Source organism: Choloepus didactylus, chromosome 9, assembly GCF_015220235.1.
Source record: "Choloepus didactylus isolate mChoDid1 chromosome 9, mChoDid1.pri, whole genome shotgun sequence".
Classification (NCBI taxonomy): domain Eukaryota; kingdom Metazoa; phylum Chordata; class Mammalia; order Pilosa; family Megalonychidae; genus Choloepus; species Choloepus didactylus.
Genome location: NC_051315.1, coordinates 124081528 through 124225706, shown reverse-complemented (window position 1 = coordinate 124225706; position 144179 = coordinate 124081528). Strand labels below are relative to the sequence as shown.

At 37.9% G+C, this 144179-nt stretch overlaps 2 protein-coding genes across 2 annotated transcripts; one reads left to right on the top strand and one right to left on the bottom strand.

The window, feature by feature from the left end:
* Positions 1 to 23702: 23702 nt before the first annotated feature.
* On the bottom strand, positions 23703 to 136291 carry PSMD1 (proteasome 26S subunit, non-ATPase 1). The gene is made up of 25 exons (XM_037849100.1): positions 136276 to 136291; positions 132143 to 132186; positions 131421 to 131494; positions 130611 to 130780; positions 127580 to 127785; positions 126279 to 126422; positions 124026 to 124252; positions 113300 to 113360; positions 109619 to 109747; positions 108728 to 108816; positions 108174 to 108252; positions 107480 to 107653; positions 105700 to 105811; positions 104972 to 105168; positions 103909 to 104004; positions 102827 to 102891; positions 55503 to 55617; positions 51913 to 52029; positions 45386 to 45488; positions 36331 to 36500; positions 34211 to 34303; positions 32713 to 32799; positions 31898 to 32044; positions 25444 to 25599; positions 23703 to 23924 (listed from the first exon to the last, which is right to left on the bottom strand). The coding sequence occupies exons 1-24, from the start codon at positions 136289 to 136291 to the stop codon at positions 25453 to 25455; spliced, it is 2862 nt and encodes a 953-aa protein (XP_037705028.1). The 3' UTR covers positions 23703 to 23924; positions 25444 to 25452.
* Positions 71482 to 84931, top strand: HTR2B (5-hydroxytryptamine receptor 2B). Its single transcript, XM_037849101.1, has 4 exons — positions 71482 to 71509; positions 72562 to 73036; positions 80428 to 80628; positions 84004 to 84931. The coding sequence occupies exons 2-4, from the start codon at positions 72619 to 72621 to the stop codon at positions 84891 to 84893; spliced, it is 1509 nt and encodes a 502-aa protein (XP_037705029.1). The 5' UTR covers positions 71482 to 71509; positions 72562 to 72618; the 3' UTR covers positions 84894 to 84931.
* Positions 136292 to 144179: the final 7888 nt, after the last annotated feature.

Genomic DNA, 144179 nt, shown 5'->3' with positions numbered 1-144179 from the left:
AGATTTGCCAGTATTTTGTTGAGGATTTTGCAACTCTAGTCATAAGAGAAATTGGTCTGTAATTTTCTTTTCTCATAGTGTCTTTATCTAGCTCTGGTATTAGGGTGATATTGGCCTCATAGAATGAGTTAGGTAATGCTCCCTCCAATTTTTTTGGAAGCATTTGTGCAGGATTACAGGTGGCTGAAGAGTGCCACCTGTTGGGCAGGCCAGGAAAGCACAGATATGGGAAGCTGTCAAAGAGAAGATTGGTGTCCTTCTGGGTCTCCTCTCTAAGGCACTTTGGAACAGATCTACATCCTCTTCATGGGTCCCTGGGTGTTGGGGACGATTAAGGTAGCATGTATAAAATCCACCCTCAGCGATGCTGGAGATATGCAACATAATAGCTGGGGCTAATGTAACAACAGTTTAAGTTGCCCTCAGCCTTCTATGGAAGTGATAGCCGTTTGCGCCTAAGATTCACATCTAGGGTGCTAGCTTTACTACCTGCCTTCTACCCGGCAACAGCATCTACCAATCCTGTGCTAGCCTTACATCTGCCATCCGCCCTAGCAACAGCAGCAGCCAATCCTAGGCCGCCACCCGTTCGTACTAGCCACTCCCTCTACCTTAGGGTATATATACCCTGCCTCTTCAATAAAGTTTTGCAGCTTGATCAGAAACCTGTCTTGCTGTCATTCCTCGCGTCTCTTGTCCCATACCATTCCTCCCTCACAGGATTTGGAGCTTCCGTTGAACGTCCCGCCGGCGGGGACAAACTGGCGCCCAACGTGGGGCTCGAAGTTCTGTGAGAGACGGAACGCCGCACTCAAGGAGAGAGGTACCTCACACTCACCGCACCCGGGATCGCCGCGAATAAACTCGGTCGCGAGACAGATCCGTTCAGCAGTCAAAGAAAGAAAGAAAACCACACCAGGGATCACCGCGGGGAAGCGCGCTCGCGAGACAGATCCGTTCACCAGTTGATTAGTGTCGGCGAAAGGAAAGAAGAAGAAGAAAAGAAAGCAACAAAAGGTAAGCCCCCCCACCCTTATCATGGGACAAGGAATTTCCCAACACGAATTATATGTTAGTCAAGTTAAGCAATCACTCAAGGCACGAGGAACACGAGTTAAGAAAAAAGATCTCACGCGCTTTTTTAATTTCCTGTTACAAACCTGCCCTTGGTTCCCTCAAGAAGGTACTATAGATCACCAGTGCTGGCTAAGAGTTGGAGATTGTTTAAAAGATTATTTTCGAACCTTTGGTCCTGAAAAGGTCCCGGTTACTGCCTTTTCTTATTGGAACCTAATTAATGAAATTCTAAAAGTCCACTCTTCAGCTCCAGACGTTCAAAACCTCTGTAAATTAGGAGAGGAAGCTTTGAGAGAGCACTCTCGCCCTGCCTCAGCATGCGGCTCAGTAATTATTAACATGCCTGAATATCCTTTAAACGAAAATTCTAACAGGGATAGGCCAAATACCCCAACCAGTCAAGTCAGTTTGTCACCCGATCAGTATGAAATCAAACCAAAGGCTAAAATTTCTCCCACTTTGGAGGGACCGGAGGTTAAAATTTCTCCCTCTTTAGAAAGCAACTCCCTTCCTCCGTTTCGGCCACCCCCTTATGCACCCGATTTTCTCAAACCATATTCTCATTTTTATCCAGTCATGTCCTTATCTCAGTTTCATGCTTTAGAAGAAGCCACAGAAAATCTCCGGCTACACGCCGATAATTTTAGAGAAACTTTTAAACAGGAGCGGCAGCATACCGCCGATTTGCTCGCGGACCTCCGGTCGGCAACTCAAAGCATTGCAGCCCTTTCGCTTCCAGAAAATGCCCGCTCATCGCGCCTCCATTGTACTCGCCGCGCCTATGCTTTTCCGGTTACGCGTAGTCAGACTCGAGATTCTCAAAATGGCGTCGCCGGCTCCCAAAAGGGCGCCGCCGGTTCTCAACATGGTGTCGCGGGTTCCAAAAATGGCGATTCTGGTAGCGATAGCGAGGAGAGTAATAAATTAGATTCCCCCGACTCTAGCGAAGGAGAGCAGGAGGAAGCTAGTTCCACCTCAACTGCTAAATATAAAAATCTTAGTCTAACATATCTAGAGAAATTAAAAAAGGCAGTGAGTGATTATGGCGCTACCGCTCCCTTCACGCTCGCCCTGCTGGAAAGCCTTAGTGAAAAGGAACTTATTCCTAACGATTGGTTCCAGCTAGCCAGAGCTGCCTTGTCTGGCGGTGATTTCCTGTTATGGAAATCTGATTATGAGGAGCATTGTAAAAAGTATGCCACCCGCAATGCCCGTAAGGCCACTTCTAAAACTTGGACCTTAAATAAATTTTTAGGTCAAAGTCCCTACCATCAAAGTGATAAGCAGGCTCAATTCCCCCCAGGTCTCTTAGCGCAAATACAAACGGCCGCGCTTAGAGCATGGAAAAAACTTCCGCAAAAGGGCGCCGCCACTGCCTCTCTTGCTAAATTAAGACAGGGGCCTGATGAGCCATATACTGATTTCCTTAGCCGCCTGCAAAACATGGCTGAGCGCTTATTTGGGGCTAGCGAAAACGAAAGTGATTTTATTAAACACCTGGCCTATGAAAATGCTAACACTGCCTGCCAAGCAGCAATCCGTCCCTTTCGTAATACTAGCCTTAATAATTACATAAAGCTTTGTTCTGGCATCGGGCCCACTCAAACCCTTGGAATAGCTATTGGCGCCGCTCTTCAAAATTTTGCAGCGCAGCATAAAAATTTTACGGCACAAGCAAAGCCTTCAACATGCTATAACTGTAAGCAACCAGGCCATTTCTCAAAAAATTGTCCTGTGCCGCGAATTAATTCCCCCTTACCCACTATCAACCAACCCCTATTGCCGCCCTCTATTTGTCCCCGCTGTAAAAGAGGGTTTCACTGGGCGTCTGAATGCCATTCTCAGACAGATATAAACGGCCAACCCCTTAAACCTAAGCCTCAGGGAAACTTCCAATGGGGCCGGCCCCAGGCCCCGACCAGAACGAACCCAGGGGCAGTACGGTTTGTTCAGCCATCCCCAGTCGCAGTACCTGCGCTCCCAACCATAAACCATGCTGCTATATCTCAGACTTATGGAGAGCAACAGCAGGGAGCGCAGGAATGGACCTCTGTACCGCCTCCGAATCAATATTAACCCCAGAAAACAGTCCTCTCCTCATACCAACAGGAGTCTATGGACCTTTACCCCCTAATACTTTTGGTCTCATTCTAGGAAGAGCTAGTGTCACCCTGCGTGGAGTTCAAATCATCCCAGGTGTGCTAAATAATGACTTTAGAGGTGAAATACAAATAATCGCAGCCACCTCAAACAATATTATCTCTATTCCTTCTGGCACTCGAATAGCGCAACTTATCATACTCCCCGTTCGGCATGTTAACTCAAACTTCAAAAAACTCCAGCGCCCTACAGAGGCCCCTGGATCTTCCGATATCTTTTGGGCACAGCCAATATCCCATAATCGGCCCATCTTACGATTAAAATTAAATGGTAAATCATTCGAAGGTATCTTAGACACAGGGGCTGACGCCACAATTATATCTTCAAATCACTGGCCTAAATCCTGGCCGCTTACAGCCGCTGCCACCTACTTACAAGGAATAGGCGAAACCACAAATCCTTTACAGAGTTCACAAACCCTAAAATGGGAGGATGAGGAAGGAAACACTGGTACAGTTATACCATATGTTATCCCCCATCTCCCCGCTAATCTATGGGGTAGAGATATCCTAACTCAAATGAAGGTTTTTATGTGCAGCCCTAGTGATACCGTCACTGCTCAAATGCTTAAAATGAATTTTCTCCCTGGCAAAGGCCTGGGCAAAATTAATCAAGGGATAAAACTGCCCATCTCTGTAACACCTAATATAGCTAGAACAGGACTTGGATTCTCCCAAAATTTATCCTAACGGCCATTGACATTCCTGTACCCCATGCTGAAAAAATTTTCTGGAAATTTACGAAACCAGTGTGGGTTGATCAATGGCCTCTGACTCAGGAAAAGACCCTAGCGGCTATAAAGTTAGTACAGGAACAACTTAATGCCGGACATATTGAACCTACTCAGTCCCCTTGGAACACTCCTATTTTTGTCATAAAAAAGAAATCAGGTAAATGGAGATTGTTGCAAGATTTGCGAGCTGTAAACAAAGCTATGGTACCTATGGGGGCACTGCAACCTGGCCTCCCTTCACCGGTTGCTATCCCTATTAATTTTCACAAAATAGTTATAGATTTAAAAGATTGTTTTTTCTCCATACCCCTTCACCCGGAAGATAGACAATATTTTGCTTTTAGTGTCCCTCAAATTAATTTTCAAGGCCCTATGCCTCGATTTCAATGGAAGGTTTTACCGCAAGGCATGGCTAATAGTCCAACTTTATGTCAAAAATTTGTTGCTGACGCCGTTAACCCTGTCAGACAACTGTGGCCACAAATTTACATTCTCCATTATATGGATGATATTCTATTAGCAGGCCAGGACATATCTAAACTGCATTCTTGCTTTCAGAGCCTTCTTAAACATCTAACAGCAAAAGGTCTTCAAATAGCCCCTAATAAAATACAAACTTCAGATCCCTTTTCCTATCTAGGATTCGAACTTTGGCACCAGCAAGTTTTAACACCCCGCATTCAACTGCGAATCTCCCATCTCTTAACATTAAATGACTTCCAAAAACTTTTGGGAGATATTCAATGGCTTCGTCCTTATCTAAAGCTACCCACTGAAACTCTTGTGCCGCTCAATAATATTCTAAAAGGAGACGCAAACCCCTCCTCTCCCAGAAACCTAACTCCAGAAGCAATGCAGGCGCTTACCATCATAAATCAGGCTATTCAAAATCAGATTTGCTATCAAATAAGCTACCACCAGCCTTTAGTCTTTATAGTTCTTGCCACAACCCACACACCTACAGGTGTCTTCTGGCAATCTAATTTAAAACAGCCAAACGGGCGAGGTCACCCATTGCTCTGGGTTCACCTCCCTGCTACTCCAACAAAGGTGCTCTCACCGTATATTTCTCTTATAGCTGCCCTCATAACTAAAGGCCGACAAACTAGTCGCCAGCTGTTTGGAAAAGACCCTGATTCCCTTATTGTCCCGTACACCCAAGATCAAATCCATTGGCTTTTCCAAACCGACGACGAATGGGCTATCGCATGCTCTTCGTTTCTGGGTGATATTCATAACCATTATCCCAGCGATCCGTTAATCCAATTTGCTAAAATCCATCAATTCACCTTCCCAAAGGTCACCAAAACAAAACCAATAAACCCTGCTGTTTTAGTCTTTACTGACGGTTCAGCAAATGGGACCGCAGCATATGTTATCCAAGGCCAGGCATTTTCCATGCCCTCTCCCTATACCTCCGCTCAACTTGTGGAGCTCTATGCAGTACTGCAGGTCTTTTCCCATCTCCAAGACCGACCTTTTAATTTGTACACTGATAGCGCGTATATAGCTCAGTCTGTACCGCTATTAGAAACAACTCCGTTTATCAAACCATCCACCAATGCAGTTCCCTTATTCTCAAGGTTACAAAAACTAATTCTTAAACGACAGCGTCCCTTTTTTATAGGACACCTCCGTGCCCACCAGCACCTGCCAGGCCCTCTAACGGAAGGCAATGCAATGGCGGATGCTGCCACCCAATTAATATGTCCTAATTTTTCTAATTCTCTAACTTTAGCTTCTCAAGCTCATGCTCAACACCACCTAAATGCAAATACCCTCCGTTTAAAATTCAATATTACGAGGGAACAAGCAAGGGAAATTGTTAAAACCTGTAAAAACTGTGTAACCCAACTGCCAGTCCCTCATTTGGGAGTTAATCCAAAAGGACTCATTCCAAATGAAATCTGGCAAATGGACGTCACCCATTTTGCCGGTTTTGGGCAACTTAAATATATTCATGTTTGCATTGACACATATAGTGGATTTATTCAAGCTAGTTTACAAACAGGAGAAGCTTCGAACCATGTTATTTCTCATTTACTACATTGCTTCGCTATTTTAGGCCAACCTAAAATCATTAAAACAGACAATGGGCCTGGATATACTGGAAAAAATTTTCAAACCTTCTGTCAACAATTACAAATTAAGCATATCACGGGAATACCGTATAACCCCCAGGGGCAAGGAATGGTAGAACGAGCACATCGCACCTTAAAAAATGCCCTGTGCCGTTTAGCCAAAAGTACTCTCAATCTCACCAAACAACGACCTCGAGACCTTTTACATCATGCTCTTTTTGTTCTTAACTTCCTAACTCTGGATGATGAAGGACAATCTGCAGCTGACAGACATTGGCATCCCAAAACGCAAACGCAACAAGCCACTGTTATGTGGCGTGACCCCTTAACGTCAGAATGGAATGGGCCTGACCCCGTGATTATTTGGGGACGAGGCTCTGCTTGCATATACGATCAAAAGAGGGAAGGTCCTCGCTGGCTTCCAGAACGGCTGATAAAACATATTAATTCTTTATTGCCGAAACAAACCCCTGAGACACTTCCTTCCCCTCCTCTTAATAATAACTTTTCCAGGGTAGAAGCCTCTCCCTGAGAAAAATGTCTTTCTTTTCTCTTCCAGCGCATCAATAACTCCTGCTATAACCCATCCGGAGACAACCAGTCCGCACACAACCAGAAGTGGAAAGAAGTCCTGCTTACAGGTTTATTCCATCACTAATCACATGAATTACCACTTAAATTACTATTGGCTTTTCTTAATTGGTCTTCTGGCTTTGCTGTTTGCAGCCGGATTAGCAACTGTTGCCCCAAAAGATTGGAATCTGTTAGAAAGATTCCTGCTTGCTATAGCATATTTGTGCATTGTAGGGTGTATTACTTTGCTAGCTTGTCTCCCTTAACAGGGAAGAACCTATAGCCTCTATTAGTATGGCTTTCTTATGCCTACTGCCATTTAAAGTTGCCGCCTTATATTTTCTCCTGCAAAGTGTGCATGCCACCTTCGGCAACTCCAACCCCCATCAGCCTTGGAAATGGACCTTAGCACGATGGGAAGATTCCACGGTTGTGCAAACCCAAATTACAGCAGGATGCCCCTCCTTCCTTGTTTATGCCAGTGATCTAATTAAATGTTCAGACGGCACACCATGCCTTAACAAAGCCCAATATTACATGTGCCCGGCCTCCAACCCCAGAAAACAATATTGCAATACTCCCAACCAGTACTATTGTGCATACTGGGGGTGTGAAACATTAGCTACTAATTGGAAACCTTCCGCCCCTGATCACTACCTAACTTTAAAATGGTCCCCCCTTGGCTGCACACTCGGTAAACGCACCACCTTATCTACCTTTGGTGACTCAAATTGTGAAAAATTAAATCTCACCGTACAACTCCCCACTGATAACTCTTGGTTAAACGGTCGGACATGGGGCTTTAGAATCTACTTATTTTCATCAACCGACCCAGGAAGCCTTATTCTAATAAAGAAGGAAGCAGTACAGCAAAAACCTTCTGCCATTGGACCAAATGTAGTGCTTGCGCCTCCAGCTACCCCTCCTATCCTGAGCACGCCCAGTACAAATCTTTCCAAAATTCACCCCACTACTCCCCCTTTTATTAGCATTCCAATATTGTCGTCCTCAAGCCCGTCCATATCATTTGACAGCCCGCTTTGGCCACTACTCCAAGCTACCTTTCTCTCTCTAAACTCCTCCCAGCCTAATTTTACTCGTAGTTGTTGGCTGTGTTTCTCTGCCAAGCCTCCTTATTATGATGCTATAGCTCTTAATGTTACATTTAATACTTCTAATGAAGACAAACCTTCCCAATGCCCTTGGAATGCAAGAAAAATCGGTTTCACTATGCAATCCGTTCTTCACTCTGGGCATTGTATTGGTAATATTTCTGCCTCCTTAAAAACAGTCTGTGCACAGTCGTCCTCTCCATCGCCTGGCAAATTCTATATCCCCCCAACAGGGGCAAAATGGCTGTGCTCTTCTACGGGGCTTACTCCTTGCGTATCAGCAAAAGCCCTAACTGAAACAGGGGAAATGTGCCTCTTAGTGGCTGTGTTACCCCATGTCCTCTTTCATACAGAGGAAGACCTTTATCACCACTTGGTCGCGCAGTCTCCAGTCATGCTAAGAAAGAAAAGAGAACTTGTTACGGTTGTTACTATTGCTTCTCTTTTAGGTATTACTGGCCTAGGCACTGGAATCGCCTCTATTGTTCTCCAAAACCAAGGCTTCTCCCACCTAAGAGCTGCTATAGATGAAGATTTAGCCCGCATTGAAACCTCCATTACCCATCTTGAAAAATCCCTTACGTCCCTATCGGAGGTTGTTCTCCAAAACAGGAGAGGCTTAGATCTGCTTTTCCTTAAGCAAGGAGGGCTTTGTGCTGCACTGGGCGAGGAATGTTGCTTTTACGCTGACCATTCTGGCATAGTTAAGGATTCCATGACCAAACTTAGGGAAGGAATTGAAAATCGCAAACGTGAGCGAGAAACCCAAGGAGGTATCTCCTGGGGGCTTAATGGAATCCTCCCTTACCTCCTTCCTATATTAGGCCCCTTAATAACCATAATCCTTATAATATCTTTTGCTCCTTGGGCCATAAAAAGAATAATACAGCTAGTTAAGGATCAAATTGACTCTGCCCTAAGCAAGCCTATTCAAGTGCATTATCACCGGCTTCACCTCGCTGACCAGGGTTTGTTTCCAGATCATCTGACTGCTACCCACCCTTACGGGTAAGAAACCCCCTCCTACGGGAGCAGCATATAACTCGAAAGTATGCTTCTAGCGTATGCTATGATTGGTACCGCTGGGTGCGAGGCAAAGCACTGCAAAGGAGGGCCAAAGCAACTAAAGGCCATTTTCGAGCTCCTTGAGAAATATGCCTCATTTGCATAGGGGTTTTGCTCTGCCAAAAACTCCCCTCCCCAGAAAAACAGAGCCACAAACAACTTGGGGAATGAGGCCTCTATTTCCCCCAGCAGGTTAATGCCAAAAGAGTGCTCGATCAGCATTCTTCCTCCATCCTTTTGAAAAACAAAGGGAGGAGATGTTGGGGACGATTAAGGTAGCATGTATAAAATCCACCCTCAGCGATGCTGGAGATATGCAACATAATAGCTGGGGCTAATGTAACAACAGTTTAAGTTGCCCTCAGCCTTCTATGGAAGTGATAGCTGTTTGCGCCTAAGATTCACATCTAGGGTGCTAGCTTTACTACCTGCCTTCTACCCGGCAACAGCATCTACCAATCCTGTGCTAGCCTTACATCTGCCATCCGCCCTAGCAACAGCAGCAGCCAATCCTAGGCCGCCACCCGTTCGTACTAGCCACTCCCTCTACCTTAGGGTATATATACCCTGCCTCTTCAATAAAGTTTTGCAGCTTGATCAGAAACCTGTCTTGCTGTCATTCCTCGCGTCTCTTGTCCCATACCATTCCTCCCTCACAGGATTTGGAGCTTCCGTTGAACGTCCCGCCGGCCGGGACACCTGGGCCTGTTTTGACTAGGAAAAATTGACTTGAAAAAGTCCTCTCTGGGGGCATCTTCCTTCTAGAATTAGCCCTCCAGGTAAAAATAGCTAGAGATGATGAAAGGACTGTTAAAAATATAGAGAAGCAAATAAAAGATAAGTAGAATAGATCAGCATTCCTGGAGAAGGAATAGGAGAAAGAAAGCTTTCTCCTAGGGGTGAGAAAATTGTACAAATAGTGCAATCTTAAAAATTGTACCCATATCCAGGGCAAGAATCAGATGAATAAGGGCTGAAAAAATATGATCAGTTAGGTATAAGGTACTCTAAAGGTGTAGTTGAAGCAAGTATTAAAGAAGAGCTTTAGCACAAAGGAAATCAACTAGCGTATTTTTAATCCCTACTACTGTGTTTTTCATCCCTATAATTTGTTATATTTCTTTTTATATTTTCAAATTCTTTATGCACACCCATTTTCTTTTTAATATCCTTTATCTCTTTATGCATATTTTCCTTAATTGCCTTGGATTTAGATTTGTTTGAGTATCTTTGATTAGTTGTTCCAACTTCTGAATCTCCTCTGATGTTTTAATTTGTTCCCTTGATTGAGTCATAATTTCCTGTTTCTTAGTATGGCTTGTAATTTTTTGATGATGTGTAAGCATCTGATTACCTTCATGAGTTAACTCTGAAAGTTTGTTTCTCCCTCTTGTCTAGGGCTTTATTATTGATTGGCTTTGTGTTAAGGCTCTTCTTTGACACTTAGTCTAACTTATTCTCGACCTTTAGAATAGCCTTCATCTGATTCTTGGTTGTTCATCTGATTCTTGCCCTGGATACTTCTATTGTAATGGTTATTTTAGCTTAGTTACGTGTAATTGTAATGGTAATAACTCCACCTCCCATTGCTTGAATCCATAAAAACCCCAAACTCTTTAGAGACAGATGTAAGTTTTTTTTCCTGTCTCCTTTCCTGGTGGTCATGAAATAAAGCCCTTTCTCTCTCTGAAGTACCAGTGTCATTATATTGAATTCACTGAACATCGGGCAGGGAACCTGTCATTTTCAGCAACAGTCTACTGCCTCGGGAAGCCAGCTGGGGTCAATCCAGAAAGGTGGGTCATTTCAGAAAGTCCATTTTGCCTTTAGGTGTCCAGATGACTTAAACTGGATTGAGTAAGGGCACAACAGTTCTTATCAGCCTTTCTATCAAGTTTTTCGTTTCTGCCTCCGGGGGCCCTTTTGTATGAGGCACTCATCAGTCACTTGTTTTGCCTTGAGTTTCTGCAGAATTAGGTTCCTATGCCTAGATGTGTGTGGATCTTGAACTTACTGCTGTGAGTTGCTCTACAGTCTCAGTCCACAGTAGGTTGACATGGGCTGTCTCCTTTGTGTGACTTGCAAGCTACGTGGGACCGAGTGAGGGGGAGGGGAATAGGGAACCGACCAATGTACAGGACAGAGTGAGCCTACCTGAGATTTTTTGGTTTCTTCAATTTGGTGTTGGTGGAGTAAATTCTAGAGATAGCACTGTGGAAAGTGAAAATGAAGTCTCACTTATAATGAAGATAAAGAGTTTGAGGAAAGGACTGGAACAAAGTCACAAAAACTTCTTTGCTGAAGCTCATTTATTATCTTCTCATGCCAGTTATGGATTCCACCTTGTCACACGCACACACTAAAAAGCCAGGGCTCTGCAAGAGCAAAACTAGCAGGAGCATTAGTCACTGCAAGAAGGGGGTGAGAGATATTTAGGCCTCTGGGGAAGGCAGTTCCAAGATACATGGAGTGTCACCTTCTATGTGCTTACTCTGTCCCAAATTGTTCTGCTATTGCTAGTCATGGCTCATTAACCATTCTTAACAATACAGTCAGTCAATGAACATTTGATCATACATTATGTGCTAGAGTTACAAAGGTGAGCAGGACTAGTGTGGGAGAAGATAAGCAGTGAATGATAACATGGTGGGATAAGGGCAGTGAGGGGAAATTACTGGGTGTTAGGAAACTTCCTTAACATGACAAAAGGCATATATGAAAAACCCACCACTAACATCTTACCCAATGATGAAAGACTGAAAGCCTTCCCTCTAAGATCAGGAACAAGACAAAGATGCCCACTGTGATCACTGTTATTCAACATTGTTCTGGAAGTTCTAGGCAGAACAATTAGACAAGAGAAAGAAATAAAAGGCATCCAAATTGCAAAGGAAGAAGTAAAACTTGCACTATTTGCAGATAACATGATCCTATATACAGAAAATCCTGAAAAATCCACAACACAGGTACTGGAACCAAAAAATTCAGCGAAGTGGTGGGACACAAGATCAACACACAAAGATCAATAGTGTTTCTATACACTAGCAATGAACGATCTGAGGAAGAAACCAAGAAAACAATTCCATTTATAATAGTAAGCAAAAGAATCAAATATCTAGGAATAAGTCTAGTGAAGGATATAATGGACTTCTACAAAGAAAACTACAAAAATTTGCTAAAAGAAATCAAAGAAGACCTAAACAGATGGAAGGTCATTCTGTTTTCATGGATTGGAAGACTAAATATTGTTAAGATATCACTTATACCCAAAGTGATTTACAGATTCAATCCCTAAATTCCACCAGTATCCTTCACAGAAATGGCAAAGTCAATCATCAGTTTGATATGAAAGGGTAAGGGGACCCAAATAACCAACACTATCTTGAAAAAGAATGAAGTTGGAGGATGTGATAGTTAGGTTCATGTGTCAATTTGGCCATGTGATGGTGCCCAGGTGTCTGGTCAAGCAAGCACTGTCCTAACCATTACTGCAAAGACATTTATAGCTGGTTAATAAGCCAGAAGGCTGGTTTATTAAATGGTCAGTCAATTGGCTGCAGCTGTGACTGATTACATCAACGAAGGGCATGTCTTCCACAAGGAGAGAATTCAATCAGCTGGATTTAATCCAATCAGTTGATGACTTTTAAGTGAGACAGAGGACCTTCACTTCTTTGGCTAGCCAGTGAAGTGTTTCCTGAGGAATTCATTGGAGTTGCCAGTTGCTGCCTGCTCTATGGAATTTGGACTTGTACATCCCCACAGTTGCATGAAACACTTTTATAAAATCTTTTATTTAGATATCCTTGTTGATTCTGTTTCCCTAGAGAACCCTAACTAAAACAGGAGAAACCGCCTGATCTTAAACTGTATTACAAAGTCACAGTAATTAAAATAGTATGGTACTGACAAAAGGACAGACCAATAGATTCGAATTGAGAGTTCAGAAATCAATCTTCATGTTTATGGCCAACCAACTGATTTTTGACAAGGCTGACACGTCCACTCAGTTGGGAAAGAATAGTCTCTTGAACAAATGGTGCTGGGAAAAACTGGATATCCATATGCAAAAGAATGAAGGTAGACCCCTACTTCACAGCATATACAAAAATCAACTCAACATGGATTAAAGACCTAAATGTAACAGCCAGGGCTATAAAACTCCTAGAAGAAAACATAGGAAAGAATCTTCAGGATCATGTGATAGGCAATGGTTTCTTAGACTTTATAGCCAAAGCACAAGCAACAGAAGAAAAACTAGACAAATAGAATCTCCTCAAAATTAAAAACTTTTGTGCATCAAAAGATTTTGTCATGAAAGTGAAAAGACAGCCCACTCAATGGGAGAAAATATTTGGAAACCACATATCCAATAAGGGCTTAATATCCTGAATATATAAAGAAACAACCTTCAGCTCAACAACAAAAGACCATTCAATTAAAAAAATGGGCAAAAGCCTTGAATGGACAGTTTTCCAAAGAAGATATACAAATAGCCAAAAAGCACATGAAAGGATGCTCAACATCATTAGTCATTAGGGAAATGCAAATCAAAACCATGAGATACAAATTTCATACCCAATAGAATGGCTACCATTAAAAAAAGAAAAAGAAAATTACAAGTGCTGGAAAAGATGTGGAGAACTAGGAACACTCATTCATTGGTGGGAATGTAAAATGGTACAGCCACTGTGAAAAGACTATGGCATTTCCTCAGAAAGGTAACTATAGAAATAACCATATGACCTGGCAATCCTACTTTTAGATAAACTCTTCTGAGCAGGGACTCAAACAGATATTTGCACATCAATACACAAAGCAGCATTATTCATAATTGCCAAAGATGGAAGCAACCCAAGGCTCCAATAAAAGATGAATGTAGTCGCGGGGCAAGATGGCAGACTGGTGAGCTGTATGTTTTAGTTACTCCTCCAGGAAAGTAGGTAAAAAGCCAGGAACTGCGTGGACTGGACACCACAGAGCAATCTGTCTTTGGGCATACTTCATACAACACTCATGAAAACGTGGAACTGCTGAGATCAGCGAAATCTGTAAGTTTTTGCGGCCAGGGGACCCGCGCCCCTCCCTGCCAGGCTCAGTCCCGGGGGAGGAGGGGCTGTCAGCTCCAGGAAGGAGAAGGGAGAATTGCAGTGGCTGCTCTTACCGGAAACTCATTCTACTGATTCAAACTCCAACCATAGATAGACTGAGGCCAGACACCAGAGACTCTGAGAGCAGCCAGCCCAGCAGAGAGGAGACAGGCATAGAACAAAAACAACACGAAAAACTCCAAAATAAAAGCAGAGGATTTTTGGAGTTCTGGTGAACACAGAAAGGGGAAGGGCGGAGATCAGGCCTTGAGGCGCATATGCAAATCCCGAAGCAAGGCTGATCTCTCTGCCCTGTGCACCTTTCCTTAATGGCCCTGGTTGCTTTGTCTATTAGCATTTCAATAACCCATTAAATCTCTGAGGAGGACCGTTTTTTTTTTTTTTTTTTAAATCCTTTTTGCTTTTTCTAAAACAATTACTCTAAGAAGCTCAATACAGAAAGCTTCAAAGAATTGAAATTTGGGCACGTCAAGTCAAGAGCAGAACTAAGAGAGCTCTGAGACAAAAGGCAATAATCCAGTGGCTGAGAAAATTCACTAAACAACACAACTTCCCAAGAAAAGGGGGGTGTCCGCTCACAGCCACCATCCTGGTGGACAGGAAACACTCCTGCCCATCGCCAGCCCCATAGCCCAGAGCTGTCCCAGACAACCCAGTGTGACGGAAGTGCTTCAAATAACAGGCACACACCACAAAACTGGGCGTGGACATTAGCCTTCCCTGCAACCTCAGCTGAATGTCCCAGAGCTGGGAAGGGGGAGCAGTGTGAATTAACAGAGCCCCATTCAGCCATCATTTGAGCAGACTGGGAGCCTCCCAACACAGCCCAGCAGCCCAGAACTGCCCTGGGGGGACGGCACTCACCTGTGACATAGCACAGTCATCCCTCAACAGAGGACCCGGGGTGCACAGCCTGGAAGAGGGGCCCACTTGCAAGTCTCAGGAGCCATACGCCAATACCAAAGACTTGTGGGTCAGTGGCAGAGACAAACTGTGGCAGGACTGAACTGAAGGATTAGACTATTGCAGTAGCTTTAAAACTCTAGGATCATCAGGGAGATTTGATTGTTAGGGCCACCCCCCCTCCCCGACTGCCCAGAAACACGCCCCACATACAGGGCAGGCAACACCAACTACACACGCAAGCTTGGGACACCAATTGGGCCCCACAAGACTCACTCCCCCACTCACCAAAAAGGCTAAGCAGGGGAGATCTGGCTTGTGGAGAACAGGTGGCTCGTGGACGCCACCTGCTGGTTAGTTAGAGAAAGTGTACTCCACGAAGCTGTAGATCTGATAAATTAGAGATAAGGACTTCAACTGGTCTACAAACCCTAAAAGAACCCTATCAAGGTCAGCAAATGCCACGAGGCCAAAAACAACAGAAAATTATAAAGCATATGAAAAAACCAGACGATATGGATAACCCAAGCCCAAGCACCCAAATCAAAAGACCAGAAGAGACACACCTAGAGCAGCTACTCAAAGAACTAAAGATGAACAATGAGACCCTAGTACGGGATATGAAGGAAATCAAGAAGACCCTAGAAGAGCATAAAGAAGACATTGCAAGACTAAATAAAAAAATGGATGATCTTATGGAAATTAAAGAAACTGTTGACCAAATTAAAACGATTCTGGACACTCATAGTACAAGACTAGAGGAAGTTGAACAACGAATCAGTGACCTGGAAGATGACAGAATGGAAAATGAAAGCATAAAAGAAAGAATGGGGAAAAAAATTGAAAAACTCGAAATGGACCTCAGGGATATGATAGATAATATGAAACGTCCGAATATAAGACTCATTGGTGTCCCAGAAGGGGAAGAAAAGGGTAAAGGTCTAGGAAGACTATTCAAAGAAATTGTTGGGGAAAACTTCCCAAATCTTCTAAACAACATAAATACACAAATCATAAATGCTCAGCGAACTCCAAATAGAATAAATCCAAAAAAACCCACTCCGAGACATATACTGATCACACTGTCAAACATAGAAGAGAAGGAGCAAGTTCTGAAAGCAGCAAGAGAAAAGCAATTCACCACATACAAAGGAAACAGCATAAGACTAAGTAGTGACTACTCAGCAGCCACCATGGAGGCGAGAAGGCAGTGGCACGATATATTTAAAATTCTGAGTGAGAGGAATTTCCAGCCAAGAATACTCTATCCAGCAAAGCTCTCCTTCAAATTTGAGGGAGAGCTTAAATTTTTCACAGACAAAGAAATGCTGAGAGAATTTGCTAACAAGAGACCTGCCCTACTGGAGATACTAAAGGGAGCCCTACAGACAGAGAAACAAAGACAGGACAGAGAGACTTGGAGAAAGGTTCAGTACTAAAGAGATTCGGTATGGGTACAATAAAGGATATTAATAGAGAGAGGGAAAAATATGGCAAACATAATCCAAAGGATAAGATGGCCGATTCAAGAAATGCCTTCACGGTTTTAACGTTGAATGTAAATGGATTAAACTCCCCAATTAAAAGATATAGATTCGCAGAATGGATCAAAAAAAATGAACCATCAATATGTTGCATACAAGAGACTCATCTTAGACACAGGGACACAAAGAAACTGAAAGTGAAAGGATGGAAAAAAATATTTCATGCAAGCTACAGCCAAAAGAAAGCAGGTGTAGCAATATTAATCTCAGATAAAATAGACTTCAAATGCAGGGATGTTTTGAGAGACAAAGAAGGCCACTACATACTAATAAAAGGGGCAATTCAGCAAGAAGAAATAACAATCGTAAATGTCTATGCACCCAATCAAGGTGCCACAAAATACATGAGAGAAACATTGGCAAAACTAAAGGAAGCAATTGATGTTTCCACAATAATTGTGGGAGACTTCAACACATCACTCTCTCCTATAGATAGATCAACCAGACAGAAGACCAATAAGGAAATTGAAAACCTAAACAATCTGATAAATGAATTAGATTTAACAGACATCTACAGGACATTACATCCCAAATCACCAGGATACACATACTTTTCTAGTGCTCACGGAACTTTCTCCAGAATAGATCATATGCTGGGACATAAAACAAGCCTCAATAAATTTAAAAAGATTGAAATTATTCAAAGCACATTCTCTGACCACAATGGAATACAATTAGAAGTCAATAACCATCAGAGACTTAGAAAATTCACAAATACCTGGAGGTTAAACAACACACTCCTAAACAATCAGTGGGTTAAAGAAGAAATAGCAAGAGAAATTGCTAAATATATAGAGACGAATGAAAATGAGAACACAACATACCAAAACCTATGGGATGCAGCAAAAGCAGTGCTAAGGGGGAAATTTATAGCACTAAACGCATATATTAAAAAGGAAGAAAGAGCCAAAATCAAAGAACTAATGGATCAACTGAAGAAGCTAGAAAATGAACAGCAAACCAATCCTAAACCAAGTACAAGAAAAGAAATAACAAGGATTAAAGCAGAAATAAATGACATAGAGAACAAAAAAACAATAGAAAGGATAAATATCACCAAAAGTTGGTTCTTTGAGAAGATCAACAAGATTGACAAGCCCCTAGCTAGACTGACAAAATCAAAAAGAGAGAAGACCCATATAAACAAAATAATGAATGAAAAAGGTGACATAACTGCAGATCCTGAAGAAATTAAAAAAATTATAAGAGGATATTATGAACAACTGTATGGCAACAAACTGGATAATGTAGAAGAAATGGACAATTTCCTGGAAACATATGAACAACCTAGACTGACCAGAGAAGAAATAGAAGACCTCAACCAACCCATCACAAGCAAAGAGATCCAATCAGTCATCAAAAATCTTCCCACAAATAAATGCCCAGGGCCAGATGGCTTCACAGGGGAATTCTACCAAACTTTCCAGAAAGAACTGACACCAATCTTACTCAAACTCTTTCAAAACATTGAAAAAAATGGAACACTACCTAACTCATTTTATGAAGCTAACATCAATCTAATACCAAAACCAGGCAAAGATGCTACAAAAAAGGAAAACTACCGGCCAATCTCCCTAATGAATATAGATGCAAAAATCCTCAACAAAATACTTGCAAATCGAATCCAAAGACACATCAAAAAAATCATACACCATGACCAAGTGGGGTTCATTCCAGGCATGCAAGGATGGTTCAACATAAGAAAAACAATCAATGTATTACAACACATTAAAAACTCGAAAGGGAAAAATCAATTGATCATCTCAATAGATGCTGAAAAAGCATTTGACAAAATCCAACATCCGTTTTTGATAAAAACACTTCAAAAGGTAGGAATTGAAGGAAACTTCCTCAACATGATAAAGAGCATATATGAAAAACCCACAGCCAGCATAGTACTCAATGGTGAGAGACTGAAAGCCTTCCCTCTAAGATCAGGAACAAGACAAGGATGCCCGCTGTCACCACTGTTATTCAACATTGTGCTGGAAGTGCTAGCCAGGGCAATCCGGCAAGACAAAGAAATAAAAGGCATCCAAATTGGAAAAGAAGAAGTAAAACTGTCATTGTTTGCAGATGATATGATCTTATATCTAGAAAACCCTGAGAAATCAACGATACACCTACTAGAGCTAATAAACAAATTTAGCAAAGTAGCGGGATACAAGATTAATGCACATAAGTCAGTAATGTTTCTATATGCTAGAAATGAACAAACTGAAGAGACACTCAAGAAAAAGATACCATTTTCAATAGCAACTAAAAAAATCAAGTACCTAGGAATAAACTTAACCAAAGATGTAAAAGACCTATACAAAGAAAACTACATAACTCTACTAAAAGAAATAGAAGGGGACCTTAAAAGATGGAAAAATATTCCATGTTCATGGATAGGAAGGCTAAATGTCATTAAGATGTCAATTCTACCCAAACTCATCTACAGATTCAGTGCAATCCCAATCAAAATTCCAACAACCTACTTTGCAGACTTGGAAAAGCTAGTTATCAAATTTATTTGGAAAGGGAAGATGCCTCGAATTGCTAAAGACACTTTAAAAAAGAAAAACAAAGTGGGAGGACTTACACTCCCTGACTTTGAAGCTTATTATAAAGCCACAGTTGCCAAAACAGCATGGTACTGGCACAAAGATAGACATATAGATCAATGGAATCGAATTGAGAATTCAGAGATAGACCCTCAGATCTATGGCCGACTGATCTTTGATAAGGCCCCCAAAGTCACCGAACTGAGCCATAATGGTCTTTTCAACAAATGGGGCTGGGAGAGTTGGATATCCATATCCAAAAGAATGAAAGAGGACCCCTACCTCACCCCCTACACAAAAATTAACTCAAAATGGACCAAAGATCTCAATATAAAAGAAAGTACCATTAAACTCCTAGAAGATAATGTAGGAAAACATCTTCAAGACCTTGTATTAGGAGGCCACTTCCTAGACTTTACACCCAAAGCACAAGCAACAAAAGAGAAAATAGATAAATGGGAACTCCTCAAGCTTAGAAGTTTCTGCACCTCAAAGGAATTTCTCAAAAAGGTAAAGAGGCAGCCAACTCAATGGGAAAAAATTTTTGGAAACCATGTATCTGACAAAAGACTGATATCTTGCATATACAAGGAAATCCTACAACTCAATGACAATAGTATAGACAGCCCAATTATAAAATGGGCAAAAGATATGAAAAGACAGTTCTCTGAAGAGGAAATACAAATGGCCAAGAAACACATGAAAAAATGTTCAGCTTCACTAGCTATTAGAGAGATGCAAATTAAGACCACAATGAGATACCATCTAACACCGGTTAGAATGGCTGCCATTAAACAAACAGGAAACTACAAATGCTGGAGGGGATGTGGAGAAATTGGAACTCTTATTCATTGTTGGTGGGACTGTATAATGGTTCAGCCACTCTGGAAGTCAGTCTGGCAGTTCCTTAGAAAACTAGATATAGAGCTACCATTCGATCCAGCGATTGCACTCCTCGGTATATACCCGGAAGATCGGAAAGCAGTGACACGAACAGATATCTGCACGCCAATGTTCATAGCAGCATTATTCACAATTGCCAAGAGATGGAAACAACCCAAATGTCCTTCAACAGATGAGTGGATAAATAAAATGTGGTATATACACACGATGGAATACTACGCGGCAGTAAGAAGGAACGATCTGGTGAAACATATGACAACATGGATGAACCTTGAAGACATAATGCTGAGCGAAATAAGCCAGGCACAAAAAGAGAAATATTATATGCTACCACTAATGTGAACTTTGAAAAATGTAAAACAAATGGTTTATAATGTAGAATGTAGGGGAACTAGCAGTAGAGAGCAATTAAGGAAGGGGGAACAATAATCCAGGAAGAACAGATAAGCTATTTAACGTTCTGGGGATGCCCAGAAATGACTATGGTCTGTTAATTTCTGATGGTTGTAGTAGGAACAAGTTCACTGAAATGTTGCTATATTATGTAACTTTCTTGGGGTAAAGTAGGAACATGTTGGAAGTTAAGCAGTTATCTTAGGTTAGTTGTCTTTTTCTTACTCCCTTGCTATGGTCTCTTTGAAATGTTCTTTTATTGTATGTTTGTTTTCTTTTTAACTTTTTTTTTCATACAGTTGATTTCAAAAAAGAAGGGAAAGTTAAAAAAAAAAAAAAAAAAAGAAAAAAGACAAACAAGGAAAAAAAAAAAAAAAAGATGTAGTGCCCCCTTGAGGAGCCTGTGGAGAATGCAGGGGTATTCGCCTACCCCACCTCCATGGTTGCTAACATGACCACAGACATAGGGGACTGGTGGTTTGATGGGTTGAGCCCTCTACCATAAGTTTTACCCTTGGGAAGACGGTTGCTGCAAAGGAGAGGCTAGGCCTCCCTGTATTTGTGCCTAAGAGTCTCCTCCTGAATGCCTCTTTGTTGCTCAGATGTGGCCCTCTCTCTCTGGCTAAGCCAACTTGAAAGGTGAAATCATTGCCCTCCCCCCTACGTGGGATCAGACACCCAGGGAAGTGAATCTCCCTGGCAACGTGGAATATGACTCCCGGGGAGGAATGTAGACCCGGCATCGTGGGATGGAGAACATCTTCTTGACCAAAAGGGGGATGTGAAAGGAAATGAAATAAGCTTCAGTGGCAGAGAGATTCCAAAACGAGCCGAGAGATCACTCTGGTGGGCACTCTTACGCACACTTTAGACAACCTTTTTTAGGTTCTAAAGAATTGGGGTAGCTGGTGGTGGATACCTGAAACTATTAAACTACAACCCAGAACCCATGAATCTCGAAGACAGTTGTATAAAAATGTAGCTTATGAGGGGTGACAGTGGGATTGGGAATGCCATAAGGACCAAACTCCACTTTGTCTAGTTTATGGATGGATGTGTAGAAAAGTAGGGGAAGCAAACAAACAGACAAAGGTACCTAGTGTTCTTTTTTACTTCAATTGCTCTTTTTCACTCTAATTATTATTCTTGTTATTTTTGTGTGTGTGCTAATGAAGGTGTCAGGGATTGATTTAGGTGATGAATGTACAACTATGTAATGGTACTGTAAACAATCGAAAGTACAATTTGTTTTGTATGACTGCGTGGTATGTGAATATATCTCAATAAAATGATGATTAAAAAAAAAAAAGATGAATGTATAAACAAAAGGTGGTACATATATATACTGGAATACTATTCAGCTGTAAAAAGGAATAGCGTTGCTACATGCAACATGGATGAAACTTGAAGATATCATGTTGAGTGAAATTAGCCAGACACAAAAGGATAAATATTGTGTGATCTCATGGAAACGAAACATTTAGAATAAGCAAACTTACAGAGTCAGAAACTAGAATATAGGTTGCCAGGGGCCACGGAGGTGGTAGGGAATGGGGAATTAATAAATTACAGAATTCCTATTTGGGTTGATAAAAAAGTTTCGGTAATGGCTGGTGGAGGTGGTAGTCCAACATCGTGAATGTAATTAACAACACTAATGGTCTATATTTAATGGCAGGATTATAAAAATATTCTTTCATGAATTTTAAGAAACGTACCACAAGGTGTTAATAATAGGGTAGAATATGGGAACTCTGTATTTTATCCATGATTTTTCTGTAAACATACAAATTCTCTAATAAGGGGAAAAAAAAAGAAAAAAAAAGGCAGGAGCCAGGAGTCTTTTACCTGCACACAGGTATGAGGGAAGTCTGGATTCTGGGATTCAGTAATTCTGGTTTAAGAAACAAAGCAATTTACTTCCATCTGGGTTTACTGTTGTGCATGCCCTTGCCTTTAACTCCCAAACATATACCACAACATCATTTAAGAAAAATGCTGCCATTCCGATTCTTTTATGGAAACTGTTGATTCTAGTTCCTATCCTGTCTTCATATATGACTTTATTTCCAGTCTGTTACATTTTATTCTAGATTTCCTTGCTCCTTGGTACGTCCCAGTGCTTATGCATTTCCTACGACTTTATAGCTTTCACTGTTTAAAGCTACAACATTCTCAAGATTTAGGACCAAGATATGAATAATGAATTGTCCTGACCTACGAGAAGCTATTGCTGACTGTTCCCTGAAGTTCAATCTAGTATTCTGGAAGGAATTTTAATAATTCTGGTCAGAGGCCGGTGAATGCACCACGTCTCTCAAAACTGAATTTGCACAGTGACATCATTGAGACTTCTGTTTTTTAAATATTTCACATATTAAGGGGAATGTTATAAGATAACTCTGTCTGAATGCAAGCAATGGTAAGAGCTTGAACAGGAAGGACACAGCTAATGAGAGTCTAGGAAATGAGATAATCTCTTTTATAGAATCATCTGATATTGAGGAAACAAAGAATTTACAAAGCCGGGGATATAATGAAATTAACCAATGAGTTGAGCCGCCCTTTGGGATCAGTAACCTTTAGAACTGGACCCAACAACATAGCTTTGGTAGATGAATGTATCACGGCTGATATCCAGGAGTTGATTTCCTCTAAGAATAGTTTTTTCAGAATCAAAAAGCTGTATCCTAAATTAGTTAAAATGCAGAAAAGTAAAAAAATCAAGATAGGAGCAAAGAGGCAAGCCATTCACCGTTAGTGTTGGAAGCCACCTACTTTTTTACTTATGGTTGAAGACCAAGACACAAAACACAACACAAAAACCCTGGAATCTAGCTCTTATTCCTATGTGCCAGTAAATCAGAAAGATGCATTTAAAATGCCAAGAATATGAGAAAGGTTATTTGTCAGAATAACAACCTGCTGGCTTATTCCACAAGTCCAGCACCTAAAAAAGTCTTCATAAATTAGAAATCAAAATTGTATTTGCCAAAATTCCTGCATTTTCATATTTCTCCATGCTATTGCACCTCAAAAAAACACATGCAAAAATAGTAGTAAGAAGGGGAAAAAAGTATATTATCAGATGTGGCTAAATAAATTCATATCTGTTACTCTTAGGGTCAGAAGCAGGAAACAATAAGCAAATGCTATTTAAAAATATGCTTCTGAGCCACCTGAACAGACTACATATCCCTTAGAGGTCACTAAAGAGAATTTTTCAATTAGTGATGGCACCCTACTCTCTATCCCATTACAAAAACTACAGAGAATTCTTGGGGTCATAAACAGGGTTTGATTTTTTTTCCTTATTTTTTTCCCATTATTTTTACAATGGCCTATAATTTTAAAATAGTTTAACTTGTTCATCAATATAAAAGCTATGCTTGCTCATTCTAACAAATCAAGGATTTAGGCATTTCAGGGTAAGGGTGTGTGTGTGTGGGGGTCTACTTATTTAAAACCCAGGCTTAAAAACAAAAAGTCCTTGTCCATCTGAAGATTTTAATATATTTATTTGAAAACCAAGTTCTCTGAAAGAGCACACTAAATAATCATATATCTTCTCTTCAACCAAATACTTGGAGACCAGTTTCCTCAGGTCCGTGCAGAGGCAATGATACATGCGTTGAATAGCAGGTCTCAGGACAAATTTCCTCACGGAAATTTTTATTTCCACCATGAGTCTGGACAATCTTCTTCAGGTGAGCAAATGAGATCCTGGGAAAGGGGGGGGGAAGCTAGGGTCATTCCTGATTTCAAAAACATTCTTTTTTTTAAACTACTATTGCTGAAGTCTAAAACTAGCCTCCAAATTGCCCATTTAGTCTTCAAGTACCAGTTTGTGCCAAAACAGACTATTGTTTTCAAACTCCTAATGCACTGGATGTTTTAACTTTTTGAAAACTAACACAAATCCAATTTCCTACTATAAACTTCTAAGCCATTTTCTGATTAAGTGCCTTGAAAGACTTAACCAGGGGTCTTCAGTAAGGCTTTGTGTAAGGCTGAAGGGGGCTAATATTAGTCAATTCAATTCTGCGATAGAAACTGAATGCTTGTGGTTTCAATACCAACACATACTGTTGGGTAAAGCTTAGGCCATCAAGGGCTGAAAGATGATTTTGAAAAGTAAGTTTAGATATGGCAGGGACGTTAGTATAAATCTCCCTTCTAAGGTCCAAAGTAATCATCTCCCTGAGGATTGAATAAACTTTCCTATTAAGGCTAGTTTCCTGCCTGAATATTTAGTATTTAAGGTTTCTTTAAAAGTTTTCATTAATTCATATTTAGTGTGTAACACTCACCACACTAGATTTGCAACTAGACTTCTAAATGTATTTTTCTTTTGTCATAATGTAATAATACTGATATTTCCTTTTTAAAATAGTAGAATAAACTAATACTTCTCTGAAAATGTATTTAGACTAAGGCGGAATTAGAGAACCTTGATTATATAGTTCATATGCTTCTTCAAATATGTGATAATTATTCAAAATAAATAGGGGAAATAAGAATGACAAGTTTGTGAAATTAGATGATCCCAAATCCTTTGCATTTAAAGAGCCCTTTAACACTGGCATTATAAATATCTTCATCAACTGGACAAAGCTTTGTGATAGAATCTAACTGACCTCCAAATCAGTAAGCACCAAATCTTTTATATTCTAGATGTTCAACAGCTTCACTGAATAAATGAAGGCTTTTAGTGCCAAAAGATGTTGCCAAAGGAGAGGGCAAGAGAAGAGGAAGTAGAAAAACAGAAGTCTAGACCTGTGCTACTCAAACTTGTGATGCAGAGACTGGTGCTGGTCCATAAACTATAATCAATCCACAACAGGGAACTTACATCAGAATGTAAATCAGTTCTATCACTAAGCAAATTGTTCAGTTCAGCTGTCATTTTTCTTTTGATAGCAAGACTTTCTTGATGAAAGAAGCACTGAATCAATTTACATTCTAGAGCAAGCTCCTTATCTCCTCACGGACTTATAAAAACAGTTTGCAGACCAGCCACTCTGAATAGCACTGGCAGAGTACTAGATGGTAGAGAGTCAAAGAAAAAAGAAAAAGGAATTGGTGGTTATACAGCAGGGAGAGATCAAAAAAAGGGGAAACATTTAAATACTGTTTAGATAATTAGGGATGAAGCATAAGATGAAAGAAAAAACTGAGATGATGTCCTTGCATAAAACATTGGTGAAGTATTGCTTCACATGCAGTCTTGCTCCACACGCACCTCCAGTCCTTAATCATCAATATACTCAAATGGTTCTGGGGGTTCTGGCTCTTGCTCCTCCTCTTCGATTTTTGGGCCATGGGCTGCAACAGGTTCTACCAGCTCTTCAGTGTCTTCACTAGTGTCCTTTAGAATGATGATGCCGCCAATGGAGAGCTGTAAACACAGAGAAAGGAGTGAAGAAGCACAAGCTCTAATTGTATTTCAAGTCTGCTCCAACATCTAGAGTGCATGCTTTTCAAATGGCACCTTGACAACACGTGAATGATTTTAAAGAACGAACTAGGGTAGATCTACACCTTACTAGATGAGAGGGCCTGTGTGACCCTTCACAGGTGACTTAACCAAATGGCTCAGCTATAAGAAGGAGCTAATAAGATATTCTTTCAGGTTAGTCTGAAGATTGAATGAGGGAAGCAATGTCAATGTGCTCTTAGAACATGAAGATAATTTGATCTATACAGAGTATTTGTGAACTTAACCCAGCAGCTCTGGATGGTAGAACATGTGATGCTGTTCTATTTGAATCCATCTCAAATGAAGAACAGCATTTCCCAGCCAGAGACCTGACTACTAGCCTCAATGTGACTTCAGGGGCAAAAGTATCTTGCTACTCAAGGCATGGTCCCGGACCAGCAGAATTAGCATCATCTGGGAGCTTGTTAGAAATGCAGAATACCCAGCCCTACCCTAGATCTACAGAATCTACATTTTAACAAGATCCCAGGTGATTTGTATGCACCTGAAAGTTTGAGACACCAACTGTTCTAAGTTCATGCAATATTATTTGTGAGAAAACCATCAGTTTGGACACAAAAGACAATCTACAATTTTTCTCTAACAATTTCAGAACAATGGAGAGAACCACATAAATATCACAGATACCTAAGTACTTTTCACTTGGTCTACAAATCCTTGTGATCCAAGACAATGAAGAAATAGATGGGAAACAAAAGGGAAATAGATCGTAGAAGCAATTCTATTAGGCCCTTTCCCAAACATATTGGCAGAATAAGGTACATTCAAACACCAAACTATTCCCCCATCTCTGGTGTGCTAATCTTATTCTATTTGCTTGCCTATGTAAAAGGAAATGGAAAACTGCCCTCTGTAATTAAATCAGTCAACAGTGGCAGGGCACATCTGGAAAAAGCATATTTCTACCAAAGCATATTACTGGGAAGGAAAAAAAGCACAAGCACATTAGTCAAATGATTCACATATGTATAAGCATCTCTGAAGTTCAACCTAATCTGATTTTTACTCATTAGAACTCTCCTCTGCCATGCTATAAAAACTGGTGTGTATTCATGAATTTCTAAACTATTTCCCTTCCCCCACACATATACTGACACACATTAATCTATAACTCTGTCCCTTAAAAGTCTGCTTTCCTTGAAGAGGATCCACTTCTATGAATGGACCCTGCCTTCAACCAAGAACAATCAGAGAGTATAGCCAAAGTCCTAATCCTCCATGTCCTAAAAGTTTACTTGAAACTCCTAAAGGACAAAATGGAGAGGAATCTTCTTTCAAACAGAAGAAAATACCCAAGCTTACAAGAAGATTTCCTATTTTCGTGAAACACATGGTTCCGGGTTATGACTATACTATTTCATACATAATTGGATGATACAATCCAACTCAAATCCTACAACATAATCAATGTATGGAAAACAGCTTTTTATAGCTACATGGTTTAGGTTTATTAACGCCTTATATGTTAGTGAGAAAGTTCATATTCCACAAGCAGAGAATAAGATACATGACATTCTGTGTAGGTTAGTGACAACCAAAGACACAGGCAATGGAACACTTCTTTCTGCCAAGCACCCCACTCTCTTCAATTCCTCTTTGAAGATGGACAGGAAGCAGAATGGAAATGTTATCCATATTTCAAAATTATAGCTGCCTCTTTCAAATGCAGTCTCTGAGGAAGGGTCTGATGACCTTGCCATTTAGGAAGTGAGCCACTTGGCACCCCTTTCTTCATTCCACATAAACAGAAGCAGTCTTTTCTTTCTTTCTTTACTGAGGTATAATTCACACACAAAATTCACTCTTTTAAAGTGCACTATTCAGTGGTTTCTAGTCTATTCACCAGGCTGTGCAACCATCACTGCTATCTAATTCCAGAACATGTTTCTCAACCTAAAAGAAACCTCGTACCCATTAGTAGTCACTCCCATTCTGCACTTCCTCCACCTTGCCCCTGACAACCATTAATCTACTTTCTATCTCTATGGATTTGCCTGTTCTGGACATTTCATATAAATGGAATCATATAGTATGTGGCCTTTTGGGTCTGGATTTTTTTACTTAGCATAATGTTTCCAAGGTTCACTCATGTCATGGCACTGTATCAGCACGCCATTTCTTTTAATGGCTGAATAATATTCTATTATATGGATATACCATTATTTGTTTATCCATTCATCAGTTGATGGGCATTTGGATTGTTTCACTATTTGGCTATTATGAATAATGCTGCTATGAACATTCATGTACAAATTTTTATGTGATTATAAGTTTTCATTTCTTTTGGGTATATACTTAGGAATGGAATTGCTGGGCCATATGGTAACTTTACATTTAAGTTTTTGAGGAGTTGTCAAACAGTTTTCCAAAGTGGCTGTACCATTTTACATTCCCCCTAGCAATGTATGAGGATTCCAATTTTGTCACATCCTTGCCAACATCTTTTTGATTATAGCCATCCTCATGGATGTGAAGTGGTATCTCAAAGTGGTTTTGATTTGCGTTTCCCTAATTATTAATACAAGTGAGCATCTTTTCATATGCTTATTGGTCACTTGTATATCTTCTTTGGAGAACTGCCTATTTAAATCCTTTGCCTATTTAAAAATTAGGTTATTTGTCTCTTTATTGCTGAGTTGTAAGAGTTCTTTATATATTCTGGATATAAGTTTCTTATCACATATATAAGACTTGCAAATATTTCCTCCCATTCTGTGGGCTGTCTTTTCAATTTTTTGATGGTGTCCTTTGAAGCACAATAGTTTTAACTTGGAGAAGTCCAACTTACCTATTTTTTTCTTTGCTTGCTTGTGCTTTAGGTGTTACATCTAAGAAAACACCGACTAATCCAAGGTCACAAAGATTTACACATATGTTTTCTTGTAAGAGAAAGCTCTTACATTTAGGTCTTTGATCCATTTTGAGTTAGTTTTTGTATATGATGTGAGATACATGGTCCAACTTAATTCTTTTGCATGTGGCTATCTGGTTGTCCTGGCACCATCTGTTGAAAATCCCCATTGAATGAACTTGGCACCCTTGTTGAAAATCAATTGGCCATGGAAGTATGAGTTTATTTCTGGACTCTATTCCACTGATTTATATGTCTATCTTTAGTCCAGTACCACACAGTCTTGGTTACTGTAAGTTTTGAAATTGAGTAGTGTGTCTTTTAATTTTGCTCCTCTTTCTCAAGATTGTTTTGGCTATTCTGGGTTTCTTGCATTTCCATATGGATTTTAGGATCAGCCTGCCAATTTCTGCAAAAAAAAAACTCAGCCAGGGTTCTGATAGGGAGTGTGTTGAATCTGTAGATCAATTTGGGAAGTACTGCCATCTTAACAATATTAAGTTTTCTAACCTATAAATATGGGTTATTATCTATATATTTTTTTCTTCTGGTGCATTTGTCTGGTTTTGCTGTCAGGGCAATACTGGCCTCAGTGAATGAGTTGGGAAGTATTCCCTTCCCTTCTATTTTTTTTTTTTTTTTTTAGAGTTTGTGGAGAATTAATGTTAATTCTTATTTAAATGTATGGCAGAATTCACCACTGTAACCATCTGGGCCCGGGCTTTTCTTTGTGTGAAGTTTTTCTGACTACTAATTCAATCTCTACTTGCTATAAGTCTATTCAGACTTCTATTTCTTCTGGAGTCTGTTTCAGCAATTTGTGTCTTTCTAAGAATCTGTCCATTTCATCAAGGTTACCTGACTGGTTGGTATATAGTTTTTCCTTTTTAGTTATAATCCTTTTTATTTCTGTAGTTATTAGCAATGTCAACTCTTTTATTTCTGATTTTAGTAATCTGAGTTTTCTCTCTTGTTCTTGGTCAGTCCAGCTAAAGGTTTGTCTTTTCAAAGAACCAACTTTTGGTTTCATTGCTTTTGAATGGAATTTACTCTATCACTTTTCTAACCTTTTTTTCATTTATTTCCATTCTAATCTTCATTATTTCCTTCCTTCTGCTTGCTCTGGTTTAACTTTGCTCTTCTTTTTTCTAGTTAGAATGTGTTCTCTGTAAACATGCCACTAAGATGAACTGGATTGTGCATTAAACTGGACTGACTATATTTAAGGTGTTCATTGGTGATTCTGTAGACTCATTTATTCTACACACATTCACTGACCAACTGCTATAGACCAGGTATAGTGTTAGGTCCTAGGGATGCAAGAGTAATAGGAGGTGGAAGGAGATCTACAAGCTACTCTCTTCTTCCTGGCCTGAATGCCTGTTAACTAGAGATGTCTGCTGACTTATCACTGAAACCAAGTAATATCTATTGAGCATTTACCTAGTGCCAGATATTTTTGAGGTGTTTTACATGTAACCCAAGCAATCTTCTCAACATCCCTAGGAAGTGGGTAGTATTATTTCCTTGTCTATAAAAACTGGGATAGTAAGAAATTAATTCACTTGCCTCAATCACACAGCTAAGTGACAGAGGGAGGATATGAGCCCAATGTCACCCAATTCCAGCTGCTATTAAGCACTACATATAGCTATCTTCTATTCCCTGCCCTTCTTTACTGTAGCTGGTAAACTAGTCAGATAACGGTGGCTCATAACGACAGGTAAGAGTTATCTTCTACCCACCATTAGGGACCTTGGTTGATGAGAATAGGTTTATTTTTCTACAATGACCTAAAGATCTTGTCTATGACCTTCCAGACAGACCCAGGATCTAAATCTCTTGAATGCATCTACTGATGACTCCCTGGTTTTCTAGATACAAGAACATGATATGTAAAGGCATTATTATGCTCAAATTCCAGATTAGTATTTGTTTTCATTATGACACATTCTGCCTTGGAATAAATAAAATGGCATTAAGATCTTTTTCTAACTAAAATTTAATGAGTTTAAGATAAGAGCATGAACATGACCACAGACATAGGGGACTGGTGGTTTGATGGGTTGAGCCCTCTACCACAGGTTTTACCCTTGGGAAGACGGTTGCTGCAAAGGAGAGGCTAGGCCTCCCTATGGTTGTGCCTAAGAGCCTCCTCCCGAATGCCTCTTTGTTGCTCAGATGTGGCCCTGTCTCTCTAGCTAAGCCAACTTGAAAGGTGAAATCACTGCCCTCCCCTCTACGTGGGATCAGACACCCAGGGGAGTGAATCTCCCTGGCGACGTGGAATACGACTCCCGGGGAGGAATGTAGACCTGGCATCGTGGGATGGAGAACATCTTCTTGACCAAAAGGGGGATGTGAAAGGAAATGAAATAAGCTTCAGTGGCAGAGAGATTCCAAAAGGAGCCGAGAGGTCACTCTGGTGGGCACTCTTATGCACACTTTAGACAACCCTTTTTAGGTTCTAAAGAATTGGGGTAGCTGGTGGTGGATACCTGAAACTATCAAACTACAACCCAGAACCCATGAATCTCGAAGACAGTTGTATAAAAATGTAGCTTATGAGGGGTGACAATGGGATTGGGAAAGCCATAAGGACCACACTCCACTTTGTCTAGTTTAGGGATGGATGAGTAGAAAAATAGGGGAAGGAAACAAACAGACAAAGGTACCCAGTGTTCTTTTTTACTTCAATTGCTCTTTTTCACTCTAATTATTATTCTTGTTATTTTTGTGTGTGTGCTAATGAAGGTGTCAGGGATTGATTTAGGTGATGAATGTACCACTATGTAATGGTACTGTAAACAATCGAAAGTACGATTTGTTTTGTATGACTGCGTGGTATGTGAATATATCTCAATAAAATGAAGATTAAAAAAAAAAAAAAAGATAAGAGCATGATGATGATGATGACAAATAAAACTTATCGAGCAGTGCCAGGTCTTGTTCTAAGTGCTTCTGTATTAACTTGTAAAATCTTTGCCACATCCTTATGCTGAGGCAGAGTGAGTATGTGGCTCAAAATTGCACAGCCTGTAAATGGTAGAGTCACAGTTCAAACCTAGGATGTCTAGCTCCACAGTCTAAACTTCTAATCACCAGCTTTATTATAAACTTCCACAGCGTAAGTTTCTGGTAGAAGAGTTGAACTTGTTTTGAGTTACACAGAGAAAACCCCCCAAAATATATATAAAATGGAGGAGAGTATTCTCTCTTTTGCCAAGAGCTTTCTTAGTACTAGAAAGTTTTTTGGAATACTTTAGAAATTAATCTTTCTCTATCAATATTTCATTGTCCTATGGATACCTGCTGGTATACAGTTAAAAGCCATTGGTAACTTACCGGTTTGAAAGGCTGGTATCTACAGGTCTCCGGCATGGTTAGGACCTTAAGCTGTGCAGGCATAACTCGGGCTGGGTTATCCAGTAATTGGAAGTTTGGCTCAGGTTCTTTTTTCTTCTCTTTTTCTTCCTTTTTCTCTGCCTCATCCTAGGAAGAAAGAAAAAGCCCAATAAGGATCACTTCATATCACTGAGTAATATTGAGGTTTACTGAGCAATTGTTAGGCACAAAAGGTAGTACTAGATACAATGAAAGTACAAATAAAGTGATAACAGATTCAGAGGAGAGAGAGGATAACTCTGTTTGGGAGTGGGAATGGTATTTGACTTAGTTTCAAATAATGGGGTTTTCTACCAGTAGAGATCAGTAAAAGAGGGTCTATTTAAATAAATGGTAAGAAACCTCTAGGGCTGAAGCATGCGCAGGAGGGGAATAAGGCTTGAAAAGCTAGTTGGTAATCTAATCTTGGGGCTTTGGGGGTAATGGAAACTCAAATGCCAAGCAAAGTTATTCCTTTTGCTTGAAAGGGCCTTTCTCCCATCATCATCTCATCATCTGCTGAAAATCCAACTTAGCCCCTCATTTCCTCCAGGAACTCATTCCTGATATATACCCTTCTATTCTTCCCATAAATGGGAATAATTTCTCAAATCTCTTATAATTAAAATTCTATGATTCTATCTTCTTGGAATAGGATTCTTATTTAAATAACTCCAAGAGCAAGACATAATAATGTTCAACTAAGGAAGAATATGGACCATGGCAGAGACAGACATTTAATACATTAACTCATATGAACACCAAACTATACCTACCACTTCCATTTTCTCTTCCTCCTTTTTTTCTTTTTCTTTTTCCTTCTTTTTAGCCTTGGCAGTAATGGATAACACAGCAGTAGAAACCTAGAGGAAGTGAAAAGGATAAATCATTGTAATCCCTTACCTATATACAAACACACAAGAGGACTCAGTCCTACAGTGTTATATGTTTCCTGGAGTAAGCATCATTAAGAACAAGAGTCAGAGGATAAATGAAAAAAGCAAGCAGGACATTTATTCACATAATTTACTATTACTGTCATCAGGTGAATCTTTACTTTCTGAAGGATTTTGTCCAATATAATTTGTTACTCATCTTTTGATCTGTAGTCTACCCTAGATGTGGATTTGCTATCATGTACTTCTCAGATGGATTTTTGGGTGCTATATCCTTTTTCATCTCATAGGGAAAGCACTGTAAAACTTAAATTTTCCTCCAACCCTTGTGGTAGAGATGGCCTCACAGTGAGTGAATGGTTAGCTTTGAATTATCCACTTTGATGGGTCTCAATGAAATCAAAGGTGAAATGGGGATTTTGAAATGTACTGGTGTAAAAGCTGACTTTGTTTCAGACCTAAAAGTGGGAACTGAAACACAGCTGATGAAAGAAGCTGCTCCTGTCAAAGGGTATTCATCACTTCCCCTCAAATGTGGTCAATTACATAATTATCCCTAATTACATGTAAAACAGCAGATAACTGGCTATAATACAACTGGCTAATACAGAACATTATTCTGAGGGAAAGAACTATTTTCCTATACTGTATATAAGGTATCATGAAAGATAATTTTACTGAGTAAAACTAAAGGGGAAAGTGCATGTCTCTAATTTACTATAATTTGATTTAACATATATTAATGAGAGTTTTCCTACACTGTTGGTAGGAATATAAATTGGTTATATCCATTTTGGAAGGCAATTTAGTTAATACCTATAAAAATGCACATAACTTTTGATCAAGCACTTCCACATCTATGATTCTAACCTAGTAGACAAATATATGTGTATAACAACTCATTTGAAACAGAGAAAAATTAGAAATAACCTAAAGGGTCCATTAAATAAGGAAGTGGTTAAATAAACAATGGTATATCCATAAAGAGATTGCTCTGAAGTGCTGGAAAAAAAAGATCCACATATATTGAAAGTTTCAAAGATATACTGTCAAATGAAAACAACAAGATGCAGAGCAGTATGTAAAGAATAACCAACTCTATTTGTGTTAAGAAGTATTGATACATACAGAGAAAACATCTGGAAGGATCACAAGTTGTGACTCCTGCATCATAGGACTTGGATGACCAGGAGAGGAAAAGGGATTTCGCTTTATATTCTTTTGTAATGTTAGATTTTATTACCAGTATTACTTTTAACAACTAATTTAAAACATAAAAAATATTTAAAAACAAACCCAATAGAACACTCTGTATTCTATAGGACTCTATAGGTCCTATACGAAAGTATGAATGCTATTCAAAAAACAATGAACGTACCTTCTCCTTTTCCTTTTCCTTTGGTACTTCCAGAGGGGCCGGATATGCAAATGTGGATGGTTTACAGTTTGATTTATATTGAACTTTTGGCATCTGAAGAAATAAAAAAACTTTTTTTTTCCATCCGTTAATCAAAATCAGGATTTAACTATTCTGTGGTCTTAAGCATACAGACCCAAAGGGAGGTCAGAAGTTTCAATGGGGCTAAATGGCGATCACAGAGCTATTCAATTATGTTATCACTCCTCTCTGAAAGGCATTTTTTTTCTTTCATTGAATTAGTTTTTAGATGTTCTATAGAACTACCTGCGATTCCTCATAATTTCCTGAAGTTCTGTGTGTCTGAACAGATGTTACTTTATCTCATCTTTACAGACCACCCACAGAGAGTTAATTCCCACTCACAGTGTGAGCCTCAGTTCAACTGTCAGCTCCTTTGTGAAGTGTTACCCGATTATCTAGCTTGCATACCTATCTTTCATGTCCCTTCTTTGTACCATGCCAACAACCTATACAAACAAGTATGTACAGTTTTCACACCATATAATCATGCTTTATAAGGATCTAACATGAGTTTCCTGGAAAAGTCAGCTTCACATTACATATTGACCAGGTTTAAAGTTCTCTAGTCTGAACTTACCTCTGTTTACCAATTTGCATTGGAAGAGACTGGTAATAAGCACTGTATTTACTAGGACAAGGAAGACCTTGTCTTTTTCCTTTCCACTTCCATTTGTAAAGAATGAAAACAGAGATCTTAAAATTGTTTGCCAGAGAACCAAAGCCCCTACAGTTTATGCGAGATGTTTAATCATGAGATTAAAGGTTAGGGATCAGGAGACCAAAATATTATTGTTTTGAGGCCTAAACTGTTCAATATTTACAAATGCTATTAGTTTTTTGTTGTTGTTGTCATTTTTTTGGTCATTTAAAGTCATGCTTTTTATTCTACAAGCCCAGAACATGGATAAGAAAAGGAAAGTTTTGCTTTTATCAAATCTCCAACAACGGAACTATTTGTACACACACACACACACACAAATTAGAAAGAGGGCATTGTAATTAAACCAACAGCCTTCTAGGTCATAAATGCAAAATTAACTCTAGAATCTCAACCCACCCCAACCTACACAAATCAGATTAGCTGGGAGACCTTTGGTTTACCTGAAGCATTCATGGCCTGGGGGAGATGGGGATGGAAGTCTCTGCTGAACCTAACTGATGCTGACAGACTCACTTGCTACAACAAGCTCTGAATAAAGACCCTGGGACCACTCTGGAGAACAAACTGGCAATACTCGAGTGATAACCAGATGTAAGAATTATTTAAAGGTCAAAAGGCCTCTAAGACGGTAGAATGAGAAAGTGAATTAGGTCACAAAACTGAGAAAGACAAGTACAAACAAGCTCCAATTAAAGAAGAAAATGGCATGATGACAGAGGATGTAACAACTTAAGTCTTTGACTTAAGAGACTAGTTCCATTCCTTCAAACGTCCTGTTTCCTCACTGTCGGTCTTGTTTTCTGCTACCATCAAGGGACATTCTCCCACTTTTTTTCCTCTTTAGTATTCCATGAATCACTCTAGCAGCTCATAACTCTGAAACATATCCCTGTTTGAAACCTTCATTTCTTATTATTAAGATTTAGTTTAGGTCCTCATTCTTCCTTGCCTGGATTACTGCAATAGTATCATAATGGGTTTCCACTGTTGTCAGAAAGCTCTTTCTAAAAATACAAATCTCATAAGGTCATTTACCTGCTTCAAATCCTTCAACAGCTCCCACACCCTTCAGGATTAAATTTCAATTCATCAGAGTAGTTTATAAAGCCTCTTTATACCTATACATTTAGCCTCTTCTTTTACCACTACTTCCAAAATTGCATAAAGAACTTAAGTCTCAGAAAAGCTAAGGATTTACCAAAGGTTAACATAGCTGGTAAGGAGACTTGATTTTCAAAACTCCCACTGACACACTCCACTCAACAAGGTGATGACTCAGTTTGAAGGGAAAATACTTTATTGATGAGATGCCAATTCAACTTTAAAATTTCTTGAAAATCCTCGGGAGTAGATGGTCAGTAGGATATAATCCAAAACTGAGGTCTCAAAAACATACCTTTAAGTCCTTGTTAAGGCCAATGACACAGGTTGGGGTATATGCCAATGACAGAAAGTGTGAAAGAGGAAACCAGAACCAGAACTGGGTGAAGACAAGGACGCCAACCACAGAAGGCATATGGGTGTGCCCAGTCCTGGACTGCAAAGATATTGTGACATTATGTCCTCCTGTAGAAAAAGAGAGAAACCATGAACATCAATCCAGAAGGCAATAATAAAGATTTCTAAGCACTACACTAGGGAAGCAGTTGGTGATATTTTTAAGGCCATAGATCATACAATGCTAGTCCTTGGAACTACACAGACAGTGAGCTATCTTAGGGTCTCCAAAACTGGAAGGGCTGTACTTTAACTGGACTCAGGGAAAATGCAGACTTTCTTTCTATACAGGCAGATTTTTTTCAAAAACAAATGCTGAAGGGTATCAAAACTGGGGTGCTTTATAAAAAAATATAATTCTATATTATATGCTGGCATTTAATGAGTTAATGAAAGCAAAATTTTAGTACACCTATTTGCAAACAATAGCAAAGAGGCAAGATGTAGATGTTTTATTTTTACTTGTTGCTTTTACCATATGCCTAAATGTGAAAAAAAAAAACAAAAACAACGCATTTATAAAATAATCACACATCATGATTAAATGCTTAAAAGTTCAGAATGTTTTCTGACTTTTGCTCTTTTAGGCACTAGGAAGCATAAAAATTTTTAGAATTATGAGAACTATCCAGAACAAGTTATGAGGATCTATGGGGCAGCAACAGAAAACTAAGAGGTACTGAGCATTACTCTGTGAATTATTAAATTACTTATATTGGTAGGAGATAGCTCTGACATTAACTAACCTTGTGACCTTGGACAATGACCTGACTCTAAGAGTCTTGTTTACCCCTTGGCAAAAAGAGGGTTTGAACATTAATTTAGAAGAAATTTTTATGCCTCCAACTTTGATTCGACTGAAATCTTTTGAAGAAGCACAGTATGTAAAAGAATTAAATTAGAACTGATTCTATTTAATAGGAAGTTTGAGCTACTGGGAGGGTGTATAGCTTGGAAGCTGACCTGTTCATCTACCTCTTGCCATTTCCCTTTGTCTATCCTTTGAGGGAGGGTATAGAATAAACATGCTTTGAAAACCAATGAACTAGATTGAAGATCCAAGCATCAGTTGGATAGATGGATCTTTATTGGACACTTTAATTCTAAGATTTTAGGAGGCCATTAGGGATTGCAAACTCAAATACCTTTAGGAACCAGTCAGGCAACAAAGTAGGTTGGGAGCAGTGGGGACTGAAGCAAACTAGAATGGGGATAGCTATTACTAAGGATAAAGGCCCAAGGTCATTAGGTCATTTTGTTTTTAAAAGCAGGCTCTAATCTGGATTTGGCGCAAAATCTTACAATTTGTGTATGGAAGGAGAAACAAAATACATTTCTGAATCATGGGCTGCTGTGCTACAACCTCTTCTCTATATGGTAACAGTGCTGGTGCTGAATACAGAACTTTGAGATACAGATCTTTTAGTTCATATAAATACAGGCTATTAAAAAATGGGGCTTGTCCATGCCTAATTTGAATTCCAATGCTGAATCCTTGGAGCTCACATCTCCTCTTAATCTCAGTATCTCACAGATGTCTTCATGTTTTGCTTGGAGTCAGGAAGTGAGTACTGACTTTACTAAACCAAAAAGCATTTTAATTTTTATAATAATCAGAGTTCTGTTTAAACAAATAATCCAGACTGAAAAAAAAAGAATGAGGTATACTTTTTGCTTTTCCAATAGGAATGAGTTATATAAATTTGCTGTTTACTTATACCCCCCCGCCCCCCGCATTTATTGAATTCTTACTATATGGTGAAAATTTTAAAATCCTGGAAAAGATCCCAAGGAACGAACCTCCAATCTCATGGAGAAGACAGTTAATTAGATAGTTAATATGAGGCATAAATGTGTTATGAAAAATATAAACCCAGGGTGCTAGTGGGAACATGCATGGTACCTAATCCAGGATGGTAGCTGCGTAGAGTAGAAGAAAAGGGGAGAAGGTTGCCTACACAATGTGTTATTTGACCTAAGTTTTGAAGCTGAACTTCCTTTTACTTCAGTGAAATCTACCTTCTTTAGACTTAGGAACTGACTCTTTGTTCTAACATTCTGAGATTTATTAAACAAGGGAGAGTTTATCCTATAGATAGTGTTTACAATTTTACAGACTTCAATCATAAACCTTCTTAATTTTTGGCTTTTCTCCTTGAAGACACAAAATCATTACGTGAGTTCTCATAAACCTCCCTTCATACCTTTGAAGTCATCCTCTCCACATTTTCTCTCCTACTAATTTCACTGAGAGACAGATAACACAACTGCAAATTTTTCTAATGCAGTTGCAGCATAGTTTTGTAGGAGGATAGGATATTAACACAAAGTCAAAAGGGGCAAGGGAATAATTTTAGGTTCACATGGCTCATAGTGAACAGTACAGTACAGAACTTTTATGTACCAATTAAAAATAAAAATACCCAGGGAAAACCATTATAAATAAAAAGAGAAATGGAAAGAAGCACCATAACTTGACTGGTCCATGAAAAATGAAACAGATACCCATCAAAAAGAGGTGGAAGAAAAGCTAGTAATCAAATTTATTTGGAAAGGGAAGAGGAAAAGCTAGTAATCAAATTTATTTGGAAAGGGAAGAGGAAAAGCTTGTAGTCAAATTTATTTGGAAAGGGAAGATGCCTTTGATTGCTAAAGACACTCTAAAAAAGTAAAGCAAAGTGGGAGGACTTACACTCCCTGATTTGAAGCTTATTATAAAGCCACAGCTGTTGAAACAGCATGGTACTGGCACAAAGATAAACATATTGATTGTGCCAGTTTGAATATATTGTGTCCCCCAAATGCCATTATCTTTGATGTAATCTTGTGTAGGCAGACACACAATCTAATCAGTGTTGATTAGATTGTAATTCTTTGAGTGTTTCTTTGGAATGTGCCCCACCTAGCTGTGGGTGATGACTCTAACTGGATAATTTCCATGGAGTGTTGGCCCGCCCACTGGGTGGGCCTTGATCAGTGGAGCCATATAAATGAGCTGATGGGCAGGGGGAACTCAGTGCAGCTGTGAGTGATGTTTTGAAGAGGAGCTATAGCCAAGAGAGACACTTTGAAGAAAGCACAGGAGCTGCAGATGAGAGACGGTTTGAAGACGGCTTGTTGAAAGCAGACTCTTGCTCCAGAGAAGCTAAGAGAGGACAAACACCCCAAGTGCAACTAAGAGTGACATTTGTGAGGAACTGCAGTCTAGAGAGGAACGTCCTGGGAGAAAGCCATTTTGAAACCAGAACTTTGGAGCAGATGCCGGCCATGTGCCTTCCCAGTTAACAGAGGCTTTCCGGACACCATTGGCCATACTCCAGTGACGGTACCCGATTGTTGATGTGTTACCTTGGACACTTTATGGCCTTAAGACTGTAACTGTGTAACCAAATAAACCCCCTTTTATAAAAGCCAATCCATCTCTGGTGTTTTGCATTTCGGCAGCATTACCAAACTAGAACACTGATCAATGGAATCAAATTGAGAATTCAGAGATAGACCCCCAGATCTATGGCCGACTGATCTTTGATAAGACCCCCAAAGGCACTGAACTAGGTCATAATGGTCTTTTCAACAAATGGGGCTGGGAGAGTTGGATATCCATATCCAAAAGAATGAAAGAGGACCCCTACCTCACACCCTACACAAAAATTAACTCAAAATGGATCAAAGATCTCAATATAAAAGAAAGTACCATAAAACTCCTGGAAGATAATGTAGGGAAACATCTTTAAGACCTTGTATTAGGCGGCCATTTCCTAGACTTGACACCCAAAGCACAAGCAACAAAAGAAAAAACAGATAAATGGGAACTCCTCAAGCTTGTAAGTTTCTGTACCTCAAAGGAATTTGTCAAAAAGGTAAAGAGGCAGCCAACTCAATGGGAAAAAATTTTTGGAAACCATGTATCTGACAAAAGACTGATATCTTGCATATATAAAGAAATCCTACAACTCAGTGACAATAGTACAGATAGCCCAATTATAAAATGGACAAAAGACATGAAAAGACAGTTCTCTGAAGAGGAAATACAAATGACCAAGAAACACATGAAAAAATGTTCAGCTTCACTAGCTATTAGAGAGATGCAAATTAAGACCACAATGAGATACCATCTCACACCAATTAGAATGGCTGCCATTAAACAAACAGGAAACTATAAATGCTAGAGAGGATGTGGAGAAATTGGAGCTCTTATTCACTGTTGGTGGGACTGTATAATGGTTCAGCCACTCTGGAAGTCAGTCTGGCAGTTCCTTAGAAAACTAGACATAGAGTTACCCTTCGACACAGCGATTGCACTTCTCAGTATATACCTGGAAGATAGGAAAGCAGCGCCACGAACAGATATCTGCACGCCAATATTCATAGCAGCATTATTCACAATTGCCAAGAGATGGAAACAACCCAAATGTCCTTCAACAGATGAGTGGATAAATAAAATGTGGTATATACACACGATGGAATACTACATGGCAGTAAGAAGGAATGATGTCGTGAAACATATGACAACATGGATGAACCTTGACGACTTAATGCTGAGCAAAATAAGCCAGACACAAAAAGAGAAATATTATATGCTACCACTAATGTGAACTTTGAAAAATGTAAAACAAATGGTTTATAATGTAGAATGTACGGGAACTAGCGATAGAGAGCAATAAAGGAAGGGGGAACCATAATCCAATAAGAAAAGATAAACTATCGTGGGTAAATTTAACGTTCTGGGAATGCCCAGGAATGATTATGGTCTGTTAATTTCTAAAGGGTATAGTAGGAACAAGTTCACAGAAATGTTGCTATATTAGGTTACTTTCTTGGGGTAGAGTAGGAACATGTTGGAAGTAAAGTAGTTATCTTAGGTTAGTTGTCTTTTTCTTACTCCCTTGCTATGGTCTCCTTGAAATGTTCTTTTATTGTATGTTTTTTTTAAATTTTTTTTTTTTATTTTTTATACAGTTGATTAAAAAAAAAAGTTTAAAAAAAAAACAAGGAAAAAAATATGCAGAGCCCCCTTGAGGAGCTGGTGGAGAATGCAGGAGTAATGGCCTGCCTCACCTCGATGGTTGCTAATGTGCTCACAGACATAGGGGACTGGTGGTTTGATGGGTTGAGCCCTCTACCACAGGACTTGCCCTTGGCAAAACTGTTGCTGCAAAAGAGAGGCTAAGCCTCCCTATAATTGTGCCTAAGAGCCTCCTCCCGATTGCCTCTTTGTTGCTCAGATGTGGCCCTCTCTCTCTAGCTAAGCCAACTTAAAAGGTGAAATCACTGTTCTCCCCCCTATGTGGGATCAGACACCCAGGGGAGTGAATCTCCCTGGCAACACGGAATATGACTCCCGGGGAGGAATGTAGACCTGGCATCGTGGGATGGAGAACATCTTCTTGACCAAATGGGGGAAATGAAAGGAAATGAAATAAGCTTCAGTGGCAGAGAGATTCCAAAACAGCCGAGAGATCACTCTGGTGGGCACTCTTAAGCACAATATAAACAACCCTTTTTAGGTTCTAATGAATTGGGGTAGCTGGCAGTAGATACCTGAAACTATCAAACTACAACCCAGAACCCATGAATCTTGAAGACGACTGTATAAAAACGTAGCTTATGAGGGGTGACAATGGGATTGGTAAAGCCATAAGGACCACACTCCCCTTTGTCTAGTTTATGGATGGATGAGTAGAAAAATGGGGGAAGGAAACAAACAGACACAGGCGCCCAGCATTCTTTTTTACTTTAATTGCTCTTTTTTCACTTTAATTATTATTCTTGTTATTTGTGCGTGTGTAGTAATGAAGGTGTCAGGGATTGATTTTGGTGATGAATGTACAACTATGTAATGGTACTATGAACAATTGAATGTATGATTTGTTTTGTATGACTGCATGGTATGTGAATATCTCAATAAAATGAAAAAAAAAAAAAAAAAAAAAAAAAGAGGTGGAAAGACCTCAGCAGGTGATCTCACTGCCCTTCCCCCTATGTGTAAATCAGTAGTGTAAGTCTCCCTGGCAATGCAAGGACATGACTTCCGGGGATTAATGTGGACTCAGCATCGTGGGATTGAGAACATCTTCTTGATGAAAAGAGGGATGCGAAATGAAATGAAATGAAATAAAGCTTCAGTGGCTGAGAGATTTCAAATGGAGTCAAGAAGTCACTCTGGTGGACATTCCTATGCACTATATAGATAACCCTTTTTAGGTATTAATGTATTGGAATAGCTAGAAGTAAATACCTGAAACTATCAAACCCCAACCCAATAGCCTTGACTCTTGAAGACGACTGTATAGCAATGTAGCTTACAAGGGGTGACAGCGTGATTGTGAAAACCTTGTGGATGGCACTCCCTTTATCCAGTGTATGGATGGATGAGTAGAAAAATGGGGACAAAAACGAAATGAAAATTAGGGTGGGATGGGGGGATGATTTAAGTGTTCTTTTTCACTTTTCTTTTTTATTCTTATTCTGATTCTCTCTGGTGTAAGGAAAATGTTCAAAAATAGATTGGGTTGATGAATGCATAATTATATGATGGTACTGTGAATAGCTGATTGTATCCCTTAGATGACTGCATGGTATGTGAATATATCTCAATAAAACTGAATTTAATTAAAAAAAAAAAAGAGGTGGAAAGAGAACTGACCTATATATCTATCTCTGACAATACTACACTGTCTTAGTTAACCTACCTTTATTGTAAGTCTTAAAATTGGGTAGAGTACAATACTAGAGGTCAATAAAGGGGGGTGAGATATGGGGTATGGGATACTTGGGGTTTTCTTTTCTCTTTTTATTTCTTTTATTTCTTCTTCTGGAGTAATGCAAATGTTCTAAAATTGATCATGGTGATGAATGCACAACTATATGATGATACTGTGAACCAATGATTGTATACTTTGGATGGATTGTGTGGTATGTGAATATATCTTAATAAAATTACATTTAAAAAAAAGAGAGGTGGAAAGAGACTGAAAGAGGAAGTAAGGAGGGGGGAGACAGAGAGGAGAAATGGAAGAATAAAGCTGAAATGTAGAATTATCCTCTCCCATTTCTGAATAACCCTAATATAGTAAAAACCAGCAAAATACTGTAGTAGTTGGTGACTGAACAAGTTGAAGTGTTGGTCTAAAATCACAAACTTCAAAAAGTGGCAACTAAAAGAAAAACACACAAAAACCATTCTGGAATAGTAAAATGTTACACCTAAATCCTCCTTGAAAAGCTAACTATTGACAAAATCCAGCCTATTAGGTGTCGAGTTTTAGTACAAATAGAACCCAGGAATGAAGAAGTAGCAATAAAGGAAATGGTGGTGAGCAATGAATCCATTTACATATGATCTAAGACTAAACAACTGAAAATTATGATTTTAGAACAGGATATAAATTTACAAACCTTGACAATGTAAACATAAAATTGAAATCCTGGAAGGTGGTGAGGAATGAGGAGGAAGAAAGTATGGCATGTTGATATCTGAAGTGTTTATACATGGGAGAGAGAATCGATACTGTCTAGAATTGAAATGGTTTCCTCTATCTAAAATACCTATGCAATATTTTCCTTGTCTATAGAGAGCTGCAAGGAATTAGAGAAAAATAAATTGTACCTTAACACACAAAGTTTAAACAGAAAACTCTCAACATCTTGGAAAATTAAAACAAATGAACAAAACTAAGGATATGGGTTAAAAAAAAAAGTATTTGCCTCAAAAATTCAGAAAAGAGCACCAAAGTCCTAATAAGCAAGAAAAAACAAATAATAAAGACAAGAGATAGATAAAGTATTCAAGGGAAGAAAAAAGAGTAGAATTAGCACATAAATTAAAAAAAAAACAGAGAAATCTCTGGCAAATCTCATCAAGGAAAAGACAAAATAAACCAAATTACAAAGGAGACGGGGGGTAAACATGTAAGATGATTGTCTAAACTTATACTCTCAGCAAGCAGAAAAACCTGAAGATATTAACAAATAAGAACAATTTTAATAAAGTTAACAAAAAACTGCAGCTTTTCCTGATCCTCCTTCACATTCCTAGTTGACTGAGAAAAGAATAACAATAACAAATACGGCTGACAAGTGTTTTGATAGATAGGTTGCTAACAAATATGGAAAAAAGTTCACTTAATAACAGAACTGCTACCAAACTTCGAGATGCTATTCCTCACCTTTCAAATTAACAAAGATTAATAAAACATTATATCCCATGTGGCTCGGGTGCAGTAAGAGAAATAATCACCTCCTTGAACAATGAAATAGGTATGTTCTTTTCCCTCTACCCTACTGAAATGTCACCAATAATAACAGTTAAGAAACAGGTCTAATTAAATTCAAACCTAAGGTGCTTAAAAACCACAGCTCTCCCTTAGAAGGGTAGCCCATCTCTTCTGGAATGAGCTAGAGTTAAATAACAAAGAGCGTGAATTGTGGAATCAAAGTGCACAGCATGCTGTGCATTTATTAGGCAAATTATCCCATGTATCTTATTTTAGGAGTGATCTGGATGCTAGGATTTGTCTAAAATACAATTTCTTTCTCAAAAAATTTTCAGTATCAACCTGTTTAAAACTCACGTATACTAAGAAAATTAAAAAAAAAAAAATCAGCCAATGCTCACTGAGTATTTACTAAGTGATGACTGTTGTAATTGCTTCACACGAATTTTTAATACTCCCAACACTATTAGGTAGACTTTTTAAGACAGGAAAACAGACACAGAGAGGAGGAAAGTAACGTCTCAAGGTTATATAGCTAGTAATGTAAAGGGACTGGCATACAAACCCTAACAGTCTGCACTTTTAACCAATGTACTAAATTACCTCTATGAGCTATAGGCTGCAAATTTTCTCCAGCAATAATTAGCCTAGGCTCAATTCCTATCATGTAAAATAGTTAGAGTAAATCATTATATCATTAGATCTAAAGATTAAGTCCAAAAGACTTAAAACATTTACCTGCATCCAGTATGCCCTGGGCCAGAATAGCGCCAAACTTGGCCATGACATCGTCATGTTTATCATTGATGACTTTGGAATATAGCTGTCTGAACTGATTTACCTGAAGGAATAAGAAAAATAATTATAATCTAATTCTATTCATTTGCTGTGCCACTTTAGAGCTACAAAGAGATTATATTCAAATGGTAATGAAACTTCATTCCGAATTTCACAAATTACAAAAAGAGATGGATATAGACCAGATTTGAATGCAGAACAGTTCCATGGTTGAAATCATGAGTGTTATGACTTTTCTGGTGCGGCGACACCAGTTCTGTTTTGAATCCTCATTCCAAAGTGCATGATTCAGACTCAAGGGAATGTTGAATGTGATTTCACATTGCACCACTGTAAGTCAGCATGCTTAAACAATCCAAGTGAACACTAAGGCTTTCATTGCACTTTGAATTACAGCTATTCTGCTTACCATCAACCTAGCTCATTTCCTAAAAGACATAGTCCTTCAGTTCTACCATAAAGTATCCTTCACCGAAGCTGTGTGAGGTATATTTTGGATTAACTGAATTCACACATACAGTATAGACTTTCATTACACAAACACAGTAATTTCCTGAGGACATGTCAGAGTAAGTGCTCTTATCAAAAGCAACACACCAACATGGAACAAATGTTGTCTCTTTTAGTGTGGGATTACTGGTCATTTTTGCCAGTGTCTATTTTTATCTGCATTTTCTAAAAGTTCTAAAATATGTACCACTTTTATAATTAGAAAATCATATTTAAAAAATATTATCAATAAAGAATGTGATTCCTTTAAATCTGTTTGGGTGACAATGAGGAAACTATTTTATGTTCCTTCCATGTCTTACACTTGGCTGTTTTCCCAATAGTGCTTGGCAAATGGTAGGTACCCAGGAAGAAGTCTGCTTGTTCATGAAGGACATGATCACGGAGCTCCCCAAATCTGCCCAAAGCAGAAAATATCAAATTTGAGTTCCCTAATACAATGACTACATCTGTATCATATGTTCTTTCGGAATCTCTTACCCTCCTCATTTGTCCTGGTCTGGAAGGCCACACTATGATACAGGGGCAGAGTAACAGAAATCAGAAAATCCTGGTTTATGAATACCATTTCTGCTCTTATAAGCTGTTTGGGTAAGTTACTCAGCTTTTCTGGGCCTCCGTCTCTTCATCTCTCCAGGGATTATACTACCTACCTTACATATATGGCTGCTCTAAGGATTACATGAGATAATGACTAGAGGACATTTTATATCTGGAAGATGTTCAATAAGCATGGCTGTATTACCATACTCAGGCAGAATCCTACCAGCCCTCCTATTAACTCTCCTAAATACTGCTAACCAAATAATATTCTTTAAACATGGTTCTAAATTTTTATTCATAGGCAGCAGAACATAATGGGAAAAACAAGGAACTAACTCTGCCACTAATCAACACATGGCCATTTGTAAGTCACTTACTTCTCTAGGCCTTAGTTTCTCCACCTATAAGAACCAGCATAATTAGATCATCACAAAATTCCTTCTAGTTCAAAAAACCCCAAGGTTTGATGCTTTTACACTCTGGTTCAACAGGACAAATTCCTTTGGTTCTGAACTTATTTTAGATGAACACTTACATTTCCTTATATAGGATGGAAATTTTATGTGCTAAAGGTTTACGTAATGTTTCATGATTTATAAAAAGAAACAGTGGACAAAGCACTGCATGCACATTATAAGAAAGAATTTAAATAAAAATCAATACAAACATATAATGAGCTAATCCAAATATTACATTGGATACTTTTTTATCATTTAAAATTTGTTTCCTCAAATTTTATTACATATGTACCAGTAACTTAGTTTTCATTATTACAATTCTTGGTAAAGAATTATTGTTTTAGGAGATTAGGGTAGAATCCTAAACTTGGAAGGCAACTATGAGATTATCTGGTCTACTCTGTTTTATAGATGTGAAACCTGTGGCGAGATGGGTGAAATTACTTACTTGTTCACGATCACACGAACAGCTAAGAGCATGATTTCTGACTCTCCATTTCATTGGTATATAGTACTTAGTGTGGCTCCACACACAAAACAAAAAGTGGAATTTGCAGGGGAAAATCATATTAATTTCCCAATTTATATTATGAAAATCTGGCAGAAAAGACTATTGAAATTTCAGGCAACTCTGTGATCTAGGCATTCTACTGTGTAGAAGTATCTGTATGAGGAGCTACAAGAACATTTAAAATGTTCTTAACTCTATTCCTCATACTGCTTGAAGAAAACCCCACTCTTCAGTGTCAGGGAAAAAAATAAAGGTTAGGGAGGAGGAAATAAAGTTCCTTGGAGCCATTCCTGTTGGTACTTATCACTTGGCTATGTTGTTTCCTCCCCTCTTTTTTTTTCTTTTCTTCCTATTTTCCAGGCTACAGAAATGTACATGCACATCAGGGATCAGTTTTAGAGTTTTCCTTTTTTCTTCCTGTGATATCAAATCTGTTCTTAAGACTTCAACTACAGGTCCACAGTTCCTTCCATGAAATCCTTGAGGCCAGATGTGCTTTTAAATTCAGAATTTAGAAAGCTAATATGACCATACACCATATATTACGCAACATTCTCAGTAGATGTGGGGCAATAGCCCATAATCAAATAAATTAGCATCTGCGAAGCAGTAAAATATATGAATATTCATACTAAGTGGGAAAAAGGCTGTAAATGATTTCATACTGGGTCTGGTTTATAGCCAAATAAGTCCTTAAAAACAAACCTCTTTTAGTTTTCAGAACTTTTTGGATTTTGGAAGCACAGGTAACAGTCTCTGGACTTACATCATTTCTTTGTGGCTATTTCCCAAATCTCCTTCTTCAGTTACTACTTTCTACGTAGGCTCCTATCTTACCTCCAACTGATTTGGTGTTAAGCTCAACATGCCTAAAATGAAAACTATCTTTTTTCTTCTTTCAAGATATTTCTGTTGATGCTCTCATGATTTCTCTATTACCAGGATCCCAAATGATGTTATTAGCTCCTTGCATAATTAGTTAGCATTATTTTGTTCATGGTAATTTCTTGCAGCTCTTTCTTATTACCACAGACATCATTAAGAGTCCAAGCCCCTGTCTTAAGGCAATAGTACGGTAATAGTCTATATAGTCTATCTATATAGACTATAGATAGACCACCACTTACAGGTGTGCTTGGAATTAGGAACACGTTTCTCTATTGAAATATTTCAAGGTTATCATGATGGCTCACAAAAGCCTATTCTACCAAAATTTTGACTTATTTTAGAAATAGAGAAGCTAACCAAACTTGGCCAAATACAGTCTTAATTCCAGTAAGGGTACTTGTCAGTAATGTGAGCATCTTCCCTGTATTGTGCTTTAGGTCAGATGATACTAGGCAAGGAGGAACACCAGATTCATTTCTTACAGTATTTTAATCTGATTTTATATATGATACTTAATATATACATGTTCTTAACAAAAAGAACAAAACATAAACAGAAGAAATAATAAATTCTTCATAAAGAGTTGGGCTGTTGAGAGAAAACAGCTCCAAAAATCTTTAAAAGGTACTATTCTAGTAAACTACAGAACAGAAAAAGCAACTTTGACAGATTAAAAAGTGCAGAGACAGTCATTTAAATGTGAACCTCTGGTCTAAGGGCTTTCTAAATTGGGTTAATAATCATCCAGGGTGAGTGCATGTTCGTGTGTCTGTGTCTGTGAGAGTAAGTGAGAGACTGTCTTTCCTAACTAGCAGAAGCAAAGCAAAGACATACTAGAGTTACTTAAATTAAGACTACCGTGTATCGAGTGAATTAAGACAGCATTCTAGCCTTCTGTAAAAGGATCTAATGTATATTCATGGCTACATAAAAAACAGTTCCTTTGGAAATTTCCATTATGAATCTCACAAAATATCTGAAAAATATCCCTTTTTGAAACCTTTGAAGAGAAGTTCTAATTCTCAATGAATAATGCTTGCTGTTTGCTTTTGAGGTGTTTCCACTGTATTTCATGGATTGGTCTGCAACCTTGTGACTAGGACTCTGTAGCCTTGAGAACTTCTTTTCAGAGCTTACAAACAGCTTTTTCTTTTCAGCAAAATGTCACCTACTAACCCAAAAGAATATCAATGTCGTCTTGTGGGCAGTTATTAGATAAAGGAGAGAAGGTATAAATTGTAGTCCATGAAGCTCTTTATCATTTGCTTAAGAATAGAAAACAATGACATAGGGCTTTAAACTTCAAGAATTAATGAACCAAGTAACAATTTCACGATCATGAGTAGTGCTTCCTGGAAAACTTTTAAGTTTTACATTGTCATATACAGTTTTGCTTTTGTAGTCAGTGGGGAACACAGTTACCTTTCACCACCCAGTTTGTGTTAATGACAAAAACCACCAGTTAGAGCCGCATTTCAACATTCTTAATCCACATCCAAGATTCTGATGTGCTCCACGTATTCTCATCAGTTAAGACTTGGTTCAAGAGGTTTTAGTAATGATTTTTAAAAGATAGGTTTTAGGAATGATTTTTAAAAGATTAAATTGTTATACTTTTGCTTTTTCTAAATATGAAATTTATCAGAGGGATTGAATGCTTTATCAAACTACTCTATCCCACCCTTAATTCCAGACACTCTGTCATTGTTGGTGTGGAACTAATAGTTGTAAAATTATGAAATCCTACAACAGAGGATGGGAAGATGGTAAAAAAATTTGTCTTGTTGACAATAGAGTAACACGAAAGCAACATGTGAGGTCAAAGTAGATCACTGTCTACATATTACTGTTAGTGGAAGAACATTCCAGGGCCTAAACTGGCTTCTTTAATGACATTACTCAACTGGATAACCTCCAAAAGCTCAGTAGAAGATTAAAAGCAGAAATAAAGGATGCAAAAGTTACTCATATTGTAGCTGTTATATTTTAAAACCAAAAAGAAATGTGGCCTGTGTTTGGAGATACGTATATTCTAGAAGATAGATTTAAATAATGTATTATAAAAAAGAAGGATGAGAAGTCTGATTCTATCTTTGTAGTAACTCAATTTTTAGAAGTCCTGAAAATGATTTAAGAGAGAGAAAGAGAAGCACCAGATAAATGAAGCAAAAATGATAGCAATGGCTTGTAAACTAAAATTTATTAAACGAAGCTCCATAAAATGAGAATGAATAATCAGCGAGTCTTGCATATTTTTTTCTTCTCCACCCCTCTGCAAATCTACTTTGCTGAAAATGCAGGTGTTCTGTATCTGCTTGATGAAGTAGAAGACAATATGCTAACGCTTTTTTGTTGTCAATTTTTTGACTGCTACTCAAAAATGAGCAGAATTAATAAAAGGTGGTTAAATGCCCAACTTCAGGTTAAAAATCAGAAGATCTGAAATTATTGCATAAGCTATACATCTTTATTTAATATACCAAACATGGTCATTTTTAGTATTCATACATAACATAAAATATGCATTTTTTATTTCTCTAACTACGTAAAATGAGAAACTTTGGCTGGAGTGCCAAGATATATTAAACAGCAAGCACTAACATGAGGTGTCAGAGATTGTTGTGAGCAAATTTTAAAATAGATGCCTGAGAATTAGTCATGAGTCATCCACGGGATGGGTATATGAGGGTTGGATTGTGGAGACCAGGGAGAGCACATGAAGAGGAGTTTTTTTGGGGGGGAAAGCCAGGCCTGAGTCTTTCTCCCTTACTTTAAGCCCAAAGAAAAGTACATCACCAAGACTTGGAGAGTTTAATATGATCAGAGATCATAATAACACATAAAATTAAGAGGCACTGGTATTAGCTGAGGCACTAGCATAGAGAGAGAGAAAGAGAGAGGGAGAGGAGCAGAGGGGGTGAAGGGGAAAGGAGGAGAGAGAAATGGACATAGCTGCATTAGACTCCTACCCATGAGAAGGGCAAAATATGCAGGAGTGTTTCTTGTGGAGCAGATGTGGGTCAAGTAGGAAAGAAAGCCATCCTGACACTGTCTGAAATCTGCCCAAGAGGATCACCCAGGTGGGTGATGGCATTCCAACACAGAATCTGGACATATTTATTCCTAACCTGAGAGTGCATGTACTATATAGAGTGACTGCAGGACTTTTTATTACCTAAGAGGGATAGATTAAAAAAAAAATTATGGCCTGAGTTCGCATCCTGTATCAGAGGAAGATGCCATTCCACTGAATAAATTTTAAAATAGTGGGAAGCAAAAATTAAAGTTGATTTTATGATTTTACCACCCCATAAATCCTAATCTTTTGAGTTTGTATACTTAAATGAACAAAATGACCTTAAATGTGTAAAAAATACATTTAGAGAGTATTATATAAAGGTTTCCCATTTTTCTACCCCAACAAATAAATGCTCTCTTTACTTCGACTTCAGTATTCACCATATTTGAAGTAAAATGTCCTCAACAGAAGATAAGCTGCTAAAGAAAAGTCAGAACCAGCTCTTTCCTAGAGCTATACCAACAGAATGTTTGCTCACCTTTGGACAAGTAATTTCAGTCTGCTGAATCATGATGAGAGCCGAAGCTATGAGCGCTCCTTGCCTTACATAGTTCACAGGGTCATTTGTCATTGGTTCTAGCAAATTAATTGCTTCCTAAAAGCATAAAATAAACAACTTTTAGACAAAGATGATATTTTGTTCTTTTTTTTAAATTAGTTACTATCACACTAAGTCAAGATTAACTGATGAATATTTTCATCTAACAGGGTAGTAACAAGGTAACTGAAGACTGTTTGAATAATAGCTCAGAACTAGAGATACGCTTTAAGTCTCAATATAATTGATGCTAAGTGAAAAAGAAGCTTGCAGAACATGAATGCTCCTGTCATAGGGTAAAAGAGATCATAAAGAAATTAAGAGAAACTGGAATTAACATTTGATAAACACCTGTTATTTTCCTGACACATTTCTAGGTATTTTACATGTTATCTCATATAATCCTCTCTCAACCATGTAAAAGATAAGCACTATAATCCCCATTTTATAAATAAACAAACAAGAGTCTGGTAGGTTGAATTATGAACCCCAGAAAAAACACATTCTTAATCTTAATCCATCATTGTGGACATGAACCCATTGTAAACTGGACTTTTTGAAGAGGTTATTTTTAGTTAATGTGCAGCCAACTGAAGCAGGTTGGGCTTTAATCTGGATTGCTGGAGTCCTTTATAAACAGAATGAAATTCAGACAGAGAGAGAGAGAGAGCCATCAGAAGAAAGTAGAAGTCAAGGACCCAAGATTGCCAGCAGCCAGTCCCAGACCACCACAGTCTTTGGGGAGAAAGCATTGCCTTGCTGATGCCAGATTTGGGACTTCTAGCCTCAAAACCTTTGCATCAGTAAATCCTGGTGCTTAAGCCAACCCACTGCATGGTATTTGTTTTAGTAGCTGGGAAACCAAGACACAGAATTAGAAAGGTTAAGTAACTTGCCCAAAGGCACATAAGTAGCAAACCAAGGATGGTCTGACTCCAAGACCTGCAATATTTCCATTGTGTATCCAACCTCCTTCATATATGGTAATGTCAGATGATTTTACAAGACCTAATTTTAAACAATAACAACAAAAAGCTCCCAAAACAAAACAAAAATTTTTTTTTTCTTGCTAACAGAGTGGCAAAAGAAAGTAAATCAAATAGAATTTATTTCGTAGTCACACTTTACAAGACCACCTATGACAGAATTTTCTAAAATGTTTAGCAGAATTACCCCAATACCATATTCTTCAGCATATCAGGTCTGTGAATAAAAGGATTCCTTGGTTAAATAAGTTTGGGTTTTCTTGAATACTAGATTGATCTCCTTTTGCAGATTCAAAAGTACATTTTCACATAAAAGACTCTAGGAAGACTTATAATTAAGGAACCACATTTTGTTTAATCCAGATTTTGCCCAATAACCCTTTTAGTGCTTATATAACCCCTATTAATTCCCTGCAGGAACTTTGGGAAGTAGAAGTACCACTTTACAATGTCCCTTACAAGGTCCTTGTCGGTAAAAATCTGGGAGGAACAAAGCAGTGGATTTATAAGATTATAAAATTTATTTCCTAGTTCAGTATGTCAATTCTCAAATCCCCTTAGTTCCAAGTCCAAGGAAAGGAAGAATAAATTGAATTATTTTTTGGAAAATGACTTTAGATTTCTCTACATGTGGATTTATTTATTTTTTAAATCAGAGAAATTAACAGATACTACATATACCCCAAATATGTATGTCCTTTCTTCATACTACACTGCAAAATGTAATGACACTGTGCAGAGGAGTAAGTTTTTAAAACATTACTCATATACTGCCAATAGTTTATGAAGTAGCTATTATAAAAATGTAACCAAACTTCCAATTTAAGTTAAAAGACACTAATTTAGGCTTTGAGATATGATATAATCTCAAAGGCATATTTTAGAATAAACAAACATTTCTGATTTTTAAGAAATAAAAATAATTAAAGCACTAGACCTTAGTCAGATAGGTACTGTTATCTACATCATACAAATTATCTAGAAATAAAGTAGAGCAATAAAAAATTTTCATTGAATTAACTTATTAGATGCTGTGTCTCAAAAAACATTTGCCCCCAGATTATCATATTAAGTTTAGAATAATCTGGAAAGAAACAAAAAATCTAATTTATATTTAACTTACGAAGCTTGACATTAATGTCTACTAAAGACCTGAGGGGAGAAAGTACATAGTAAAACATCTAACTATATTCTTCCTTTGTTTACAGAACAGATGTGTCCTAGAAAAAAATGGAGGAAAATTTCTATAAACTGCATCTTATATATCCAATTACATCTCTAATAATTAGAAACTGAAGATACATTATCATGCAAGAAATTTCCAACAAGAAAAATTAAAATATTTTAAAAACAGAGCTCTTTAAGGAAAGGAACTATGTCCAACTTGTTCACCATTGTATCCCTCAATGATCTTGCCACCTATCATTTATCTGACAAATATTTACAAGAGCCTACTTTGTGCCAGGTATGTTTTTAGGTTTAGCAGTGAAGTTTCTGTCCTCAGGGACCTTACATTTCAGCGGAGGTGACACACACAACAAATAAACAGATGAAAAATGTCAGGTGGTGGTAAGTGTTATGAAGAAAAATAAAGCAGGGTGTGAGGTCAGGATATGATACAAGATCAGAAGGGGATGTCTCTCTCTAAATTTTCACATAAGTTTCACCATATTCTAAACTCTTCACTTTTCGTTTTTTAAAAGAGCCTGAATGAACTAAGAGTGAAAATGCCCATTTTAATTTCCAGCTTCAATAATGATTTACGTGACTAGAAAAAGTTATCTGTATCAAATACTAATATGCTTTACCAGAGAAAGTCAAAGCAAATTTATGCACACACACTTTGTTAAAACAAAGGTTCGTCTGGGAAAGTGGCCAAGGTGTGCACTATGAAATACGAAGTCTGATGATTGTCAGTGTTCTGAAAAGAGAATAGTACTTTTTAAGCAACTGTTTTCTTTACAAAATCTCATGATTAACGGTGTTTTGAATTCACTACTTGCCTAACCCAATTCTTTTTTACACTTTTAAGGATACAAAATACCAGATAACCTATTATGCAAAGAAGAAAAAACAAGAACATAGCAGTTAAGTGGTTTGCTTAAAACAAAATAAAAATGTTATCAATTGAGTTGACTTTGGTGACCTCAGACCAGATCAGGTCAACAGAACCTTGATTTCCACAACACCAATTACGCAAATTAAATATCTAAAATAACCATGTAAAACCACCAGGAGTTCTTTGAAGGAAAAAAAAAAGTATTTTTTTTCCCTTTTTTCTTTTTTTTTTTTAAAGAAATCAGTGTTTACAAAAAGAAATTCAACAGCACTGCTTCAATTACAGCTATCCATGTAAGGTTTGTTTTTAAGTGGCTTTGGGCAATCCAGCACAGTAAAGTGGGGAAGTACTGGGGAGCTTTCTGAGGCAAGTTGAGTCTTATAGATCATTACACTTACACTTTTACAGCGGTTACATAAACTTTTGGCAAGGGAAAAGAGTCTGACTCCAGGAAAGAACTGGCCCCATTGGCTTTTGGACTATACCTTGTTTCCTGTACCAGCACAGCAGATCCCCAGGGCCATTGCAGCTCCATAACGCACATGAGGATTATAACTCTCCGAGAGCAATGAAACAACACTTGGGCACTGTTCAGGGGTCCTGATAAGAAACATGAAAAATGAAGGCAGTGTATAGGTAACATATTTCAAATCAAGAAGGAAGAATTTCAGCCAATTTTTTTTTTTTTTAAGTTAGGGGAAACAACAGAAAAGGTGCAGAATTAAAAATCTCCCACAGAATTCTAACTATTGATAGAAGAAACCTACCTTCAATAATTAGAGAATATATGCAAAGAAAGAGGAACATTATCAGTGACGCCTCAACCACAGCTCTCCACTGCAGTCACTCCCTTGTGCCTCTTCTACAGTAGGGAATGGCCATGTGGGGAGACAGCACACCGCTCCTCATCCATTCGCATATTCCCAGGTTACTGTGCATTTCATTTCAGAAGAAAAAGGTCATTTAAAAAGACTACTGGATATTTCCAAAGCTGCATGAAAGAGTATAATCCCCCAGTATTGCTCAAGTTGAATATTGAAGTGTAAATAAAGTCTTGGTAATGAGAAAATTCTGAAATTGTTTTGCCTTTAACAATTATTTTGTGTTGATAAGCAGTAATAAAGAAATTGTTCTCCTTTCATCTCTCCATATTTGTGGCAAGACAAAATCAGAACAATCCTGACTAATGGGGTACCAGATCTCATCTTTAAGACTACCCTGTTACAGTGGTTACCCTTGATGGGCAGGCAGCAGGGGTGGGCTAGTAAATAGAAGGAGGTGAGGGGCTTTTGGGAGGCTGGTAACGTTATGATCTTGAGGAGGGTGCTGGTTATATAGGTGCATTAGTTGTGAAAATTCATCAAGCTATAGGCTAATGATTACCTACACTTTTGTGAAAGTATTATATTGGTTTTTAAAAACCAATTCATTATGAATTCATTTTAAAACCATGAATTACAAAAACCATGAATTATGAATTCATTTTAAAAACCAATTCATTAAGAATGAAAGCAGTTATTTACTATAGACCAATTCAAATTTATAGATCTATGTTAGAATTATTCTCTAGCCTCAAACTCTAGTGAGTGTTAAATTCAAATATCAAATGGAATAGACCCAAGTTTATGAAAACTGTGTCTATACAAGGCAAATTTTGCTATAAGGGAATGGTGGACTTTTCTCCCCTACAACAGAATCTTATCACTTTCTTGAAAATGTTCTTAGTTTGCCTAAGTATGATAATTTGGAAGTAATTCTAATGGCAAAAATAAGGAAAAACAGTATGGTGGTGTGAAAAAAGCAATGTACTAGGAGACAGAAGATCTGGGCTCCAGTCCTGGCTAATTTGTTAGTTATATGGCACGAGGCAGTGCACTAGGGTTTTTTTCTCTGTGAACAGAAGCAACTTTTCTTGACTATTTTGTAGGAATAATAATAATAGTAATATATATATATATATATATATATATATATATATATAAACAAATGAGCAAATAACTAAAAATATAGTAATAACATGAATGCTTTCAGTTAATTCATATTGAGATAAATAACAGTACACTCCATAAGAGGAAGCCCTGAAGTCAAAACTACATGCTAGATCCTGTTTTGTCTCCACATAGCTTGGGCTCTGGGATCCCTTTCATCACCTGAAAAATGAAGGAATGCAGTACGGTCTGTTCCAGCTTTATGATTCTATGGCTTTTAAAAGCGAACCAATTATCAAAGATTTTAAATTACTGTCCATTATCACAAAGTTTCTTCAATGAGTAATGTTCCTATTGAATAAAAGTGAAATTCAAAGTGACCTTACACCAAAGAGGTTGTTGCAGTTACTCTACAATTTGCAGGTGGCAGTATCCATCTTTCATTTTCAACCCTTCAGAATTTATTAGGCTAAGAACTTAAAGCTCTTTCCACAATTTGATACCTAAATCCTCTGGCACATGAACTGAAGTCTTTTGCCACCTAATTCAACATGTAGCCACTCAACATGACTGTAAATGTCTCAAGGGCCAAGGACTGAGACTGTGTCTTCTATATTTTTTTATCTCCCACAAATTAGTAGCACAATGTTAGTACCAGAGATAAAATAAATTTCATCACTTACTAAAAGCCAAAGACAACCAAACTGATATTTATTCTTATATTTAGAGACTTAACAAAGTATTTTCTACTAGGTTCAAGGTACACTGGGAAAACTATAAAGCCCTTCCTGTTCCCCCCTCAATTTATAATTCAGCTAGATAATCAAAAACAGAAGCATTAACAATTTAGTACCTAATCAGGTGTCTTTTAATTTTATTTAAGTGCTCTGAGGTTCAGAGTAGGGAGATCACACAGAGGACAAAGGAAGGCAGCACAAGTGAGACAGTCAATGGGACTTGAAGAATAGGGAAGACCAAGCAGGCAGAGCAGAGGGATGAATGCACTGGGCAAAGGACTGGACACTGGAATGTGAGAGGCAAGCCTGAGGAAAAATTACAAACTGTGCTGGTTTAGTGTAGAAGGATAATGAGAGTGTGGTAGGTTGGATTATGTACCCCAATTTGGACATGTTCTTAATCTTAATCCACAGTCCTGTGGGTGTGAATCCACTGTAAACAGAATCTCGTGAAGATGTCATTGCACTTAAAGTGTGGCCCAACTAAATGAGAATGGGCCTCAACCCAGATTACTGGACTCCTTTATAAGCAGAAGAAATTCAGACATAGTCAGAGAAAGCCACAGGGAGGGACCGGAAGCCAGACATCAGCAGGAACCTGGAAGAGAAAGGAGAGGACACAGCCACCGACAGGAACGCCAAGCAACCCAGTGACTGCCGACCAGCCAGAATGCTACTGACCTGGCGGGAGGCAAGTCTTCTAGCCAATGCCTTGATTTGGACTTTTGGCCTTTGCAATCAGGAGCCAATAAACTACTGTTTATACCAACCTATTTTGTGTTATTTGTCATAGCAGCCTGGCAAACAAGGACAGGGAGGTAACATTAGGAATAAAAAAAATCAGGAATATTATCACAATAATTATTTAGGAGTAAGGCATGTATTCAAAGCTTTCTAATGATGGTGCCCCAAACTTCTATACTTTCCCAAATTCTTCTTCTCCACTACAGTTGGTGTGCTACTATTCCCCCATATCCCACCCTTTCTTATTTCCTGCCTTTGCTCATGCTACAATCTCTGCTTAGTGTTCTTCCTAACTGCAGACAGTGAAAATCCCATCTGTCTAAGGGCCTGGTTCAAATGATAGCACAGGTGTGTCTTATGGGTATTACCTGCCCTAAGAGGTTACTTGTTCTGAAGAACAAACGAGATAATGTATATGAAATAGCTTTGAAAGCTGAAGTATTAGACCCAAAAATATTATCCTTAGAACCTGCTCGGTATCTTTCTTAGACCTGGAGGCTAGGTTTAATCAGTTATACTTTGATCTGATATAGTGATCTAAATCTTTTTGGGGTCTCTAATCTTTAAATGTAAAGTGAGAGAATATGTTTTAATTTGCTAATGCTGCCAGAATGCAAAACACCAGAGACGGATTGGCTTTTATAAAAGGGGGTTTATTTGGTTACACAGTTACAGTCTTAGGGCCATAAAGTGTCCAAGGTAACACCTCAGCAATCGGGTACCTTCACTGGAGGATGGCCAATGGTGTCCGGGAAACCTCTGTTAGCTGGGAAGGCTCGTGGCTGGCGTGTGCTCCAAAGTTCTGGTTTCAAAATGGCTTTCTCCCAAAATGTTCCTCTCTAGGCTGCAGTTCCTCAAAAATGTCACTCTTAGTTGCACTTGGAATATTTGTCCTCTCTCAGCTTCTCTGGAGCAAGAGTCTGCTTTCAACGGCCATCTTCAAACTGTCTCTCATCTGCAGCTCCTGGGCTTTCTTCAAGTGTCCCTCTTGACTGTAGCGCCTCTTCAAAATGTCACTCACAGCTGCACTGAGTTCCTTCTGTTTGCCAGCTCATTTATACAGCTCCAGTGATTTAATTTAGACCCACCCCAAATGGGTGGGGCCACACCTCCATGGAAATTATCCAATCAGAGTCATCACCCACAGTTGGGTGGGGCACAAAGAATTACAATCTAATTAACACTGCTAGGTCTGCCCACACAAGATTACATCAAAGATAATGGTGTTTGGGGGGACATAATACATCCAAACTGGCACAGAATATAACCCATAGTTTTAAAATGTAGTTTATATTAGTATCATGCAAAGAAAATGAAAACCAAACAACCTTACTCTTAAAAAAGTGTTAGGAGGTACAGTATTACAGGCAGCAATATGTAAAAACATTATGTTCTAGTTTGCTAATGCTGCCGGAATGCAAAACACCAGAAATGGATTGGCTTTCATAAAAGGGGGTTTATTTGGTTACACAGTTACAGTCTTAAGGCCATACAGTGTCCAAGGTAACGCATCAACAATTGGGTACCTTCACTGGAGGATAGCCAATGGCATCCGGAAAACCTCTGTTAGCTGGGCAGGCACGTGGCTGGTGTCTGCTCCGGAGTTCTGCTTTCAAAATCGCTTTCTCCCAAGACATTCCTCTCTAGACTTCAGCTCCTCAAAAATGTCACTCTTCATTGCTCTTGCAGCGTTTGTCCTCTCTTTAGCTTCTCTGGAGCAAAAGTCTGCTTTCAAAGGCCGTCTCCAAAACGTCTCTGTAAGCTGAAGTTCCTCTCTCAGTCCCTGCGTATTCTTTAAAGTGTCCCTCTGGGCTGTAGCAAGCTTTCTCCTTCTGTATGAGCTTATATAATGCTCCAGTAATTAAATTCAGACCCACCCTGAATGGGTGGGGCAACATCTCCATGGAAATTATCCAACCAAAGGTCTTGTCCACAGCTGACTGAATCACATCTCCATGGAAACACCCAAATGATTCCAAAATCTAATCAATACTAATGTCTGCCCACACAAGATTGCATCAAAGATAACGGCATTTTGGGTACATAATACAGCGAATACTTTGGGCTTCTTATGCCTCTGAATCAATAGGCAAGGAAGGGGATTACTGTACTGGCTGGGGTGATTGATCCTGACTATCAAGGGGAAGTAGCACTGCAACTACACAATGGAAGTAAAGAAGAGTTTTCCTGGAACACAGGAGATCCCCTAGAGCGTCTCTTAGTACTACTATGCCCTGTGATTAAAGTCAATGGAAAACTGCAACAACCCAACCCAGGCAGGACTACCAATGGCCAAGAAACTTCAGGAATGAAGGTTTGGGTCACCCCACCAGGCAAAGAACCACGGCCAGCTGAAGTGCTTGCTGAGGGTAAAGGGAACATGGAAAGGGTAGTGGAAGAAGGTAGTGATAAATATGAACTACGGCCATGTGACCAGTTACAGAAACAAGGACTATGATGGCATGAATATTTCCTCCTTGTTTTGTTATGAGTATGTTTGTTTTTGTCTGTAAAGCAAGTAACTTTGCTTTCTTCTCTGTCTTATCCCCTTATCATATGGCATAAGCTGTATTGTTCATTTTGCTGTATTTAAGCTAAAGGAAATCAATTTTAAGAGTTAATGTCACCCAAGGACTTGCACCCTATTCTGGAGAGATTTAGTGCATTCCAGTTGTAAGCTGCATAGCGGAGTATTGTTAGGCAAAATATGTCTGTTATTGTTCTCTACTTAGAGATAAAGTATGGTTTTAGGTGATATGCATAACTGCCAAGTTGACAAGAGGTGGACTGTGATGGTTAGGTTCATGTGTCAACTTGGCCAGGTGATGGTACCCAGCTGTCTGGTCAAGCAAGCACTGGCCTAACCATTGCTGCGAGGACAGGACATTTGTGGCTGGTCAATAAACCAACAGGCTGATTTACTAAATCATCAGTCAATTGGCTGCAGCTGTGACTGATGACTCAACAAAGGGCGCGTCTTCCACAGAGAGAATGGCAGTTCACTGAATTTAATCCAATCAATCAATTGAAGACTTTTCAGCAAGACAGATAAAGGACCTTCACTTCTTCCGCTGACCAGCAAAGCATTTCCCAAGGAGTTCGTTGAAGGTGCCAGTTTGTTTCCTGAGGAGTTCATCGAACATCTTCATTGGAGTTGCCAGTTTGTTAACTGCTCTACGGAATTTGGACTCGTGCATACCCACAGTTGTGTGAGTCACTTTTATAAATCTTATATTCATAGATATCTCTCATTGATTCTGTTTCCCTAGAGAATCCTAACTAATACACATTACTGTAATTCCAAGTACATAATTTCAGTTTTAATGAAAAGGGTTTTTAATTTTCTGCTTTAAAAAAATGAAACCCAATGAAATAAAGTAAATAAGCAGATTTGTTATTTCAATAAGATTTCTTGGCTTGTAGCCAACAGTCATTTTGCCGATGTTACTATTTGTACAAATCTTGCACAGAGAAGGAACTGTACAAGGCATATGCACAAGTCATTGTCATATTACTCAACCATAAACTGCACATATGAATTCCTTTCTTTCAAAACATATTGGCTTTTAACCACTGTTCCTTTATGGAATATTTTGTGTAACCTCACCATTCAATCATACTAATAAATCAAGATGCTTTCAAGAATACGGTGTCTTTTTTTTCTAATTTATCTTCAATAGAGGATGAAAAACAGCAATATCATATGCCATAAACCTCCCAATAGTCCCTTAGCAGAATTATGAATTTTTAATTCTCATTAGGTATGTGTCACAGGATTAACACAATGATACTGCAATTAAAAATATGCCCCATTTTAACTCCCTTGTACTTGCTAACAACAGACGCCAAAAATCTGAACAATGCCTCGAAGTTCTAAGTGCCTACTAGATATCTTCTACCAAATATAACTTCAAACAACACACAGAATTCTACACGGGAGGAGGAATAAAGAGCATCTGTCCCTCAACTGCTTTTCTTCCCACCAGGACCATTCACCCCCAACACCAGGAAACTCACATTTTTAATCATTCTATTCTTCTCTCGCTCCCCACATCCAGTCTGCCACCAAGTCAAACAGAGCCTTATTTTCATTGCCTTGGTTCAGGCCCTGATCATCTCTCACGGGAAATAATAAAGTGATTCCCTAAATGATCTCCATGCCTCCGTTCTCTTTCTTCTTCAGTTTGTTGTGGTTGAGTGAAACGGGCTTGAAGCCAAAAGGACCTGGACTCCAATTTTAGGACAGTCATTTGTTAGCAGAGTGTCAATCACCAAACTCCTCTGAGCCTTAAATGCTTTCTCCATATAATGCCATCCAATCTACCTTACCCATGATGGGAAAAGACAGTGGCATAATAATGTGAAATACCAGACTGAAATCACTGAAATCTGGATATGTAGCCAGAAATCGGCTTTGGATCAGAGCCAGGAATTTGACCACTAATATGCAGAATTTTTTGGCAGTTATTAAGAAAACAGAGTGGGGAGAGAGGGTAAACTCATGCCCAGAAGTTTACTCAAAATAATATAAAGCAAGCTGGATTTTAAACCTAGAAACCCTGGTATTCAGGGTTCTGACATCTGGATTCCCTCACCAACTTTTTAGGGAACTACTGGCCTAAGTGTTCTACGTTCTTATCCACTTGACCGTTGGCTGCAGCAAGGACACGAAATTCCAGGAAAAACCAGCAAGCAGACTCACAGAAAAAGGGCATGTCCTAAAAGGTATCTTAAACTTCTTTAATTTTATGATCTCCACTTGTTAAAGATACCATTTATACTATTCTTAAGTGAACCATGAAACCCAAATTCTTTTCTTTTGTAGAAAAATCTTCAGAAAGAAATTTTCTTTCTGAATCTTAGTCTAGAATCTGGATTAAGGTTATTTCCAAAGGGCATGAACAATTTCATGAGGTTTTAGAACATTTTTTTTGCCTGAGAATATAAATACCTTGGGAGTCCAACATAGAGCTTTTACCTGGTTAACTGCAATAATGATTGAAATAGGTTGTGGGCTATAAGCTCAAAAGCACGTAAAAAAACTTCTTGTCAGTTTCTCAGTCTACTAACAGTTCCAACTCTGACAAATTCTAAGAAAACAACTACGACAAGGAATGGCAAATTCTTTAATAAATTAGCTTAGACATTCAATCTCTTCAAAAGTACAATAAAATCATAATATTCTTATATGTTTACTTCAATGTTTCAGCAGGCAGCTCTAAAAGGACAAAAGAATCTTTCTAAGCAATGATTACAACGCAAGCATTCATTAAAAGGAAAACTTCTGCGCATTAGTCTTTATACACACACCCACACATATACACATGTACATATAAAATCTGAAAAATTAACTGCCACTCCCTGCCCTACTACAATCTGATGAGGTGGAACTATAAATTAAAATTTCAATATATATCTGTTTTAGTTTCCCATCTGCTAAAACAAATATCACACAGTGGATTGGCTTAACAACAGGTTTTCGGATGCTGGAAGACTTGCTTCCTCCCAGTATATCTTCTGACTGGCCAGCAATCTTTGGGGTTCCTTGGCTTTTCTATCACATGGCAATAAAACACTGGGCGGTGTCCTCTGCTTTCCCTTCTGGCTTCCGTTGACTTCTGGCATCTGGCTGCTCCCTGTGGCTTCTCTTTCTGTGTGCAATTTCCTTTGCTTATAAGAACTTTAGCCATACTGGATTAAGGCCCACCTTCATTCAGTTTTGGCACACATTTACGAGTAACATCTTCAAAGGTCCTGTATACAAATGGGTTCATACCCACCCCAGAGGTTGGGACCTGAATATGCCTTTTGTGGGCGACATGATTCAATCCCTAACAGTAGCAACATATTTAGCATTTCTTTTCTAGTCTATTGAGAAAAATATCAAAGCTATCCTGGGGTGAGCACCTGGGGACTAGCTGTGGTAGAAAAACAACAGAGAAAAACCAAAGAAAGTAATTTTAGACACTATAACTATTCTAATATAGGAAAAATCCACCTTATCAAGAAAATTCAGAAATAGATCTATTGACTGATCAATCTATCTACATTCAGTATATTATAAGGGTGCCATCTCAAATTGGTGGGAAAAGACGGCCCCTTTTAATAAGTGGTGTTGGGACAACTGGATAGCCATTTGGAAAAGTCATAAAATTGGATCTACACACCACTCAGCAGTGTCCATTCCAAACGAATCAGACATGTAAATATAAAAAAATGAAATCATATAAGTACTAGAAGAAAACATGATGAATTTTTCTATAACCTACAAATGGGAAAAATTGTAACTTACTCTAAATATAGAATCAATAGAGGAAAAAGACACGATATACTAAATGTAAAAACCTTTTGCACAATAAAATGAAAAAATGGGGAAATATTTGAAATTTGTATCATAAAGAGTTAATATTCTAAATATATAAAGTGTCTAAAAATAGAAAAGAGGAACAAAAACTCTATAGAAAAATGTTCTAGAGAAATTGATAGTTTAAAAACCAAAAGCAATGAAACTGGCCCTTCATGATATGAAAAGTTGCTTGAACTCATGCTTATCAAGAGAAATGGAAATTAAAATTACCCCGAGGTAGGGAGTATATGTTAGTTCTGCAGTTTCTGCATGATTTTTCTATAAACCTACAACTGCCCTAATAAAAATAAATAAATACATTTAAAGGCCAAGTTAAAAAAGTTACACTGAAATATCACTTTTCAGCAAAAACCCAAAAGTTTGACAACATAATCTGCTGGCAAGGTCGTGGAGAAACAGGCATGCCTTCTATACATTGCTGGTGGGCATGCAAAATGGTATATCCCCCCAGGTGGGGCAATTTGGCAATATTTAGCACAACCACATACACATTTATCCTCTGACCCAGAAATCTCACTTCTAGGAATCCATCCGCCAGGCATACTGGCAAAATTACCCAAGTTATGCACAACTTGCTATTTACTACAGGACTATTTGTATTAACAAAGACCAAAAGGATCAAAATGCCATCAACAGGGAACAGGCTAAACAAACAAACCATGGTATATGAATACAGACACACCTCAGAGATCTTGTGGGTTTGGTTCCAGACCACTGCAATAAAGTGAATATCTCAATAAAGCGAGTCATGTATTTTTCGGTTTCCCAATGCACATAACAGTTACGTTTACACTACACTGTGGTTTATTAAGTGTGCAACAGCATTATGTCTAAAAAAAAAATCATACATATCTTAATTAAAATATACTCTATTGCTAAAAAATTAAAACATTATCTGAGCTCACTGTTGAGAACTGACTCCAATTTTGAGAGAAGTTCTACTGTGGGAAAGATGGCAGAGTAGGGAGCCCCAGGACTCAGTCCTTCCATCAAAACAACTATTAAACAGGCAGGAAATATCTGAAACAATTATTTTGAAACTCCAGAGACAAGGACACTGTACAGCATCCCAGGAAGGGTGGGAGGAAGAGGCTGATAAATTACAGTAAAGAACTATAAATTGCTTTCTTCTCACAGCAGCTACTGGTGCCCAGTCCCCATTCTTGGCAGCAGGCTGCCCCGGGGTCCATTCCCTGACTAGTGGGACATAAAAATCTTCTTCTCCAAGAACAGGGGTATGCAAGGCTGATCACTGATCATGGCTTTATTAGCTGGGTCCAGCTCTGAGGGCAGTTATTGTTTCAATCCCATGCTGGACCAAGGCAGTGGCAGTCATTATTTCAACCCTCCCCAGACACAGGCAGAGGCTGTAGAGATTTAAAGATGCAGGGCTTCCTCAGGGCTGTGGGGGAAATTAGGCTGAAAGGCTGCATTTGCTGGGCAGGCCAGGAAAGCACAGATTGGGGACCCATCAGAGAAGTTTTTGGTGCCTGTCCTGACCCCCTCCATAAGGCACCTTGGAATTGGTCTGCACCATCTTCATGGGTCCCTGGTCCTATTTCGGCTGGTTAAGACTGAATTGCGGCAGTCTTCCCCTGAGAGACCCTCCTCCCAGAATGTGCCTTCCAGGCAAAAGCAGCATGAGACAATGAAAGGAGTGTAAAAAACTACAGAGACAGGCAGTCTAGGACAAAGGCCTGCTAGTGTCAAATACCTGAGAGAGAGAGTTGTCTCCTGGGGAACAGAGGGGACAACCACACTCCTGTAAACAGAGGGGGAGCTCCAAAACAACTAACATGTGAGAGCCCAAGACAAGATAAAGGCCCAGTAAGACAGGGAAAATCCTGCACAGTGCATCATTCGCTTTGGGCGAAGCTCAAGATAGGAGGGCTGAAACTCAAGAAAATCTGTCATATCACTAGCTGGTTACAAAACTATGAAACAGACATCTTAGGGAGTAAATCCCAGAGTCAACATTTTAAAATACTAAAAATATACAGTCTGCAACAAAAGGGTACAAGACAAAGAAACAGTAAATGAAGGCCCATCCAAAGGAAGAGCATAAAAATAAAGAAAACACCAACGAAGAAGATGAGAATGTGGACATAACTGAACAAAGCCTTTAAAGAAACAATCTTACAAATGCCTAAGGAGATGAAGTAAAGTACAGAAAAAGAACCACGGGATATCAGGGAAACAATGAATGAACAATATGAGAATCTAAGTAAAGAGATAGAAATTTTAAAAAGGAGCCAAACAGAATTACTGGAGTTACACCCAATAACTGAAATGAAAAAACTGTCTAGGATGGTTTCAAGAGCAGAAAGGAGCTGGCAGAAGAAAAAAATCAGTGAACTTGAAACAAGTCAGGCTGAGGATTAGAAAGAAAAAAGGAATATTAAAAGCAAAAATAGCTTCAGACAACTATGGGAAACCATCAAGTACACAAACATACATGTTATGAAAGTCCCAGAAGAAAGAGAGAAAGGAGCAGAAGGAATAGTCTAAGAAATAATGACAGAGAACCTCTCCAACTTAGCAAAAGATATAACTATGCACATCCAGGAAGCTCAGAGAACACAAAATAGGGTAAACATGAAGAAAGATACATCCTGCTATATACTGATTGCACTATCATACACAAAACACAAGGAGAGAGTTCTGAAAGCTGCAAAAGAAAAGCAACATGTAACATACAACTGAATCCCAATAAGACTGGTGCCAATTTCTCATAAGGAACTATGGTGGCAAGAAGGCAGTGGGTTGAAATATTTAAAGTGCTGAAGGAAAACAACTGCCAGACAATTTTATATCCAGTGAGAATCTCCTTCAAAAGAGAGGGTGAGATTAAGATATTCTCAGATAAACAAAAGCTGAGGGAATACACCACTACTAGATCTACCCTACAAGCACTGCTAAAGAGAGTTCTTCAGGACACTAGACAGTGGTTCAAAGCAGAAAGATAAAGACACCACAAGAAAAGAAAACTACAGACCAATATCTCTTATGAATATAGATGCAAAAATCCTCAAAAAAATACTAGCAAACCAAATCCAACAGCATATTAAAAGAATTATACACCATGATCAAGTGGCATTTATTCCTGGTGTGCAAGGTTAGTTCAACATAAGAAAATCAATTAATGTAATACAGCACATTAACAGAATGAAAGAAAAAAAAAAAAACTCATGGTCATCTCAATCGATGCAGAAAAGGCATTGACAAAATCCAGCACCCTTTCTTGACTGAACACTTAGAACACCAGGAATAGAGGGAAACTTCCTCAACATGATAAAGGGCATATATGTAAACGTAAAAGCCCACACCTACTTAATGGTGAAAGACCTAAAGCTTTCCCTCTAAGATCAGGAACAAGACAAGGATGCCCACTGTTACCACCGTTATTCAACACTGTGCTAGAAGTTATTGCCCAGGAAATAGGCAAGGAAAAATAAAGGCAACCAAATTGTAAAGGAAGAAGTAAAACTTTCCCTATTTGCAGATGATATGATACAATATGCAGAAAATCCTGAAAAATCCACAAGAAAGCTCCTAGAGCTAATAAATTAATTCAGCAAAGTGGCAGGGTACAAGATTAACACCCCAAAACAGTAGTGTTTCTATATATAAGCAATTAATAATCAGAACAAGAAATCAAGAAAAAAAAATCCATTCACAATAACAACTAAAAGAATCAAATATCTAGGCATAAATCTAACCAAGGATGTAAATGATTTGTACCCAGAGAACTACGAAAATTGCTAAAAGAATTTAAGAAGACCTAAATAAATGGAAGGACAATTTGTGTTTATGGATTGGAAGATGACGTCAAGACTATCCCAAAGCAATTTATAGATTCATGCAATTTAATAAATATTCCAACAACATTCTTTGCAGAATTGGAAAAGCCAATCACCAAACTGATATGGAAGGTAAGGGGCTAAAGCCATCTTGAAAAAGAATAAAGTTGGAGGACTCAAACTTTCTGATCTTGAAACTTATTATAAAACCACTGTAATCAAAACAGCATAATAACTGGCACAAGGACAGACATACAGACACATGGAATGGAACTGAGACCTCAGAAATCAACTCTCACATTTACAGCCAACTGATTTTTATCAAGGTGGCAAAGGCTATTCAATTGGGAAAGAATAGTCTCTTTTAACAAAGGGTGCTGGGAAAACTGGATCTCCATTTGCAAAAACAAAGAGGACCCCTACCTCACACTATATATAAAAATTAACCAAAACAAATGGATCAAAGGCCTAAATGTAAAAGCTAGAACTATCAAACTCCTAGAATAAAACATAGGAAAGCATCTTCAGGACCTTGTGTTAGGCAGTGGTTTCTTAGACTTTACAGCCAAAGCACAAGCAACAAAAGAAAAAAAAAACAAAAAAAACAGATAAATGGGACCTCATCAAAATAAAAAACTTTTGTTCCTCAAAGGACTTTATCATGAAAGTAAAAAGACTACTTACACAAATATTTGGAAACCACATATCCAATAAAGGATTAATGTCCAGAATATATAAAGAAATCCTTCAACTCAACAACAGAAAGACAAACAACCCAATTTAAAAAATGGGCAAAAGACCTGAACAGGCATCTCTCAAAGAAAATATACAAATGGCCAGAAAGCACATGAAAAGATGCTCAACATTATTAGCCATCAGGGAAATGCAAATCAAAACCGCAATGAAATACCATTTCATACCCATTAGGATGGCTGCTGTTAACAAAGGAGAAAATAACAAGTGTTGGAGAGGATGTGGAGAAATAGGAACACTCATTCTTTGCTGGTGGCAATGTAAAACGGTGCAGCTGCTGAGGAAGAAAGTTTGGCTGTTCCTCAGAAAGCTAAGTACAGAACTACCACATGACCCAGCAATCCTGCTACTAGGTATATACCCAAAAGATTTGAAAGCAGGGACTCCAGTAGATACTTGCACGCTGATGTTCATAGCTACATTATTCACAATTGTCAAAAGATGGAAGCAACCCAAGTGCCCATCAGCAGATGAATGGATAAATAAAATGTGCTATATACACACATGGAATATCATTCAACAGTAAAAAGGAATGAAGTCCTGATATATGCAACAATATGGATGAACTTTGAAGACATCATGTTGAGTGAAATGAGCCAGACATGAAAGGATACTGTATGAGCTCACTTATTTGAAATAATTAGAATAAGCAAACTCACAGAGCCAAAAACTAGAATATTGGTTATAAGGGGCTGGGAAAGTGTTGGGAATGGGAAGTTAATACATAAATTGCACAGAATTTCTGTTTGTGCTGATGGAAGATTTTTGGTAATGGATGGTGGTGTTGGTAGCGTAACACTGTGAATGCAATTAACAGTACTGAAATATATATCTGAATATGATAAAAAAGGAAAACATTAGATTGAATGTATGGTAACAGAATTAAAATTTAAAAAAAATTCATGGAACTGCATAATACAAACAGCGAATCCTAAGTAAAACCATAGAACAATTATAAAAATATGCTATCATCAATTGTAACAAATGTATGACACCAATGCAAAGTTTTAATAATAGGGTGGCATAGAGGAACTCTATTTTTAATGCATGATTTTTCTGTAAACCTACAACTTCTCTAAAAAAAAACTGTTTTAAATTGAAGTTTGAGTCTAAAAAAAAGCAGCAAATACTATATAAAAGCTGAAGCATAAACAAATCAAGAGTTTAACTTCACAGACGTGAATAGAACCATGTATTTTTTCACTAATTTTCCACACAAGCTAAGGTTTACAAATTTGAAACAAAAAAGCGAACCAATACCATCACTGATCTAGAAGCAAGTGAATAATTAAAAAATGTGAGTGATCTATGATGATTCTTTAAAAAGGAAAACTTGAGAATTTTGAAGTTCTAATACTAATACTAAATTAGTTTTATAGTTTAGAGAGAAGTTAATAGCTGTTAAGATTTTTCTACCTTATTTTCTAAAATAAGGCAGAAATGTATTTTCATTATATATTGTATACTTTCTCCAATGTGAAATATGTGAAAATAGTGCCAATGAAACAAGTCCCAAACCAAGGCCATCTGTTTTAAGAACAATGAAAAATTATCTGCTGAAATCTATGTATACATGTAAATTCAGACCTCTCTGTGCACTTCTATATAAGGAGGCAAACAGAGAAAACTAATTGTGTTCCACAGCAAAGGTATAAAAAGCCTGATTAAGAATCCTGTTTCACTGCTAGAGCCGAAAAACTTTGGAAATCACTATAAGACTTACAGGACAGAATCTTTATAGAATGAAAGCTCTAGAATCTCTAGATTATATCCTATTTTTCTTCAAATGGGAAAAACAGTCCAGGGTTAATCACAAACAAAAATGATCAGAATCTAAAATGACAGTGTTTATTATAATCCCCCAAATATCAAAGAGAACCCTTGAGAATATAACTTGAATAGGGTCTTGAACTGGTTCAACACACTTAACTGGTGGTTTTCTGCAGTATAATGAATGCTGCTACTCTCTAAAAATGAATGTACCAAAGCGAAAATAACCTCCTTGGCATGCTTACAGCTAGACAACACATTTGTTTCACTGCTTTCGAACACCAGTGCCGAAGGTTCAGAGTAAGTCAATAAGAGGAGGATCCAGTCACAGCAGCATGCAGGTCTACAGAACGGATAAGATGCCATGCTCAGGGAAGTGACAAGCAGTAAAAGGTAAGTATTTAGCACGCAAATATGATTAGTCTGCAAGTTTTCATCGTATTTTTTTCCCCCAAAGACTCTGTTACCATAATCTTTCATTTCTATTTAGTAGCTTAAAAACCAAAACGAAAAATTTATTAATACCAAAGGGGAAATTGTAAATACGGGATTTGTAAATTTTATGAATAAATGGTTTAATCTTCCTCTTAGCTTCCCCTCCTTCCCAGGGGAACCTGGAAGACTGAGAAAAATTACTACTTAAAAGAAGAAAAGAACTGGATCAAATGTGCATAAATTTAGCAAGTATTTGGTGCCGAAACATGCTTTGAAAGATGAAATCACTAAAAACAATAATCTGGATCCTAGTAATCTAATATTTTCCTTCTCTCAAACTGGGGAAATTCTAAAATACTTTTAATAAATGGTATTTATATCCGTATCAGTAGTAACATAAACTTGATCAGACGAACACATGTGCAAATAAGGATTTTAAGCTAGTATATCATTTTTTAAACTTTAGGTAGGCATGGAGATTTCTAGGTGGGTGGTCAGTATGTATTAAAAGTTCCATTCAGATTGCCATAAAAAAGGAAGTATTTTGTGCTTTGACTTTTCTATTCTTCTGTATATTCTACAACATCAAGTAAAAAAACATTGGAAGAAGCACCTAGTTTTTTTATTATAATCACTGAAAAAAAGTATCTCCTGTTTAATTAATTGAGGCATATCAGGAATATGATATTTTTGTGGAAACTGGCTACATTGTTACAAATGCACACTAGACCTGTTTAGAAGGGGAAAGCTACTGTCTTTAGCACGTTCTGAAAATAAAGAAATAATATAATGCAATCCACATATTTCACATCTGGGGGAACTCTCTGACATTCAAGTTCGTACGTGACTACTGCTACAGCAAAAAAACAAGAAAGTAATAAACAGCCTATTTTTCACAGCTATAGGTTTTTTTTCACTAAGCCTTCTGAAGTCTGAGCCTCTACCTACAGACCTGAATGGATGCATGTACACTCGCATTTTGAGGACTTGAATTTGTTTCTTTTTTAAAGGAAGAAGTCAACTTTTGCTTTGGTATCTGGCATGTGTACGATGCCTTAAAAAAGCAGATGACCAGCCAAACTCATAACCATGCTGACCATTGTTCGGAATTGGAGCAAAGCACAGAAAAGCAGCAAATGGCTCTCTCTTATAGAAGGTCTGAACAACGCACAATTCCTGAGCCCTTTTTCCAGAGCACATTTGATCACTTCATTTCTTCTAATCGGTCTGGATTACAGACAGAATCAATACCAGAGGAAATGAAACAGACTGGTGAGGAAGAGGGAAATAAACCACGCTGGGCAGCTCTTCTGATACTCATGGTGATAATACCCACAATTGGTGGAAACATCCTTGTTATTCTGGCTGTTTCACTGGAGAAAAAGCTGCAGTGTGCCACCAATTATTTTCTAATGTCCCTGGCAGTAGCTGATTTGCTGGTTGGATTGTTTGTGATGCCGATTGCCCTCTTGACAATAATGTTTGGTAAGTATTTCACTTTGTTCCCTGCCATCAAACCACAGAACTATGACATACTATTAGAGAAATGGACATTGATTTAATCTCTATTTTCTTTGAAATAAAAGATGGTCTTGGACTGTTTAAAAATTCCGTAAGTAAACAGTCTCTCATTTTTCATCATTTTCTATGGTTGATAATCAGCTTTAGAGAACAAAAAATAATTTCTTGGAAACAATTACACCTTCCTCAGGCATCCAATAAAATCATTAAAAAAATAATCCAAGAGAATAATATTCACTAAAAATTATAGTGAAGATTAGACCTATACTTTAACCTTCCCCACTATTAATACTTTCTTTTTACCCTGATACAGTAGTATCCAGGACACATCTGTGACATGTATGTGCTGGGTTAATTATTAATAATAGCTTTAAATCTGTACTTAAATTTTGGTGCCCAAGATATTTTCAGCAACAGAAGTTAGTAGAAACTCCAACAATATTTTAATTAAAAAATATGTGTAACGTCTTAGCATTTATTTCCTAAATAGTTGTATCTATTTTTCGACAGCATTTTATTCTTTTAAGTGTTTGTTAATTTTTAATTACAAAGTAAATCTTCAATAGCCCCAAACATTTCTACTATGAGTAAATAAGCTGTAATGTGAGGTCAGATCATTTTTTTAAATAAACTAACATTGGAACTTAATCACGATTTCAAACACTGCTTTATTAATTCATAATTTAAAACATTATTCTACTTCTATAAAAAAGCATATGTGCCAATGCATCCTGCTCTCTAAAAAGCTTCAGAGGCTACATTCATAAATTGGGTCCTACATGGATAATAAATGGGTGACCAGACTTCAAATACTAAGATTTTTTTTTGATAACTTTTCACATATGGACAAATATGAACTCTTTCTGAACTTTTAAAAAGCAGGAGCAGATTTTGTGTATTTTTTCTCTTATTATAAGGAATTATCTTCAGAACTTCTAAGGTCTGTACAAACAAAAGCTTGTAATCATAAAGGATTAACCACCGCTATGAGCAATTTTAGTTACTTAAGAGGAATTCAATGAAAGGAACACAGAATCCTTATAATAGCTAGTATTCTACTAATAAAATTAAGTTTAATATAAAGAGAGATCAGTGAATAAAAAGCTGGCCCTTGTGCCTTATACTGAGGGCTATTTTATTCAACCACTGATTGGTATAATATTTAATCATATATTGTCTAAATATCTACTTTATAAAGATTATGATGACCCTAGCATAGCATGGTCTTTCAAATGAGTTGTGCTACAACTTTTCTGCCTCTTCTTTCTAACTTTGAGCACTGGACTTGATCTTTACTTCTCAGCTCTAGTTTTACTGTCTTGCCTATAATTCCTGAAATCCATGATCACAAATCAGCAGCTTATGCCACAAGGCTTGAAAAAGACTAGGGTAGTAATACTTCAGTACGACGCAAAGAAAAGCAGAACATCTTAGGCCAACGTTGGGGTTTCAGAGTTAAGAACATCCATAAAACTAACTCCCTCCTCCCCTTCCCTCTCCCTCGTAACATAAATGATTAGAAAGGTAAAGGGAAAATGTAAGAAAGTTTTCATCCACTTGGTCATTACTGGCTTATTTACAATTTAAATTATAATCCACATCTCATGATCTATTGATTGAAATAGTCCTAATGGTACAGTTGAAAGAAAGAATGTATATCAGCTGAAAGATGGGGGTTTGAAGCAAGACACCCTAGGGTTTGAATCCTGGCTCTACAGTGTTGGCTTAAGTGAGTCACTGAACATCTCAGAGTTCTATCGCATTGTCTGTAAAATGGGTACACTAAATCTAACACTGCAGATACCTTGTGAGATTGTTAAGTAGGACCCAGCATACCACAGGTTTCAATAAGTGGCAGCCGTTATTATAGTATGCAAAGGGATTATATACTTAATATATGTGATTTAGTTTTAAATGTGAATCTAGCTTAAACAGATGAATAGCAATAAAAGAAATAAATTAGTTATCCATTTATGCAGTGAAATACTGCTGTCTTCCCAATACTGAAATGAAGGAGCAAAGCAATTAAAGGAACTTCTTTTTTGCAAAGTGCAAATTTAGAAAACCAAGGAAAAATTTAGTAACTATTAAATTACCTGAAATATTTAAACACAATCCTATTAGACATCTAATTCCAGGATATCGTACATGCTCAAATGCAGAGGGAAAAAAGAACAGCAATGACAAAAAACAAACCAGAAGCTTCATTATAATAATTTAAGCACTGAACTATGTCTTTTCTGGAAGATAAAGATAGAAGCAGAGAAATTTCAGGAATTGAAAATTTTTATTTGAAAACCACATCCTTTTTGTATATAAAAGCTATTTAGGTTTATCTTGCTCCCAGATTTCATTAACTTTTTACCTCAATGAAGCCATAGGCTTTAAAAGTCTAGTCTTTTAACTCCTCAAAAGGGAAATATTTTGCCCCAGATTTATAAATCAATGTCAATTATTTTCTAAACAAACAATAAAACTTGACTTTCCAAACCAAAACTTTGCCTAAAGGGCAAGCAGGTTTAAGATAAAATGAGTCTATCTCACCAAGAAACTGATTTTCTGGTTAAAAACTTTAGGGGTTTTCACCAACTAAACAGAATGCAAAACAAAAACAAAACAACAGGCATGGCCCAAGGAGGAAATTGAAACACATACAGGTTTTTAATATTTCTGTGGCATGTATATAATAAACAGCACAGTAAAATTAATTCGACTTTAGTTAAAGGCATATTTTCAAGATAAATTTAATTCAAATGTAAACAGTAAAATATATTGTCATCTCATGTCTTTTTTCTTTTTCAAGTACAGGTTTAAGTTAAGTTCAACTGGAAGCCTGTACTCTTGTTAGGGCAGGCAGAGAGACACAGTATTTTATACTGGTGACAAGGCTTATTATTTTCAAGTAGGAGTGTTTGAATGGTTGGGCCAGTTGGCTAATTTCTCTATGCTGGACACTATTCTAAACACTTCACATGTATACTGTATTTCATCCTCAAAGCAACACCATGAAGTAGGTATTATTATTCTCCCTATGCTACACAGGGGACATAGGAACAGAGGGGATAAACAATTTGTCCAAGGTCACTAAATAAATGGCAAAGTCATGATTTGAACACAGGAAGACTGACTCCAGAATTCATACTTTTAACCTCTATTATTCTGCTTTCCCAAAGGCAAAGGAGAAATTATAGTAGCCAAAACTGTCATATTTGGCACACACAGCCAATATTTATATCTTAAAAAACTCCATCTAACGGAAGAGCCATATATTGTTCTCTAGAGACAAGGCAGAATCTAGTATTTTTCTGGTTAAAGTTCTACTTCATCTTAAATGGTATAGAAAACTTGGGTCTCAACCAATACTTGTATGAATCCTTGAGATGACCATCAAACCTCTTTCCTGAGAAAGATATTAGACACAGGCCCATTCTTATGAAGTTGTTGAACCCTGCCTAGAAGACAAACAGAAACTTAGTAACTTAACGACAATTCTATCACCCCTTATGTATGGTGGTATTTAAAGCATACAGTTTTCATTTTAAACAACAAAATATGTGTGCTACTAGTATTATTTAGATAACTAAATAATGTACTATCTGTAACCCAAGACCCATCTAAGATTTGTTTTGCTCTTAAAACATTCAGTCTATATTCTTTGAGCACACACAGAAATGCCATTATTCAAACCTTATTGATACTAAATTCCTCTTGAGTTTAATTTGGAGAAGGGGTGAGGGAAGGAAGTAGAAAAAAGGATTTATTTTTTCAGAGAAATTTCGTATGCTTTCTTTTTATATAATCTAAACGTTTACTCCTCTTCTGTCTTAGCTTTTATGAAAGTCCAACTTAGAGCCCAGAAACCTGATAACTGATTTGCCCTAGACTGCCTCTCAGATACACTTTTATTTCTTTCTTTTTATTTATAACTCTGCTACTTTATGTTATTTCAAATTAAATAATGTCTCGAGTCTTTAGGGAAATAAGCTAGATGTAATATTAGAGTAAATAAATGTAATTATAAATCATTAAAACTCCTAATACTAATAAAGTTTTGGAAGTCAACACATCTCACCATATTAACTTTTATTCCATTTTTCTAAATAGTAAGCAACTACTCTGAACTTGAGCCTATCAAATTAATACTTGAAAGGCAAGTTTAGAATGAAAGTATCTGAACTAGGTAAGATGATTTTATAAATTGAGAATGTCTGTAACTATTTTTAAGTTGCATAAATTCTTAGATTATCTGCATTTATTTTGGCAATTAGACAAACCTCATCTAAGTTTCATGAAAACTGTCATAAAAACAGTACTTCGTGAATGCTGGAATCATAAAAGCAAATCAGAAAGATTTCTCTCTCGTAATCCTAACCTCATGGTTTCTTTCGTAAGGAAAATTGTGTCTCATCTCAATATTTCTGTTAACAATAAGAAATCCACTAAGTGAAAAAAAAGAATTTAGTGATTTGTATTGTTTTAATTCCCATTTTATGCCTGAACACTGGAATTTAGAAAATAAATTCATTCTGTTGCAATGTGAGGCTAACAACGCTTCACAGGCTTAATAAAATCAGCATGGAAGTGCTTTCCATCTAGCTCAGAATTAGGAGGAGTAAGTGGGGTCAGACAGTCTAACCCAAAAGAGATGTACCTTTAATGCAAGAGTTCTATGTGATATCCTGTTTAAGTCTACTAGATTTATGACTAGAGTTTTCCAGACCTTAATTTTTAAAAATATAATGCTTTTAGAATAGCTAACTAGAAGGTAAGTTTAAATTATTAACAAACCATTTTAAAAGATATTAGAGAGAACATGCATTTAAAGAAAGGAAACCTAAGATGCAAGACATTAATTACCTGCCTTTATTACTTTAACTATGACCAATATCTCTTTTTTGTGGCCCTAGACTTAGTATTTTTCAATTTCCCTTCTTACAGTCCTAATCTAAAACTTCAGGTCAGTTTAGAACCCCACTTCAAGGAGTTTCCATTGCAAAACTCTCTCAATCATATGTCAGTCTCTTAACTCTACTTAGACTGTAGTTTGCTTTTAAGCTCAGGTCAAAGAATGCATTACAGTCTCTGACTGTCCAGGATCTTTTTCCACTAATGGGCAGAATATCTGAATGCTATGTCTGAGGAGAAAATCCAATTGATTAGATGCTCTCTAACCCAGGGCTCTCTGCCATACTTTCTTTGTTTGAGAGGCCTCATTTAGAGATAACTATCCTTCACCAGCAAACCTAAGTACCTCTTTAAAAACTCAGTCACAGCCTTTCCCAAAAAGTCTTCTAAAGCAGTGCTCCTCAAATATTAATGAGCAAATCACCTGGGGATCATGTTAAAATGCAAAGTCTCTTCAGTAAGTCTAGAATCGGGCATTTCTAACAAGCACCCAGGGGATGTGCGAATCCTTGCTGATCTGAAGACCACACTCCAAAGAGTAGCAAGTTCTAAAGAACACTTATAATTAATATTTGTTTTGATAAATGAATGCTCCCCATTCAGAAACTTAATTGAACCTAAATTTACTCATCTGCAATATCTGTGGTAACTAAGGTTCCTTCCAATTCAATAAATTTATAATTTACCATCTCAATCCCTTACTCCCACACGCAATTCAACAAATGAAGTGGGAAAAGTTAGATTACAGTAATTTACTTATATGTACAAATAACTTCTTCTATCCTGATGTTTTTATTCCTTTCTAAAATACTGAACATGGAACCAAGTACCAAGTGATCACTTATCCTTTTCCAATAAAAAATCATACTGATTTATTTTTGTCCCTAAGAAGAAATATTTTAATATTCCTATTAAGAATGCCACCTATTAACACTGGAAATTAAAGTAACAAAAGGTGGAGCTGTCAGCCTCGCTGCCTCTTGTGAAGAGTTCAAATCTTTTTCACTGAAATCCTACCTGACCCTAGAAAATAACATATTAAAGACTCTCTCAAAACTTAAAATTTTCCCCAAGTTATGGTTTTTTTTTTGTTGTTGTTTTTTGCTCTGGAATGCTGGTAGTAAGCTAACCCCTCTCTACCTCCAGGCTCCTTAAATTTAAATAGTTCACAAATGAAGGCTCTTTTGGTACTCTGCAATCCTAAGATGGTTATCTTGGTCTTCCTTCATTTACCCCAATCACTTTATACTTGTCAACGTCAGGTACACTTGATAAAGCCAGAAGAAAAGCAGTTTATATTTTGTCTGTCAGTGGACATACATCAATCAAATGATAAAGGAGATTTAGATAAACTAATAAGCATGACATCTGTTCAATATAGAACTAATCCACTTTTATAACAAATTTCTAAAATCTACATGTGTTTTTAAAATGGATTCTAATCTCAATAATCGAGGGGAACCCTGAAATAAATTTTGTTTTGAAACTACATGTGTGTAGTGGGTGTATGTATAACACATGATGCATGTAAACCCACATGTGCATGAACACCTGTGAAAGTAAATTGTTTAGGAGGCTACATGTATAATGTCCAGTATCACTTCCAAACCTGAGATTTAAAAAAAAGTAATTATTTCTAAAATGCTTAGGACAGTATGAAGTAAGCAGTTTAAGTGCTTTATAAGAGTTTGTTAAATACCATGTCTAATCCTGATTTTATATATATATATAAAACCAAAGTCTGTATTGCTAATTATAACTCCAGTGTTTGAAATGAATGACTGAAGGAGGAAGGATAACAATCCACTTTTTTTTCCAGCAAAATCTAAAGCCATTCCTTTTGCAAACTTGACTCAAGAACAATTTCTGTCAAAAACAAAATGAAACTCCAAAAAACCCCATATCATTCCACTTGTTTATTTCTTTAATGAGGGTTTGCAATAAACAAAGATCATGCTGTTAGTTACTGCTAGAAGTGAGCCAAAAACCTGACCACCTTGAGACTCCCATTCTAATATGCTTTGGCATATCGTGTTGTCCCTTACGTGGTAAAATGTTTACTTTTTATGCATAGCAATTTAAAAATAAGTTTTATTTGAATACCAAAGTTAAGTTGTAGCTGCAACATTGTATTAAGTTTTAAAAGATCACAAAAGGAAATGTCAAAAAGCAAAGGTTAAAATAATGTTAAAAATTATGCTAAACTGCTGCTGATTTAGAAAGAAAAACAGAAAATGTATTAAAAATGGTACCATCTACGGAAATACATTTACTATATTTTCTCCATTATTCAAAGTTAAATATTATCTTGTAGAGGTAAATCATTAGATTTGATATAAATAACTTAAAAGGTTAAAAAAATATATATATATCACATTAAAAAGAAACTACAGATTGAAGGTTGCATTTTGCAGGAGGAAATGATTTTGTTGTGTTATTCTTTCTTTCAGAGGCTCTGTGGCCCCTCCCACTCGTTCTTTGTCCTGCCTGGTTATTTCTCGATGTTCTCTTTTCTACTGCATCCATCATGCATCTTTGTGCCATTTCAGTGGATCGTTACATAGCTATCAAAAAACCAATCCAGGCCAATCAGTATAACTCACGAGCTACAGCATTCATCAAGATTACAGTGGTGTGGCTGATTTCAATAGGTATGTGGGGAATGTCAGGGATGGGGACATATACATAGCCCTTGGTTCAGTTTAGTTGGGAGAACACCAGGTGTGGTAGGCCATGAAACTCAGGCCACAGATATGCCAACACATACTTCTAATGTCATTACATTTAGTATTTAGCTTGTAAACAAGTCAGTAAAATGTGTGAAAAAGCAGAAAAGTTCATGACCTCAAAGAGAACCATCTTCAGTCTTTACTGAGATCTCTTCCTACTTTGATATTGAGATGAAGGAATGCAAATTCTGAAAACGGTTTTCACATTCAACAGAAGACCATTAAGGTCTACCTAGAATACAGCATCCACAATTACACTGAAGTAACAAAAAAGAGAAAATACATCTTAACATCTTAAGTCACACCTAAGAAGATAAATAGGAAAGGAGGAAAATGAAAAAATATTTTTTAGGCAGGCACCAAAGATCACAAATCCATCTTGGAAGACTACTTTCAAGAAGTGTACAGACTAAGAGCAGTTAACTTCAGTTTCTGCTTAAGTGTTTTAAACATGTTTAGGTAGACGTTTTAAGAGAGACACAGAGAAAACATGTTAAACATATTCAGAAATGCTTTGTAGAAAGAAATGACATTTCTCTAATTGTATTATGTCCCTGTACCCATCAAAGGTAGCTGCTATAATAGAGTATCTCAGCATGAAGTATGGCATAAAAAACTTAAAAGTTCCTACAAGTTAATATCAAAAAACAGTCACAACAATTAATATGATGGTTAATAGTCTAACTAACAGATTCAATGGTTCCTAGTAAAAAAAAATTCCAAGAGAAAAAACAAAACCAAGAAAGACCTAGAATGCAAAAAGGAAGGACAGGGACAAGAAAAGGATGTGACTGTTCTCTATCAGAAGAACGAACTTGTCAAGAAAGCAAGAAAGCAAATTGATCTTTCTATTCCGGAATAATAACAGGGCCAAACAAGAAGCTTGGAGGTGAAAGCAAGAAATGTTACTGCTCTGGCTTGGGGAGAAAGTAGGGTCAAAGGAATAACTACTTAGAATGGAGGGATCTGAAAGCAGTGAGAAAAGGCCAGTTTGGGGGATAGAGGCTGACTGATGGAACAGAAGATGGTTTAAAAAAAAAAAAAAGGTTGGGGAAAGAGGACTAAATTTTAAAGTGGAGAGGAGGTTCATAGCAAATAACCCCATCTTCTTTCTAAGCTCACTGCAAAGAGGGAGAGGGACAGGAAGGAGGTGTGAGGTTGACATGTGTGGTGGGGTGGGATGGGGTGAGGGAGTAGGGAAGAGGCTGGGGAAGAAGAGGAGAAATGGATCCTTAAAGAGAATTAAAACATTTGGGATGGAAATATGATTAAACCAACAAAGTAAACAGCTTGCTGGTAAAAGTGGTGTCTCAATTAAAACTGGATGACATGAATTTATAAATGATGAAATTTTATTGAATGCTATGATAGGCTAGGGTACTAAGAAAACAAAGTTGAATAAGGAAAAAAATCTTTGCACTCAAGGAGTGCAAACAAATTTTCTGTAACTTATTTTTATATTTTATATAATTAAATTTATATATTATTTGCAAACAAATAATATATAAACAAATTATACTAATACAAAGTGGTAACTGTATGCAGGAAGACAAAAGAATTTAAAAAGACTTTATAGATTTGGAAGGAATCTTAGGAATCTGTTTCTTCCTTTTATAAATGAGAGAAAAGAAGCCTAGAGGATTTAAATAGTTTTTAAATAGTTGGCTCAAGGACTCATAGCTTTTTAGCACCAAGACCAAGATCTTCTCATTCTCAATTCAAAGCTCTTTCCATTTCTATCATAGAGTCTAGTAGAACCAATCAGTACAATTTAGTAAAAAGCAGATGATGTACAAACTATAACATGGATGAACTTTGAAGATACCTCTTGGACTTCAGTTCACCCTAGTTAACACCTGGCAACATTAAGTATGAAGGGAGGATATGAGGATAAGGATATATAAAGTAGCAATGAAAACTTAAAAGTGACTGACCACAAAGCTGGTAGAGAAGGCAGTGTGAACCTTAAAGAGGGGTTAATAAGAATTTTAAAACAGAGAAAGAAGTATGGACTATAGAAGTCAAGATAAGTGTGAAGAGAAGTTCAACAGTAGTGAAGAAGTATCAAGACTAGAAAGGGAAATATCAGAGTTGTGGAAGTTTGGCGGTTCCTCAGAAAGTTAAACATAGCACTACCACAGGACCCAGCAATCCCACCTCTAAGTATATACCCCAAGAACTGATAGCAGGGACTCAAACAGATATTTGTACATCAATGTTCACAGCAGCCTTATTCAGAATAGCCAAAAGGTAGAAACAACCCAAGTGTACATCAATGGATGAATGGATAAACAAAATGATATATACATACAATGGAATATTATTCAGTCATAAAAAGGAATAAAGTTCTGATGCATGGTACAACATGGATGAACCTTGAAGACATCATGTTGAGTGAAATATGCCAGACACACAAGGACAAATACTGTATAAACTCACTTATATGAAATAATTTGAGTATGGAAAATCAGAGAGACAAAGTAGATTACAGGCTTTGAGGGGTGGGGGTGGGGTATGGGGAGTTAATGCTTATGGGTTGGGGGTGATGGAAAAGTTTTGGTAATGGATGGTGGTAAAGATAGCACAATAAAGTGAATGTGATTAATTCCACCAAAGTGTTAAGAAAAAAAAAAAAAAACAGATGGGGGGAGGCACAACGCTGGTAAATACAAAATTTATTAGAGGATTTCTAAATCTTGAAAATAACTCTCTAAATTCACATGCTCTCTAGCATTTATTTAAAAAACAATATGCCCCTTGGTTTCCCCCTAAGAAGTCAAAAGGATTAGATTAAGGGACAGTCACGAATATCAAAACTGAATGTTAAATGAAACTGTGTAACCTCAAAGATAATAAGACGGATATCTATTCAGAATTAAGATATTGCATAAATGTACCCTGAAGACTCTCTAAATCAACTACATTGGATATTAAGATAAAAGCAGCTTCACTTTCGCATTCCTTTTCCTTAACCTGGGATAGAACAAGAATAAAAATAGATGAGGAGACATGGAGAATAAATGAAGACATTCCCCACTATACCACGGACATTCTATGGCTTTAGGAAAGCTTTATCTATAAACCTGAAATCACTAACTAATCTCTTTTTGTTTAAAAAACAGACTTGTTTACTTTGGTGCTTCCACTGACAAATACTTTGACAGATTCTGCCCTGGAGGCACCAGGAATTCCAAGGCATTAACCAGTATAAAGTCACTAGGCTATACTCCAAAGGACCTAGTCCAACAATCATATATCATAAAATTAACTCACTTTCATTTGTTCCTTCTTCCTTAGGCATTGCCATTCCAATCCCTATTAAAGGTATAGACACTGACGTGGGTAACCCAAACATTACTTGTGTGCTGACAAAGGACCGTTTCGGCAACTTCATGCTTTTTGGCTCACTGGCTGCTTTCTTTATGCCTCTTGCAATCATGATTGTCACCTACTTTCTCACTATCCACACCTTACAGAAGAAAGCTTACTTGGTCAAAAACAAGCCACCTCAACGTCTAACATGGCTGACTGTGTCCACAGTTTTCCAAAGGGATGAAACACCTTGCTCATCACCTGAAAAGGTGGCAATGCTGGACGGTTCTCGCAAAGACAAAACTCTACCCAACTCAAGTGATGAAATGCTTATTCGAAGGATGTCCAAAGTTGGAAAAAAGTCAGTACAGACTGTTTCTAATGAACAGAGAGCCTCAAAGGTTCTAGGGATTGTGTTTTCCCTCTTTTTGCTTATGTGGTGTCCCTTTTTTATTACAAATATAACTTTAGTTTTGTGTGATTCCTGCAATGAGATTACTCTCAAAAAGCTCCTGGAGATATTTGTGTGGATAGGCTATGTTTCCTCAGGGGTGAATCCTTTGGTCTACACCCTCTTCAACAAGACATTTCGGGATGCATTTGGCCGATACATCACCTGTAATTATCAGGCCACGAAGTCAATAAAAACCCTTAGAAAATGCTCCAGCACCATCTACTTCCAGAATCCAATGGCCGAGAACTCTAAGTTTTTCATGAAACATGGAAGGAAAAATGGGATTAATCCTGTCATGTACCAGAGCCCAATGAGGCTCCGAAGTTCAGCTATTCAGTCTTCATCAGTTATTCTACTAGACACACTTTTTCTCACTGAAAATGAAGGTGAAAAAACTGAACAGCAGGTCAGTTACGTATAGAACTGGCAGTTTTTAAGTAAATAATGTAATGATAAGTAAGAAGATGAACTGCATGTAAATGTATCAAGAATTATATAAAGAAGAACTTATGCCACATATCAAACCATCTCTTTAAACTAAGAGTTATGTATTAAAATTATTCAATTTTCCTTAATTGGACAAAATTACTCCGTGAAAAAAACTATTTTGTACGGCTGCAAATGAAAATGATTTAATACTCTGCTTAAATGTCAAAATATCCAAATAAAATAAAATAAATAAATAAATTTCAGGATAAGCTGTGCTAAGAATGAAATAAAATAAATAAGCATTAGTCTTATCTTCAAGGCCTTAAAAGCTTAAGGAATGGCATGATGCAGAACAGGGATATGAACAGAGAACTAAAATTAAAATGCATACAACAACGATCACATCTGAAAGTGAGTTAAGACTGCCATTTACAGTCTGGCCTGGTTAAATGTAGTTATGATGTTTCTTTGACAGGGAAGTTGTCTATGGTAGACATGGGGAAGATGGTAGTTGAGTATCAGACAAAATAACAGGATGTTAGAACTAGAGTTTTTTGTTAAATGCCTGATATCAATCATCTTTGGAGAGAGGAGAGAGAGAATGAAATTGCTCCTGGGTAGGTACCTGAACCTCATTATATTCCATAAAGATATTAATGAACAGTCACAAGCTGAAAGTATGGAACCTCATTACCGGCACTTCAACTTTAGTGATTTCATAAACTGAAATCAAGCTACCTGTTTAATGTCTGAGGCTGCCATGGTCCTGGCATGTCCAGGACCATACCTATTTGAAGATGCTTGCCTAAAGCTTTTTAAATTCTGGCACAGAAATTTTTTATTCACCCTTTCATTATTTTATTTTGCATTACATGTATACTGGCATTTTAGCTAACATTTCTTTGTGTTAAGCAGGTAATATCGGTGAAGCGAAGGGTACTGGAGAGAAAATGAGCTTTAAAGTCACCCTGATTAGGGAATGAAACTAACCTGTGCCGTTTAACTAGCTAGCTGTTTGAATTCAGGATAGATACTGAACTTCTTAGAGACTCAGTTTCCTCATCTACATTTCTTAGGGTTTTTACGAGGATACAAAGATTACATGAAAGGCAAGCAATGTTAGCCAATTTTACCTATTTGCTTTTGTTACTTTATTTTTATGCTAATCCTACACATGCAAACAAATTTAGGCCTGATGGGTTTTGTAGTGAGGACAGCCCATACCTCAACTTTCGATTTTCAGGCTGAAACACACTTTTCTCAATCTATTCTGTCCCTGTCCAGGCACCTCAATTTAGGAAAAACTACCTCAAGAAATGCACTGCCTTTGAAGAAGCTCAGCATTAGTGAACCTGGCATATATTCTCCCAATGGCAGGATCCTTTGTAACAATGGCATATGATAAGATTTACATTCTTTCTGCCAACAATATAAGTTTTCGATACCACTCAAACAATATTCCAAACTTGGCATTTCACGCATTTGAAGGCATATATAATTGTTTCAGGAAATCTAAATGCTAGAATTAGCAACTACATTGTCAAGCTCTACCCCGAGTCAACCTAGACATCTTCCCAAATACTCTGTACTGCCTCAAAAAAGCACACAAACAAACATACAAAGTTTACCATTAAACTAAATATACAACCAAACTTAAAATGATAAAATCAAATATCTAGTATGGGATGTTTCTGGGTTTTTTTTTTTTTTTCTTTTTTTGAGTAATGAAAATGTTCTAAAATTGACTATAGTGATGAATGCACAACTATGTGATGACAGTGTGAGCCGATTGTATAATTTGGATGGGCTGTATGGTGTATGAACATATCTCAATAAAATTCCATTTAAAAAACCAAAACAAAAAACAACTCATCACTTCAACATGGGCTCAATGTGAAGACGTTAAATTAAAATTTTTTTTTCAAATATCTAGCTTTAATTACTGAATAGCTGAAAGATCTTTCTATAATTAATGAGATCCTTCTAGTACTGCCAGAACATTCTAGAAAATGAAATACAACCCCAATATTAATTAGTAGTGTAAATGTACACTACAGCCCCAAATTTTTCTCAATTTATATGTAACTGATATTTCTATTTTTCAGAATACTTTAGGGAAATCTCTAATTTTAAAGTAAATCTCAGTAGTAAAAATACCTCTATGGTAACAAAAGGACTGTTTATTAGACTCACTTTTGAAGAAAAGAAATAGATGGTAGCTCTTTAGAAGAATTTCTCAAACAGGAAAATACAAGAAGAGTAAATTAAAAGAATTGGGTTGTATATTCTTTCCTTTAATAGTAGCCAGGAAAGGATGAAAGTTCAGTGGCAAACTCATTCTTATCTCAGTAATTAGAATATTTTGAGACCATAAAGTTTGTGGATACCAATGCCTTTTGGCCCATGCCTTTGGCAGGGACTATTTGACAATTAAAGAAATAATAATAAACAGAACCAACTTCCAGGCCTTCAGAGATTTTAAGTCTTACTAGGTCAGCTATTGTCAAAGAGTTTTTTCCCAAAACTCAACTAATAAGACTTTCCTTTTATATATATTACATATGCCTAAGGTTCCAATGTTATCCTCACTTGTTCAAAGTAATTGTTGCAAAGCACAGTTCTGTATTTCCTTATAGGGTTGATCGTTTCTTGAAGTTAGTGCAGCCCATCTTCTACAAGTAAAATAACACAACCCTGTGGCAAGGGAGACTGACTTTTCTCCTAAACTACTGCAAACACCAAGAAGAGTTAAAGAAAATTGGTCTTCATTTGATAAGAAAAAGAAACTCCCTAAATCATAAAAATCTAAACATAGTAAGAACAACCAACTGATATATGTTAAATGTAGATTAGTCATTTAGTATATTTAAAAATTCACTACTGGAAAGCCTACAACTTTTCCTGGTTTGCATTAACCTTATATTTGTTATATGTGCACAAGTGTATATTGTTGGCCCCTGAGGGAGAAAAACACAACAAAAACAAAATAAAAGAGAGAAAATCCTGGTTAGCTTAAGGAAAAAAGGGGGAAAGAACAAATTCATGAAATTAGAAGAGGAAAATTAAAAAAAGAAAGAAAGAAAGAAATAACTGAAGACACAATAAATGAAGAGTCCAAAGAGAGTGCTCTGCAAATATCAAAGGAAATATTTTGAAATTCTAGATGATTTATTTTGTAAGAAAATATTTTTTTAAAATCTCAAGTAGACCAATGACAATGGAAAAAATTGAGAAGAAAATCAAAACAACAGTTCAGATGTTTGATACACAGATGTTCAAACTTCTAAGGAATAATAATTAAAACTGTTCCCAAGCATAGGGAAAGAAGGTAAACTTCCTAATTATTTTAGTGAAGCTAGTCTAACACTGATACAAAACCTGACAAAAGACAGCACAAAACCAGAACACCAGAACCAATCTCATTTATGAAGACTGATGCAAAAAACACAAATAAAATATTAGCAAATGGAATTCAATAGCACATTAACAGGACAGTGTAGCATAACTAAGTAGGGTATATCTACGGAATGCAAGACTGGTTGAATAAACAACAACAACAAAAAACAGGCCAGAGAGGGCAAGATGGTGGCATAGAGAGGAGTGGAATTTAGTTAGTCCCCTGGTACAACTAATGAACAAGGAACAACTAGCAAATAATTTCGAATAACTGCTGGGGGACAACTGTGACTGTTCACAACTGTGACTGTCCACCAACATGGATTGGGAGGAATGCCTGAGATGGTAGCATAAAATCTGTAAGTAAAAACTGCAGAACTGTGACGGAAGCCCCTTCCCCCCACAGCAGGCTTAGCTGCAAAACCTCACTGTGGTAGAAAGCAGTACTCTCCCAGCAAGCTAATATAGCTTAACTGAGCTTCAACTGGGGTTTTAATTAACAAATGTGGACTGCTGAATACAAGCTACAAACCCCCAATAAGCAGACAGAGGCTTTTAGCGACGACTGACCTTAAAGAACCGGAGGACACCTCTGTCTGGGGAGGGGGAGCCCAGAAAATCAGGTGTTAGCTCTGGCCAACAAGTGAAACTGGGGGGCCGTGTGCTGGCTCTGAAAAAGGGCTTTCAGTCCCTTTTTCTCTCTCTCTACCTGAGGGGCTCAGAGGAGACAGCCGAAGCCATTTTCAGTTCGCAGCGCTCTGACACAGATGGGTGGAGATAACAGAGTCAGAGATGACAATTTAAATGCAGATGATAACTCCATAGGGGGTATATCTTCCCTAACAGTTAGGAGGTGAAGCCCAGCCTTCCCTTCAGAACCAGACCCCAGAGCATGGGGGAAAACAGCCAAAACAGAAACTGAAGGAGCCACATCTCCTTACACCAGTTGGGAGCGACAGGTTGACAAGCGCCACTTTCTAGGCAGGTTAGGAAAAGCACAGCGACCGGAGACCTCACAGGAAAGTCTGTCATTTCTCTAAGATACACCCTGAATGTAACCCCATTCTGAGACCTGAACCTGCTCTGGTCTGGGAAAATCTGACTGCGGCAATCAAGGAAACCAGATGCCTAGACAACAGAAAGCTATAATCTATACTAGGAAAAATGAAGATATGGCCCAAAGGAACAAAGTTAACACCTCAATCAAGATACAGATGAAATACTGTTTCACTTTAATGAAACAATCTATTAAAGATTTTCAAAGAAATACGCTAAATCAACAAAAACCAAATCAGCAACTTCAGGGAAGACAATAACAAAAGAGATGAAGGCTATAAAGAAAACACTGGGCGAACATAAGGTAGAAATCAAAGGTTTGAAAAAACAACTAGCAGAATCTATGGAAATGAAAGGCACAACATAAGAGATTAAAAACACAATGGAGACATACAACAGCAGATCTCAAGAGGCAGAAGAAAATATTCTAGAACTGGAGAACAAGAAACCTGAAAGCCTACACACAGAAGAACAGATAGAGAAAAGAATGGAAAAATATGAGCAACATGTCAGGGAATTGAATGACAACATGAAACACATGAATGTACATGTCATGGGTGTTACAGAAGGAGAAGAGAAAGGAAAAGGGGCAGAAGCAATAATAGAGGAAATAATGAATGAACATTTCCCATCTCTTATGAAGGACATAAAATTAAAGATCCAAGAAGCGCAGCATACCCCAAACAGAATAGATCTGTATAGACCTATGCAAAGACACTTAATAATCAGATTATCAAATGTCAAAGACAAAGAAAGAATCCTGAAAGCAGCAAGAAAAAAGTGATCCATCATATACAAAGGAAGCTTCATAAGACTCGGTGCAGATTTCTCAGTAGAAACCATGGAGGCAAGAAGGAAACGGTGTGATATATTTAAGATACTGAAAGAGAAAAACCACCAACCAAGAACCTATATCCTGCAAAACTGTCCTTCAAAAATGAGAAATCAGGAATAAGAGGCTGGGAAGAAGATGGCGGCATAGAGAGGAGTGGAAGCTAGTTAGTCCCCCTGAAACAACTAATAAACAACCAGGAACAACTAGTAAATAATCTGGAATAACTGCAGGGGAACAAACGTGACTGTCCACTCATCATACACCAACCTGAACTGGGAGGAATGCCTGAGATCGCAGCATATAATCTGTAAGTAAAAACTGCGGATCCAAGCTGAGAGTCCCCTCCCCCCACTGGCAGCCAAACTGCAAAGCCTTGCTGTGATAGAGAGCAGCACTCTCCAGGCAAGCGAATAAAGCTCAGCCCAGCTCCAACTGAGGTTTTAATTAACAAATGTAGACTGTTCAATACAAGCTACAAATCTCCAACAAGCAAACAGAGGCTTTTGGTGACAACTGAACTTGGAGAGCTGGAGGACCTCTCTGGGAGGGAGGGGGAGCCCAGAGGACCGATGGGTGAAACTAAGGGTGGCCACGGACTGGCCCTGAAGGGGGGCTTTCTGTCCCTTTTTCCACTCAGTGGAAAAAAGCCTCAGGCATTTTCAATCCCCAGTGCTCTGACCCAGACAAGGGTGAAGACAGCAGAGTCAGAGAGACTATTCAAATGCAAATGATATCTCCCCAGGGGGTGTATCTTTCCTAAGAGGAAAGAGGTGGGGCCCAGCTCTACTACCCACCTTCCATTCAGAACCAGACCCCACAGCCTGGGGGAAAACAGCCATGGACCACACCTCCTTACACCAGTCTGGAGCTACAGGCTGACAGGTACCACCTGCTCGGCAGAAAAGCACAATGATCTGAGGCCTCACAGGGTGTATCAATCTTTTAAGACACCCTCAGGGAAACTGGATACTATTGCCTCCTTTCAAGACCTGATCCCGTTCTGGTCTGGGAAAACCTGATTGGGGTAACCAAGGAAACCAGATGCCTAGACAACAGAAAACTACAACCTACACTAAGAAAAAAGAAGTTATGGCCCAGTCAAAGGAACAAACTGACATTTCAACTGAGATACAGTAATTGAAACAACTAATGCTAAATCAATTCTAAAAGTTTAGGGAAGATATGGCAAAAGAGATGAAGTATATAGCGAAAACACTGGATGTACAAGAGGTAGAAATTGAAACTTCGAAGAAACAACTGGCAGAATCTATGGAAATGAAAGCACAACACAAGAGATAATGGAGACATATAATAGCAGATCTCGAGAGGCAGAAGAAAACACACAGGAACTGGAGAACAAGACACCTGAAAGTCTACACATAAAAGAACAGATAGAGAAAAGAATGGAAAAATATGAGCAATGTCTCTGGGAATTGAATGACAGCATGAAATGCAGGTATGTATACGTCAAGGGTGTCCCAGAAGGAGAAGAGAAGGGAAAAAGGGCAGAAGAATAATAGAGGAAATAATGAAAATTTCCCACCTCTTATGAAAGACTTAAAATTACTTAGCTAAGAAGCGCAGTGTACCACAAACAGAATAGATCAGAATAGACCTATGCCATGACACTTAATAATCAGATTATCAAACGTCAACAATAAAGAGAGAATCCTGAAAGCAGCAAGAGAAAAGCGATCCATCACATACAAAGGAAGCTTGATAAGACTATGTGCGGATTTCTCAATAGAAACCATGGAGGCAAGAAGGAACTGAGGTGATATATTTAAGATACCGAAAGAGAAAAATCACCAACCAAGAATCCTATATCCCGCAAAACTGTCCTTCAAATATGAGGGAGAGCTTAAAATATTCTCTGACAAACAGACAATCACAGAGTTTGTGAACAAGATACCTGCTGTACAGGAAACACTAAAGGGAGCACTGCAGACAGAAAAGAAAAGACAGGAGTGAGAGGTTTGGAACACAATTCTGGGAGATAATAGCACAGCAATGTAAATACACTGAACAAAGATGGCTGTGAGTATGGTTGAAACAGGAAGGTTAGGAGCATGTGGGACACCAGGAGGAAAGATAAAGACTGGGACTGTATAACTCAGCAAAACCTAGGGTGCTCAACGATTGTGATAAAAGGTACAAATATGTTTTTACATGAGGTAGAACAAATGAATGTCAACCTTGCAAGATGTTAAAAACAGGGTAGGATTGGGGGGAAAATACAATCAATGCAAACTAGACTATAATTAACAGAAACAACGTATTATGCTTCCTTTAATACAACAAAGGCAATATACCAAAGCTAAATGCGTATGAGGTGGGCATAGCAGAAGGGTATGGGACTCTTGGCATTGGTGATGTTGTGTGACTCTTTATTCCACTTTAGTTTAATATTATCTTTCCTTTTGTTGTTTCCTAGCTGTCATGTTTTGTTTTGTTTTTCTCTCTTACTGTTTTTCTTTTTCTTTTGTTTCTCTACCTTCTTTGACTTCTTTCTTCTTTGTGGAAGAAATGGAGATGTCCTTATATAGATAGAGGCGATGGTGGTGAATACATAAATATATGACTATACAGCAAACCATGGATTGTTTACTTAGGATGGAATGTATGGTGTGTGAAAACCCGCTCAAAAAAAAAAAAAAGAGTTGATGAAAAAACCTTGACAGCACTATATTAAGTGAAATGAGACAGACACATAAAGACAAATACTGCAGGGTCTCACGGATATGAACTAATTATAATATGCAAACTCATAGACATGAAATACAAGTTACCAGGATACAGAACAAGGCTAAAGAATGGGGAGGAATGCGGAGTGGTTGCTTATTATGAATAGGATGTTCAACTAGGGTGAACTTAAACATTTGGAAATGGACAGAGGTGATGGTAGCACATTGTGAGAATAACTAACAGTGCTGAATGTGGTGGAAAGTGGAAGCTCATAGTCACATATGTCACCAGAAGGAAAGTTGGAGGTTAAAAGATGGGAATGTATATAACACTGAATCTTGTGGTGGACAATGTCTGTGATTAACTGTACAAATTATTAGAAATCTCTCTCAGGAACTAGAACAAATGCATGACACTGTAACTAGAAGTTACTAATAGAGGGGCATATAGGAAAAAATATATACATATTGCAAACTATATACTACAGTTAGTAGTATTTTAACATTCTTTCGTCAACAGTAATAAATGTACTATACCAAAACTATGAATCAGTAATAGAGGGGGCATGGTTAGGAGTATGGGAGGATCTGAGTTTCCTTTTTTTTGTCTTTATTTCTTTTTCTGGAGTAATGAAAATGTTCTAAAAGCTGAAAAAAAAATTAATTGTGATGATGTATGCACAGCCGTATGATGGTACTGTGGGCAACTGATTGTACAGTTTGGATCTTTGGATAATTGTATGGCATGTGAACAATCTCAATTAAAAAAAAATCAGGAATAAGACAAATGCCTATTATATTACTATTTAACAAATATCAGAAAGGAGACAAAAACCATCAGTATTTGAAAAAGTTATCTGTGTTTTATGAGAACTTGAGAGAATTAACTTCAGAACATTTGAAAACATTACCAGTCTTCAGTAAAATGGTGATCACAAAAGTAATATATAAACATTGGTTGCTTTTCTCCATACACCATACATGCATTTAGCTTATGTAATTTCAGATACAGAGCTGGGGGAAAGAAAGAGGGAAATCAAACTTTAATGATGTGGACTGCCATTCCAGGCAATGAAAACATGAAAGGGTTTAAGACAGGAAATAGAAATTTACTTTTTCAGAGTTGAACTAAATTTCTAACTCAATTATAACACAAGTTTGCAATACTGAATGTGCTTCTGTTCTGGTGTTTACAGATACATATTTTTTTGTACAACGCGACCCCTAAATTCTCTTTTTAAACACTGAACTGAAGAAGCAGCCATCTTTTTCAACACTGAAGGAAAAACTGGATGTGCTGAACTGTGAGATACATAGGATACTGGCCTCCAATGGAGCATCTTACTAAGGATTTTCAAGCGTAATTTTAACCAAATTAATTGTCATCTTATGCATGGTTTAGACTACCCGCATGTACACTGAGATCCACTGTATATAAAAAAACACACCTTAAAAGATTCATCAGAAGAAAAATAATCTCTACTAGGTGCCAGGCACTCTGCTAAAGCCTTCGTATGTATTATCCCACTAAACTCTTATATCTATCCTGTAAGGTAGGTCATATTATCCTTGTTTTCTAAATAAGCAAAATGAAATGCAGAGAGAGAATTCACTTGCTAAGTTTACACCAGTGGGAAGTGGGCATTACTGATTTGAATTCAGGTCTGATTCTAAAGCTAGTGTTTCTCATCTTTGACTACAGTGCCTCCCTTACTATTCCATTAGATGTGACAAACAGTTTTCATTTCTTAGGCTCAAACATTTACATACTTAACCCACAGCTTTTGAGTCATCTCTGCAGTTAAAGACCTCTATGCCAACGACTCAAAAGTTTTACCTTGAGAAAAGAGGACAGATTAAAACTCTTAGAACTTTCTCAATTAGATTTAAAGAAAAAGCAAAAAAGCACTGAAAGAACAAAAGAATGTCATCAGGCTTTGAATACCTCTATTTCTCTTTTAAAATATTTTCCCTACAAATTCAATAGGATTTTTAGAGTTTACCATGCCCTCTCTGCTTGATGTAAAAGTATGTTTTACCCAGCATGGTACTCCTTTGTAAAGAAAGCTAATCAGAGGGACAGCAGCTTTTTAAAACAAATGAGTTAAAAGATCTCTAAATGCCCAGATCTGAAGGGCCCGAAGAAAGGCATGGTAGTCCTCCAATATTAATTTTCTACCTCACTAGAGCCATTTGGAGCATTTCAAGGGACCAAATGAGAGGACGAGTGACACTCTAAAGTGGCTAGCGTTCTTCTGGTGGAATACAACACAAAAGCGGCACACAACGAAGATGCCCTGAGTTTTCCTTCATTTAGTTGGATAAATTGGGATTATTTATGGCTGCAGATCTTAGTATCTTTCTAAATTATTTTTAAGTTATTAAACAATTTTGAACAGAAGCTTTCATTTTGTCCCCTATTACTGTTAATTAACATAGAGGGGAAAAAAGAACGACAAAGGGCAAAACAAAAGTCACAGCACCCAGAACCTAATAAACACAAAGACACTGAGGCAGAAAAAGAGAACAGCACACAAATTAAGATATAAAAATTAAGATTAAAATAGAGATATAAAATTGTAAATGGTGATATTGTAAAAATGATTCACACATTAGGGCTAACTGGATGGTTGCTAGAATTCCTTCGAATTCCAAGGATCTACAAAGAAGCAGCATTTTTGTCTGAAAATGTTTTAATCTCTCCCTCATTTTTGAAGGAAAGTTTTGCTGGATATAGAATTCTTGGTTGGCAGTTTTTCTCTTTCAGTATCTTAAATATATCATGCCACTGTCTTCTTGCCTCCATGGTTTCTGCAGAGAAATCTGTACATAGTCTTATCGACCTTCCCTTTTATGTGATGGATTGCTTTTCTCTTGCTGCTTTCAGAATCCTCTCTTTGTCTTTGACATTGGACAATCTGACCAGTAAGTGTCTTGGAGTAGGTCTATTGGGATCTATTCTATTTGGGGTATGTTGTACTTCTTGAATCTCTAATTTTCTGTCTTTTATAAGAGTTGGGAAATTTTCAGTGAATATGTCTTCTATTACTCTTTCTGCCCCTTTTCCCCTCTCTTCTCCTTCTGGGATACCCATAACACGTATATTTGTGCGTTTCATGTTGTCACTCAGCTCCCTAAGACCCTGCTCATATTTTTCCATTTTTTTTCACCATCTGTTCTTTTGTGTGTATGAATTCGAATGACCTGTCTTCCAGTTCACTGATCCTTTCTTCTGCCTGTTCAAATCTACTGCTGTTTCCCTCCATTGTGTTTTTCATCTCCTCCATTGTGGCCTTCATTCCCATGAGTTCTGCCATTTGTTTTTTTAAGTTTATGAATTCTTCTTTATGGTCAGCCAGTGTCATCTTTATATCCTTCAGCTTTTTTGCTATATCTTCCTTCATTTCATCAAATTTATTTAGCATTAGTTGCCTCCACTCCTGTGTCTCAGCTGAGCTATTAGTTTGTTCCTTTGGCTGGTCCATGTTTTCGTGTTTCCTGGTATGGCTTGTTATCTTAAGTTGTCTAGGCATCTGATTTTCTTGATTAGTTTATTTTGGAGCTTGTTTTCTGTCTTTTACCTAGTGGTTTTCTTGTTGGTTGGCTTTGTTCTCTGGCCTCTGTTATTCAGTTCAACTTATTCTAGACCTCTAACTTAGGTTCTATTTAGTTGATCAGAATTTTTCCCCTCTTGTTTTTTCTGTTTCTTGCTCTGCCTCTATGTAACCTTTTTGTGAGTGGGTCTCCTCAGATATGGTCGACCCTAGTCAGATTTTCCCAGTCTAGTGAGGCCCAGGTCTCATTGGGAGGGTATGGAGTTTTCCTGAGAATGAGACCCTCCTATGAGGCCTTTAGAATTGGTGCTTTTCCTCTCCTGTCCAGCAGGTGGCGCTGGCCAGCCTGCAGCTCCCCCACCAGTGTAAGGAGGTATGGAGCCTTTAGTTCTCCTGGTGACTCTGATCCTGTCAGGGGCGTGGCTGACTGAAGCCGGAATCTGAATTCCAGCCCCTGGGGTCTGAATTCCCAGAAGGAGGACTGCCAGTTGAGCTGGACCTCCCTCCACTCTCCCAATCCTCAGAATTCCAGTTGTCTCTCAGGGGCACTATTCCCTTCTCCTCCCTCCTCTTTGGGGCCTCTCCAGGTAGATTCCTTGGTCAGCCTGAGTTGCCAATTAAAGACGGGGATGGAGGCCTTCAGTAGTGAATACGGAATTCAAAGACACTGTGGATACTCTGTCTCCCCCAAGCCCAGCCTAGTCCCTCAACCTGGACTTTCCGATAGAAAATAACCACATATATCACTTTTAGATTTAAAAAGAAAAAAAGTAGAAAAGAAATCAAGAAAAAGAAAAAAGGAAAAAAAAAAAGAGTCTCTTTTAAAAGTCTTTCTCCAGCCTGGAAGTTCTGTCAGTGTCAGAATAGAGCATTTAAAGATATGCTTTGGGCTATTGTCTGATAATTACTCTCCAACCACTTCAGTTCCACCCCTGCTGGGGGATATTGAAATGCAAAAAGGTAAGGGATCAGTGAGAAGCCAGAAGGGACAAAATGTAGGGGAAAAAAATATGGCTTTTTTTGGAGTCTGGGAATGGGTGCCCGCTTTTACGTGCCCCCACTTCTCGGAGCCCAGCCCTTCTTTAGCACTCTAGCTCCCAAAGTTAGTTAATTAATTTATTAATTAATTCTGCAGTTGAGGCTGGGTTGAGCCTCCCTTCTTGCCCTCAGCAGATTGCTGTTTTTTGTTTTTTTTCCCCCCCTTTCAGGGAGCTGGCAGCAAGACAGTCTGTGAGGTCTGGGTGGGGAGGGGCGCCAGACCCCTGGTCCGGGGAACTTACAATGTTCGCTGCGATCTCAGCTTTTCCTCCAATTCCAAACTTGTGTCCAATGTGTGACTGGTTACTGGAGACCCCGAAAACACTGTTTCATATAGTTCTTGGGTAATTGCCAGTTGCTCTAGGGGAGAGACGAAATTCGGCTCCTCACCACTCCGCCATCTTGCCCCGCCTCACAATAGAAGCAGCATTTTTATATTCAAGGAATAATTTCTATGGTCTAAAAAATATTTGCACCAAGAATCTCTTTCTTATCTTGCAAAATCCATCCCTATCTGAAAGCACAGGATTGTATACATTGAGAATTATTTAGTTTCCTATTGTAACAGCCTAAGTCATAACAAAGATGACCAGGGACTTCCAAGCTTGGCTAACTTTGAGAAACATGTAATAACACATCATCAACTTGATACAGCAACTTAAATTCAATAAGTATGTAAAGACCAAAGCTTCTTTTATCTTACTTTGTTCTTCATTTTGTTTTCCAGTGTCAAGTTAAAATAATTCAGGAGAAAGAAACAATGAAAATATTGTAACTCCCAGAATTATCCTGAGAATAACAGATAATTTACAAGAAAGTTTTCATCTCAGTTTTCTAAAGTACAAATAAGTGCTGACTGACAAGTTTTCAGTATTCATGTTAAACAAGTACACTTAAAAAGAAGCTGAAAATTTTAAGAAAAAATAAAGCCTTAAAACATGGTTCAAAAAGGCCAAATGTCTAAAGTCACTTTAAAAGATATATTTAAAGGGAAAGAAATAAAATTAAGCAAAATAAGAAAGTAAATGATGTCACATCAGAAAATATTTAACATTTTTAGGAGACAGGATGGAGATTTTCCAAATAACAAAGTTAACAAGGAGATCTGAGAATAAAGATGTTCTATCAGAGCCACTCTGGAAGACAGTGCTGTGAATAAGTGCGGCGGAGAAAGCACTCATCTAGTTAACAGGAGACCTGTTTTTTTGTTGTTGTTTCCCCCACTCCCACACCCCTGGAGACCTGCTTTAAATCTCAATTCTGTCAGTAGCTCTATAACAATGGGAAATGTTTACCATTCTGGGATATAATTTCCTTATTTAAAAAAAAAAAAAATGAGGGTTATAGTTAATTTCTAAGTCTCTACCACCTTTAAAAATCCTCACTCTAGGGAAATAGCACTAAATTCAAATTTAGGAAACTTGGTTTTAACTCTGGCTACTTGAACAAGTCAATTACATTTAATTTTCTTCATCTATAATGCAAGTTTTAGACAAAATCATCTCTAAAGTCTTTTCCAGTTTCAACTTCTTAGAAGATTCAGAATTTGAAAAAGAAGTTCAGAATGTTCCCTCAGCCTAAAGAGCAGCTCAAGGGAGACATCTGCTGCTGGAACTGGGAATTAAGCACAAGTGTGAGTTATAGCCAAGATTTGAAAGTACAGAAACTATTTTTATTCATTAGAGAGCAAAGCACTGCTAGGTTAAGAAGGGAAGAAAAAAGTTTTTGCAAAGCCCATTAACTTTATATGTGGCAGAATATAGACACCAGGCAACTGATTTATATTGACATGAAACATACAGTCACTGGCAATAGGAAGAATAGCTGAGAGTAAAGAAACAATACAATGGAAGAGACAATCATGAGTAGGAGTCCTTATACACCTCAAAAGTTCCCAAGGGCAGTCTGGGAGAGTTTGCTGTCCATATTAAAATTATTTAGTTACCTGATTAGGACAAGAAACACACTTCTGGATCTCAAGGTCAAAACATTTTTTTCTTGTTTTTCAATTGTGTCTGAACTCTAGAGCAAGAACAGGAAGAGGCCAAGGTCATGGCTTGGCTGGAATGGCATGCTAAAGACATGTAGGAAGCAGAGCTACTCAACTCCTATTTCACTTCCACCTTGTCTCTTGGGGAGAATGATTTTTAAACCAGAAAGAGAAAAATTATGTTGTTTAATATAAAATAGGTGAAGTGATGCTAAGTCTGGCTACCTTAAATGAGTTCAAGTCTCTAAACTAATTCAACAACTTCCCTGGAACAGAACAAACTTGTGGATGTAATTATAGAACCACTGTTGATAAATTTTGGAGGAAAAAGAGAAAATGGGAAAGTCACAAAAAGACTAAGTGGCTAAATATTCTGAAATACAAAAAAGGGGAAAAAGGAGATAGTATTCAAGAAACCAAGAGTGTAAAATCTATTGAAGATTATTTGGAAAAAATGAAGAATTAGTTTAATACATAGGTTTTATCAGATCTTAGAAATACTCCCATGGATTTACTAAGAAATAATCAGAACCAATTAGTCACATTTCGTGTTTTGAAGGTACCAGACTAGTAGATCTGGGTAAATACTATGCCTTTATGATTTAGTGAAGGTTCTATGGTAGCTCTGGTTTATGCTAGACAAATGAGGGTGAGGACAACATGGTGAAGATTAGTATCTGGTTGAACAACCTCATTCAAGAGAACTGGCTGGTACAGGGAGACAACCTATTAGCATGCTGTACGGGTCTGCGCTTTGCTTTGTTTTATTCAACATTTTTACCCCCAATAGGAAGACAATATTTTCCCTATCTGGAATGTTAACTGGAGTATCCTGGAATCAGTTCATAAGTAGATGTTCAATAAATATTTGTTGAATTAAGTTATAACCTATACAACAAAACTTCACTTCTAGGGAACCTGGTATAGAAAATGTCTACCAGAAATAAAAGAACATGAGACACTTAACTCATCTAAAATAACTCCAGAACTTAATTTATAGTGTAATTTCATCACAATTAAATTTTAACAGGCAGTGTCCAAATAAAGCTAAAAGAAGTATATTTAATAGTCCTTCATTTTATATATATATATATATATTTTTTGACAAATGATTCATTTATTAGGAAAAAAGCTAAACAGCGGAAAGGGGAAGAGGCTGAGGGAGTATGTGGGTGTGGCTGTGTGTAAAGCAGGGGCTGATGAAGGAGTCCCTTCTGGCCCTAAACCCTATGAATAAGAGGGAGGCAAGATGCCTCATAGTGACCCTGGCCAGCCTGGCAGACAAGGTGCAAATAAAATGGAAGCACACCGAGGACAGGGATTGTGTCTGTCTCATGCACTGCTGCGTATTTAGCCCAGAATCACAGTGCTCGGCAGTCAGGAAACATGCGTTGAAGAAAGAAAGGGAGAAAAAGGGAGGGAGGAATGGGTAGGAGGGAAGAAGGAAGGAAGGAGGGAAGCCAGGAAGCAGGGAGACTAGAATTTAAAAAAGGGCAGAAACAACAAGGGCGGTGGAAAGGAGAAAGCACCTATCTGATGGGTGGAGCAGTTGGAATCTGAGCACCTGCTGTTGAGTAGGAGCAGATGTCAGGGACTGGACAGAGCAGGAGAAAGCCAGCCCAGCCCTTGGAGGCTGCAGAGGACAAGGAAGGCCTGGACTGCAGGTGAAAGCTCACAATCAACAGGACACGGAGAGGCAGAACCACGCCTCTAGAGCTTGTTACAGAGAGCCTTGCCATGGCAACATGTAAAATCCACCAGAGCATTTGGTCTGAAGAGGGTAAAGGAGATGCAAAAGTCCCCACAGCCCTGGTGTCCATATAGGAACTTAGCACCTTCATAGACCTTCCTCAGAAAGAACTACTGGCTGCCTTCGGTATGGCAGATGCTTCCCCCACTCTCGCAAATGCCATCAGTGTTGACTTGGTCACATTTGAGACATTCTAGAGCTTGCAAGCAGCCCAACAGCAAGGAGAGGGCCAGCAGCTGCAGCAGCTGGTGCTTACCCATCCTCATTCCGGAGAAGCAAAGGGCAAGTCCAGCAGCCATTATATTTTATAATAAAGTAATTTAGACTAGAAAAAACCTGGATATCTGAGGTTGGAGCAAAGCAGACAATAAGGACAACTACTGGAGGAAGTACCACTACTTCCATCACTAACAACACGACAACTAGAACTACTACAACTATGACTGACACACAAATGGTACTTACTAGTGCCAGACACTGTTCTAAGTACTTTAGATACCTTAACTTTGCTTAACCTTCACAACAATCTTCTTATAAGTATTATTATTATCCCCAGTTTATAGAAAACTGAGGCTCAAAGAGGTTAAGTAACTTGCCCGATGCCACATAACTAGTTAGGCTGAGCCAGGATTCAACCCAGGTGGACTGGTTCCAGCATGTGTCCTCTTGATCACAACTATACTATATTGCCAAGGACATCTTATGATACACTTCAACTTCAAGTCTGCAAATCCAAAACAATTTTTTTAAACCAGCAAAATGTTCACTCATTCGTATTTAAACAAGGTCCTTTACCTTTTACTCTCATTAAAGAGCTTCAAGAACTTCATAAAACCTATATAAGAGATAACATTCCATTTGAATTACCAATATACCTGGAAAGAAGATTACTGGAGGTGTTATTTGGATTAAAAAATCTATATGAATAAGCAGAATGTTAACAATAAACAGAAATAATAATCAACTCATTTTACTACTTCTCAAACAGGCTTTCAGAACCCTATGCCATCTGGTTCTTATTTAGATGAACAATACTAATCTTATTATTAAAATAATCTTCACAGTGAACCTAGATATACATATCCTTCAGGTATTTTGCTTCTGTTTAATTAATGGCTATTAAAAAAAAAAAGGCTGATCTACAGATGAATGGATAAACAAAATGTGTTACATATGATGGAGTATTACTCAGCCACAAAAAGATTCTGATGCATGGTACAACATGGATGAACCTTGAAAACAGCATGCTGAAATAAGCGAAATAAGCCAGATGCAAAAAGAGAAATATTATATGACCTTGTTTATATATAACATCTAAAAGAAGCAAATTCTGCAGAGACAGAGAGTAGTTTATAGATTACCAGAGGCCAGGGGTGTGGAGCAGGAAGAGGGAGTCATTGCTTAATGGGTGCAGAGTTTCTGTTTGAGGTTATAAAAAAGCTGGGCCAATGGATATTGGTAATGGTAGCACAATATTGTGAATGTAATTAATAGTATTGGATTGTATGCTTAAAAGTGGTTAAATTGTGAGATGTATATTTGTTATTACAATAAAAAGTTAAAAAAAAAAGAAAGAAAGAATGAAATGGAATGTAAATAGAATGGAAGTTAGAAATTATTACCTGAACAGGATGAACCCAAGTGATTCTACTGCTGCCCTCCTGACATCATCATTAACGTCACTTACCTAGGAGAAAAATTTAATAAAATGATTACATTTAATGCTATGCATTCTATTACTAGATCAAATTGGTATGAGAGCCACATTATTCAAATGTAAATTACACTTCATTAATATATTATTCCTTTATTAGAATGTCTTTTCCCAATTTAGAAAAACTCATCTGAAAGTGTCTTCATTTCAGGGCTTAGAAGCCTTTAAGCTTGGTAAAGTTTAAGATTCAGGGTTACTTCCTAAGGCTTTTTCAGCTGCATTATAACTTTTGTGGATTCTACTGAAAATCTAACCATTCTTCAATGTTGTTTCCAAACAAATATGTTCTGAGTTCAAGCAAAATACAAACTTTTAGAACATACCACGTATTGCACTGATCAAAGATAAATTACTAATAAATACTGTGGGATGTGAACATCTCCAGTAAGAAGCAGCCCTAAACCCTTTCTCCATGGGAAGAAGACCTTGGGTTTACCGTCTATCAGTACTGTGACCCTAGAAACTTACTGAGTCAAGACATGTGGAACATTATTTACTGTTGATAAGCTACAGCTGGATAAGGAGGATATGCGTGCATAAAGCCTGTTGGGAAAACAGGCATTGGCTTTCCTATGCAGTGTCCCTCTTGTAACAGAGCATGTCCCTTAGGGGAACCTGGAAGCTAAATTCATGGCTGGAACAAGAAGTGGTTCCTACTGTATATTAGATATCCCTATTCTGGGGTGGCTACACATACTCACATGGTCTTGTGTCTTAAAACTAAAGGTACCCCTTGGTGTGGAGGTTAAGAAGTTACACCAGAGAGGGCTTTTAGGCCTTTGAGTCATATGATGTGCTGTTACTGTTACCTTTTCCTGTATCTTTCTGAAAAAATAAGTGAACCTGGCACTAGGTTATGGCCTGTGCCCAATGAATGAGAATTTGAACTTAAGACCACTGCTCGTAATCAAGCGACATGGTGCACACTTATTGTCCATCTGGCAAACCTCCCCTTCTACTCATATCCCCAAGAAAGGATGGAGGACTTACAGCAACATGTAGCAGGCGTCGAATAGCTTTGTTGTTACCTGAGCCACAATAAGCCATGGCTACGGTATACATTCCAGATCGTCGAAGAATTGGGTCCTAAGAAAGAGTAATTAATCATTAAGTACAAATTTATCATTTCAAAGAGTCTAACAGGCATAGTGGCACCCATGGAGAGTTTATTTTAGGTAGAAAAGAAGGAGCCAAAGGAGAACTCTTGTAGTTGGTGGGAAAGTTTTCTAAATGAATGGGGAAGTAAGATTCTAATACAGGAAGAAATAATTCTAATTCCCAATATCCTATACAATATTCTTGTCCTGCTTCATACTTTCTAGGCAGTATACACCCAAGTTAATACCACTACCCACTGCCCTGTAACACTAAACTTCATTTACCAAATGAAAAACAAAGAAGCTGGCTTCTAATTCCACATTCTAACTCACCGTTACCTATCATTTAATTCTTGGGCACTGAACTCTGAGTGGAAGAGATATGCAGTCTGATAGTTGAGCAAACTAATTAGTAATTTTAGCTATAAACTTATAGTGGTGGTTCTTTCTTTTTCCAGATTATAGAAGATCATAATACTTACCAATGACTATCTACCATATACAATACCATTGTAAAAACAAAATAAAACAAAGGCAATGAGAAAAAAAACTCACAAAATAAATACATAGATGCAAAAATAAATAAAGTATGTAGATGGATACTGTTTTCAGATTAAGAAACGAAATAAATTTTAGATCTTATCAAATGAGGACTAAATCACTGAAAAAACATTAATTCTAAAAGAAATCAACTTATAAAATCCTGAAGAACTTTTTTAGATCTGCATGTCTGAAAATCACTAATCTGAAGCACTTTGGCTAAATTAAAAAATCTTTAAATTACTTCCATTCATTTCTTCTAATCAGTGTTTTTTTTCCTATATTCTATTAGGCCTGAGAAATCTCATGCCCTTATGGGAACAAAGATCTTTTTCAGTGAAGATAGGTGTCTCTGTAAAGGCTAGAGATAACTGGAAGGTCAGGGAGTACAGGGGAGAGGATAAATGTGATCACACCTTATCACGACAGAGAGATTCAATGAGAGCATCAGCCTCTTCCATCCTCCCATACATCACTAATGCAATGCCAACTGCAAGCCCACGCAGGATCTTTTCATGTTGAGTTTCTTGTGCATAGCCGACCATGTCCTCAATAGCCTGGGCATTTTTAGAGCCCAACATAACCAGACCTAGGGCCAGGCCAGCTGCTTCTCCTAGCAAGTAAAGAGCAAAACATTAAAAAGTAAGAGTCGTGTTATGCGTGTAAAGTCACTGAAACATACCCTACTAGAAGTGGCACCTATAAGCATCAACTATTAAAACAGCCACTAGCTTTTGATAGCACTTTTTCCAAATCACCTGATAAAAAGGCAAATATTTTATGTGAAGAAATTCAAACATTTATAGCTTTTTTCCTTTTAAACCTTCACAGAATACACCATCAAATTCAATTGTAATTTCAAAAGGAGATGTTATGACATTTTATCTGCAATATTACCAAGTAGTCCAGATAGCCCCATGATATAAGGCGACCACTCTCATAAATTCCTATTTACAAATATACCATTTTTAAGTCTATATATCACAAAACATATTTTAAGATAAGTTTGAAAAACAGGGCAAAATGTACCCCTCTTCAAGGAGAGAAATTCATTAGATTTTTAAGAGGCCAAAAAATTCATGAAGAAAACAAATATGGTTTTGTTAATTAATCCAGTTTGCTGTCTTTAGAAAGAAGTGCTTACCTGTCACAGCATCATCCTGATAAAGGTTTGTTTTTAGCAAATCATATACATCCTGGCGTGCAGTCCCCATGGCAGCCAAACCAAGGCCCAGACTGCCACCATGTCGAACGATCTAGAGAAAAAGCATTGACCCCATTGATTTGGGATACTGCACTAAAAACCCAAGCTTTTATTTTAATTTTAAAATATATTTTGACATTAAATATACAAAGATTTGCCCAATGAGAATGATCAAAGGATCTGATATAACTGAAAGGTAACCTCAGCAATTTCAGTTTTAACAGATATGGTGTTTGTGATGTAAAATAACAGTGAGTTAAGAAGTCAATGGGAGAAAAGTGGGGAGAGAGGGAGTATAACTTGCAGTAAGTTTCCATGAAAAGGGGAGGACAAAAATTGGACAACCAGAGGGAGACGTAGGTGTCAAGGAAAATTTTTATTTTAGGATAAGTGAGCCCTCAGTATATTTATGGGCTGAAGAGAAGGAGGCAGTATAAAGAGTGAGGCTGAAGACAGAGGAGAAAAAAGTACATAATGGAACATAGTTGTGAAGAAAGTGAGAGAAAATGGAGTCAGGGGCACAAAAGTTGGTCTTCAATTTGAAGATGGACACTTTAGTGGTCATATTGTCATTTCTGAATGCACAGCATCGATTCCGCTTTTATTGGTGACAGCACCCCAACTTTGCTTGGACATACTCCTGTGCCATTAGCTAAAGTCTTGGTGAGGTGGTCATTTAAAAAGCTCCCACCTTCCCCTAGTCAAAAGGTGAGCCCATGACCCAAGTTGGGCCAATTGAATGCTCCTTTCTCTGGGATTTTAATATTTCTTAAATGGAATGATCCAGGGACCAAAAATGTTTCAAGTTCATTTATTCTGATAGTAGGGTCCAGAAAAGACTATTCTGTTTGTTCTTGTTATCAGATGATCCCTAGAATTACCCTAGTTCTTAACCTTCATGAGAAATGGTTCATTAGCTTTTCCTTCAATTATATAAGTGACTTCTAATAAACTCCCCTTTGTTTACATTATTTAGAGGAGGGTTCTATAGCTGGTAACCAAAAAACCTTATAAGACCATTTTTACCTGAGACCAGAGGAAATGAGTAAAGATGTATACTTAAGATTTGTAGGTAGAGAGCTTACTAGCTGAGACAGAAAATTATATTGCCTTCTGAGTTTTCACTGAACAAGGAGAACAAGACTCACTTAATTGCTCTTCTGATAGCATTCTAAAATAGTTTACTCTAGAATAAAAAAAAAAAGTCTAAAATCCTATTCTCTAAGGCAACTCAAAATAAAAATGGGCCTACTTATTAAGTTTTTCCAAAAGAATAACATTATAAAATGTATTAAAGATTAAAACAAGCAAGAATTCTGATTTTCCAGAGAGCATATACAATAGCTTTGGGCCTTAGTTTTCTATAAAATGACAGGGTTAGACTAAATGATCGTTAAGGTCACTTAAGACTCTCAAGTCTACACGCTAAGACTCTAACATATGGGAATGCAATATATGTTTTACCTATGTTATATGTTTTACAAATTCCTGCTTCTTTGTTTTGCTTGTCACACACAGTTTTTAAAGGACTGAGAAGCACAATTTTAGCTTATAAAGGAGGAAAGGAAATTGACTTTTTTTTTTAACTCTTTCGAGAATGCTGTTTTGAGTATTCCAAAATTCTCTAAAATTTCTATTCACTAAAATAACTAGGCAAATATAATGTTTTTCTGGACTTTTAAGTAATGGACTAAATTTAATTTTCCATTCTAATACTTACATCATTGCTGGCATTCTTAAGCTGGTTAAGCAAATAGTCAATTATATCACCACCATGATTGGCATGAATGAGACCCAAGGCATAGAGACCTCCACCTTCCTGATAGGCTGATCCTGGAGAGGTGTCCTTGGGGAGATAGGTTGCCATTAACTGTAATGCTTCCTTCTCATGACCCTGTGAATTTGAGCCAAAACAATGGCATCAGCAAGACCAAGAGAAAAGAAAAAAGATAAAACATTTTCTATGTTTATTCCATTCGGCTCCAGAATGTTTGCTTCCTGAAAGAGAAAGTGGGAGCTCTCTCCTATGCAACTTTATCACTCTAACAAGAGGAGAGACTTTAAGAGACCCAGTCACATTCTGATTAGAAAACATCACTAAGCTTCAATTTTCCCCTGGTTTTATAACATTCTTCCAAATTCATCTAAAACAATGCAAATAATTTCTTTTAACTTATCATTTAAGAAAAGGCTAAGAGAGTCTTCATAGGAAAAGGATTTCTACCTTTCATTAAAAACAAATACACAAAGACACATACACACACAAATATCTTATTTATTTGTCCCTGTAGGATAGCTGACCCAATTTCACGAAATGTACTTGCCAATGAATTACAGTAAATCTTAATTTTTTTTCTAACCCAGAAAAACTGATTCTGTTCTGATGCCTGTTCACACTGATCCATGTATATTACCTTATGAATTACACCCAAACTGGCTGTAGCAGTAAATTTTGCCCAGTTAGTGGCTCTGGCCAACCACTCCAAGTTATCTCTGTAAGAAAAGAAAACTTAGTAACACAATTGAAACAAACGAATTCCGTAAAGCTTTTAACTCTATGTTCAAAGGCATTAACATTATACCTGGCACCTTTCAAACCATTTTACTTTTATGGATCTCAAGTTACAGCTGATTCTATTTTACTTTCTGAGATGTTCTTAAAGTTTTGAAAATTATTATTTTTACGCATGATATATAATTCCACTATGAAGAAAAGCAAAATTATATTAAACTTTCAGATTTTAATCTTTCCTGAGAAAGCCCTTACTCAAGCCAACTAATAAAGGGAATTAATTTTACCTCAAAACAAGAAAGCACATACAACGGAAAAATATATAAAATAGCAAAAATCTAAATTAAAATTCAGAAGTGTGGGCAGAGGAGGCTCTCCACATCCATGTAATAATGTCAAAACAGTTTCTGATAAAGATGATTTTAATCCAAAGTGGAAACCTCTAAACATATTTACCTAAGAAACTGGTCGCTGGTAGTTCCACAGTGCATAAAAGAATTTGCTATAACAGTTGCTGTGTGGCACACAGAATTCCGTACTGCATCCTACAAAATAAATAGATTTTTATAATTAGCAAAGCATCCACACACATGTATACACACATACAATCAGAGACCAGAAATTTCTTTATAGAAATTACATAGATAGTTTATAAAAACTAGCAAGTTGAATAGAATTTTGTTTACAGTCTTAACTTGAGATTTTAGGGTCTATTCTTTGGTTTCTAAATAGTTTAGCTTACCACCTCTCTTAAGCATCTTTTCCAACGTATCCAAGACGTGGTAATTGAGGGGCAATGCTTTGCCTATTCCAGCAGTCACCAAAGTAATGTTGTTTATTTTTAATGAGATTGTATTTTAAAGACTAGTTTCAAATAACTGGCATAAATGAAAATTAAGTGGTTTTGTGTCTTTTTGCCAAAAATATTATGACAAGTTGCAAGAATATCAAATAATTGTTTACTAATGGAATAGTTGCAATAAACGGAAACAATCTCTGAGTTCACCTTTAGTGGGGAAAAAAGATACATAAACATACCATACTTATATTCTGAGTGGGCTATTCATCCATTTTGTACATAAGGGAAAAAAACGTACTAAGCTTTCCAATGAGGGACAAGCATAAAAACAGAAAATCAATCAATGCTAATTCCCTTTTTTTTTTTTCAAAAAGATTCATGACTTTCACAAAATTTTTAGTTTTATAAAAAACTAACAATGAAGTTATTAACTTAGTTCCCTGACTAGCAATAAAATATAACAAAGCATTCAACAAATGCAAGTACTTTTATTCAACAACAAAAAATAAATATAAGGAAAAAACCTCCATTATAGATAAATTTCCTACCTTTGTATTTTTTAGAATCATAAGGTCTGTGTTATTGTTTCGTATTAAAAACTGCAGGTGTAATTCAATAGCCATTTCACCACTTAAAATTTTAATCATTTTCAAAGTCTGGTCCTTGGGCTCTGGACTCTGCCAAAACAAAGAAAAAAGAATAAAAATTCATAGATTATTGAAATCCACTAAGCTATATTTATTTCAAAAGCCCCAAACCAGTGAAATTCATGCAATCCAAACACATGACTAAAGTACAGGTTACAAAGAAAAGCTATATTTTAACAGTAGGATTTAATAGTAGGATCTAGAAAACATATTATCATTTGTTTTAGAAAAATAATTTACTTGCTCATTTCTTTAATTAGAAAAGAATAAATAATTAATTACTGATGACATGCAGGAAAATGGTTTTATACAGGGCCAACTTAAACTTTAGGTGAAAACTGAAAGCACGTTTAATCAACACACATGAATGATCTCATGAACTACCAATTATCAACACAACTTAGCTAAGGTGATATTCATGAAGCAATTCTCCGTGCAGGTGGAGAACAAGTGAAATTTATCTGCTACACCTGAGCATTAGAAACCAAACATTCTAATGGAGGAAACATTTATACCCAACAGACCAATTCCTAATCTTTACCCCACTCTCCCAATACACCATGAATAATATAAACATCAAAAACAACTAACCCCATTTATGGTCAACTGATTTTCGACAAGGCTGCCAAGTCCACTCAACTGGGACAACACAGTCTCTTCAACAAACAGTGCTGGGAGAACTGGATTTCCACATTCAAAAGAATGAAAGAATAACCCTTATATAAAAATTAACTCAAAATGGATCAAAGACCCAAATATAAAAGACAGGACCATAAAATTCCTAGAAGAAAATATAGGGACGCATTATCAAGATCTTGTGGTAGGCAATGGTTTCTTAGACTTAACATCCAAAGCACAAGCAATGAAAGAAAAAACAGATAATTGGGACCACTTCAAAAGTGAATACTTTTATGCCTCAAAGGACTTCGTCAAAAAGGTGTAAAGGCAGCTTTACTCAATAGGAGAAAATATTTGGAAACCACATCTGATAAGGGTTTAATATCTAGAATATATTTAAAAAGTCCTACAATTCAACAGTAAAAAGACAAACAATCCAATTAAAAAATAGGTAAAAAGACTTGAATAGACATTTTTCCAAAGAGGAAATACAAATGGCTAAAAAACACATGAAAAGATGCTCAATATCACTAGCTATCAGGGAAATGTGAATCAAAACCACAATGAGATCTCATTTCACACCTCCTATAACAGCCACTATTGAGCAAACAAAACTACAAACGTTAGAGAGGATGTGGAGAAATGGAAACACTTATTCACTGTTGATGGGAATGTAAAATGGTAGACCTTCTGTGGAAGATAGTTTGGTGGTTCCTCAGGAAGATAAATATAGAACTGCCATGTGATCCAGCAATCCTGCTACTAAGTATATACTGAGAAGAACTGAAAGCAGGGACATGAACAGTCATGTGCACACCAATGTTCATAGCAGCATTATGCACAACTCCCAAAAGATGAAAACAACCCAAGTGTCCATCAATTGATTAATGGATAAACAAAATGTAGTATATACATATGATGGAATATTATTCAGCAGTAAGAAGGAATGAAGTCCTGATGCATGTGACAACATGGATGAACCTTGAGGATGTTATGTTGAATGAAGTCAGACACAAAAGGACAAATATGGTATGATCTCACTAATATGAACAAATTATGATCAGTAAACTCATACAGTTAAAATCTAGAATATAGGTTACCAGGAGATAGAATAAGAGTAGAGAATGATCCAAGTGCTTTCTTGGATCAAGTTTTAAATTTTTTCTTTTAACAGAAAATCTATTTCAATGTGTGCAGAATTTTTAACAAGGTTGAGTTTAAATGTTTGGAAATGGATACGTGTGATGGGAGCAAGTTATGGTAGTGAAATTAACAGTACTGACTTACAGGTGTGATTGTGGTTCGAAGGGGAAGTTTAAAATCATGTATGTCACTAGAAGGAAAGCTAGAGAATAAAACATGGGACTGTTTAAGACAGTGAATGCTGTGGTGGACAATGACTGTGATTAATTATACAAACACAAAAATCTTCTTTCATGACTGTAACAAACATACATCACTATTACAAGGAGTTAATAAGAGAGCAGAATATGGGGAAAAATACACCTATTGCAAACTATGAGCTATAGTTAATGGTAATATTTTAATATTCTTTCAACAGTAACAAAGGTACCACATCAATACTGAGGGGCAATAACTGTGGGTGGGGGTGGGGGTATACATAGGGGTAAGGGATATTTTCTGGATCTTATTTTTTTTTTGCAATAATGAAAATGTTCTAAAATTGTGGTGATCAACACACAACTATGTGATGACACTGTGAACCACTGACTGCATACTTTGGATGCACTGTATAATATATGAATAAATCTCAATAAAATTGTGTTAAATAAAACCAATTAAAAATCTGTTGTGATCTAGACCCGGCATTGTGGGATGGAGAACATCTTCTTGACCAAAAGGGGGATGTGAAAGAAAATGAAATAAGCTTCAGTGAGAGAGGTTCCAAAAGGAGCGAAGAGGTCACTCTGGTGGGCATTCTTATGCACAATACAGACAACCCTTTTTAGGTTCTAATGAATTGGAATAGCTAGCAGTAAATACCTGAAACTATAAAACTACAACTCAGAACCCACGAATCTTGAAGATGACTGTATAAAAATGTACCTTATGAGGGGTGACAATGAGATTGGGAAAGCCATATGGACCACATTCCCCTTTGTCTAGTTTATGGATGGATGAGTAGAAAAATGGGGGGGGGGGGGAGGCACCCAGTGTTCTTTTTTACTTTAATTGTTCTTTTTCACTTTAATTATTATTCTTATTATTTTTGTGTGTGTGATAATGAAAGTGTCAAGGGTTAATTTTGGTGATGAATGCACAGCTGTGTAGTGGTACTGTGAACAACTGAATGTACGCTTTGTTTTGTATGGCTGCATGGTATGTGAGTGTATCTCAATAAAAATGAATTTTAAAAAATCTGTTGTGAGTAATAAAGACAAAAAATATATAAATAATAGGGGGGATAAGGGGTACGGGATGTCTTTGGTGTTCTTTATTTTTACTTTTTTCTTTATTTTGGAATAATGAAAATGTTCTAAAATTGTGGTGATGAATGTACAACTATATGATGATACTATGAGCCACTGATTCTATACTTAGGATGGATTATATGGTGTGTGAATATATCTCAATAAAATTGCATTAAAAATAAAAAATCAGTTGGTTATAGAAACAAACAACTAGCCTGCCTCCCTATATAGTAAACTGCCATTTATTTGTCAGAGGCCATGCTTTTTTCTCACTCTGTGACAGGTAATTTGGAGTTATTCTGGACAGAGCACATTCTTTGGTTAAGGACCTGACAATTTGATTTCTTCAAAGTTAAGTGCTTTCTTGGATCAAGTTTTAAATTTTTTCTTTTAACAGAAAATCTATTTCTATAAAATGACTTCAGTACTGATCTTAATAAAACCTTCATAAAAGTAGGTATGTAACATTTTAAAAGAACTTAGAATGTACTATGGGAATATTTGTTAAATGGAAATCTCAAAGCACACTCACCGCTTCTGGTGTCTTCCCCACAAGTGCATTGCCTGTCTTTTCTTCTGTTTCCATTGAGTCACTAAAGTGAAGAGAACCAATAGTCACTAGTCTGACAATTCTTTTCTGAAAAGAATGTGTGAGCAATTTGTTAACACCATAGATCTGAACCATGTCCAAAGTAAAGAAAAATATTTAATTAACTCCATAAGTATTACTGTTAAGGAATAGAAAAAAAGGATTCTAGGAAGATGCAGGCAAGCCCAATTATTGAATTTCACCCAAATACACTCATAAAAACACACAAAGCAAATAGGATAGCAAAATCCACGGACAACAAAGATAACAAAACCAAGTGGCAAAGTACCTCCCGAAATTCCAAAACACAATCAAACCAACACCAGCTGGAGACAACCCACCACTGGTTACAAAACCAGAAGGGGTTGAAGCAGTTGGGGCTTAAAAGCAACCAGCCAAAATATCCCTCTAGGCCAATGCACTATCCCCAGGAGAAAATGCTGACCATTGAAGGCAGATCAAGTAGGCAGAGAAAATGGAGACAAAGGAAAAAGTAGGAGACAAAAAAAGTGAGAAAAGACACGAGCCAGATCTCAGAATGTTAGCCACTGTACTTGACAAACACAACAGAAATGGAAGTTCTGGAGAGCAGTTGCAGTAGGCTGAATTAGATACCCCAACAAATACATTCTTAATCTTAATCTGTTTCTGGGTGTGAATGCATCATAAACAGGACCTTCTGAAGATGTTATTTTTAGTTAAAGTGTGGCCAGCTGAAGCAAGGTGGGCCTTAAATCAGATTACTCAGCGTGTTATAAAGAGAAGAAATCGCAAGTTAGAAAGGAAGACCACAGGAAGAAGACAGAAGTTGCCAGAGGAAGGAGAGACATCACCATATGAGATACAAGCCAAGGAACCTCAAAGACTGCCAGCAAACCAGCACCAGCATGCCCAAAACTCCTGGGTGAAAGCTTAGCCTAACTGATGCCTTAATTTTGGACTTCTAGCTTCTGAAATTGGGAGGCAATAAATTTCTGTTGTTAAGCCAATCCATACAGTATTTGGGATAGCAGTTTAGGCAAATTAAGACAGCAATGAAATTAGAAAATCTATCCTACAATCAGCCTCCCTTCTAAAAATTCAGGAAAGTTAATTTCAGTAAGCAAGCTACAGAAAAAGTAAAATCCCATACAATATTACTATTTTAAAAATATGTTTAAAATGATATAAAATATTAAATATTACACATTAGAATTAGAAAAACTTAGAAATGAAATGATTGATTTCTAATTTTTCCGTAAATTCTAAGAGGGAAAATAATTTCACAACTGATGATTAACTTAGAAGCTACACAAGAGCAAAAAAATACAGCACATAATGCCATAAGAAAAACAGAAGGTAAAAAAGGAAAAAAAAAAAAGAAAACTAAACTACATGCTTCCCCTCTAAGATTGAGAACAAGATAAGTGTTAAGTTTAGAGCCATTCAAGAATCCACACAAACGCAGTGAGTCATGGTTTAAGTAGAGAATCTAAGATTTATTAGAGGAAGAAAGCAGAAGAAAGCAGGTGGGAGCCATCAGAAAAGAAAGAAAGGAAAAAATGGCTCCAACCCTCTATCTGAGAGCAGCATTTTTTAAACGAAAAACCTACGTGGGGAGGGAAGGGTGTTGGGGGAGAAAGGTGCCTGCTGAGTGCATCCTGTGCCTCGATTGGGTGGCTGTCTGTCAACTTCTAAGCTGATAGGTTGTTAGGATTCTAGCCCATTATTCTTCTCAGAAAAGCAGCTACGTTATCTATCTAGGGAGAGCAGGCCTTTCCAGTTGTCTGTCCTACAGAAATATCTGATCTTGCTTTTACCTGCCTTTTGGGGTTGGGGCACCACTGTGGCAGGGACCGCCTTAAACAGCCTTCATTCTTTAGTTTATGGGGTGCCTGTTTTCTGTGAGATAACCTGTGGGGCCTCTGGGTTAGAAACTCCTTCTACATGTTAGTTCCTTTCTTTCCGGGATCTAACAATAAGGATGTCTATTCTCATCACTTCTACTCAAAGTACTGAAATCCCTAGCCAATGCAGTAAAATAAGCATAAACATTAGAAAGGAAGAAGTCAAACTGTTGCTATTCACAGACGCAATTCCTACGCAGAAAATCCTAAGGAATCTACAAAAAAAGTACACTAGACCTAAGATTTAGCAAGGTTGCAGGACTCAAAGCCAATACACAAAAACCAACTGTCTTTCTATACATTAGCAACAAACAACTGGAAACTAAATTTAAAAATAACATTTATAATAACATCAAAAAACATTAAGTGCTTAGGGATAAATTTAGGAAAGATACGCAAAACCTCTGCACTGAAATCTACAAAGCACTGCTGAGAAAAATTAAAGAAAATCTAAATAAATGGAGAAATATACCACCTTCATGGATCAGAAGACTTAATATTGGTAGGATTTCAATATGTCCAAAACTGAAGAGAATCAACCCAATCCCAATCAAAAACCCTGAAGATTTTTAGAAATGCAAAGACTTAGAATAACCAAAATAATCTTAATAAAAACAAAACAAAACAGTAATCTTAAATTACTTGATTTCAAGACTTACCATAAAGCTATAGTAATAAAGACAGTGGGTACTGGTGTAAACAAAGACAAACACATCAATAGAAAAGAACAGAGAAATCGATCAACATATATGTGGAGACACGGAAGGTCCCCTGGCTCGATAGATTATACATAGGGCCTATTTCCCAAAATCTGGAAGCCTGAAGGCAGGCTCCAGAATGGAAAAAGGCCAAAAGCCTTGCACGTCTGAAAGCGGACTGCAATTTAGACCAGGGAATAGTTTCTGAGCTCCTGCTGGGCTCCTTCCATGCTCCTGTCTTCCGCCCCCACTGTTTCCCATCTAGCCCCAAAGAAATTGTCCCTTAAGACTAAAGACATGTAAATACACCTCATGGCTTTAAAAACAATGTACCCTCCCTGGAAGACCTGGAAACAGTCACGTAGGAAACTACCTTGTATGCGATAAAAACCTGTAGAAATAAGTAGAAAAAAACTTTCTTTTGCATGGACACTGAGGACGGAGTTGTGCTCCCCTTCTTTCACAACTGGTGCCCCATGTGAGGACCACCAATCCTGACCATGATGTTTGGAAGCTGCGCAGTAAGTACAAGCAAGTTGTCTGGCGGTGGGTCGGAAGTTTTCAGCCACTCAACGATATGGGTCAGTCTCTTAGTGTTCCCCAGCACCGGTCTGTGTTAGTTTTACAACGGCTGCTGCAGGCTAGTGAAGTTTCTGTTTCAGAAAATAATTTGTACTCTTTATTGTATAATGCTGTTCAACATAACCCTTTGTTTCCTGAGAAAGGCACATTAGACTTAGATGTGTGGGAGTGCACTGGACAAAATTTAAAGTGCCACTTTGAGCGAGGACAGAGAGTTTCCTCTAAAACATTTACTACATGGGCTCTTATTTGCACTGCCCTGCCCCTCTTCATACTGCCGAGACTGAGAGTCCTAAAACCGAGGTCCCTGAAAAAGAAACCGCCGCTCTCTCCGATAAATGCCTCCCACCCCCCAAGCCCTCGATCCCCATACCACCAGCCGATAAAGGCAGCGGGGAAACGACCATAGCCTCACTCCTTCCCCTTTCTCCTTTACCGCTGCCTTCACGGCCGCCGCCAGTGCTGCCGCCACTGCTGCCGCCGCTGCCTTCCCTCCCTAAAAGTGCTGCACCACTTTTGCAATGCTGTCTTCACAAGGCAGCATTAGCCAGAAATTTTGTTTGCCTCATTATGCTTAACCAGTTGCCCAGAAATTTTTCCTAGAGTACTGGGACTAGGAAGTCCAAATGAAAGTGCCTGCCACAGACAAACGCCAAATGCATCTGAGTTAAGGTAGCTTTACAATTCAAACTTTCCCTATGCTGGGTAAGTGTGTAATCTTTTGTTCATCGAGTTCACTTTGCTTTCTTCTGTTTCAATTAGTCTATTATGTAGTGAAGCTAATTAAGTTAATCCAAGGTTCATGCAGGCAAACTCAGTGGGTTTGAGTGCCCCACTAACCGTAACCCCAGATTTATAGTTTTTTTAAATTTTGTGCATTTTGCACAGTTTGCATTTGTGTGAAAAACCAATAACATTTAAACAACTCCTACTCCTATGTTCTGTCTTTATAATTTCTTTTGCTGTTGTTCAGCCATGAGAAACTCTCAAAATGTGCCAGTTACATCTTCCTTAAAAACTATTCTTAATAATTGGCCTAAATTTAAAAAGTGTCATTAAAATTGTTAATGAGCTATAGCTGCAGCCAGCTGTCCTTTACGTGTGGTATGGCTAGCTATAGCAAACTGTCTCAAAAAAGACAAAGAAATCTGTAAGTTAAAAGAAGAGTTACAGTTTAAAAAATATATGCAGAACTTCCACCTCTGCTTTAATATCAAGGCTTCCAAAGCAATTAAAATAAAAGAAATAATAATGTAAATGTGCTAGTCTATCAGTTTTTAAATTAAGAAGTCAAAAAGACCTAGTCAAAAGGGTCCTTACAAAAACCTAAAATTGCTAAAAGAACATCAAAAGTAACTAATACAAGTTAAAAATCAGCAAAAGTGCAAATTGTCAAACCAGTGTCATAAAATAATATCTCTACTGAGGAATCTGATAATGAGAACTTCAACTCCCTCTCTCTATAAAGAATGTTTTGTTTTGAATATTTAGCATCATTCTAGCAAGTTTGATTTTGGTGGTAATAGCATGTTGTATAGAAGGTATAAAGAATGTTTTTCTAATTAAGGGAAAAAGGCAAGTAGCTTTGTCCTAAATGACTGATTGTTTAGGAATGTAAAATAAAGCCTAGAAAGATAAGAATGTGGGATAAAGCTGAGATGGATACAGAAAGTTGTAGAAGGTTTGTAGAAAGTGGAAAATTTATTTCTGTAGTCAACGTTGAAAGACAGGTACAGAAAGCTGTAGAAAGTTTGTGAAAACAATTATTTCTGTGGTCAAAGTTAAAAAATGGTAAAAACTAGTAATAACACTGCTTAACAATAAAACCTCACAACTTAAAGAAAAAAAAGTGGTTTTATAAAACAAAATAGCATTAAATATTTTAACCACCACCCAAAGCAGTGATTAATATTCAGTGTTGTGAGTATGTGCCTAATAATTCACAAAATATAAAACATTCCTCACTGTACTGAAAGCTCCTCATGTTACGGTCTCCTGCTGTTTTTATTAAGAAAAGGTTTCCTTAAATTATTAAGGTGTTATCTCTTGATAAAAGGTTATAGAAGTGTTTTTCTAAATAATCAGTATAAGATGCAAAAAGTCTCTTTTATCAAAATAACTTCTTGCACTCAATGTATGCTAAGTTTATCATATCCTTGGTTGTTTAAAAATATTGTCTTCTCACTTTAAAAAAGGCTAAGTCTTTTCCTTAGCTTTAACTAAATAAAAAATATATATATACTGTTTCAAACCTAATAACTTTTAACATTTTACTTTCTCAAGATCAAACCCTAAAAAATATCTTATTCCCAACAGTTAACAAAGAATTTATTCTTTCACCTTAGAAAAATAAATAAACTACTAAAAAATGATTAAATTCATGCAGTATGTTATAAATTGTAGAAAAAATCTTTAAACAATGTTATAAAAATTAAAAACTTCTAAACTTCTTCTGGTTCCTAATGTGCATAACATCAAATAACAATATAATACTAATAATTATAATTTCAGTTATTTTTAAAAGGTTATCTGTCACAAAACAGCCCAGTGGAACCCTGAAGCCCACCGTCTTGCTACCCAGAGGACCAATGATGCTGTAACAACTGTACAAAGAAGATACCTCCCAAAAGCTGACTCCAGTGCAGATGGACCAGCCTCAGAAGACATGGCACCCGTTCCCGGAACCCCCATAATATCCCTATGAATAAGCTTTATGTCACCACACCAAATTGTAATCATAATAAAAAGGGGGGAGATGTGGAGACGCGGAAGGTCCCCTGGCTTGATAGATTATACATAGGGCACATTTCCCAAAATCTGGAAGCCTGAAGGCGGGCTCCAGAATGGGAAAAGGCCAAAAGCCTTGCATGTCTGAAAGCGGACTGCAGTTTAGATGAGGGAATAGTCTCTGAGCTCCTGCTGGGCTCCTTCTGTGCTCCTGTCTCCTGCCCCCACTGTTTCCCATCTAGCCCCCAAAGAAATTGTCCCTTAAGACTAAAGATACGTAAATACACCTCATGGCTTTAGAAAAAATGTACCCTCCCTGGAAGACCTGGGAACAGTCACGTAGGAAACTACCTTGTATGCTACAAAAACCTAAAAAAACTTGTATGCTATAAAAACCTCAGTGCATGGTCACTGAGGACGGAGTTGTGCTCCCCTTCTTTCACACATATATACATGATAAAACTATTTTTGGCAAAGGCTCTAAGGCAACTCTACAGGGAAAGCACAGCCTTTTAAATAAGTGGTGCTGGAAGAATGAGAGATCCATGTGGGAAGAAAAATGAACCTTTACTCCTACCTCACCTCATATCATATACAAAATGTTAAGCTAAGATCTACCATAGACCTAAACAAAAACTTAAAACTAGAGTTTCTACAAGAAAGCATATTTTTGCAACTTTTGAGTTGGCAGACAATTTCCGGGACCCCGAAATAGAAAACTGCATTTCATCAAAAATAACATCTGCTTATCAAAAGACACCATTAAGAAAATGAAAAGGCAAGCAAAGACTGGGAGAAAATATTTGTGAAACGTATGTCTGACAAATGATGCATATCTGACAAATGACTTGTTTTTAAATCACAATGAAACATCACTTGATACCACTAGAACATGTTAAAAAAACTGACACCATCAATTGTCGGAAAAGATGTAGAACAAATAGCATGCCTGTACATTGCCAGTGGAAGGGTAAAATGGTATAACCACACTGTAAAGCAGTGTGGCAGTTTCTTAACAAATAAAGCATATACCTACTTTGTGATTCTGCTATTCCACTTCTAGGCATTTTACCCAACAGAAATAAAAACAACCCATTTAGAATGGATAAACAAACTGTGATATAGTCATACACTGAAATAGTACTCAGCAATGAAAAGGAATCAGTTACTGATTCAACCAAAAACATAGGTGTATATCTCAGACATTCTAGCTGCGTACAAAAAAAAAAAAAAAAAAAAAAAAAAAAAGCAGCCAGAAGAAAAAGAATACATGCTGCATGATTCTAATGATTCTATTTTTAGGAAGTTCAAAAACTGGCAAACTAAAATCAAACCAGAGGCTGCCTCAGGAGCAGCTGAGGTTGACTATGAAGGAGCACAAAGGAAATTTCTGGGATGGTAACAGAGATGTTGGTGACATGGGTATTTCTTAAAGTTACTGAACTGTGTGAACTGTGTACTTAAGATCCTACTGTATTTAAATTCTAACACAACTGAAGGAAAAATAATCGATGAGCAGAAAAGGATTCAAAAGAAAGTGAGAAACACAGAGGATGGGTAAAGATCCAACATATGTATAACAGACCCCCCCCCCAAAAAAAAAAAAAAAGAAGAAAAATAAAGCAAGGGAACAAAACAAATACTAAAAAACTAAAATTCAAGAAAACTTTACTGGAAAAAAAAAAGATTTAAACTATATTTGAAAGTGCATATCATATTATCTAGAAAAATCAACCCTGAATGGTAAATACCAAAACCTGTTTTACTAAAATAAGAGGACTTTTGAAAGAAAAAAATCCTCTGAGCATCCAGGCAAAAACACCAAGTGTCTGACAATGGAAAGAAAATTAGACTGCCAATCAAGCAAACTGAGTTTCTAGTATAAAGGCAGTAAACTGTCATGGATATGCAGGAACTTGGAAATACAGTCTCTGTGAGCACTTACTGAAGAATCTATAATAAGAATAACCTTAGACAACCAAATGATTGGACAATGGTTAATAATAAGACTGGTGGTAAGCATTTTATATATATTTACATGTAGAACTAAGCCTAAAAGAGGGTTACAAGGGAGAGAGTATATTATGGCTATATACTCTTACTTTGTAAATGCAATTGTGGAGAAAAAGAAGGGAAGAGAATGGGAAGAGGATATTGAGAAATAATTTTTAACAAATGTCTCCATTAATTGCATTAAGTGGTATACTGTTGATGGTATTCTAAGAATGTCTGTGTATAATGTGGGGCAAAGCAATGAGTACTTACTTATGTGTGGCAGAATAATTATATACTACCCCTGGTATCCTTGAAACTAGGATTCTCAATATGGGAGAACGAATATGCAGATATAAGAAAGAAGGAATTAAGGAAACACTCTGTAGTCCTGAAATTAAATTGGACATATCTCTTGCATAAATGAGTTGTTTTGTGCATTTTGTTTGTTTGTTTTTTTGGTTGTTGCTCTTTGTTTTTAATACAGATGTCCTAATTCTATCCAATGAAAAGGCCTAGAAACACCAACCATCCAGAAGCTCTGAACATCCTCAGCACCTAGACTGCAATGCTGAAATATTATTTCCTACTAAAAGAAACCAGAGTTTCTTGGAGAAATGGCTGATTCTAGGTCTGGGGCAGGAGTCTGGAACATCTCGTCCTACTAGGTAGTAAGGAAGCTATCAAAGTCTACTAGAATTGTGTCAAACAGTCTGAGTCAACCTGAAAAAGCTCTCACTAGCCAAAAATGGAATAATTTGAACTTCAATAAGGATAATAATGGCAATGAATCAAAATACATCAAATATGTTTAAATCCATCAGTTTACAGGAAACATCCTATAAAATAAATAAAACTAATTGGCCACTTTTGGACAATACCAGGAAATCAACTCTTTTATTTCTGAAACCTGATAAATACAAGAATCAAGCATGCACTCTGCCCTTCCAATACAAACTTACATGTAATTCTAGATAGCGGTTCTCAATTGGGGTGGTTTTATCCCCCAGGAGGGATTAATCTAGGGTCATTTTTTATTTCCCCACTGAGGCAGGGATATATGTGGGGTGTGCTACTGGCATCTAGTGGGAAGAGGCCAGGCATGATGCTAAACATCCTACAATGCATAGAACAGCATTGAATTATTGGCCCAAAATGCCAATGGTGCCCAAGTTGTTAAACCCTGCTGTATCTTTATTTGGTTTTCTGTATTTGTCTTATATTGTAAAATAAAAGTTTTAAAAAATAGGAAAGTCAGATTAAAATGTAGAGGTGGGAAGACAGGCATATTAGCGAAGTTTTCCCTATTGGTTGGCAAACTATGACCAGTTTTTGCCTGCTGCCTGTTTTGAAAATAAATTTTTATTGGAACATGGCAAGGCTCATTTGTTCACATGTCTTGTATAACTGCTTTCATGCTATAACAGAATAGTTGAGTAGCTGCTACAAAGACTCTTTTGCCTTCAAAGCCTAAAATATTTACTACTGGCCCTTTACAGAAAAAGTCTGATGACTCTTGTTATATACCAATTCTTTTATCTCACAGCATCTATCACTCAAACCAAGCACTAACAAAACCACAAAATACTATGTTTCTTAGCTCTTTGAGACCAAGGAATTCCATAGCTGGAATTCTCACAGCTCAGAGCCAGACACATGCATGCACACCCACTGTACTGGTTTGTGTAAATTATGCCCCCTAGAAAAAGCCATGTTCTTTGATGCAATCTTGTGGGGGCAGATGTATTACTGTTGATTAAGTTGGAACCTTTAAGATTAGGTTGTTTCCCATGGAGACGTGACCCACCCAACTGTAGGTGATAACTCTGATTAGATAATTTCCATAGATGCATGGCCCTGCCCATTCAGCCTTGATTAGTTTATTAGAGGCCTATATAAGATCTCAGACAGAAGGAGCTCGCTGCTGCAGCCTAGAGAGGAAGTCCTGGGAAAAAAACCATTTTGAAACCAGAACTCCGGAGCAGACATCAGCCACGTGCCTTCCCAGCTACAAGGTTTTCCGGGAACCACGGGCCATCCTCCAGTGAAGGTACCTGACTGTTGATGCCCTACCTTGGACACTTTATGGTCTTAAGACTGTAACTGTATAACCAAATAAACCCCCTTTTATAAAAGCCAGTCCATTTCTGGTGTTTTGCATTCTGGCAACGTTAGCAAACCGTAACACCCACTATACATATATGCATATGTATATATGTGTGTGTATAACCACACATACACACATACAAACATATATACTAGTGTACATAACATGTATACTAACATTTATAGTAATATATATACACACACACATGTATAAACTCACACATATATAAAACCCAGGACTACTGGTTAAACCCAATATTCTTTGAGAGCTGCTATTAACAATCTAGCACAAATATAGGAAAAAAAAGCTTAGAACATTTCTTTCTTTCCGAATATCTAACTGAGATAATATATCTAACCAACATATACAAAATCTAACACATCTACTCCACCTGAGATTTTTCATTTACTTGATTAGACAGCACACGTGCTATCTGGTAGGCTCTCTACCAACCACTTGCATTTCCTTCCCAGAAGGGTTCATTTCTTTGGTTTCCCTTACTATGCTTAGCATAGTACAAAACAGAGCGACAACGAAAAAAGATTTTACCTATCTATAAAAGCAAATTGTGACATACATTTATTCTTAGAATATATTCTCTATGAATATTCTGCTTACTACCAAAATGAAATTAAGATTCTTCAATTAGTTCTGACACAGAAAAAAACAAAGTATACCTGTCTTTCTCTGCTCCTGGAACAGTACCCGTATTGGTGGATCCAGGCACAGAGGCAATAGGAGTGCCAACAGTATGAAGATTCTGAATTACAGATGACAAAAACTGCTGGCTAGCACTTTCATATAAGTCAAAACAAATTTGATAAGCCATCAGGAGGTTATCTTCCTTTACCAGTTTTTCTAAGATATCACTCACGGCCTGAGGATCATCTAAGAAAATTAAGCACTGAAATGGAAACAAAGAACAATTACATAATAAATGAAAATTTTATCTACAAGATATTTAGAGAGTGAGAAAATGGTTAATATACAAAACCTTAAAATATAAGCATAGGCAAACTGGGGCACTCTATCTAGCCTACCACTTCTGAACATAGCACTACAGTTTTCCTGAAAATGGGACAGCCTTCCATAAGAAAATTCATATAAAGTATACTGATGGCTCCTAATATTATGCCTAAAATTAACAGAGTTCAATATTGGTTGTTGAACGAATCCCGGCTCCATGAAATCTTATCTGTAATTTATATCTAAGTGCTCCTTAACCTGTATTTTCTGCTTTTACCATATCCTGAGGATAACTAGGGCAACGAATTCTTCAAGTTGTTTCCTTAAAGAAATTATAAAAGTTTTTATATTGTAGGAGTTATTCATTCATTTAACACACATTGGATTGTGCCAGGTCAGGATAAGAGGCATCAACATTACCAGTTTTGAAGCATTTATCTTACTACTCTAATGAACTGCCATGTTTTAACAAAACTATCCAATAAAGTTAGGATTTTCTTTTTTGGAACACAATTTACATTTGCTTGTTCTCTTAGAAGCAAGTAATGCAATTTAAAAATAAACACATTAATCAAGGATATTATAAATTTAAGAACAGTAAACAAAATAAATGACTAATAATAGAGGAATGCTTAAGTAAGTTGAAGTACATCCGCTAAATGACTAGTGCACAATCAAAATATTTGTGAAGAGTTAGAACATGGAGAAATGTTAAATTGAAGGACATATATAACTGATACCGCTTGCCTGCAGGAAGGGAAACTTAGTAACTGAGAAAAGGGGGTGGGAAGATGACTTCACTGTACACCCTTTTGTACATTTTGAATTACAAATCATGTGAATATAACAACTGTTCAAAAAACAAATTTGAAAATGCAAAATAATTTTTTTTTAATTTTAAAAGGACAAGGAATAAAACAGCTAAAAGAGATAAAACTGCCTGTGAAGAATGAAACTAAAATGGAAAGAAGATGGCAGGGGAATATTACTTTTCAAACAAGACTTTCAGTTCCATATCACGTTTGCATTTCATTTACTCGATACATTAAAAAAATACATATATTTTTAAAAATCAGGCCATGAAATTACTACTGTTGATTATTTAGAAACAAACAAAACTCCAAAAAACCTATAAAGAGAAAACTGAAAGGAAATATACTAAAAAGTTAAGCTGACTTTAGATTATATAAAAATGGGTATTTTTTTTCAACTTGCTTTAAAAAGTAGGCATTTTTTAAAAGTATATATTAATCTAAATCCTTAAAAAGTATTAAGAATGAAAGCACATGAGAACATACAGTGAAAAAATAACTGCAATAAAATGTGCTATAATGCTATACTACAAACACAAAACTTTATATAGTATGATAATTGTTAAAAAGCAAACCTATGCAAATCTTGATTCAATAAAATATAATATAGCCACTAAAAAGAAAGACGGAGAGCTTCATTGCTGGTAAGTGGGGATAAACAATTATGCATTACCTTTGGGAAAAGGCCCAGTTGAAGAGAAAAGGACTTATGTTTCATTTATTTTCTGTACTGTCTGAAATTATTTTCTTGTGCAAGCAAATTCATACATGAAAGCTGATAAAGAAAATATACCCAAATGTGTCTGGGTAACAAAACTACACCTGATTTTTACACTTCAAATTCTTTTTAAAATAAGACATAACACAGATATTCTTTTTAATTTTTTCTTCTACTTTCTTTTCTTTTGTAATTTCCAAAATATCCGTAAATAACCTGGACTATTTTCAAAAAAAAAAAAAAAAAAAAAAAGCAATAATAAGTAGAAAGAATTACTATAAAATAGCTTTTCAGTTTTCTGAGCTTCAGCTTATCAGTTAAATGGAATAGACTGATTCCATTTTCTGTCTTCACAGGGCTGTTGTGAAGACCAAATGAGAGACTTGTCTGAAACAATTACAGTAATGAGCTGTACTATAGTGCAGTGTAATTACCTGACAAACATTGATGAAATCGGGTTTTTCCAAGTTCATATAGATTTTAACTAGAACTCTTAGAACTTTATTCCGAAACTGTTTATTCTGCATTAAAGACATGCAAAGCTTGAGGCTATAAGCTAGCATTCCAGGGACATCATTCTGAAAGAAATAAAGATCATTATCATTATCTGATACTGAAGTTTTATGTTTTAGTAACTGAATTATTTTAGTCCATGTTCTTTAGTCATCTAGGCAGCCAATAATTTAAACCCCTTAAACAACAAAAACTAAGTGTTAACTACTTTAGATGAAAACTGGGAAAGAATTACATAGTTTCCATTTTACACTCATTAGAATGGCTACTATTAAAAAAAAACAGGAAATCACAACTGTTGGAGAGGATGTGGAGAAATAGGAGCACTTGTTCATTGTTGGTGGGAATGTAAAATGGTGCAGCCGCTGTGGAAGACAGTTTGGTGGTTCCTCAGCAAGTTAAGCGTAGAATTACCATATGACCTGGCAATCCCACTTCTAGGTATATACCCAAAAGAACTGAAAACGGGCTTAAACCGATATCTGCACACCAACATTCACAGCAGCATTATTCACAACTGCCAAAAGATGGAAGCAACCCAAGGGTTCATCAACAGATGAATGGATAAACAAAATGTGGTATATACATGCAATGGAACACTATTCAGCCATAAAAAGGAATGTAGTTCTGATACATGCTAAACATGAATGAACTTTGAAGGCAGCATGTTGAGTGAAATAAGCAAAACACAAAAGGACAAATATTGTATCATACCACTGATATGAAATAATTGGAATATGCAAATTCATAGTCAGAAACTAGAATACATGTTACCAGGGCTGGGGTGAGGGAAGGCAATGGGGAAGTCAATGCTTAATTGGTACAGTTTCTGTTTGGAGCAATGGAGAAGTTTTGGTAATGGATGGCGGTGATGGCAGCACATTGTGAATGTAATCCACACCACTGAATTGGCTTTAGCCATAATAAATACATTAAAATAGTAGTTTATTAATATAGTCATCTTAAGAAGGGCAGGGTAATTTATACAACTGCTACACGCAAGACCTCAAAGGTATCAAAGATATGTAGCAAAATATAAACAGATATTCTGTGAACACAAAACAACTAGGGTTCATATATAAATATAAAAGATTTGGCAAAAGAGTATCTTAGTATTTCTCAACTGTTTTTTTTCCTACTATTCCATACGATTTTCAGTTTTATAATTTGCTTTGTTCAATCTCCATCAATAACAATCTCTAAAATTATATAATCTACCTACCGATTCCAATATCGTCTTCTCAAAGATGTCCAGTCTCCGTGTCTCCAGAGCAATGCCAATAGCCTGCTTATACTTGTGATCATCTAGACACCGTTGGAACATTTTATTCACAATGCCTTCCAATCTCTGGTCAATAGGTTTTTTTTCTCCTTCAGGCAAATCTGCATTTTCCACACACTGTTTGGTGTAGTGATCAATGCATTTTGCTATGGAGAAAATAAAATAACTATTTACCTTGTAAATTCAGCTAAACTACCAGAAAGGGCAATGTCTACATGTATAATCATATACACTATGGGAAGACTAAAGTGAAAATGCAAATTTTAAAATGTTATAACTTATACAATCAAGTTAAGTCTTCTCTTCATTATAATTATACTGGAGGGCCATACAGTAATTCCAATAATGCTGACATTATTCAAAACATTTGTCTTACTTTACTTCGACCAAAATTTTATTACTCTGCTTGATTAAGCTTCTTATTCAACAGAGTGGGCTACAAATAACTTTGACTATTCACTTTCAAAAAAACAAACATTTGCCATCACTGAAGATATTAAAAAAGATCTATTACAGCAATTATCACATGGTGTTATATTATTACACATCTTCACATCAATGACTATTAGCTTCTTGAGAACAGGAACTATGCCTAAATCATCTTTGTAGCACAATGGTGAAATGACCCAAAATGTGCCAGAGGTCCTAAAGGCAATTCTAAAACAAAATTTCCAAAAACTTTCCCATCAATTGTACCAAATCAGTTAAACACTCTTTGTCTCAACGTGAGGTCTCAACTCATTGTTTCCCTGCATAGGGTATCTGGAAATTCATGCAGAGGTGCCATGTATGTGATTTGATTCACATTTCACAATGACTCAGGTAGATGAGAACAGCGTGGCATACTGAAGGGTTCAAACAACACATCTATTGTGAAACTCAAGTTTGTTTACAACTTAGTTACAAAGTGACAGTCCACAGCAGACTTTAAACATGCTCCTGATACAAGCTTTCTGAACCAACTGTGGTTAAGTGAGGAAACGTTACCCTTCCCTGTCAAGCAGGAACCTCGGAACAATAACATGTGGGGAGTTCTCCTTACCTTATATTACTGAGGGGGAGAAATAGTACCTTCCAGATATCAACTGAGATGCTCTCATTCACCAGGTTTATGCCATACCAATATATTTATTCATAGCTAATGTCTATCTATTTATAACTTGGAGAGGATTATTTATTAGTCTTAAATTTTCTGGGAGTGCTGTTTATGACATTCAATAAGGTCCTAGGAAGACTTTTCCAAATTTTCTTTTGTATATCCCCTCACAAATTTCATTAACATTTTAAAAAGTCAGTTTTAACAGTGTACACAAAACTAGCAGGGTGAGCCCCACTTCCACATAAAAAGCAGATGGTGTTGGTCTACTGATCAACAGTCTCCAACAAGTTAATATATAGTGTTCAGAAACAAGGAAGATGTCTACCATTTCAACACTTTATGAACCAACAGTCTTGTTTGAAAGTATAACGACATGTAAAATGGTGGCATTATAAGGTTTTGCAGATCACTGCTTGAAAAAATTATCAACATTCATTCCAAACCCATCAAATAAAAGATTTATACCACCCCCACCCCCTTTGCCATTCCAACAATGTGGAGAAAGTGCTCTGGTTTCAAACAATATGGTCTATGCTTTATAACCATCTGCTCTTTCCATAGATGCACAGATGAAAATCCCAGTTCAATGGGCCCTCTACGGCAGTCAAGTTACTTGTAACATTCTCATATCATCATAGCAAAAACTTTATAATGTGAACAAAGAATCCTAGTCAGAACTTCCAGGACATCTGGAAGCTTACACCCTCTCATGCAGCATTTCCCAATTTCTCAAAAAGAATGCCAAATTTCTCCTTTTAAGGATTAAGATGAATAATACAGCTCTCCTCTTAATCGGTAATGCAATATATCTACCCTGCACATTCTTGACAGAGAATACACTTGAGCTCTCTGCAGACTGATCAAAATGTGTTTGCTAGAAATGATATTCATAAAGGCATGTCTGATGGTATGCAGTCCCTTCTTTCAACCAGATCATGAGTTTTCACTTTTTTTTAAAGATACAAAACCTTTGAATGAAATTTTACATTGAAGAGCTGCTCTGATTGATATGGGAGACAGAGGACCCAGAGCCTTGCCAATGTGCTGCCCCTACTTCCCCACTTCAAATTATTTCTGAAACATGGAAGCAATATTAAAAAAAAAAAGGAAAAAATGAGGAAAAAAAACGGTTACTAGTATATGGATTTGGGAGTGAGTAAATTTGGATTTTGAATTCTGACCTTCCTACTTAATAGCCATGTGTCTTTATGGTCTCAGAGCCTGAGTTTTCTCATTTCTGGGACAGAGTAGCTGTGAAATAAACCACAGTATGTGGTGAACTAGTACAATACATAGCACAATACACATACTCACTAATGGTCTCTTATACTAAAAACAAATATATATAAACTATTATTTCCCTTTTGTTATTCATAATAATCTGATTTAATCTTATAACAGCATGCTCATTAGACTATAGCAAATTTCAACTCTTATAGTAGGGCTGAAATAGCAATTATTTGTAAATATCATTTTCTGAACTCTAAAACATGAAATACCCCTTAGTCTTGATTGTATTCAACAAGTACATATGAGATAATCCTAACTGCTGAGATAACTATCTTTGTATGTTTGTTAAGTTGGCTGTTTTTGAATAATTTCCTAGGTTCACTCTTAAATGTTTCGTGCGGTGAGTTCTTCATTAATTATTACTGTTATTAATGCTCCCCTATTTGCTTTCACAAAAAATAATACGTGCACAGGAAGGCACATCTAAAACTCAACCTGTATAAAATTACTGTAGAAAGATTATAGACTTCCAATTAAAATGAAATTCGACAATATCAAAAATTAAGAAAAACTAAACTCTATATGCACCAGAGCAAGAAAGAAGCAGATAAGATAAAGCTTTACCAAATGGAAAATACTTACCGATAATAGTCTCCACATATTCAGAGTTATCATTGACATTGAAGAGGTCACCTGCTCCAAGAGCATAATTCAGAGACTCCTCAAAAGCCCCCAGGTGATAAAACACTTTTGATGCCACTAAGGCTGCAAACTGCCGACTCCGGAAACCTTCATCTTCATACAAAACTTCTCTGAAAAAAAAACTCAGAGAGTCAGAATTTAGAGTATAGGTTACCAGGGGAGGGTGTGAGGGGTAGGGAATAGGGAGTTAAGGTTTAAAATGTAGAGAGTTTCTATTTGGGACGGCGGAAACGTTTTGGTAATGGATGGTGGTGATGGTAACACAACACTGTGAACATAATTCATAGCACTGAATTATATATTTGAATGTGGTTAAAAAGGGAAATTTTAGGTTGCCTATACGCAACTAGAATAAAATTAAAACAAAAAAATCCATGGCAATGCATAACACAGAGAACCCTAAATTAAACCATAGCACAATTATAAAAATGTTCTTTCATCAATTATAATAAATGTACCACACCAATGCCAGGTGTTAATAACAGAATGGCATAAGGGAATCATGTATTTGATGCATGACTATTCCATAAACACACAACTTCTCTAAAAAAGAGAAACTTTCTCTGAAAGAAATTAAGAAGTATAGGCCTAATTCGAACTGCAGTTTTCCTTGAAAATCCCAATTCTAAAATTCAAGTCACAATTTAGTGACAGCAAATTTCTAAATGAATTAATAAGCCACAAGACCCACATCCACAGGTAAAGTTCATCTTCCTTATTCTGACTTAAAGAAATAAAGTAATTCCTTACATTTTGTCTACAGACTCAGAAATTTCTGCCCAGAAGTCATTGACAACTGCATTCAATTTGTGTAGTGCAAATTCCTATGGAAAATAAAGCCAAAATTCAGTTTTGAGATAGATTTACCATTACATTTCCTTAAAAACAAAACAAAACATTTCCAACAAATGACTATGTCCTCAGTAATAATCAGTATAACTTTTAATCTGTAACAAATATAAAAATGTACGAACTCTCTTACATTTTCTTTTGCATTTAAACGTTTCCCTTCCCCTCTCAATCATAAACCATCAGACCAGCCATATAATATCATTTGCTATCACAATGAACACTTTTCCTCTTTGAGTATACAAGATTAACTCCACATTGCTAGCTTGGATGTAAAATGAATTCGGGTGTCTACAGCCAGTTAAAGCACATTCCAAATGTTCACTAAACGAAAATAACTTTAAATAGGTGATACGTAAGAAACAATTTTTGTGCTTTCCATTGATAAACTGAGGGTTATTTAAGTGCCATACCAAGGATATCACTGCCTGAACTTTGTTCAAGTCTGGGGAGAACCACCTGGTGTTGATGAAATTCAATCCTCTGGGGCTAGTATGCAAATGACTGGGAATAGGCTGGGTAGGATGGCTACCTTAAATAACGGAGGATATACAGACCTCACCAAATTAAAAGACCTCTGCAGTATCCATACTAAATCTAGTTACTTTTTCTTCAATTCGTACCTTAAGCTGTGGTTCTTCTTCATCCAGAAGAGAAATAATTCCAGCTATAAAACAAAAGACATATCATGATTAGGAAATACATGCTCACTGAGATGGAAATTAACGGTTAAAAATACACGACAGTTGGAGAAAACTAAATATTTTTTTTTGACGGGAGATTTCACCAGAGGAATAATTATTTTCTTTGAAGCTATGAAGGCTTTTATTTCAAAGTTTAAAAACCAATTATTCTATCACACATATGACACCACATATATCACATGTCTTGCCTAATTCAATGGTTTTCAAAGTGTGGTCTCTGGACTAGCACTGCAGCAACAGTATGATCTGGGAACTTGTTAGAAATGCAAATTCTTGGCCTCATCCCAGACCTACAAAATCAGAAATTCTAGGGGTGGAGACCAGCAATGCATGTTTTTAAAAGCCTTCCTTATGATAATCCTAATGCTCGCTATAGTTTGGGAACCACTGGCCTACTTTACTGACTCAAATAGACCAAAATGGGAAAAATCCCCACACAACTTTAGAATACAATCAACACAAAATAAACCAACAATTAGAAAATTATTTACCAAACAAACAAACAAAAAAAGGAGCATTTAGCTATCAACACAACAGGGCAAGACGATTCAATATTTCAACTAGGTATACTAAGGCACTCCTTTATATCACAAGTAACCTAGAAGGCTATGCTAAATGATGAACAACCTTACTTGTTCTGAATTCAATTACCCAAGCAGAGTATTCCCCATTCGGCCTTACCCTACCCTAGAGGTCTCAGCATTTACACAGGAGAGTAAAGGAAATAACTGACCTTTCCGAAAGAACTTACCTTGAAATATAGTCATGGGTCAAAGCAATTATTGGGAGAAAAAATGGGAAATTACTGTACTTAAACAATAAAGGAAATCAAATTGTCTCTCAGATATATATTTCCCCTATAGGTCTTGAAATCTTTCTGAAACAGAGTAGAAACTGGGATATTTGATTAAAAAGTATCAAGGCAACTTTAGTTAGGAGATGTAACCATTTTGAACTGCTAAGTGGAGGGTTTGCCAAATAACTTTCTGCAGTCTCTAGAGAGCCATACAGAAAAAGATACAAAATTTATCAAGTGAAACTATAGCTAAAGCATGCTATGACTCTAAAAGCAGATGAAAAGTATTTCTTGGTGCTCTATGTTGGTATGACAAGTACAGATCAGAGCTGCTGCACTGACAGCATGGAGAAAAGGCAAATTAAAGAATACAATCAGTAAAAAAAAAAAATTGTGAACTAGTAATACAGGATAGACGATAGACCAGAATGCTTTAAAGGTGGAGTAGATCATGAATAGATGAATACTTCACCAAAATAACATGCTATTGATTCCCTACTATCAATCAATAGTGTGTCTGAACTGTTTTTCCCAAAAGAAGTGATGGAGTTTTATATACTCTCCTGATTCAGTTTCACTTGTGATTAATTTGTTGTACGATTGTGCAGGCTTAGAAATGCAGCCTTAGGGCATGGAGCAGAACTAAATCAAATATGCTACACTTCATACACTAATGTTTCCCATCTTAAAAAACACAGCACAAGTCTCTTTTGGATGGGGGAGGGAATGGAAAAGGTTTAAGGTAGATAAAATCCTCTGATACCATAATAGGAACTCAGAAGATATTGTTTAAAATTGCAGCATCAATTCATAGCAGAATTCGAATATTATTGATAAATATGGAGGTATATTCCAGAAGAAACAGCTTAAAAAGTTGAAGTGGTTGCCTCTAGGGATCATGAAGGGGAAAGAGGATGGGAAACTATTGTGTCAAAGCTTTGTAGCACTATTTACCTTTATGTGCCTATTATTATGTTTAAAAAAAAGTCAATCTCACATCTCCCTCTAGCAACCACCTATCTCTATTCTCTCTAATCTCTTTCACAGCCAAATGTCTTGAAAGAATTAACAAAACACGCTGTCTTCTTATTCACCATTAAGTGTTCTACCATGCCTAGCAAGTACTCAACATACAGTGAATAAACGAATGAATAACCATAGTAACCCACATGGAACCATGTCACTGGACTCTTTAGCACCTAGGACAGATTCTAGGCCAATGTGAACCAGAAGTCAGGAAACAAAATGATAAAAGGTTTGGAGAAGACACTAACAATATAGTAAATTTTAGCAAATGGTAATAAGTACACACTACATTATCATAGAATCTCAGGGGAGGACCTGGAAAATCATTAGTCCCATTACCCTCAGGAGGTTTGAATTCTATCATAGTCCCATTAAATCTTTTTTTGGCCTCTCAGTAAAAATCTGTAGTGACTGATTTACTAATTTGATTAATACCTTCATTCAAGATATACTTTTTTTTTTTTTAACTTCTGCCACGTGTCAGGCAGTGTAGTAAGAATTGTGAAAATGGCGTTTCCTGATGGAAATTCTACCAGGAGGAGAAAGTAATCAGGAAACAAGGTAATTACAGGACTGTGATGGATAGGGCAATTAGTGGGGAGAGAGGCAGCATGTTAATAATAGAGTGGTCAACAGCAACTAACATTTGAGCTGAGACTAAAGACTGAGAAACTAAAGGAAATCTTGAGGGGAGAGGAGGCAAGACAGGCAGAACAGAATATGCAAGGGTTCTGAGGCAGGAAAGAAATGGACATTTTCAAGGAACAGAAAGAAGGCCAGTGAGGTTAGCTGTAGTGAGCAAAGAAGAGAGTAGTACAAGATGAGGTAGGAATCTGAACATGTAAGTCTTTGATCGAGTCTGAATTTTATTCTAAACACAGTGGAAAGTCAATGGAGAATTTTAAGCAAAATAATGATACGATGTGATTAAAGTTTTAAAACAAATTACTGGCTACAGGAAGAAGAGACTGTATGGAGATAACAGTGGAAAAACAAAGTCTTAAGGTTGTTATAGTAACCTAGCCAAGAGATAAGGTGGTTTTGGTTAAGCTAGAAGGAGTGATAATGGATGAATGTGAAACATTTACAGGCCTCCTTTTACAGGTGGCAAGAAACTTAGTGCTTATTTTATCTTTGGAGAGCTCTTCCTTATGCAGAACTAAAATTGATATCCCAATAATTTGTTCCTCCAGGGCAAAAGTCTAGGTCACCAGGTACAGGTGACAGCCCTTCAATTCTTTGAAAATAACTATACCTTTTCCCAACACCTCCAGAGTTTCTTTAACCAATCCTCATAAAAACATGGTTTTGAGCTCTTTATTATACAGGTTACTGTCTTCTGATCATCAGTTTATTTACAACAAAATACTTGTGGGACAAGTGCAGAGCAAAACAGGAGGAGGAAAGGATGTGTAAACAGGCAAGGGGAAAAAAAAAAAAAAAAAGCACCAGGGCTGTGGCCACTACATGTAAATCAGTCTGTTGAGCTGGGGTTTAGAAATCTCCACTCAAAACTTGTTTTCTATGGCATCCCATTTCAAATGTCATTACATGATTTCTACTTACACAAAGTTTAACCTGAAAAAAATTGGGGAGAAGGAGAAGATCATGATCATGAAACCGGTACCTCAGTTCTTTCTTGAATGTAGAGCATTTACTAAGCATCTAGCCTCAAACAGGTGACTCTCCGCATACTAGCAAACGTTTTCTGAATGTTTTAGAGTAGACCCAGAAATTAGCCACTTCAAACCATGTCAAATTTCACTAGAAGGAGTGGAACTCTGGCCAGGTCCAGAAGAGCTTAGAAGTACTTCGGCTGCCAACCCAGGGGGCTGCCTCACTAGCCGATGGCACAGGGGACTCCATTCCCGTCCCTAACACCTGACTGGGAGGTTGGGGGTAGGACGGCCCCACCCGGCCGAAAGCTGGAGAAATGAAAGAAGGAGAAGCCCCTCCGGGTCCGGGAAGGACCAAGGAAGCCCCTCGGCTCTGGACACGGGGGTGTGGCTGGAGGGATGCCCCGTGCGATCCCTCCGACCCGAGGGAGCCCCTGGTCCGCAAAGAGGCACCATCAAGCTCCCAGCCGCCGACTGGGAGTGTGCTTTGGGCAGCGAGGGGCCGCGCAGGCCGGCGCTTCGCCGGGAGGTGCCCAGTCACCCGCCCTGACTCAGCTAAAAGCCGGCGCGGCGGCTTCTCCTCCCTCTCGCTGCCAGCTCCGGGCTGCACATACCGGCTGAGGTGATCATAGCTGCGCCCCGCACTCGCCCGCCCGCTCGCTCGCTGGCTGTCCCCGCCGCTCCGTATATCTGTCAGCCCAGGGACCGTAAGCTTCGCCGCTACTGCCTGTACCCCGGGTTCGCAGCTCAGTCAGTCGTCTCCAAAGGCCGCCGGCTCGCTCCTCGCCCAGGACCCCGCTTGCTTTGGGGCTGTCCGCAGCCCCGCCTGGCGCCTGGCGCGCATTTTTTTCCGCCCTGCATTTTCCGCTCCGCCGCCGCCCACCCGGACCTCGCGGAAGGATGCTTGGAGAGTTACATTATTTTCTGCAACTCTTTTCGACGCCAGAGCTCCAGCGCAGGCGGAATATTCGTCCACACCTGGGATCAGGCGACGAAATGGCCAGCCTCGAAGAGAGGCCCTCACCATCATCCGCCATTGCTGAAAAGGTGTTGCAGGGAGGTGTAAGAGGTTCGCGCAGCGCCACCTGTTGGGTCGGAGGTCTGACTGCAGCCCCTCGCGCAGCCAATCCTCTGGGGAAGGAAAGCGCATTTTCTTAGGGGATTTTCGATTTTTTTTTTTTTTTTTTTTTTTTTTATAGCTGAGCCCGTCTTTAAAAGAAATCCTTTCAGAAGTGTTTTTATTAGGATAATGGATGCATAATTAATCACTGGTTTATTATATGGTTGAACAATGAAGATTTTTATTTACTTTTGAATAGTTAACGATGTATATTTACATGACTCAAAAAACAGTAAAAAAAAAGATATCTAGTGAAAATCTTCCAAAGGAAAAAAAGTCTTCCATTCTTGCTTCCCATCTGCCCAGCTCCCCTCTACCCCCACAGCAAGAGTTATTGGTTTCTAATATATCTCTAGAAATTTGACATGGCAGTTATGAATTGCCATTTGCAATTTCATACCAGCTTCAATAGCCAATTTACTTCAGTGGTTAGTTCTGAGAAGTCCTGATAAAGATAAGCAATGGCAAAGCTAGTTTTGCACTATCAGGCTACCCTCCAATTAGACAGCGATGAGTAAAGCTTATTTCTGAGGCCTTCTCAAAATAAGCTAACTTAATGGCACACATCAGTGTTTCATGGTTGCCAATGAATTAAACTTTGGTTGATGACACACTTGAGTATATGTGTATGATTTTTTTTAAAAAATCAATATTCTTAATTTTTAGTTGTTAAAATATATAAAAATAATTATTAAACAGTTTTCAAAAACCTGTGGCTCACAACTCTGCAAATAAACTCACTACCCTCCCTCCTACCTGGGACATGAGTCCCAGGGATTAAGTCTTGCTGGCAACATGGAACATGACTCCCAGGGATGAGCCTGGCCCTGGCGTTGTGGGATTGAGAATGCCTTCTTGACCAAAAGGGGGAAAGAAATGAAACAAAATAAAGTTTCAGTGGCTAAGAGATTTCAAATAGTCGATAGGTCATTCTGGAGGTTATTCTTATGCATTATATAGTTATTCCTTTTTAGTTTCTAGTGTATTAGAACAGGTAGAAGGTAATACCTGAATCTGTTCAACTGTAATTCAGTGGACTTGATTCTTGATGATGACGGTATAACTATAAAGCTTTTATCATGTGACCGCATGATTGTGAAAACCTGGTGACTGACACTCCCTTTATGTAGCATATGGGCAGATGAGTAATAAAATAAAGACAAAAAAATGTAAATAATGGGAGGTTTAAGAGGTATGAGAAGTTTGGGTGTTCTTTTTAATTTTTCTTTCTTTCTTTATTGTGGAGTAATGAAAATGTTGTAAAATTGATTATGGTGATGAATACACAACTGTATGACGACACTGTGAGCCATTGATTGTATACATTGGATGGATTATATAGTGTGCGAATATATCTCAATAAAATTGCATTAGAAAAAAAACACAACAACCTGTGGCTGAGATTGAAAGGCACTACCTTGGAGCTATGCATGAAAAATAAACAAGTTGAGTATTTGGGGGTAACATTTTACAGAGGCCCATCCACCAATCCCTCACATAAAGACACTGTGTGTCTCCAAACCCCCAGAGGAGTCACAAATTAATGCCAGCAGGTAACGGAAAGAGCAAAGCAGGTCTAGTGTAAGAAAATACTAGTTCAGCAGGGTGGTGTTGGAGAGGCAATGGGGGTGGTGGGGACTGTGGTAAAGTGAAGAGTTAAGTGTACCCTCTAAAGAGAGCAGCCACAATGTCACCATACAGGATTACAGGGCTACTGTTGCTAGAGCACATAGTTTTTCTAAGAAAAACCAGAAATTTGAATTTCATGTAAAATCTTCTGATTTTTAAAGGTTGGCAACTACTTCAAAATGTTTTAAAACAGAGAGATGGTCAGTTTTAACTTCCGCCCTTCCTGGGAAAAGATATTCTCCATGGAAGGACAATCATGCCCCCCCCCCCCCGCCTTGGTTGTTGTACTGATGATGGCCCCCAACTGAGCCCCAGGAGAATCCTGTGAGATGGCCAAAAGCTGAATGGCTTGGCCACAGACATGAGGCCACTCTCTCCTCAGGGATTCTAATCTCCTGTCTTGGTGGCTGCAATAGCTGCCTCACTGGGCCCTTGCCAGGGGGTGCAACCCCTCCATCCCATCCTGCACTCTTTAGTCAGAGCAGACTTGAAATCCTGCTTACCATCACACAACTTTCCAGACCCTTCTTCACATACAGCCAGAAGCCCCATCAAAAACAAATAAAGTTAAGACCTTCACCTTTCAGTGGCTCCTTTGGGACTTTCCCCTGACCCTGCTCACCCCTCTGCCATTGCCTGCCACCCCTCTGGCCTGGTACACCACACTCCAGCCATCTTGAAGTGCTGCAGCTCCCAGAGTGGCCATGGGCCTTGTCTCTGACTTGGCACCTGCTATTCCCTGTCCTCAGGGCCCTCTGCTCTCCCCTAGCTACCACAACTTGCTTTGAGTCCCAGTCAAGCAGCACCTCTTCCAGAAGCCTTCCTTGACTCCCCTGCAGCCCTCACCCCACACTGCTTAACCACATCCCCCTGCCCCTGTACCAACTGAACCAGGAATTGCTCAAGGGCAAGGCCACATCGTATTCATCTCAGGATTCCCTGTAATTGGGAGCACAGTGTCAAGCACATAGGAGATGCTCAATCAGTGTCTGCTGATTCAACAGATAAATGCCCAGGGTCAGATAGTGTTGGGGAGTGAATTGTGTCCCCCGTGTTCCAATGTTGGTTAACTCATTTGTAAATAGGCCCTGTTGCAGACGGCATTATTTGCTAGGGTGTGGCCAAATGGAATCAGATGAGTCTTAATCCATATGACTGGGGGCCTTATAAAGAAAGGAAATCATGTTGCAGTCAGAAGCAGCCAGATGCCAGAAGTCAGGGGAAATCAGAAGAGCCAACACAAGGAGTCAGCCATGGCCATGTGGCAGAAGACGGCCATCACCAAATGCCACAAACCCGAGAGAAAATATGGCCTTGCTATGGCTTTAAAACCCCTGCTCTGTGATCTCGCTGCCCTGCCCCCTAAGTGGGACCTGACTCCCAGGGGTGTAAATCTCCCTGGCAACACAGGATATGACTCCCAGGGATGAATCTGGACCTGGCATAGTGGGATTGAGAACATCTTCTTGACCGAAAGGGGGATGCAAAATGAAACAAAATAAAGCTTCAGTGGTTGAGAGATTTCAAGTGGAGTCCAGAGGTCACTCTGGTGGACATTCTTATGCACTATATAGATAACATTTTCTAGTTTTAATATATTGGAAAAGCTAGAAATAAATACCTGAAACTACCAAACTCCAACCCAGTAGCCTTGACTCTTGAAGATGATTGTATAACAGTGTAGCTTATAAGGGGTGACAGTGTGACTATGCAAACCCTGTGGATCGCACTCCCTTTATCCAGTGTATGGATGGATGAGTAGAAAAATGGAGATAAAACCTAGATGAAAAATAGGGTGAGAAGGGGGGGTGATTTGGGAGTTCTTTTTTATTTTTTTATTCTGATTCTTTCTGGTGTAAGGAAAATGTTCAAAAATAGATTGGGGTGATGAATGCACAACTATAGTATGGTACTGTGAACAGCTGATTGTACACCATGGATGATTGTATGGTATGTGAATATATCTCAATCAAACTGAATTAAAACAAAAAACAAAAAACCCTGCCCTGTCCCAAACTCTAAAACAAATATTTTTCAAAGATCAGGCCCATGGGGGAGCCACAGAAAGTATTCTGAGAGCCCGGGGACCCCCGCGGCGCCCTCTAGCGGTCACCACCTCCGCAGGAGCCGGAGAGCTGGGACGCGGGCGACAGCCGCGGGCCTCCCCGCCTGCGGGCCTCCAGATCGCAGGGGTCTTAAATAACATCCGTCCTCCCTCAAGAAACCCGCCCGATTGCGTTTGACGGTGGCAGGAGGAGACTTCTGAGCCGGCGCGCCGGGACCCGACGGCTGCTCAGCCGCTCGGCGTCCCCCGACCCCTGCCCCTCCGGCCTGGCTCGCAGAGGGAGCCCACCCACTCGCGTGGCCGCGCAGCTCTGAGCTCCGTAAGACCACGGCTCGGCCCGAGGTCGGCTATTGTCTCACGTCCAACACGCCCTCACATATTTTTACAGTAAAAGCATTTATTCGTTGGAGAATTTTGACCCGGGCGAGTGCCGCGTCTGGGGGAAACGCCCACGCGGGTTGGCTTTGATCTGGATAGACTGAGGCACAAAAAAGTCAGTGAAGCCACCAGAGGAGCTGGATTCTCTTCCCTCCAGGAGGGCAGCTCCTGTCCTGGGCAACCAGCAGGCTGCCCCGGACAAGCTGATTACAGGAAGCCACTGGCGCCCCCCTGCCCCAGGGCTTGGCGACCAGCTAGGTCTGGGCTAGGGGCCAGGGGCGGGAGGCAGCTGGGGCTACTGCGGAGCCCCCAGTCAAGTCTCTGGCCCATTGGTTGTTCCTCACCCTTGCAGTGCCAAGCTGTGGCCCCTCACCACACAGGCTGCTGGGCTCTGGAAATGTGGCAGGTGCAACTGAGGGACTGAATTGTAAATATTATTTAATTTAAATTTCAAACCTGATCCTCAATTCAGTCATTGGAAAATGTTTAAGCACATTTGGAACTTGAGATTCTGAATTGATCTTTTCAAGTATAAATGTATGGAATCTAACACAGACCAAGGATTTCTGATGAAAATTTAGTGTCTTGAGTTGTGCTGTATAGAATTCTAGGGGATTTCAAAGACTTACCACACACACACACAAAAAGGTAAAATAGCTCAATTAAAAAAAATATTTATAGTGGAAAGGATAATATTTTGGATGTGATGGACTAAATAAAATGTATTGTTAAGATTTATTTCACTTGTTTCTTTTTGCTTTTTTCTAATACGTCTACTAGAACATTTGGAATTACCTATGTGGCTTGGGTTATGCTAGTGTGGCCTCACGTGGAGGCCTGGTCCCCTCTAACCTCCCCTAGTGACCTGATCCCTTTGGCCTGTTTCAGCCTTCCCTGCTCTTTGGTGCTGGCAGAGGTGAGACAGATCAGACAGGGCAGTGGCTGAAGGTGGGGCCCACTCCTGTTAGGGAGAAGGGGGCTGGGCACAGCTGCCCTGGTGACCATCAGTTCCGGAGCCGGTGATCTACCTGGGGCTGCAGGGGGTCGGGGTGAGGGTCTGGGATTGAGGGGTAATGGTGCAAGGCAGCACCCAGCTCTGAGAAGACCTGGCTAAACCAGTCAAGAGAAGGACATAGGAGCTACAAGGCAGAGTCCCAGTTTCTGCCACCAGGATTCAAAATGTTTAGTGCCTAATGACTCCAGCTACATCCTGAGCAGGACAGCAACGAATTTGACTGAATATTGAAACCCGGCTCCCGGTCGAGGGCCTCTGAATTTTACCAGGCACGAGCAGGGCTGTTCCAGTCTGAGCAGATCTGGGTCCGCGCTTGTGGCAGGAGCCCTGCCTAAGGGCTGGTGTGATGGTTTGAAGCTATATGGACTGCAGACAGGTATGTTCTTAAAGTTAATCCATTCCTGTGGATGTGGACCTATTTTAAGTAGGATCTTTTGGTGAGTAGGATCTTAAGATGTCACCCACCTCATTCAGGGTGGGTTTTAATATGCTTTCTGGAGTCCTTCATAAGAGAATGAAGTTCAGACAAAGAAAGCAAGCCAGGGAAGCAAGACACTGAAAGCAACAAAACCTGGAAAAGGAGGGAGACAAGCAAATGCCTCCATGTGCCTTGCCATGTAGCAGAGGAGCTAAGATCACCAGCAGCCAGTCTTCAGGAAGTATCGTCTTGATGATGCCTTGATTTGGACACTTTCACAGTGTCAGAACTGTAAGCTTATAAGCTAATAAATTCTCAGCGTAAAAGCCAACACATTTCATGTTATCTGCTTCAGCAGTCTAGCAAACTAGAACAGCTGGGGAGCCCGGGAGGTGGGGGGAGCCAGACAGGGTTCTGGCTCTTGCCAAAGCTCTGACCCCCCATGGCCTCAGTGCCCCATGGCCCCGGTGCCCAGCCCTGCTTTGGACCTGAGCTACCCCACACTTTGGTCCCCCCTGAGAGGGGTTCCTGGTACCTTGTGAGCCACAGCGTGGCCCGGGGAGCAGTCTCTACCTCTGCTCCCAATTAGGGAGCCCCAGATCTCAGGCAATCAGAGGGCTCCAGATCAGGTGCCCAAAGCATCTGAGGTCCGCACATAGGATCCTGGTTGCCCACCCTGCCTCGTGCCCCATTTCCCCTTGAATTCCGAGATTACACAAGGGCAGGCTGCCTGGGCCAAACTCCACGCTTGTCCCAATCACGGATCCACTAACATACAAAACCAGGTCAGGAGGGGGTTACGCAGCCCTGGGTACACACGGCAGCTTCCTCCACTGGCGCACTGTGCCAGCGGTGTTTGCCACAGAAACAGGACAAAGTCCAGGCCTCCAACCTCACGGAACAAACTGTGCAGCATTGTTAAGGTGCAGACTGCTGTAGCCTCCCCCAGTGAGTTCAGTCCTCATTCTCTGTCCCGCTAAGAGGGGCTCTCTAGATCAGAGGCTTGGAGGCCTCAGCCTGCGGACCCTTCGCAGGTTTGCCTTAAAATTTCTGCGTTGACAACCAAGAGACTCCTCTTGTGCAGCAGGTCTCGCAAACAAACACTTTGAGAAGAGAGAAATTGTGACACCAACATTTAAAAGGGTTTTCTGAGACTCAGTCTAGGCCACTTCAGCTCTAGTCAAACACACACACACACGTGCGCGCGCACACACACACACACACACACACACACACACACACACTGCTACAAACCATGCTGAATGCTGTCTTTTTAAAAATCTCATTTGCTTATGCTTTGCAGCTACATGTTTCCTCGACTTGCCGGGAGGGCTGTGGACATGTCACCCAGGGCAGGGGCTGGGAACTTTCAAGCCACAGATGATATCAGAGGCTCCTACCATTTGCCCAGATTCCCTGCTCCCAAGGGCACCGGCAAGGAACACCTTACAAGAATGAAGGGGAAGATTCCATCTCGTTTTTGATAGGATACCAGTGAGGAACTGTTTGGTTTTATGGGGTATGAGGAATTATCAATTCAAGTCAGAAGCAGCACGAGCACTGTGTGACTCCGCTGACAGACCCACCCCCACCGCCGGTGCCTTCTTAAAGTCCTTCAAGGAAGAGGCCTGCCACCAAGACCATCCCTTCAGCATCTTACTCTTCTGTCTGCTAGAAAACAGCCACGGGACTGTCCCTATAAAGATCTTAGCCAAGCCTCAAGGAAGCTGTAATGTCCGGGAAGGATCTCAGCCTTTGTTTATTGGTTAATCTCAGTAAAAAAGACCTTCTCTTCAACTATTTACAGGAAATACTGAAGGGAATGAAAAATAATGTGTAAACCATTCTTTAGACCAGGGGTTGCAAACTCAAATGCCCACCTGAGCCAGGAAA

Bases quoted from the DNA above. Each gene is read 5' to 3' on its own strand.
- PSMD1 (XM_037849100.1), bottom strand. The intron at 102,892-103,908 runs GTAAGTCCTCCA...TTTTTCTCCTAG, and splicing joins GACGCCTGCTACATGTTGCT to GTAAGTGACGTTAATGATGA. The intron at 52,030-55,502 runs GTATAGTCCAAA...TTATGCTTTTAG, and splicing joins GTGCTGGTACAGGAAACAAG to GAAGCAATTAATTTGCTAGA.
- HTR2B (XM_037849101.1), top strand. From the start codon at position 72,619: ATGACCAGCCAAACTCATAACCATGCTGACCATTGTTCGGAATTGGAG. The intron at 73,037-80,427 runs GTAAGTATTTCA...TCTTTCTTTCAG, and splicing joins CCTCTTGACAATAATGTTTG to AGGCTCTGTGGCCCCTCCCA. The intron at 80,629-84,003 runs GTATGTGGGGAA...CTTCTTCCTTAG, and splicing joins GGTGTGGCTGATTTCAATAG to GCATTGCCATTCCAATCCCT.